A 144,179-nucleotide genomic window follows, 5' to 3' on the forward strand; every position below is an offset into this window, starting at 1 on the left:
ATAGGCTTACCTGAGTCTAAGGGTTTTATTGTTGGTTCAATTTTTTGGATTTTTGACTCATAAATTTATGAACAGGCAGTTAGGTGACATAGGGGATGGTGAGTTCAAATATTCCTCCAGACATTTAATAGCTCTGTGACTATGATAAAGTCATTTAATCTCAGCCTCAGTTTCTTTAACGATTGTGTGGATAATATCATTGTGAGACTCAAATGAGAAAATTTCTACAAAGCACTTTGCAAATCTTAAAGTTCTATAGATGTTAGATTTTATCATTATTACTATTGTTTTAATTTTTGCCATTCTTTCTACAGTGTTTATACTCTCTATGGCATCTATCTGGTTGGATATAGGAAGACAGGTTTCTCTCTAATATTTTCTTTGTAACTTAAAGTCTGTCTGATTAGTTTGCTAGATTTCAGATAACTACATTTTATTATATTTTTTATGTGCACTAGATCTCTGGTTGAGTCCATAATTCCTATATTGGAAGCCATAGCAAAAACATTCAAATTCTCTTTTCAGAAGCCATTCTCTTGACCATCTGTGTAGTTCTCAAATCTGCAAATCTGTCATAACCTTCTGAAGCCCTTACATTCAATCAGCAATAGCGATGAAAATGCTACCTGTGGCTCCCCCCGCCCCAGTCTTCAAGGAAGGGAAAGGACAATAAAATAAGTATTTATTAAGCACAGGCACTATGCTAAGCATTTTACAACATTATCTCATTTGTTCCACATAATAGCCCTTCAAGGTTGTTGTTGAGTTGTTTCAGTCATGTTCAACTTTTCATGACCCCACTTAAGTTTTTCTTTGGCAAAGATACTAGAGTGGTCAGGTCCTGCAGACTTCAGGGCTGGCACTGTTCATACACTGCACCACCTAGTTGCTCTACCCTTGGAGGTAGGTTCTGTTATTATTCCTGTTTTACAGTTTAGAACATTGAGGGAAACAGAGTTTAAGTAAATGTGACACATAGCTAATAGGTGTCTGAGGCTGAATTTGAACTCAGTTCTGCCCCAAGCCCAGTGCTCTATTCACTATGCCATCTAGCTGCCTTAATTTTTGGCTCAAGACTTTCTCCTCCTTAGAAATGCATTCTGGATTTCTTCTGGAAGCTATCATTTATGTATATCACCCATGAATGACCAAAAGACAATAGGAGTCATCATTGAAAAACATATCCCTGATTTATTTTATTACACTTATACAAAGTTGGGGCCTTGAAGATTAAAAACTATTCAGTATAGCTGGATATTTTCTTTCTCTCTTCAAAGATCATGGGTTTAAATTCACTGATAACATCATTTTCCATGTCAGTTAGAAGATTGTTCAATATTGTAAAGAAAGCAAAAGCCATATAAAAGTTGTTGATACTGTCCAATATCACTGTCCTCTCTACCCTGAGCAGAGATCCTAATCTTTCTTTTGTCTTCCCTTTACTCTATTTACAGCATTTTAAATACCTCTTTTGTTGTCTTTGACTTTCCTTTCCTGACTCATTTTATTCTCAGATTTAGAATCCCTGATTTTTTTTCTTACAGAATCTTTCTATTGTTTGGCAGGCATCCTCTTTTACAACTCTTTCTTTATTTTCTATATCTTTTTTTAATAAAAATGATCTCTGTTAGCCAATATCCATATCATAGTTCTATCCATATCATTTTCTTTAAAGTTTTCTTCACTGTAATCATTGGTTTTTGTGTTATGAGAACTTCAATAATGAAAGTATCCCACACATCTTGGATTCATTTATTCTGCATAATCTCCCAGTCATGGAATCCTGAAATATTCTCTGGACTATTTGAAAACTACTTTCAAAATCTGGTTGTGTGTCAGATTATGCATTGCCTATTCTCCACCCACCCTATATCCATCAGGGATTGTAAGATGTAGTTGTCACCAGTTCTCTCATTTCAATTAGGATGACTAGTGGTACATCATTGCTAAAATCAGGCCTCAAATAATATTTCCCCTTGCTACTTTCTCCATGCTTTTAGGAATGAAATTGTTATCAAGTCAATTCAATATATTATTCATTGCTCTCCACTTTTTTTTTGAGAGACAGAGAAAGAAAGAAAGCTTGAGCAAATTATGCATAAAAGCTATCTCTAACCCTTTACCTCTCACATACACTTCACAGTATACCATGCTTTTTTCTGAGACAAAATTATTATACGTTTCCTCAACTAGTTATACACTTATTTTTGCTTTCTGACTAGGTAAGTCTTTAGTATATTCCAATTACAGTATTGCTCCTATTTCTTTTTCCATTAACTATTATTTCTCTATGCTCTGCCCCCATTCCCAACCCTCTAAGATTTCCTCTCTTTCCTTCATGGTATTTATTGTTATTCTACCATTCCTTTTATCTAATTTGTTCATTTTCAACAAATAAAACTTTCTGTAGTCCTCTCAGTCATGAGCTTCATCTATCCTTGCACTGAAACTGATGAGCTGAATATATACCTCCTTCTGTCAAAGTCTTTAGATGGTCTTGCTTTTCACTCATGCTCTGGACATTTTTGTAGTGCTATCTAAGGCTCCATGCTTTATTACAACCCTTTTTCATGGATCCTGTCTTTTCAGAGTTACTGATCTTTTCCACTAATATTCTTCATCCCATCCAATATCTGCTATTCTCTATGCTATCTGATTTTGTATTATCGACAGCTTTGGTTTTAAGCCCTGGAGAAACTCAGTCTTTCTCTTTTTGTTGATGCAGTTTCTGTTTAATAAGAAGTGATCTTGTGAAATTGTTTTGATACAGATATTAATTTCACATGTGAAATAAGTGATAACAAAAATTTACATTAATTTTAAGCAAACAACTCAATGTTTATCCTTTATAAGTCAATTTATATCATTTCATTTCTATTCTACATGCATTTATTGAATGGCTATGTATACTTTACTCTGTACACAGCATTGTGGAGATCATAAAGATAAACAAGATATAGTCCCTGACCTCAAGGAGATCATAATGTAGTGAGAGAAATAATATGGTTTATGGTACTAAAAAAAAAAGGTCAAATTAGACACATGCAAAAGAAGCACAAAGTACAATGGAAAAACAGAGAAAGAAAGAGAAGAATCCCTAATCAAATTAGTCTAACAGAAAAAGTCAATAACCTAAATTCTTAATCAACCACGGTTTTCAGACTCCAAAGCCTCATCTTGAAATTAAATAATCTACTAGCTATCACCTAATGCTAAACCTAGATTTTGCAAAAAGGCTCTACACTAATTAATGAAAGTATTTTTGCTAGTTTTTAAAGCTGAATTAATTATATTCTCTTCTTTTTCTCCTGGTGCATTTCTTTCTTTTATTGAATATGGTCCATTCTGTTGTAAAATTAATGGCTTACTTTCTCCTTTCTTTCTGGTTGTAAAACTAATGTCTTACTTTCTTCTGCTGGCAAGGGTTTCTTCACCCTCTCTCAAAGAGATCTTCATTCCTTGCTTATCTTTGCTCCGATCAAGAGAACAACCAGGGGTTTGTGTAGGTGTTCTGACAGGGGGACCACAGATCTTGTTCACCTTTTTAAAAGAAAGCAATAAGAAAGAGTTAGTAATAGGGTCTTTGCAGGATTTTTAAAACCCCCCTCCCATTATTCACTGAAGTAGGAAAGCATAGACTTACCTATATTGTTAGGTCTTTATTCATATTAGGCTTCAAACAGAGGATTTTTACGACACTTTCAAACTAACTAAATATGTTTCATTGACAAGTGGCGATAGTGACAATTTCATACTTTGCATGATTCTCTCACAGTGCTTAGCATTCACAAAGAAGAATTAAATAAGAATTTTTTGGATGATGTTGGATGTGTATAAAGGAAATTATTTAGGTAACAAATCTAAAATAAATTAATTGGTTGGCTTGTAGATGAAACCTAGGAAAAGACTTTACCATTTAATGGCTCTATAAATCAAATAATGAAGAAAAGTAAAAGGGTGGTTAGCATTAGGATTATTTCTACCATTTAATATATATATATAAATTATATATATATGAATATATATAAATATATAAATTATATATATGAATATATAAATTATATATATGAATATATATATATATATACATATGATATGTTAGATTTTAAGAGAGGTTTAGGGAATGGACTTATGATCACTGGTGCAGTAAATGCCTGGTAAGAAAACCCCTTCTACCAATGCAGGTTTGCAACTTATAATCTTCAAGAGTTGCCTCTCTAGGAAACTTAACTGAAATGTTAAGTGACTTGCCCAAGTTTAAACAGTCATGATGTGTCACATGCAGCACTTCTATCCATGTCTTTCTATCTTCAAAGCTGGCTCTATACCACATTGCCTACATAATTCAAAGATTTAGAATTTCATCAATATGGATAGTACCTGAGTACTCATGGGATGCAGATTGGAGTTCTTCTCTACTATACTGTGTAGTATTCACAAGGTACTGTTGTAAGAAACAAATAAGTAAATAAAAAAAATCCATTTTCTTGTAGTATAAGTTCTTTGGACTTATTTAGTTTGATCCTCAAATGACAGGCACACAATTTGTCACTGGGTCTGCATTAAAATCCCTTTTTGCTTGATAAGCTCTGTGAGAGTTTACACCTATGTGGCCTAGCCTTTGAGAATTAAGGATTATTTCCACGACACAATGAGGCATCAGGGTAAGACCTTAATGGGAAATGTGTAACGTATGCAATATCTGTACGTATATGTGTGATGGTATAATTCATATGAAAGACCATTATAAAATTAAGTAGTGTAGAATCAATCAGTGAGGGAAAGTAATATATTTAAAAGAGGAAACCTACATCAAATAGGCTCAGTTGACTCTAAAAGGAAGGTCATTCATTCAGGTAAAGGAGATTTTATTTATGACCAGGATTTATATAGATAAGTAAGCACTAGCTTAAATTGAGTTTGAAAATGAAACAGTTTGGAGTCAAATTTGTAAGATATATCATCTTCTATTTGATAAATGGTCAAAGGATATGAATAGACAATATTCAGACAAAGAAATCAATATATAGTCATATGAAAAAATGCTCTAAATCACTATTGATTAGAGAAATGCATATTAAAACAACTCTGAGGTAGCACTTAACACCCATCAGATGGCTAATATGACAAAAAAAGGAAAATGATGGATGTTGGAGGTATATGGGAAAACTCGGGCACTAATGCACTGTTGGTAGAGGTATGAGAGAGCATTCTGGAGAGCAATTTAGAACTATGCCCAAAGGACTATAAAATTGTGCATACCCTTTGATCCAGCAATACACCACTGCTAGGTCTATATCTCAAAGACATCAGAAAAGGGTGAAAGGACCTATTTATACAAAAATATTTATAGCACCTTTTTTTGTGGTGGCTAAGAATTGGAAATTGAGGAAACACCCATAAGTTGGGGCATGATTGAACATATGATTGTGATGGAATATTATTGTTCTGTAAGAAATGATAAGCAGGATGATTTCAGAAAAACCTGGAAAGACTTACATGAATTGATACAAAGTGAAGTGAGCAGAGCCAAGAGAACATTGTACACAGTAACAGCAATATTGTATGATGATCTACTATGAATAACTTAGCTATTCTCAGCAATACAATGATACAAAACAATTCCAAAAGACTCATGATGAAACATGCTATCTGCCTGTGGAGAAAGAACAAATATTGTCTGAATACAGACTGAAGCATACTATTTTTCATTCTTTCTTTCTTTGTTTCTTTCATTATTTTTTGTTCTAGTCTTCTTATACAAAATGATTAATATGGAAATGTTTTATATGATTGAACACGCATAACCTATAATAGATTGCTTACTATCTCAGGAAGAGGGTAAGAAAGGAGGGAGACAGGGATAGAATTCAGAACTCATATTTTAAAAATGTAAAAATTGTTTTAACATGTAATGGGGAAATAAAATATTAATATAAAAAAGAAAGTTAGACAGTTGATCTGAAGTCTACTGACATTCTCTAATTAAAGCACAAGAACACAATTTAATATCTCTTTCCATGAACTATTTTGAGAAAGTAGGGAAAAAAAAACCATGAATCTAAGATGTTGTCACCATTCTACTTTGCTTGCTTGATTATCTGATTTATAGAATCATTATACTGTGAAGTTTTCACCTAGGCTTCATCTACAAGTCAATAATAGCAGTTTATTTTAGATTCATTACCTAAACAATGTCCCTTATACAGATTACCCTAACATCATCCAAAAACTCTCATCAAATTTTTCTTTATGAAAACATTTTTTATGATATGTACTAAGCATAGTAGGAGAATCATGCATACACAATGCATGTCTTTTGTGGAGTTTCAAAACTTACACAGGCAAAGAGTTAATGTTGTGAAATGGAAAGATCACCAGATAAGGAGTTAAGAAACCTAGGTTTCAGTACCAACTTCAGGGGTGTTCTGGAGGTATCTCATATTGCAAGACTTGCCTATTGTTAAACTTTATTTGCACTCCATAAATTGGCAAATGCTACATATCAGGGTTTGATTTGTTTTGTTGATTGTCTCTAGACTCAAAAAAGTAATGCAGAAAATGTTAATAATGAAGATTAAAATAAAAAATGTGTTGTGGCATCATTTTTTTTTTTGGAGAGCTAGTTGTTAAACATTTACCAATACAGCCCTGCCCAACTTTGTCACTAACCAACTGTGTTACTATTAACGAGTCATTTAAACCCTCTGGGTTGTAGTTTCCTCATTGTTAAAAATGAACACATTGAACTAAATGATCTGTGAGTGGTCTTCCAGTTCTGAAAGTCTGTGTTTTTGAGAAATAAGGATCAAATAGTTTATTGAAACAAAGTGAAATGGATTTGTCAGGGAAGTTGAAGGTCCCTACTACTCAAACTTTGCCAAAGTTTCCTTTTGTTTGTTTATCTAGAATAAGATTCAACTTTTTTTTAATTCAATTACATCAATGGATCTATAATCTTGGGTATTGCCTACAATAGTGCCATTTGTACTACATGGGTTCCTTTTCATCTTGTGCTATTTTTATCTATGACCTCCCATAAATACTCCAAAGGGCATTCATTCAACATACTGGTGACCTCCCTTGATCTCTTCATATTGTAGAAGTATCAATATAACATGAGTCACCCATTGGTTGTTCTTTGTACTCACAATGTAGTATGACTACTTCATCTTTGGGGAGAGAGAGTGTGTAGAGGTATAGCTTAACTATCCCTGGCCCTTTATCCCTCAATACTCCTTTTAATAAGCCTTTAATAACAAATACCCTCCTTAGTAACAAAAAGCAAAACTACTTTACACAATGACTATTTTGGGAAATGTATGTCTCATTCTGCTTGTCTAATCCATCACCACTCTGTCAGTAGGTGGCTGTAAGCTTCATTTTTGGGCTATAATTAGTTCTTGCATTGATCAGCGTTCTTAAGTCCTTAAAAGTTATTTGTCTTTACAATGTCAGAAGTATTTTACAAATTAGCCTCCTACTTCAGTTCAGTTTATTCTGTCAGTTCATACAAATCATAGATTTTCCTGAACCTATTTCCTTTGGTGTTTCTTATTGCACAATGAAATTCCATTACATTTATATGAAGAGACAGTGAGCTGTGCTTTATAGAAATCTGGTCTTAGAACCAGGAAGATCTGGGTGTAAGTCCTCCCTTTGACATTTTTTGGTCATAATTTCTTGATACTCTGGGCAACTCTCTAAATCATAAGTCAGAAAGAAGAATCTGGTACTCTTTATTATTGAAATCACATACCTATCTCTATCCTTATTCCTAATTTACATGTGTAAACCATTATTTGTCTAGCTATTCCCCAATAAATGGGCATATCCTTTGTTCCCACTTCTTTGCTACAGAAAGAGAACTATATTAAATATTTTTGTACTTGTGGTCCTTTCTTTTCTTTATTTTACTTCGTTGGTCATACTGATGGTCTCACTGGTCAAAGGGTATGTATGCATATGTAAGGAACAAGTTTGTGTTATAAAATAATGTTGCTTTTGGCTGCCATTTACCATTGTCTAAAAAGGAGATTATTGGCTGAGGTAGTATTGAGGGTCCTTGGGTTTCCAATTAGGAAAATTATTTTATATCATCTAAACTTCATAGGAAATGACTCTCACATTAGTAACTCATCACTTCTAGATGTTAAAACAAAATAAATTTCTTTTAATGTTATCAGGTATTCACCATATTCACTTGCCAATATTCACTTTCTTCTTGAGAAAAGGCTACATGATGTATGAGCAGGAGAGAGGGTATACTCTATAAGCCTCAGGATTGTCTTCTTCATTACCTCCTGAGGGCTATGTTGTAAAGTAAACATTTTTCCCACCCTTCCCCATGTCTTCTGTGACAATGAAGTCACTGAATATTGAAATATATGCTGATTTTATTTGGAGCATTTTATCAAGTTCTTTGTAAAATTTCTCTACCTCCTTATTCTCTGCAACAGATTTTAATGTCATGAGATAGAATTTTCTTCACGGTGGTCTTCTTAAAAATGCTTATCATTGGCATTTCTTATGAAATGTATGATGAACAAGTGATCTGTAACATTAAGTTTCAATCAATTGACAAGGATTTACTAACACATAGTATATACCAGGCACTGTGCTAAGGGCTGGGAAACAAAACAAAACAAAATGAAAGAGTCCCTGACTTTAAAAAGTTTATATTCTATTGGGAAGACAACATGTATACATGTAAGCATTAAAAAATAAATAAAAGAAATATAAGGTAATTTTGAAGGAATGACACTAGTAGTTAGGGAAATCCACAAAGGCTTCATAGAAAAGATGGTGCTTGAGTTCAGTTTTGAAGAAACAGGACCCTAAAATGTAGAGGTGACGAAGAAGGATATTACAGGTATAGCAGATGGCAAATGGAAGGGAATGAGGTGCCGTGTACGAAGAACAACAAGAAGATCAGTTTGTCTGACCTGTAGCATGAGTGGAAGAGAGTAATGTTCAATAAAGCTGAAGAGGTAGGGTGAGACCAGGTTATAAAGAGCTTTAAATATCAAACAGAAAAGTTCATATTTTATCCTGGAGACAATAGAGAAGCATTAGAGTTTATTGAGTGAGAGATATGATCAGAACTGTATTTTAGGAAAATCACTTTGGTAGCTGTGTGAAGGGTGGAATAGTCAGAGATACTGAGGCAGAGATACCAACCAGACTGTATTTCAATATTTCTGGCAAGAAGCAATGAAAGGGGGTAGCTAGGTGGTGCAATGAATAGAGCTTGGGCCTTGGAGTCAAGAGGACCTGAGGTGAAATCCAGCCTCAGACACTTAACACTTACTAGCTGTGTGAACCTGGGCAAATCACTTAACCCTGATCACCTCACCAAAAAGCAAAAAAAAAAAAAAAGCAATGAAAGTCTGAACCAGAAGGAGTGGTGTGACTGTGCAGAGAAGGGGATAGAAGCTGTTATGGAGGTCACTATGACAAAACTGGGAAATTGATTGGCTCTGTGGGGTGAAGTAAAGTAAGGAATTGAGAATAATATCAAGGTTTTAAATCTGGGTAAATGCAAGAATGGTGATTAACTCTAATTTTTTTTTTAAAAGAAATTTTGGAAGAGGAGTACCTTTGGAAAGAAAGATCTGAGATGCCTACATGGCACCCATTTGAAATGTCTAGTAGCAGTTTGTCAAGTGGGACAGAGATTAGCCTAAATATATAGGTTTGTGAGTCATCTACATAAGGATGATATTTAAAGCCATTGGGCTAATAAGTTATTGAGATATTGTAGAAAGAGATGAGAAAAAAGGCAAGGACAAAGTCATGGAGAGTATTCATAACTAATGGGTATGGAATGGATAACAATCTAGTACTAGCAACCAACATAGGTCAGAGGAGGAGTAGGAACAACAGAATGGAGAGTGATAAACACACTACACACACACACACACACACACACACACACCCACAAACAAAAAAAGGGAGTACCTAGGAGAGATTGGTCAGCAGCTTCTAATGCAGTAGATAGATAATAACAGATGAAGACTGAACAAAAGGCTTGATTTGGCAAATAAAAGATCATTGGCAACTTTGAAGAAAGCATTTCCAAAAGAGTGATTAGGTTGGCAATCAGAATGAAAAAGGATGAGAAGTGAACTGAAGGATAAGAAGAGGACACAGAGAATATAAATAGTGATTTCTAGGACTTTTGGCTGTGAGCTGAAAGAGAAATCTAAGATGATAACTTGAGAGCTTGCCAGAGCAAAAGTTTTAAAGAATAGAGGAGACAGGCATGTGCATAGCATCATACCTGGAACACAACAGACACTGAATGAATACTTGACTGATTTGCAGGCAACAGTGTAGGAATTAATAAATAGGGTGATATCAAAGATTATAGGCAGGAGAATGATTGTGGAAGTGAACTTGTTGGAGGAGACGGGAGAAGAGATGGCATAAAACAGTCTGGAAGTGGGCTAGAGGATCAGCCATATCAAGAATTTAGAACCATACACATATCCCCATTCACAGCAATCAACAAGAAGATCTCACAGTAGACATAACCTTCCCCTCTGAATTCCCTTCTCCTGAACCACAAGTCACCCAGATCCCATTGGATCTGCTGGGCTGGGAAGAGTAACATGGCTGCTCCTATCACTTGAATGGTCTAGGAGTCACTGACTATACTGTTTCTGGTGAGATGGAGGACCACCAGGCCTTACCATTGCCCTCCCAATACAAACTCTGACTCCCACATGCTGCTCACTGATGTGCTAACAGGATTGTTAGTCCTGGACCTTGTAATCTCTCTGCCACTAAATCCTTATGCACTGTCCCAATGAGAGTGTGTGTTCCTTGAGAATAGGGACTTTGCCATTTTTAAAATTTTAATTTAGTATTTTGTTTTCCTCCGGTCATATGTAAAACAATTTTTAACATTCATTTTAAAAACTTTGAGTTCCAAATTCTCTCCCTTCCTTCCTCTCCAACCCCCTCAATGAGAAGGCAAGCAATTCGATATAGGTTATACATGTATAGTCATACAAAACATAATTGTAACAGTCATGTTGTAAAGGAAAACACAAACCAAAAAAACAAAAAACCTCAAGAAAAATAAAGTAAATAATAAGTATGCTTCAATCTGTATTCAGACACCATCAGATGAGGAGATCAAGGTTCATCTGTATATGGTCACTCAGGTCAGTAGTAGTAATGTCCTGATTCCCTGCCCAGGGATTGCTTGATCATATACTGTCTCCTGCTCAGGCCAGGTTTTCCTATCTGCAGTTGTTGGTAAAGGTACAGGAAAATTTATTCGTGTGTTTGTATTCATGTGCTATGAGCAGCGAGGTGGCACAGTGAATATAGCGACCAGCTTGGAGTCAGGAAGACCTGATTTCAAATCTGGTCTCAGACATTTACTTGCTATGTGACCCTAGGCAAGTCACTTCACCCTGTTTGCCTCAGTTTCCTCATCTATAAAATGAGCTGGAGAAGGAAATGGCAAACCACTCCAGTTACTTTGCCTAGAAAACCCCCAATGGGCTCACAGAGAATCATATATGACACAAAAATGACTGAACAACAAGCACATTCCCTGGCATACAGTAGGTACTCACTAAAGGCTTGTTCCCCTCCCCTCACCCTTCCTTCCACTAACTCTTTTATTTATCTTTCCATTAATAACCTGTAAACCATCTTTTCATTTACCCCAACTTTCTTCTGTTTTCATTTAGAGTGACAATGTCAAGACTGATGATTTGGTTCCTTCCAGTAGTATAATCCACTTGTTCGGCTCACGTTTAGGGGATCAATAATTAGGATCATGCTTATAACATTCTAAGAACTTTGTGACCCTTAGCATCCTCTGCCTCCTTTTCTACTGTTTTCTACTGTGACTTGTAGAGGTGGGGAGCTACATAGTACTGGGGACTGTTTTGCACCTTTTTTTGTTTCATGCTGTGATAAAGAATTCATCACTAAGTCACCACCATACTAGTTATGAGCATCTCTAGACTTGTCTAGAATGAACTTTTGAAAGCAAAGGTACGCAGTTGTTAGCACTGTTGTATTCAAGGATAATATAACCTACCACAGCTTCTACTACAACTGACGTAATCTTTGAGATTTCAGTTGTACCTCCTTGTTATAGTACTGAATTAAAGCAGAGCTTTGGTTCAGCAAAATGAAGAAAATATTCACTTTATACCATTCTAAAATGTATCTCTGGATCCTTAATATCTTCAGTATTTTCATAGGACTATTCTTCAGCAAATAGGCTTTCTTTCTATGCTCTACACCCTCCTGTTATTCACCATCACCACTACTCCAGGCACCGGAGTCTTCATTCTACTTCATTTTACTGGTTGATAGTAGGAAGTTCCCATATTACCACAAAGGCTCTTAAACTTTTTTTGTGTCATGGATCCTTTTAGAGGCAGAATAAAATATTAAAATGAATAAAATCAAACAATTGTAAAGGAAAGTAATTATATTGAATTATAGTTATCAATTATATTTTAAAGTAAATCCATGGTCCCCAGATTAAGAACACCTGCTACAAAGATTCCCTCTTTCTTTTCCCATTGAAACGTATATTTCCACAGTACTCCACCAAGAGAGAAGATGATCAGTAATGCTAAGATGCAAGTGATCAATAGCTTAATGTATTCATCTTCAAGAAGAGTATTTTCATTTTAAAAGACATTTTCCTTAAATTAATAAAATGACTCTTTAATAGTTGAATTACAGGTCCAATAGTAAAGGGTTGAAGAAAATATAGTGACAGAGAGACCTATTCAAGCTTTTCAAATCATTCTTGTTAGGTAACAACCTATTTTGGCCTTGATTGGGGAAACCTTACTTAGTCCTGTTCCAACATTGTACTTTTTCTAAGGATGCATAGATTACAAAATCTATATTATATTATAATCTATTACACATATATTACAATGTATTACACAATCTACATTAGATTACACAATCTATATTATTTGGAAAACTACAAGGGACTCTAGGCACCCTAAATCCAAAATCTTGGTACCCCACTAATTGTTTGGCAATGTTCCCTCAAATCTGTTGTTGTTCAGTCATTTTTAATTGTGTCTGACTCTTCATGACCCCATTTAAAGTTTTCTTGGAAAAGGTCTGGAGTGTTCGCCATTTCCTTCTACAGCTCATTTTTACAGATGAGGAAACTGAGGCAACCAGCATTAAGTAACTTGCCCAGGCTCACACAGCTAGTATATGTCTGAGGTCAATTTGAACTCAGAAAGATGGGTCTTTCTGACTCCAGACCCAGCACTCTATTCACTGTGCCACCTAGCTTCCCCTTCACTCAAATACTAGATATAAAAAAAATGACAAACTCCCGTAAGAATTTTTACAACATTTATTTTTTTTTCTTCTACAATTTTTATTGATTTTTTAAATATCACCTCCATTTCTAAACATATCCCCTCTCCCATCAGAACCAAGAAGATCATCCCCTCTGACAAAGGGAGGGAGGTGCATCCAGGAGATGCGTTTAGGAAAATGCATTTTTCTAAGATGGGGAGAAACTGAATCAATGCTGATCACTCTTCATCATTGGCACCTGCAAATGCCTAAGGTGCCTCCAGCCCCATTTACAATGGATAATGTTGTAGTACATGAAAGGGTGGGAAAAGGAGGCCAGGGAGAGAATGTAGATAGAGTTTGCCCTTCTCACCTGGAGGATTCTACAGGCTTGGGATGCTTTCACTTAGGAATTGTCCATTCCGTGATTGTCCCTTGGAAATGCCACTAGCACTGTCGTCCAGAGTGGCAGAGGGAAAAGAAGCCTGGCCAGGCAGTCAGGAGGCCACTAACTCACCCTGTGACCTCTCTCTGGGCTTTAGTTTCCTCATCTGTGAGATGAGAAGTTGGGCTAGACTAGATGGTCTCCCAAGGTCCCCTTTCTGGCTCTTTCTAGCCAAAATCAACCTATTCTATGGGGAGTGTTCCACAGACATTGGTCCCTTCCTCTCCCCAGCTACAGTAATGACCCCAGTGGTAATGGCCACTTTCGTCAGCATCAAAGGACAACTGCTCCTCACTGTGATTGCCACTGAGAGTACTGAGCTCTCACTGGAGAAGGTTGTCACAGGGAGAATCTCCAGGTCAACAAAGGTCACCACCTCCTACAAAAATATATTTTCTTTACAAAAATACTTCCTACCTAATGGGATCAGGGCAGGAATGGGGAGGGGTGTGTGTGTGCCTTAAAATCCTTTCCCCTCATTTCCACATGGTAGACTGGTTATGGATAGCTACATGAGCAGCATCTTTAGGCAGTAGACCCCACATGACACTCTTGGGCAGGACGCTGTCTTTGTGGCCACAATGTTAACAACAGAAGGGGAGTGGGGTACCTTTCCGGATGAAGTTTGCTGCCCAGCTTGTCCTGAGGCTTCAAACTTGACCATCCTTTGTGGAAGGGCATGCTATGGGAGCACCACTATCTTCTTCTCCAGCCTCTGTGGTGGGAATTGTTTTTACAACTTTTTTTTTTGGTAAGGCAATTGGGGTTAAGTGACTTGCCCAAGGTCACACAGCTAGTACGCGTCAAGTGTTTGGTCTGAGGCTGGATTTGAACTCAGGTCCTCCTGACTTCAGGGCCGGTGCTCTATCCACTGACCCACCTAGCTGCCCCTTTTTACAACATTTAAATATACTAACAGGTTCTAGGAGAATTTTACCTTAATTTCATGCAAACTCATGAAAAACAATGAATGGAACATTAGGATGGACTTTGAACTATAAATCTCAAAAGAAAAGTCTCTAAGATAGCTAGCTTTCTTAGCTCCAGTGATGTGAGCTGAATGAGTTACATATTCTTTCTAATAAATTTCCTTCCTCTTCTCTATTGAGAAAAACTCTCAGGCATGTTTTGACCATTTTTCATCCTAGACTCATTCTGTAATTTCCTCCTTGGTCTCCTCCCTCATTTTTTTTACCTTTCTTCTCTGCAATCAATCAGAAGTGTCCTAGAAAAAAAAAATTACTTTTCTGCCTAACGCTTAGCTACTCCTTAAAGGCCTACCACTTGCTTCCCACTGCTTTCCACTTAGATTTTCAAGTTTTATTGTCTTGAAAGATCTTTTTGAGCTGCTTCCAGGCAACTTCAATTCTCATATTTCCACCAAGTGTCAATTTCATTGTTTCTATTCCACTCAGGCTCTTTTCTTATTATTCCCTTATTCTTGATATGCCCTTGGCCTTATTCATTCATGTTATGCTACTTTCTCTGCTACTTATAGACTCCCTAATCCAGTCTAGCCTGTCTCCTATCTCAGACATTTATTCAGAACATACTAGAAGCAATTTCTAGTTTGCACAGAGTCCCTTTCTAAGTACAAGCTATATGTAGGAGATGGATGCTTACTGCTGCTATAAAGGGCTCCACTTACTACTACTATTATTAATAATAATAATAGTTAATATTTCTATAGCACTTACTATATGCCAGGAACTCTGCTAAGCTCTTTACAATTATTAGGTCATTTGAGTTTCACAACAACCCGGGGAGGTAGGTCTTATTATTATCCTCAGTTTACGGATGAGGAAACTGAGACAAACAGAGTTTAAGTAATTTGCCCAGAATCATACAGCCAGTAAGTGTCTGAGGTCCAATTTAAACTCAGGTCTTCTTGACACCTAGCTGCCCCTAGCTACTAAATCCTTTTGTTTTCAATGTGTCTTTTATCTTGATTTCCATGGCTCTCTTTTTCTAAAAACTTTTACATTTTAAGTTGACTAGACAGTGTCTATTATATACAGCATTCTAGACTGTACAGAGTGCTACATGGAGTTATCTAATATTGAACATATATCAGATTTGGCAAAGATAAAAACTTCCCAGAAGTTTACATAGGCACAGTTAAAAAACAAAAAACAAAACAAAAGAAAAAAAACTTGCTCGAAATTAAGGTACTTACGATGTTTTGTTTTAAGTGGTGACTAGAGCCTGACTGAGAGAGAATAAGGGACAGGCTTCATGAACACTTAGGTATTCATAATACACTATAAAGAAATAATTGCAAAAACTGGTATTGCAAATGGTACTGCCATTCATATCCTTTGATAGGAAGAAGCCAGCAACACACAAAAAAAATGTGCCTCCAAGACAGACTGAATTTACATAGTTGTCCTTAGCCACTGATCTACATAAAATCCCAAAGAAGAATGGGAGCTAAAAATGACTAAAGCTAAAAACCCTGAGACTATATGGAGTGGATTTATTGAAGAAAGGGACTTTAGCAAGAAAGATTTTACCACTAAACATCATTGCCCTAGCTGAAAGAGCTCAGTAACTCTCCAGCCAAAGAGTGTTGTATCAATCTCCCCCTCGGCATAGCCAAAGGCTGAAAGAGGAAAAAAAGTCCATAACTGTTCACTGAAGAGCAAGCCCAGGAGAAAAGCAGTTTGATCTAGCCAGCAGAGATGATGTGCTCTGAGAAGAGGGCAGAGTCTGAGCAATCTGACCTGCTTAGGCAACAACAGTAAAGTATGGTGAGGAATCAGAATGGCCACTGACTAACCTGTATGACCTAGCCTCAAGGCGAATTGGACCATCTAGCTGAGATACTACACCCTGGAAGAAGCAAGTCCAACTGAGTTACTGCTATGGCAAAGACACTGTGTCCTGCAAAGGCACATTTCAAGAAACAGTCTGACTAAACTGTGGAGAGACTCATAATGAAATTCTTAAGAGTGAGTTGCCTTGGTCACGTCTTTCTCCTTCTACATGTGCCTCACTACCATGGTATTTTAAATTCAAACTCACCCTTCCCTCTACCCAGACTGTGGGTATTTATATAGGAAGCTGTGTCTCTGATGTTTGAGGAAAATGTTGTTATTATTGTCCTTTTTATGTTGTTTCAATAAATGCTTTTGATAAACAACTAATTCTACTAGATGATTACAGGGGAAGCAAAGCAAAAGAGGCTCATAAGCTAGCATTTAGGAGGATTGCTAAAACTGGGCATAGTAACAAGCACCCTCTGGAGATTCAAATAGCTAGTGGCAGTGTAAGTTGGGCAACTGAGGAGGCATTACAAAAAATTGCTGGGAAAACAAAATAATTATTTAGAAGTAAGTGAGACTGGACCTATACTTCATGCCATGTACCCACAATAAACTCTAATCATTTATGTGATATAAACAGGACAGAAAGGCACTTTGGCCCTTGTAAGAACATTGATATTTGGTCATAGCTTCATTCACCCAATGTGCATCCTGAGGTTCCTTGAGCATTTAGATACAGAAAAAGGATATCAGAGGCAGAACAGTATGGAATTTGAAGGCGAAAAGAAAAAGAAAAGTAAAGCAATCTGAAGTCAGGAGCTAACACCTTTGTTTCCTCTACTGTCTTATTTTTGTACCCCATAAAGAAATTTTCCAGAAACAACCTAATACTAAAAGAAAAAATAAATTAGACAAATGAACCTGAGAGAGCTGGAGAAATCAAACTGTGCTATAATGTCCTGGGATAAGGTCAATGACAGAAGCAGTCCTGGTTTCTCAGCCATCCACGCCATTTTTTTCCTCTAGAAAAATCAGCAAAGAGCTCTGACTTCCTGCCTCACATCAGGAGCACATGACCTGTTGTGACAAATCTGTCATCAATTAATCAAGGCTTCCCCCTCCCTTTTGTGATTAGATTACCTAAAGGTTTATAAATTTTCTAAAACTCAGATTTAGTTTTATAATTTTATAGGCTTTTTATTTTCTTTCTTATATATGCCTACTTTAATTTTCTAAATTACTTAACTGGTGCTTGTTTGGGATTTATAATATTCTACGTTTTTAGAGTTTTATAATTAGTTTACTAATCTTCTCTTATTCTATTTTGTTAGTGTGTTTTTGTAGTTATAATTATTCCCTTTAGAATGCTTTAGGTGCATCCCAGAAATTGTGATATGCAGCCTCATTGTCATTGTCTTTCTTGTCATTTTTACTTTTTCTATGATTTACTTTTTGACCCACACAGTATTCAGGATTTCATTATTAAGTCTCCATTTAGGCCTATATATCTTGTTTGCATTACCTATGTTAATTACTTTAATTATATTGTGATCTATAAAATATATATTTAGTACTTCTTTTTTACAGATATTTATAAATTCTCTGTGCCCTAACACATGCTCTATTTTATGAAGCATATATTCCTGAGAAATAGGAACATTCTTTAATGTTCCAATTAAGAAGACATGAGTCTTTCGGATCTAATTTTTCCAACAATTTCTTCAATTCAATATTTCTCTTTTTATCTGTAACATTTTTAAATGGTGTATTTATAATTTGAATGTACATTTAGTATTGATATTATTTCACTATGATAATTTTAAGCATAATGTACTTTCCTTTTTATCTCTCTTGGAATTATGAATTTTACTTTTGCTTTGTCTGAATTATTAGCAACATATTTTTTTTGGAATCATCTGATGCAAAGTTAATTTTTTTTCAAGTCTTTCTGGGCGTACCTTACTTTTAAGATGTATTTTCCTGTATTCAGCAAACCACTGGGAATTTTTCTTAACTATTTTGTCATTGTATTTCATTTTAATGGATTATTAATCTATTCACATTTGAGGCTATGGTAGTTCAATCTGTGCTTTCTTCAATCTATTTTTTTGTGTTAATTTTTATCCTTTCCTTCTTTTAAGTCAATACTTTTGCATTGTAATTAGATTTTCTTATACCATTTTAATTCTCATCTATTTCAATATGCTCTTCCCAAAATTTCTATTCATTTGCCCACTATCAACTTCCTTGAATTTATTTAAATTTTTTATTTCCTTGAATTTACTCAAATAGTTCATTTCTTCTTTTTTTCTGCTTATTTACCCATTTCTTCCCTCTTTTGGCTTTTTCTTTCTCTGTTCAGGAAGATATGTGATTCAAAATTTTCCCTCCTTTCTAGTCTCTTAGTTTATTATATTCGTCTGTAGCTCCCTTTCCAAGAAATTTTTCTTCGCATTTTTCTTTTCCTCAATTCTATTCCCTTTTCATCTATTACTAAGTGTATAGCCTAATTCATGTGATATACCACTTGTTCCTTCTTTATTCCCTTTGTGACTATCATGAAGTTTCTGAAATACCAAATATGAACTCCCTGTTTCTATCCCAATTCTATATTTTTTATCCCCATTGTTCCTACCATCTGCTATACGTCACTGTTGGAAATATCAAATCATGAATAAAACAATAGAAAATGGAAGCAATGAAAGAAGCTGTCCCAATCTCTCATGTCATTGTGGATGAACATAATAATGCGTAGTGTGGTGGAAGTTATTCTCTGTTCTAAATCCTGAAGCCCAGCTCTACCCTCTGCCTTTGCTGCTCTCCATTCCTAATACCTGGTAATCCTTATTCTGGGTCTGTGTCTCTTCCTATCACCCTTGGTTGCTGCCTTCCTATCAGGACCTTTCTACCTTTTCTCCTGGGATGGGATGCAGTCCTGAGAAATTCAAACCTCTTTAAGAAATGGCTCTTCCTTTTTTCTTTTTTCTTTTCTTTTTTTTTTTTTTTTGGCTAGGCAATTGGGGTTAAGTGACTTGCCCAGGGTCACATAGCTAGTAAGTATCAAGTATCTGAGACTGGATTTGAACTCAGGTCCTCCAGACTCCTCTCTCTATTCACTGTGCCACCTAACTGCCTCAGATGGCTCTTTTTTAATGTCCTAAATCCCTTTAAATGAAACCTATTATAAGGCCTCTGTAATTTATAATAGATTCATCCCTTGTATTGGGAATATTCTTTAGCAGTACCTTTTTACTTCTATATCTTGGCTAAGAATTCCTGCTGCTTTCTTCGTTTCAGTTTCTCTCATACACTGCTTTTTATGATATTCTCTCACAGTCCCTACTATTGTCTATAGATTGTGTGAGAATGCATATCCAGTTCCCCAATGTCTTTTACCTTCAGTCACCCTGTCTAATTTCCCACTGTGTTATCCTTCCCAGGAAACATACTAATTGACTTATAAGGCAATGCATAATTTAGTCCTTGTTTAATTCCTCTTCTTTTAGATCCCTTTAAATCTTTGTCTTCTTATATTGCCTTTATTCTTTGATAATCTCTCTTTGTTCCTTCCTTTACCCCAATAGAATAAATTTTTAAATAGGATAGGGTTAGAAACACAACCTGTAATTTCTTGGTATCACCAACTCCCTAAAGAGGAAAATACCTTTACAAAAGCAGTTTGGGAAGATATGTAATTTGGGAGTGCAACTTGAGTGCCCTTTACTTTATTTTTTATTATCCTATTCCATTGTTTCTTCTTACCACCTCACTATGAAATAATACTGGGATGCTCAAATTGTTGTTTGTTGAAATTTGTATTTTCACCTGGTATTCTGCAAAATATTTTGTAGTGAAGTTATGAAATTTAACATCCGTACCTTGGAATTTCAGTTTTTGTTTGTTTTCTAGTGAGACGGTGGATTCAGTTTGTTCCTTGGCTTCCTTAATTCTGCATTGAGAGTTGTAATTTCTGCCCTCATGTAATTCCCAATATTTTTAATCATTTTATTTCTTGTTTGAGCAATTCCTCTTTTGTCCCTGCTTCTTTTCATCATTTCCCTTGATAGTCTAGATATATTTGTTCCATTGTTTCTGTTGTAGTCTTAAGAATATTCATTTAGAGAATTTTAGTTCATTTTTTGATAAAATAGAAACTTGTTTATTGAACTCTAAATTTTGAATTTTTACTCATTTTTTTTTCTTACTGAGACTACCTGATACTCATCTAACTGTGAAAAAAGGTTTATAGTTAATGGGTTTTTTTCCCTTGGACTTTTTTTTGTTTGTTTTTAGCTCTTTCTTGCATTCCTAGTTACTTGCCTCCCTTGGCTTCTTTTCTCATTCTCTGGTTCTACTCCCTTTCACTGTAGCACAAACCCTGAATTTTGGGTCTCCTGAGTCTTATTGCATTGGAAAATTAGGGGTCTGACATTAGGGAATGCCTGACCTATATCCTGTCCTGACTAAATTCTGTGGGAAGGACTAGGCCTAGATGAATTTCCATTACCTTTTCCCATAGGCAGATAAGCTCTTATAATAACATATATAATATAGGGTTGTTTTCCCCCCATGAAAGTTGGGGGGGCTGGCGAAACCAGCTATGAATGCATTTGAGTAAGGCGAAGTGTTTGTTTTGTTTTGTTTTTTGCTGAGATTTTTAAAAATATTTTTCTCATATTTTCCTTCTAGGTGGACCTATTTAATCCATTAATTTCCTGTTCATCAGTTTTGGTAATCTTTCTTGAAGAGGAAGGTAATCATATATTTTCTTTAAATTATTGAATATGTTAGACAATAGCTGTGTAGTATTCCCTAATAACATTCTTTGTTAGATTCTGTGGTTTTTTTCTTAACAATATTTTATATGATTTGTCAATTTATGATAATGTAGAGTTGAGATCTTTCACTATGATTATATTTTTATTTCTTCTTATTATCATTATTAATCTTTCTGTTCTGATTTAAATGGTCAGGTTTTTGGTGCATGTGAACCAATTATTATCACACAGTTGTTATTTCTTTTAACCTTTAGCATTATTTGTTTTCTTTTGTTTCTTTGTGGTTATTTTTTTCTTAATTTGAATTTTACTTTATCAGATACCATTGTAGGCTGTCAACACCCACTAAGTTTGGATTCAATGTTAAGATAAAATGAAGCACTCACAAGTAACTGAGTAACTTCAATAAAGGTGAAGGTTTACTTTGTGTTAACCAGAGCTAGAATATGCAACATGGATGGAATGGTGCTTAGCTTCTCTGGATATAGCACCCCCTCATCTCCATGTGGAAACCCATCTGGTCCATCAGTCATCAGGTAAAGCATGTGTAGTCTCAGGCATCCACCAATCTAAGAGGTTGGAGCCCATATAGTTTGGACCTTATTTTGGCTTCAAGAAGGTGAGTCAGAAAATCTAGGACCAATCATATTTCACCAAGGGAGAAAGTTTCACCAGAGAAGCCACTAGGGAAGTTGGGGTCAAAGGAAATTGTATGGGAAGAAAGTTGTGTCAGGGTAAAGGAAGTTGAGTCAGGAAATTGATGTCCTACTACAGTACTGTATATAAATATAGACCTAAATAATTGGAGAAACATTAATTGTTCATGAATAAGCCAAGCCAACATAAAAATTTACAATACCACCTAAATTAATTTAGTTACTTATTGCCATACCAATCAAACTACCAAAAGATTATTTTACAAAACTAGAAAAAAGAATAATAAAATTCATCCACAGGAACAAAAAGTCAAAAATCTCAAGAAAAAGGGGGTGGGGTGGGGAATGGGGACCTCCCAGTACTAAATCTCATATTTTACTACAAAGCTTATTATAATCACCAAAATGACTTGATTCTGGTTAAGAAATAGAGACATCAATCAATGGAACAGATTAGGTCCATAGTTCCATCTGTTCCCAAAACAAACAGAAGCAAACAAACTTAATTTTGTAACCTAGTTTATAACCTAGTTTTTTATAAACTCAAAGATGAGTTACTAGGGTAAAATCTTATAACTCAACAAAAACTAGAAAAAGTTTAACCAAAACTAGATATAAACTAACATCTCATATAACATACTATGATAAACTCCAAATGGATTCATAAGGTCTACATTAAGAGTGATATCTAAAATAAGTTAGAGGAGTAAGAAAGAAATTATTTTTCAGATCTATGGATAGGGGTTGAGTTAATGATGATATAAAATACAGAAGATAACTTTTGTACAAACAAAGGCAATGCAGTTAAAATTAAAAGGGAAACAGGTAACTGGAGAAAATCTTTACAGCAAGTTCACATAATGAGGTTCTCATTTCTATGATATACAAGAAACTGGTTCAAATCTATAAGCATAAAATCCATTCTTTAATTGATAAGTGGTCAAGGGTTATGAACAGTTAGTTTTCTAAGGAAGAAATCCAAATTATGAATAGAAATTAAAAAATACTTCAAATCACTAATAATAAAAGAAATGCAAATTAAATCTCATAGCCATCAGACTGGCAAAGTTGACAAACAACAAATTTTAGAGGGACTATCAAAAGTGGGAACTTTACTGTTGCTAGAGCTGTGAGTTGGTACAACTATTCTCAAAATTGATTTGGAACTATCCCCCTAAAATTACTAAACTGGGCATAGCCTTCGAGCCTGCAACACCACTACCAAGCCTATACTCTGAAGACATCAAAGCAAGAGGGAAAGGATGCATACATACAAAAATATTTGTAAGGGCTATTTTTGTAATAGCAAAGAACTGGAAACTAAGGAGGTTCCCATTAATTGCAGAATGGATGAAAAGGTCAGAGTATATGAAAGTCATGGAATACTACTGTATCATAACAAATGATGAAGGCAATGGTTTCAGAGAAACCTGGAAATTCTCAAATGAATTGATGAAGAGTGAAGAGAACAGAACCAATGACACTATAAAAACAAATAAATTTAAAAGCTATAAGGATTCTGGTTGTTTTGCAGATTTAATTTTTTTCTTTTTTCTTTAAAAAATTGTTATGTAGGTTAGCTCTCTGTGAGCAGGAGGAAGAATGGTGGGATAAATTTTAATGACATAAAAAAGATATAAATAAAATGTATTTTAAAAAACTCTAATCAATGTAATAACCACCTGTGATTATAGAGAACCAATGATTGAGTATGCTATCCACTTCTTGAAAGAAAGATGATATACTCAGGGTGCAGAATGAGAAACATATTTTTGAAAAGAATGCAGTAATTTATTTTATATGACTTTGCACATTCATTACAACAAAGTAAGGGGCAGTTAGAAATGAGAGACAATCTATTTTTAAGTGGACAAACTTGTTTAATTGTTAATTGGATAAATGCTGATTTTTAAAAATAAATACATGTTCAGGCTAGGTAGGATGCAATCTATGAGCTATAATTACTTGTGTAGAAAAGGTGGCATTGAATATAAAATCCAGGAATTGTATAATTAGAAAAATAAGTGAGGTCAGCACACTAAAAGAATCAGGGACAAAGGATGGACAGCCTGAGGGCTGCACTTGTGCCCAGAAAATGTTGACACCTGATGAAAGGCTTATAGCCTATTAGGGAGAACCTTTGCAAGATTTATCAGGAGACATGGACAATAGGTCCACAAGATGACACAGTGTAAATGGGATGTTGTATGTACCCATGTCAGTGAGATAATGGTTCCACCTAAGTATTAGTAGTGTAAACCAATGTAACTATCATTGTGACTTTGATCTCAGATGGAATAAATGCATTTAAGTCTTGCACATGGCTCATGCCCTTCCTGTTCCCACAGGGAATCACCAGATTATTAGAATCACTTTGCAGGGTTGATTCTCTAGATCCAAAACTTACACATAAAAAAAAATAATCCTTCAGACAGTGTATATCAACAGAACACTGCTGTCCCTCTTCCTCATTCTCTGCCATGCACAATCCTAGATGCATAAGAGTATGACCTGGAACAATACTTGGTGGAAGATGAGTGACTGGTTTCAGTGAGAAAAGTAGAAAAGGCAGTGATTCCTTGTTAGCTGTTTCTTTTTTATCTTTTCATAGGAGTAAAATTTCCTTGAGGAATCCCTGCTATGTTAGGAGATAAAGTTTTGTTTCTTTTGAAAAATACAAAAAAAGAGTTCTTTCTGAAATTTTTGCTTTGAAGATGAGATTTCTGTCTCAGTCATTCCATTAACCTTTCTTTGCCTCCCTGTCATCTCCTTTATTCCTATTTATCTGTTCCCAGAACATGATTCTATGCCTATCTCTGATAGCTGCCATCAGATACTCCTTTGATGCATCATTGTATAGCTCAAGTTCTAGACAATCTAGTGAAAAATATTTTTTAAAGTAATAAATTTATTGTCTTTGAATTTCCCTTTCCGGAAAGGATCTAGGAAAGGATTGAATCTGCATAAATGGCTTTTGTCTACCTCCATTTAAACCACAAGAGGGAGCATCAGTATCTTGATCATCTTTGTAATCAGTATTAAAGTTTATAGTTAGGTGACTATACATTAACTTGCTTCAGAATTTCTATAGAGAGACACCAAATTTAAGTCAATGATACATGTGTGTATACACACTTTCATTTCTAAAAGGAAGCTGTGACTTTCACACCTTATTATTAATAATGTTGCTAATTTAATGGAAATTTGGTCAGTAAAAAGATCTATTAGACATTAAGGATAAGTGTGACTTAACAAGGGTCTCAAAATGGACTCAATTAAAACACATTTAATCAACCTTTTATTCATATAAGCATCAGTTGTGTAGTTAATGCTTACTCTCTGTATAGCAAGAAGTATAAACGTATGCCTTAGACCCAGCAATAGCACTTCTAGGGCTATATACCAAAGAGATCATGCAAATGGGAAAAGGACCCACATGTACAAAAATATTCATAGCAGCTCTTTTTGTGGTGGCAAAGAATTGGAAATTGAGAGGATGCTCATCAATTGGGGAATGGCTGAAAAAGTTGTGGTATATGAATGTAATGGAATCCTATAGTGCTATAAGACATCTTGAACTGGCAGAAAAACCTTCAAAGACTTACATGAATTGATCATGAGTGAAGTGAGCAGAACCAAGAGAATGTTGTACACAATAACAGCCATGTTGTACAATGACTACTATTGATAAACTTAACCCTTCCCAGCAATACAATGATCTAAGATATCTCCAAAGGCCTCTTGATCAAAAATGCTATCCACATACAAAGAAAGAACTATGGAATTTGAATGCAAATTGAAGCATACTATTTGCTATTTTTTTCTCTTCTGTTGAGTTTTGTTTCCTCTTTCTGGTGGTTCCTCCTATTGCTTCTAATTCTTACTCACAACATCACTAATGTGAAAATATGTTTAATATGAAATATATATATATATATAGCCTATATCAGATTGTGCACTGTCTTGGGAAGGGTGGTGGAGAGGAAGGGGGAGAAAAATGTTAAACTCAAAAACACATGGAAGTGATTGTTGATAAATCAAAATAAATTAATAAAAAAATTCTACATAGAAAAATAAATAAACAAATAAAAGTTAAACCCTTAAAAAAAAAAGAAGCATAAACATATTGCTCCTGCCCTCTGGGAACTCACCATTAAGTTAGAAAGACAAGACATACAAATTGGATAGTCATACAAAAGAGTTAAGTGAGACATCACAAGACACTATACACTTTTATAATGAGTAAGTACAACAAATGAGAATTCAAAGGAAATTTTGGTGCACTAGAATGTCACAAAATCTTCAGAGAAGTTGGGAGTTGGTTGAGCCTTGAAGAGAAGGTTTGACAAAAAGAGTTGGAGTTTGTGGTGGGATATCCAAGTAGAAGGACACAGGAAGTACAAGCTGGAGATACAGGACTAGAGCATAGAAGAGATCTGGGAGTTACCTCTATTTATGTGTGTATGTATTTAAAGTATCTCCTAACTGACCATCGTTTGATATTCCCTTATAATATTCCCCCTATTGAGAAGCAAGCTGGCAGGCCACATGTCTTCTTAATGCTTGCATGCTTTAACCCAAGAAGCCAATATTTTAAAAGAATATGCATTCCCCATTAGTAAACTTTTGTGAGAATATTTATAAGAATTCTCGGAAACATTGAATTTGTTATTTCTATAGTATATTGTAATAATGGAGGCAGTGTAGGGGAAAGGAATACCTTTTGTCCAATTAGATTTATAAACTTTGGGGCACCCTAAATCTTCAGGTACATTCATCATTTGTATCTCTGAGTTTTGCCGGTGAGCATTTATTTCAGAATCCAAGGAATCTGAGTGTTTTATAATAAATGAAGTCTTAAATACAATCATTTGAAATCACAGTAGGTAAAGGTAAAATATCTATCCTTAGATATTGAGGATATTGGTGAAGGTGATATAATGATTTTATAAGGATAAATGAAGCTTGTATTTCAAATAAATGAATAAAAACTGGAAAACTAGGTAAAGGGGAAAAAGTAGAAGGAAGGAAAATACAATGGAATGTAGAATGCTGGAGAAGGAGCCAATATTGCAATTACTTCCTCCACATATTTGAAAGTGAAAGTGAGAAAAAGCCTACATAAAGTTTGAAGCTTAGTCACATAAATAATGGAACAGGTGATGACAATTTTATCTCTGAAATGTCTTGCATTTAACTTTAACTCTTCATTTCCATTCCCATTGTGCTCACCATAGTTCATGTCTTCGTGTCCACTTGACCAGCCTATTACAATAGCTTTCTACTCAGTCTTTCCATATCTAATTTCAGCCCTGTATCTCGTGGCTGGAGTGATATTCTTAATCCATGTGATTCCCCTACTCAGAAGCCATTCCTGGTCCCCTATACAATCCGCACAGTTGAAAATAGTCTCTCACTCCTCTTTATATCTCTTTTTGGCACTTAACACATTTTGCCATATCTATATTTATTTGTGCAAATATCTAATCTCTCTAGAAAAGAGACTAGAACATAATAGAATTGAAAATCCTTAAGGGAAGAGAACTTTAATTTTTGTATTCCTACAATACTTAACTCAGTGCTGTATACATAGTACTGGAATACAGAAATGACTTGTGGTTTCATCATCATGGGAACTTGTCTCACCAAGGAAGGTTGACAATAGTGTATGACCTAGAAGATAAGTCTTAGGGAGGCACACAGAGGTTAAATGACTTACCCCACGGCCATATAGCTAGTAAGTATTACAGGTATGGTTTGAACTCAGGTCTTTTTTACTCCAAGCAGACTAGGTACTCAAAGAAATTTGGTGGAGATACTGTACTAGCCTGTAAACTTGTATAGCAAAGGTCTCAGTCTCAATTTAACCTTGAATCAGTGAAGTTCCAGTATTGAGTCAGAAGCATGGATCTTCTCAAGGAAAAGATCTTAGACAAATTCAGCACCCATCCATGTTGTAGAACACATCTATCCATTCATTAGCCATAGAGTACAGATGTTATCCCTTCTGCCTTAGACCATCAATGATATAGAGCTGAATTAGATCCAGCCAAGATGGTCACATTACAGATGACCCTTGAGCCTACCTGTGTGGTAGGTGCAATATTGCAATATCTACAAGGCTAAGCTCGTCTGCTAAGCTAGTTCTTTCCCTAAAAAGCAAAGAAATTGTCCCTCTGATTTAATTGGACCCAGGACTTGAAGGCTTGAGTTGTTGACTCAGATTTCTGATAACCCACAGAGTCAGTACTCTTTCATCTTAGCATATGCCCAGCATTGAGAGTCACCACACTCTGCTCTGCCAACCAGGTGCATTTCTGGAGACAGGACAGTCATGTCTACCCTAGTCAAGTCCTATACCTTTGGTGAGCATTCTTTCCATTCAATGGATAAGTAAATCTCTTTTTGTTAACTGTGAAATGTACACATCTCATTTTGTTCCAATCTCAAATCTAGTTTGCCAGACTGGCCTCAGTCAAGCCTGACTTAAACAATCTGTTTTAAATCTAACCCTTCAAACTTGGATCACAAGTAGATTATTAACTGAATGACACTGGAGGTGAGGAAGTATGCTCTGGTGGAAAGAGTGTTGGATATGAGGTCAGAGGATCTGAATGTAAATCTGAGCTCTGCTACTTACTGCCTGTGTGACCCTGGGGAAAGTCAGATTACTTCACAGGTCTCAGTTGTTTTACTGGAAAATGAGATGACTGGATTGATCTTGAAATTCTCTTCCAGTTCTAAATCTATGATCCTATGAAGTGAGCTGAGATAAGGAAAGAAAATATTTTACTTCATTTGTTCCCCTGGGGGAGGGAACACTTCAAAAACAGAACTTGCTTAATGATAATTTTCTTTTTTAAAAAAAGTCTATTTCTGCAACATATCTTGTCATAAAAATCTAAATTACTTTTACCTCACCATGGTCATACTTTTGAAATGGGGAAACTAAGAGCTCCAGGTCTCACAATCAGGTGTTCAATGAAAATGTTTCTGCATTCTAAAATTAATGTTTTCTTAGTGGAAGCTATTTTAAATCATCATAACTTGAGGACAGCATTGTCATGAGCTAGCCATACCTTGAAGATGTCAGTAGAAGACTATTCCCAGTCAAATATCAGATTTGTTATTATTTGAAGTTTATTTTGCATTTATTTAAAAAAAACTGATCATTAAATGACAATAACATTATCAGATACTACCATAAATACCAAGACGGAAAAAGTATTGTGATCATTTACATTTAATCTAATGAATTAATGTTACTTTTAAATTACCTCACAGTGGTTGTGGTGGCAGGAGTAACAGGAAGTTTTAGAAATATTCAAGTGGAACACATTTATATAAGAAAATTTACTTTTTTTCCAAAGGAGAAAGGAAAGATTGTAGGCTTTACATCATCAAAACCATACATCCAAGAGCAAAGCAGAATAAAACATATACCAAATCACTTCAAATCTGTGACTTATTCAAGTACTATTTCTAACTGTGATGCTTTCCTAAACTCCTAACAATAATGTGATTCACTGGCATTAACTCAGGCCATGCTACTATTGTGTTGTTATTGTTGTTGTTGAAGAAATTGCAGTCATATGATATTAAAAAATTTAAATCTTAACTAAATTGCAAATCTTGCTTTCTTCTTTCTGTTTATTATAGTATTTTTGCTGTTTATTTGCTACTAGTGGAAGAATTTTGTAGAATCTGAGAAAAAGAGGAGTTTTTAGAAGTCATTTAATACCATCTACCTATAATCAAACAGAAAACCTCTCTAGAATATTACAAATGAATAGTTATTTAGCCCCTACATTCAAGGATGGGGAAACTTAATACATCAGATCATTGCACTTTTGGACAGCTCCAATTGCTAGGAAGTTTTTCTTTACATGAAGCCTCAATTTGCTTCTCCTATGGCTTCTACCCACTGCTCCTAGTTCTTCCCTCTAGCAGAATGTAAAAAAAGATTAACCCTTCATCTAGATGAGAGTGCTTCAAATACTTGAAGACACTGATCATATGTTCCTCTTTGTGGTGCACCTACTAGTTCCTTGGGAAAAAAAGTGCACTTGAAACACTTCTAACTTTAATCAACATTATTTACATTTTCTCCATCACCTTGCAAAGTCTTCTAGACAATCAACAAGGTAATAAATCAAACTTTGATTTGTAGCATTTGGTGATTTCTAAGATATAATTGCTCACACTGAAAATTTAACAGTTGGCTCTCACAATTCAATTGGAGCTAGCTCCAGGACTCCCTTCTTCCTACTCTCTTACCCACTGACCCCTACCACCAAGATTTTATTTCTCTAGCCCAATATGCACCAGTTTCTTCAACTAATTATTATATTACTGTATGACATGGCTTGGCTGCCTCCCTCTAGAGAAAGGATAGAAGGATGACAGATCACATATTCCAGAGGGGAACGGTAACTGTTATTTTTTTCCTTTCATTTGGAAATAGGATGCTCTATTCCTACTTACTCTGTAAATTGTAGAAAAAAAAACAAATTTTTAAACCACTGATCCTTAACACAAACCTTCTTGTAAAAGCTATAGCAATCATTATTTAAGAAAATCAATTGTAGTAGCTAAAGGTTCACTAGGTCATTAAACAGCAATAGAAACAAATACAGCACATTCCTCTAGTGGTAATGGGCTATTTAGTTTTATTTTGCAAATAGGATGAAGAGAAAGCTATACAATGAGGCAAATGGAGGAGGGGGAAGGCAGCAATGAAGAAAGAATTTAGAATTGGTTGTATTTGAAACCAGGGCAGTAAATACAGATAAATGTAATGTTAGTCATGTAACTATTTATAGACCATATACATATGGAAACTGCCTTGCCCATAAATATAATTAATTTTAGTGAATATATTTGCTTATGTGAAATAAATATAACTCATATAATTAAGGTAATTTTGCCTCAGTCTTAGTCTGATCTGCATAAGGCTACAAATCTGTATAAAATCATAATAAATGCCTGCAAAGTTTCTGCAAGCTTGATATGATTTAGAAATAATTAGAAGAAAAGGGACAATTTATGTCAGTGTAGACAGATTTACTAGCTTTAGAGTCAGAGGACTGTGGGTTAGAATCTCAGCTTTGTCACTTTCTATTAGCTTGACCTCAGAAAAGTTAGAACTTCTTTGAATCTCAGTTTCCTCATCTGAAACACAAAGGGGTAAGACCAGATGACCCATAAAGCTCTAAATCTTGTGTATTTGAGACCCTCTGATACTAATTGTACAAGGCACAAATTCTTGGGTTCATGTCTTATGTGGTTCTTCAAATAGGAGATGTATGGCATCCTACATACCTGACTGTACTACCCAACAAATACACACGCACACACACACACACACACACACACACACACACCACCCTTCATAAAGGGAATTAATTAATTAAAATTAATAAAGGGAAAAGTCAAAGTAGAAAAAGAACACAATGTTTTCAGAACACACTTTGCTATCACATTTTCTTCATTTTTTTGGCATCTTTTAGAAAATATACAGAAGAGAATAGAAAATAATCACAAAAGAAAATTACATGTATGATCTTTACATATATGGAATACAAGCATCACCAGTTTGAAATAATGAACTATTCTTAGAGAACAGGGCTTACCAGGCTTTTCACCTTATTTATCTCAGTTCTATAATAATATTGAGTTGATCAATTTGTGTCCAATATGCTACCAGTATTCCAATTTTTACTAAATACTTTCGACCCATAAAATTTTTATAATGCTTCCACATGTCCATTAAAAAGTAATCAAGGACATCAGCCTATTCTAATTATCATTTTAATATGGCAATAAGCAATTATGGAAGTATATTTCATCTTGCTATATGAATATACTATTAACTGAAAAATTCTCTGTGCCACTTTTGAACATTGTAATTCATGATTTATAAATGGAAGGATTGAGTCATGGCAAAGACAAAGCCAGAGAAGTAAGTAGCCAAGCAATGTCATCATTGCTTGCAACAAAGCCTGGCTCCCTTTCTTGCCTTTGGAAATCGAACGTTTCTCATGATTACTAGTAACCTTTGGTTGTATAGTAATATAGGTGTAACTTATCAAAACTCTAATTTTGCTTCATATCCCAACATGAAAGCCAGTCAAGCCCACTTGACCTGTGAATCCTTTTATTTTCAGGACCAGACCACTCCAAGTCAACTGGTATTTCCCCAGAAGTACAGGTCCAGATGAGGATGGACCACAGCTTTAATCTAGTTTGATCTGAGTATCCTTAGAGCTCAGACACAGTTTTAGTCTTATTGGCCTTGGGCTTTCTAATAAGTTTGACTATTTAGAGGAGAACCCAGACAAAAAAAAAAATTAGTCAGGACTGCTTCCTTGAAAGACTGAATGAAGGGGGGCAGCTAGGTGGCACAGTGGATAGAGCTCTGGCCTTGGAGTCAGGAGGACTTGAGTTTAAATCCAACCTCAGACACTTGACACCTACCAGCTGTGCAACACTGGGCAAGTCACTTAACCCTGATTGCCTCACAAAAAAAAAAAAAAAAAAAAAAAAAAAAAGACTGAATGAAGCCCACAGTACTATCTTGGATCAATCATACCTCACAGAGACACAGACTCTGAAGGTCCCTAGATTAAACTTAATGCCCTAGTCATGACTCACACCCCTGTGCTAGTTCTAGGACCAAGCCAATAGTAGAGATAAAGGTTCAACTTGTATCTAATCAAGAATTAAAAAACACATTTGGGCTAGTGGCAAATACCGGAGTATACAAGAGGATGACCTTTTCTCTTAGCCCCAGTTGATTAAGATTGTATTTATTTCATTAATTTCTAATAGTTAAGGTCTATGATCCCCCCCGTTAGCTTATTGCTACCATATTCATTTGACAAATGAGATCCCTGGCTGTATTTAGTATAAATGCAGATGCAGTGTTAATAATACTAGGGTGCTGTCTGAATAATAGCATCAAATGGATATATTTAGTGCAGTCATTAAAATAATCATAGATTATCACAGTTGTCTTCGTGTTGCATCATGCAGGTTATGAGATATGAGTAATTTAAAATTCACTGAAAATTTTAAAATGCTTGAAATCAACTCTCATTCCCTCAGTTCACAATTATTAGGATTTTTTTTTTTTGGCTGATGGAAATACCGCTTCTCTGGCTGTTCTTTCATATTTCTGTTCTTTCTTATATCCAGGAGGGAACTAAACTGTGAGTTAATAATACTAATAATTAATGTTTATATAGTGTTTTAAAACTTTGCAAAGCATTTTACATATTTCTTTTGATCCTCACAAAATCCCTAAAAGGTAGATATTGTTATTATCCCCATTTTACACATTAGGGAACCAAGGTTAAATGACTTGCCTAGGGTCACAAAGCTAATAAGTATCTTAGGCATTGGATTTGGGTGTCCCTGATTCTAGGTCCAGCTATATTACCTACTTACCTCTTTTCCCCATTTGAAAAATGAGTAAACCAAAACTCAAGAGATTGAACAACTTGTCCATAGTTACACTGCTAGTAACAGAAAAGAAGTAACATGTGAATCCAGGTCTTCCTGATTCCAAGTCAAACATTTTTTCCCACTATACCATGCATCCTTGTTATATTTTATGTTATAGAATTTACAGTAGTACCCTGCAGAATAAATTTAGAAATCTTGAATCATTTTCACCTGCTACCCAAAGATATAACCAGTTCCTGCATAGAGGCTAGGAAGGCCTTAGGAAAAAAAGGTGAAGCAAGCAGAATTCACCTTCTGTTCATATTTCCCTTCAGCATAGTTTTTTTTCCCCTTCCTATTACATTTCCTCCATTTTTATTTTGTTTTAAAGGGAAAAAAAAACCTGTAAAAAGCATCATGTTTAGTCATAAACTCAATATTTTCATGTAATAAAGACTAAGCACCCCAGAAGAGTTCAGTGCCCTAATCACTGTTCTTTTCCTCTTCTCCCTCTTTCTTCTCTTTATCTTTCTTTCCTCTCACCTTTTTACTTCCTTATTCTCTAGCCCCTCTAACCCCCCATTCTAGATGTGGGGTACGAAGCAATGCAAGGGGAAATGGTGAGCAGTAGTGCCTTTTCCTGGACATATTATCAGTCTAAGAAAATAGGTTCAGTTACATTAGTCTTTCCTGCCCTAGAGGGAGGGGAGGATTTTTCAGGTTTTGCTTTTTTAATGACTGTGTCACGAAAAAAGAACAAGCTAGTGTCGACCAGCTTTGGTCACATTTGATATGGTAATGAAGTAGGGTTTGTTTACTGAACTTCCATGGTGTAGCATTTGTGGGAGTGGCCTGGCTTTGGAGGCCATTCCCCATAGATGAAAATTAGCCTGTGGAGACTAATCAAATGAAGTGCTTTCCCTGCAGGCATCAAGAGGAGGTAAATAATTCCCAATGTTTTTTCACTCTCCAAGGAAATCCTTAGAGAGTGGCTTATAACTTGTTTCTACTATTTTGTCAGTCTTTCTAGGAGTAGGGTATTATATTTAATGCACAGGAGGGAAAAGAGACAGAGGGAAATATGAATAAAGGAAGATTATATAGCTGAGTGCTGATAAATTCCTGGAAGTAAAGACTTCTAAATAAAAAAATGGGTCAGGTGTGTTGACACACATTCCTTTCAGTCCTTCGCCTTCCCACCAGATCAAAAGCCAAGGGGACTGCTTCCTCCCAAGAGGTACAGCAAACCCAGCCCCTGTATATTTATGCTTGGAATATACACCTATAAAAGGACCTTTCTTTGAACTCTAGGTATGTCCGTCCTTCCTGGTCTGATACCAGTTGTTTGGGACCCAGGATGCTCTTTTGTGCATTATCATTCTTAGATTTCTTCCATCCTCACTATGAAGTGCACTATAATATTAGCTTTCTATAGGCTTATTTGCCACGATTACCAACTGGAAGAATGTTTCAGAGTGAAGTAAGTTTTGACATCTACATTCCTCAAAGCACATAGTGCAGGCATTTGCAGTTGGAGATTTCTATTTGGTCTTGTGACCTAGGTCTCAATACTCCTGGAATAAGAACCCTTACGGCAGAGGAATAGTTCAGAGAGCATGATAATAGGGAGTCAGTTTCCGCAGATCCTGCTGACATCTTTACATTATAGACCTTTCTTGTATTCCCAAGATGTGTTAATCTATTCCTCTAGGGCTCCACCTACAATCCCAGTAACTTCTAAATACAAATATACCTCCTTGCATACCCTTCATTAAAATGTAAGCTTCTTGAGGGCAAGAACTGGCTTCATTTATGTATTTATATCCCTAATACTTAGCGCAGTTCTTGGCCCAAAGAATATACTTAATAGATGTATTTTCATGCATTAATTGCTTCCAGGCGTCAGATATTAGAGACATAGAAACCCTCACAAAGGACACTTCAGGAATGCAGTTACCACGACTTCTCTAACACCATTAACAAAGAAGTGCAATGGATAGACCAATGAAACATGAGAAACAAGCCTAAGAGCCCAGGCTTCTGAGTCCCTGCTACTCAAAGGTAGCCAAATCTCAGAACTGAAGAATCTCAGAGTGGAGGGGATATTAGAGGCCACCTAATCCAACCTATACCTCACTGAGAATTCCCCAAATTCTCCAAAACGCCTGGCACATTTATTTGTTTAAAGACATCTAATGAGGGGAGTAGAAATGACATTGAAAAAGAGGCATTAATATCTGCTCTGCCACTGCACCCAAAGGATCATGAGACCTTTCTATCTAACATGCAACTAAAGACATTTCCCATGTGTTGTCTCCCCTATTAGAATGTGAGCTCATTAAAAATAAGGACCATGTTACATTTATTTTTATTATTCCCAGCAGTTAATACAGTGCTTTGTACATAGTAAGGACTCAATAAGTGCTATTCGTATTTATTTATTCATTCATACTTCCAAATTAAGTCCACTCCACTTTTGTGATGTTCTGATTGTTAGGGCAGATAGGTGACACAGTGGATAGGGTAATAAGCCTGAAGTCAGGAAGCCTCATCTTCCCAAGTTCAAAGCTGGCCTCAGATATTTATTAGCTGTGTGACAGTGGGCAAGTCACTTAACCCTGTTTGCCTCAGTTTTCTCATCTGTAAAATGAACTAGACAAGGAAATGGCAAACCACTCCAGTATCTTTGCCAAGAAAACCCCAAATGAGGTCACATTGAGTCAGACATGACTGAACAACAATTGTTAGGAAGATTTTTTTTATGAAAACTACTTGATTTCTCTGTCATTCTATCCTCACAGGCAACTCTCTACAAGATGCAGACATCTTGACTGGTTTCCTAAACATTATACTACAACCCAGTTTCTACTGCTCGTTTCTCATAATCCTGGCTATAGCAGCCCATCTTAGAAAGGATAAGGCCATTAACTACTTTCAAGAGCTATAGCACTATGAAAACCTGCCATAGAAGTAGCACTTCTCCCTCCACTTTTCTTTCACTTCCTTCTTTTTCCCTCTACACTGAATACTTGCAGCCCTTCTGATAGATAATTGTTAATATACAGAGCTTTAAGGTTTGTAAAGCACTTTTAAAATATTATCTCATAGCCAGAGGAAGGAGCCCAAGGGAGCCACTTTGGTACTGTCCCTGCACCACTAGTCCCTTCCTCCCAGTCCCTGGGCCAGGCCTGGTCTGGCCTGGGACACATTGGCTGCAGGAACCCCGGCAACCAGATGGAAATCATATGGTATAGAGTGTTTGGGTGATATCTACTTGACAGATCTTCAAAAAACTGAAGACAGAAGTACCTAATGTGTTTGAGACAGATAAAGTTGGGGGGAGTGGGGAAAACAGCAACTGCTTTAATGATCTGCAACTTGGCATGACACTAAAATGTTTGTGGACATGCATAGCCAGGGATCTGACAACAATGAAGAGGACTATGACCCAAATTGTGAGAAGGAAGATGAGGAAGAGGATGAGGACTCTGGGGATATAGAGGAATATTATGAGGGGGTAGCAAATGATGGCAAACAATAGGGAGCAGATGCCTTTGATCCAGAGGAATACCAGTTTACCTGCCTGACTTACAAGGAGTCGGAGAGCACCCTGAATGAGCACATGGCCAATTTGGCCTCTATGTTAAGTGTCTCATTCGATAGCTAAACTCATATTAGTTAATTTCCACTGGCAAGTCTCAGAGATACTGGAAAGACACAAGCCCAATTCTTCTCAGCTGTTAGCTGAGGCCTGAGTTCAGCCCAGACCATCGAAACATGTAATGGTACACTCCTACCATCACTGTGCAGGGTGCATGCAATTTGTTCGAAAGGAAAATTTTCTCTCCTTGGCTTGTCAACACCAGTTTTGCCGAAGCTGTTGGGAGCAGCATTGAACAGTACTGGTAAAAGATGGCATAGGAGTTGGGGTCTCCTATATGGCTTAGGACTGCCTTCTCAGAACTCCAGAGGATTTTATGTTTCCTCTGCTGCCTAGTGAAGCGTTGAAACACAAATGCAGATGCTACCTCTTCAGAGACTACACGGAGAGCCATTATCAGCTCCAGCTGTGTCCCAGTGCAGACTGCCCCTAATGGTTATTCAGGTACAGGAGCCTAGAATTCAAAGAGCGCAGTGCAATTGATGCAATGAGGTGTTCTATTTCAAGTGTTGTCAGACGTTTCACGCCCCTACAGACTGCTCCACAATCTGGAAATGGCTCACAAAGTGTGCAGATGACTCTGAAAGAGCAAACTACATTAGTGTTCACACTAAAGATTGTCTCAAGTGCAGTATCTGTATTGAGAAGAGTGGAAGCTACAATCACATGCAACGTTCTAAGTATAAACATGATTTCTGCTGGATGTGTCTAGGAGACTGGAAGACCCACGGCAGTGAGTACTACGAGTGATATAGTAAACCAGAGTCGGCAGGTCCAGGTAAGGGAGGCTCTTAAGAAGTACTCGCACTTTGAGAGGTGGGAAAATCACAGTAAGAGCTTAAGAACTTACAGCTAGCGGCACAGACGTATTCATGAGAATATACAGGGTAAAGTGGGGACTTCGAACAACTGGCAGTACCTGATGAATACTGCTAAGCTCCTAGCCACGTGCCATTACACCCTGCAGTACATGTATGCATATGTATACTACATGGAGTCTGTACCTAGGAAGAAGCTGTTTGAGTGTCAGCAAGCCCAGCTGGAGGCAGAAATTGAGAACCTTTCACGGAAGGTGGAGCTATGACAGAGGGGACTTGGAGAATCAGACGCACATAGCAGAGCAGAGGAGGAGGACTCAGCTAAATGATTTTCATGACCCCTAAGTCAGGCCACAGAAGGATATGGGGTGAGAGGGGAGAGAGTATTGAGAAAACAAGGCTTCCAGAGGCATCATTACTTGGCATGGTCACTGCCACTGGAGAGCACAGACCAAGAACAATGCCCAGTCCCTCAAAGCTTTCCCGTTTTAGTCACTTTCAGTTTTCTGCCCATCTTTCCGCTTTTGTTTGTGTCAGGTGGCGGCCATATTGAATTGACGTCTTTATGGGACTTTTTAAATTTCCCCTGGATTGTTGTTGGGAAGGAGGGAAAGTTTTTCTGAATGGCTGTTAATATTATTAGAGCATTACAACTTCTGTAATTTTCAAAGGTTGTAAAATTATACAAAACAAAACAAAAAACCCTAGAATAACACTTTAAAAAATAAAATAAAATATCATCTCATTTTATATTCACCACAATCCTGAGAAATATGTGCTATTATTGCCCCCATTTTACAAATAAGGAAAAACTGAGGCTGGCAGAGGATAAGTGACCTGCCTGGGGTCATACAGATAGTGTCTAAGGCTAGATTTGAATTCAAGTCTTCTTTATTACAGGTCTAGCAGCCTATCCACTATGCCACCTGGAAGGCAACATAGATGTCCCTTCAATTCATACAGACTTAGATTCTGAGAACTAAAGGTAAAGAATAGCATTCTCTAAAAAACAGCACAAATTCCTGACTTCCAGGAGGTCCCTCCCAGAAATGTACTTCCCAAGGAGTTCCTTCTTTTCTTGTAAAATTTCTGGATCCTTGAAAATAATGTCTTCCCACCTCAATAAAACAAATTGGGGATGCTAAGAAAAAATAACTGGATGTATAATAGCAGTCAGCTTTGTTTCACATCAACCACTGTCTTGACTAGTCAAAAAGGTTAGTATATAAACAGGTTAGTAATAACAAAATCATAAATATATATGACATTTCAACCCTTGCAATGCATTTTACATGCGTGACCTCATTTTGTCCTCACAACAATCCTCCAAGGTAGTTATTACATTTAATATTCCTAGCTTACAGGTAGGGAAACTGAGGCTATAAGAGTACAAGGGACTTGCCCATCTTCACACAGCTAGTTAAGGTCAGAAGTAGTTTTCAAAACCAGGTCTTTCTGCAGATTAGCAGCATTTAGCACTCTCTCTACTGTCTAGGTTCATGCCCTATTTGTCAAGGTCCTAAGGACAAAGAAGAAATAATACGAATCAGAAAACTAAAGAGACTCATCATTTTTGCTATTATTTCACTATTTTTATCTTCTAGCTATTTTTTTGCACCTCTTAAACCTTTTCTGGTCATTTCTTCTTACCATGATCTTTCAAGATCTTCTCAAACCCTGACTTTTATAAAACCTGACACATGTCCTATCATTTTAAAAGTGCCTGATTTTTTTCCCTTTATTGTACACAAACACCCACAGGCAAGCACACAGAGACATACAATAACACATACATGTTAATACACATACAAACAAGTACCTGAGGATGCAGTTCTAACCCTGTATGCACTGAGGTCAGAAGTTATGAATGGTGTTTTTTGACTAGTCAAGAGAGTGGTTGATGTGAAAAAAAGCTGACTTCTATTATGCATCCAGCTATTTTTTCTTATCATCCCCAATTTGGTTTATTGAGGTGGGAAGACATTATTTTCAAGGATCCAGAAATTTTACAATAAAAGAAGGAGCTCCTTGGAAAGTACATTTCTGGGAGGGACCTCCTAGAAGACAGGAATTTGTGCATGTGAGATGTTTCTAAGTCATCAACAAGTCAAGCATTTATTAAGTGCTATGTGCCATTGGGACAAATACAAATAGAAAGAAAGATAGTCCCCATCCTCAAAGAGCTTACATGAGGGATGACAGAAAAAAGGCAGCTGAAAAGCAAAAGGCTGGAAAGATAAAGATTCCTTGGATAGAAGCATGATAGAAGAAATCTATAATGCAGCCTGGAGAGTAATGAAATATAGCTGTCCTAGGCACCCTCCTACAATGATGGAGCCATCTGATCAGAGAGAGAGAAACTGTAGGGGAGGAAGGAACATTCAATTCTAAAAATAGAATATTGCTCTAAATGTCATAATAGATGATAAATGGGGGGGGGGGACCATAGCTAAGTTCCAAAGCTCAGTTCTCACAAATTTGTATGCATTTTTTTTTATTTCAGGGTTCTCAGGGACTAATGTTTAAGCATACCAAACAAACTCGTAAGTGCAAATCATTTATATTTATAAACTATGCTTTGTGCAATCAACTAACAAAAATTTTAGGCACATCAGGCTACTCATTTCAAATCTCTGGACATCAGTTTCCCCATCCATAAAAGGAGGGAGTTAAATTCTGTTTTTTGATGTTCCTTCCAGCCATAAGTATTCTAATCCTACTCAACCAAGTTATAAAACTTATTGAAAGGTCTCAATCCTGTTCAGCTATTTTATAATTTCTCTAGCAGGTCAGACCTAGTCCACCCTCTTAGCATCAAACCAGCTACCCTCTTTCCTTGAGGAAATGGCAAGACTCTTTATACTTGGTTATGGAGGTAAAGTAGAGTGGGGGGGTTTTATATGTACATTCCCCCTAACTCCATCTTTAACCCAGGACTATTGTTGCATAGTGTAGGAATAAGTGAAAAGAATGTGAAGAGAAGACATTAATAAGAATTTAGGGCTGACTCTTGTTGAAAGGATATAGGGAAATTCTTGCTAGAAAAATTTGCTGTGTATATTGTGTTTGAGGGCAGGCAATACTGTCCTACCTCCCAACCTATCTCCACCCCAGATGGAGAATCCAGATTGAATCAAACAGAACATTAGACACAAAAAGTTTACGCTACATTCAGTATATTTATGGAAATTATTTCTATCCCTGTATTTTTGCTAGGATGAGTTCAATGTCACCTAGTTGTGTCTCATCCTAATAATTCACTTTTATAATCACTTTCTGAATGCTCTAGGGGGGTATTTGAACTTATTGGCAACCTTTAGATCAAAATAATAAAATTTCTAATGCTTGAAACAGTCCAATAATGTAACAAAGTGGTCCACTAGGTACTAAGCACCCCATCATGAGGGAAATTCACAGATGATGTTATAGAACAACAATGGAATGAAAAGGGCTGCTCAGGAGTGAATGAAAAAGAATGCACTCATCACTTAAGATGTGCAAAACATTGTGTTAAGTACTAGGAATACAAATAGAAAAGCAAGATAACCCTGCTCTCAAGGAATGCACATTGGAGGAAGGGTAATAATGCAAAAAAGAGGTGGTTTCAGCTATTTGTTGGATACAAAGTTCCAGTGGTCCTTAGGAAGCAGTGGCAAAACAGATGATAGCATATAATTTTTAGTGTCACTCTCACTAATAAAACGACATCTGTTTCTGATGTTGAACCTTATGACAATGCCAAGAACTTTGGTAACAAGGGATTTCTCTTCCACATTTTCAGTAACTGACTGCTGAAGGGGGAATGGGGTGGCGGGGACAAGGAAGAAGGGAGACTGTTTTTGAAGCACCTGGAAATGCACTTGACAAGTCCCATTTCCACAAGGATTGCATATGATACCTGTGTCTTTGCCCCAGCATGTCTTGCTGCTTTAAATGTATTAGAGTCCCCTGAAACAAATGTCAGGAAAAGAATGGAAGAACATTTCTTAGGGTTGTAAAAGAAATGATTCTTGATCAGATATTGGTTGAACTAGTTGAGCATTGAGGTTCCTTTTTTTGATATGGAAGAGATTTCTCTCCCAGATATGTGGTTGGGTTGGTGCCCTCTCCATTTCCTCACCTATACGCTCTCTTTTATACCCTATGCAGTTTCTCAATAATACTGTGAACAATGATGAAAACTCATATTTATACAGTACCTTAGGGTTTCAAGTCCTTTTTCATCACAACTCATGAAGTGCTGAAGAAGAACAAATCCATCATTATAAACCTGGAGTTAGGACTCAAGTTTTAATCCAAGTTCTGCCACCTTGGACAAGTCATTTCACTTTTCTGGACTTCAGTTTCCCTATGTGAAAAAACAGGGAAAATAATACCATGCTGACCTATCTCATCTGAAAACTGAAAATGAAGATAAATAGGAGCTTGTAAGAACACTTCACTTGATGCATACAGATTCATCGAGCCCAAATAAAAAATGTTCTCTTTTGAAGATTCGTTTTCATATCTTATCCAACCATCCACCCAGGTCATCTCAGCATTTGCCTGCCACTGCTGACCTGCTCCTCCCCACTTGAAGTGGCACTCTTCAAAACAGATCTGAGACCTGGATTTCCATATGTAGGTATTCCTGACCCATGCTCCATCCCAGAAGAGCATCTTCATCTGCTCATGTTCAGAGCTCCTGCCTGTGAACCTATTTCAGTTGATTGGTGATTGAATATGCACAATCTACTTCCCTTATGTATCCCCCACTTCCCCACTATATCTTCTGGGTAGCCCTAGACTTCAGACCATACATCAACTTCATTTCCCATCTAATCATCTATCCAGGCAATCTTCCAATCTACCTGCTATTAAGCATGAATCTTCCCAGCCCCTGTCCTCCTCTTCAGAATATGACTCTCTTTTACATATTGTTTTCCTTTTTTTTTAAGAATGTAAACTCCTTGAAAGCAAGAACTACCTCTTTTTAAGAAATATTTCTATCTCCAGGACTTAGCACAATGCCTGGCACATAATAATTGCTTCTAAATACATTTTTATTTGAAGAATCCTGAAAAATATAGTAGAAATGATTCAAGGAGTGATTTTTGAAAGATTAGAAAGAATACAAGAGCTACCATGGGAATGAAAAAGACAATGTGTTACAGGAATTTTTTCCAAAAAGGAAGAGAATATAGCTTAAAGACTCATATGCTAGTGAACTTTATTTCAATTTCTAAGGATATTCTAAAGATTATTATAAAAAGAATACTTAGTGAAGATGTAGAAAAATAAGTGCTAGACTCATAGCTATCTTTGTTTCAACAAATACATGTCATACCCAACAAAAATAATTTCCTTTTAATGATGAAGTTATGAAAATGAGATATCAGGATAACATTTTTATATAATATGTGAAGATTTTTAGCAAAGTACTTAACAGAGTCTACCATATTACTTTTCTAGAGAAGATAAAGACATGAGGGCTAGCTAGCAGTAAAGGTGAATTGGGAATTGGAGGAATGGTAAGACTCAAATAGTGTGCATTGATGGTTCAATGTCAACTTGGAAGGAGGTGTCCAAATGAATTTCACTGTGATCTGTGCTTGGTTCTATGCTAACACATTATCAATGATTTCAATAAAGGTACAGAAAGCATACTTGTCAAATATGCAAATAACATAGATCTGGAAAGAATAGTTAATATACTGGTTGAGAGCCTCAGGATACAAAAAGGTCTTAACAGGCTAGAACATTGAGACACATCTAAGAAGACAGAATTTGTTAATAATAAATGTCTTATTCTTGGTTTCAAAACATCAAATTTTTAAGTAAAAAATAAGGGAAGCAGGGCTAAACTTTAGTTCAACTGAAAAAGATATGGAGGTATTAGCAAACATTAAGGTCATTTTGAGACAGTAATATAATTATGAAAGCCAAGAAAGCTAGTGTGATCTTAGAATATAGAGTAAGAGAGTCCCTTTGAGTCCAGGACTAGGGAGATAATACATCCAATGTATTGTACCCCAGTAAGATCACACTGGGAACTATGTTCAGTTCTGGAAACTTTAGGAAGGATATATATATATTTTTTTAATTTTTAATTTTTTTATTTTAGACAAATACTAAAACAAATATATAGTAAGAAAAGAAAAATATTATAAACTTAAAATAAGAACAAAAAAAAGTATTGCCATGCGCATAGCAGAATGGAAGAGGATTCAAAATACACAGCAATAAATTCCCATTTCAAGAAAGTGTATATAATAAATACTACACATTGTGTTGAGATCTGTCCATCTTTTCTTTGCTTCCCCGTAAGTTTTCTTTTGTTCTTTATTGTGCACTTTTTACTTTGTTCTTTTTTCCCCCTTTCTCTTCCCAAAGGCTACAATTAAGCATGGATATATACATTTATACATACATACACACATATAGATATGCACATACACATATATACACATACACACACAATATACATTTAAGGAAGGATATTATGGAGTATCTAGATGAGAGTAGCCAGAATGGTGATGGACTTTGAGATCTTGCTATATGATTAGCAGAATGAATTGGGGACATTTAGCTGGGGGAAGGGAGTAGAGGACATAAAGTTATTCTTTAAACATTTGAAGGTATTTAAAATGGAAGAGGAAATTAGATTTGTTCTGACAGCCCCCAGTAAGCAAAACTAGGTACTCTAAGTGGAAGATAGAAAGAAATACATTTAGGCTGGACATACAAGACCCAAATGGAATGTCCTGCCTTGGAGACAGTAGATTCCTTCTTGATGGTGCTCTGTAAGGAAAAGGCTGGATTTCAAGATGTTAGACTGTATGTAAGGATTCTTAATCAAGTCATTCTAACTCTATTCTGTGATTCTTTTTCAGCATACTTACCCATTATAGTGTCCCAAATCCCACTAATCAGCTATAATTTGATCACCTTAGTGACACAATACAAGTATGATCGACAAAGATACTACATATACTCCAAAAACCTCACTGAGACAAGGATGGAATCCTGGCATTTTAAACACTATGCCAGTGGAGTTGAAACTGTGAGAAGCTTAATTATATCAAGAAGGAAATAATTCAAATATAGGCCCAGTGATAGATGGCATGTCACTTTTCCAAGACTCAGCCTAGCACTTTTGGACAGGATCATCACCATTTTTGCATAAAATATTGAAATTTCAGGTGACAGAATCAATCACTTGAAGATCACATTTGTCACAAAGAGGTAGCAATTTGTATCCATAGAAGGAGTGCCCACATCTACAAAACTTCAGATTCTTTAAGTATCCAAAAATTAAAAAATACAAGAACAACCAGAACATGAATTGCCAGCTCTACTGCATCAGACGATAATTAAAAATCCCACTGTTAATTTCCCTACTGTAATTCCTGCTCAATCCTCCACTATCATTTTCTATGCTTATGATGTCTGTTCCTCTTCATTGCCATTACAAATATATCCATACTGTTCTTAGTAATCTTAGTACCTGGAAACAGTGCCAACCCCTTTAGGTTTTCCTGAAATAGGACTATTAAAAAAGATTAATTTACTAAAGGAATAAAACATTCTTAAACATCAAAACTAGATATATAAAAATAGATATTATAGTATTCAGGCTAAATGTAGTTATTGTGATCCATTATAAAAACTCATACCTTTGCTTCAAGTATTCATCTACTTAAAAATATACACATGCCTCTTTGAAAGACTGTGCTTACTCTGTTAAAATAAGTTACACAAAGAAAAAATTACCTAAAAGCATTCTTAACTCTCTAGATATCCATATGAGTAATATGATGAAATAGCATCAGCATCATTAGGTCTGTATATACAATTTGAAAGGTATCTTTTTATAGCAAATAAATTCTATGACCGTTAAATTTTTTAGACTTTTTTCTATTCCCTGTTGGGTTGTTATGAGGTATATATGCCTTTTATAACTCTAATGAGATACCATTTAGCAGTTTCCATGCAGAGCCTTTGGATGACTGCTCCTTTATTTTTCCCTTTAAGAAAAATTTCTAACCAGTTTTATGCTTTTAATTTCCTTCTTGAAGCATCGGGTGAACACAGTACTGCTTCTAGATGTGAGTCTTCTTGTCAGACTGACACATTTAATTGAATTATATTCACTATTATTTGGTGAGCAGTTCAATCCCATTTATCTCTGTAAGTTAACCACTGAATGTTCTCCAAACCGTGTCAAGTTCAGGGGGGTCTTAAAAGCTAATGTTTCTGTTATCTAGAGACTTTCTTCCCTATATCATCAATTGGATACTTTTAAGTCTCCTCAAATTGCAGTAATTGAATTCAGTCCCCAGTGTAAATCAGATATACTAGGCCATCTCCTCCTTTTTTCCAATTTCATTAGATTTCTTTTCTAAATAGAAGTTAATCAATGGCTATATTGGTCTAATCAAGGGTAGGGGGAGCTAGAGTATAGAGTCTCTAGGAAAGTTTCAAATAGTAATAGCTACTGCTAAAAATGTATATTTTTCACCAAGATTTCTTAGACTTTTTTTGCGTCATGGCATTAGCATTTCTGTAAAGCCTACAGACATATCCTCAGAATAATGTTTTTAAATGCAAAAAAGATTAAAATATTTAAGATTACAAATGAAAAGAATCATATTGAAAAACAGTTATTAAAGTATTTTTAAAATATTATATTCATACACACTAAGTTCATAAATCCTGCTTTAAGCCAAGAACTAACATTCAAATAAATATCTTTCTGATAGTTTGTTCTTTCTTAATGGTTGGGTTTATTTCTCATTCTTTGTGTTCTGTATTGGGGACAAAAATCAAGTTAAAAAAGCTTTTAATGCCTTATTTTCTTATTCAGCATGTGTGGACACATAACTGTTTAAAATAGGCTAATTCAAAATAAAATGAAGTTTCAAATTTACTCACTTTTAGTCTTTATCAGAAAGAAATTATTTAAAGAAATTAAGTATTTTAGGCCCAGTAGGATGGACACATAAACACACATACACGTACATACATACACACAAACACACAATGCAATTTTAAAATTTTGTACTAAAATGGCTTAGTATCATTTTTTTTACAACTTTTGTAGAGGATTAAGTTCTTGAAAACATTTCTAGAATGATTCAATTCAATAATTATCTCTTATATGTAAAGCACTGTTCTGTCATTGTCATCAAAAAATGAAAAGGTCAAAAAAAAAATGAAATCATCTTTCTCCTCCATGAGAACCATGTGAACTATATAGTCTTTCAATAATCCCATCAGACAAACAAAAGGTATTTAAACATGTAAAACAAAGAGAAAGATTTAGGCAATCAGATATTTTGGCACAAAACATTTTTGCCCAAAATATCCAGATAAATAAAACAAAAGCTAATTGTCCCTTTTAAAAAACCTCATATCTCCACTTTAATTTTCTGAAGTAGATTATTTTTGTTGATATTTTGCTGGTTAGCTAGGTAGCACAGTCCATACAGCACCAGGTCTGGAGTCAGAAAAATTTGAGTTCAAATCCAGCCTCGGAAACTTACTAGCTATGTGACTCTGGGCAAATCACTTAACTTTGCCTCAATTTCCTCATCTATAAAGTGGAGATAATAATAACAATTACCTCCTGAGGTTGTTGTAAGGATAGAATGAGACAGCAATTATAAAATGCTTAGCACATATGAGAGAGTTAATATTATACTATCACATTAACAACTAATTATTGTGATTCACCTTTTTACCTTTTTTTTTTTCTTGTAAAGACCCAATTCCTGCTAAGATCAGTCATTCAGTCTCTGAAGGGCATGGCTGACTGATTAGATTTCTTCTAGACCTCAAGGAACATATTTCTCAATTTTGAGCAGGACCCCACTCAACTGGGAGACCTAAGTTTAGAGTATAAAAAAAATCTAGTCTGGGCAAGCTCCTACCCTGAGGAAATTAATCCCTGTCCTTGATCCCCTTTACTAGAGTTTAGGGTGACCCAGCTCATAAAGGAAAAAAAAAAAACAACCAGAGAGGTCTGGATGTAAATGGCTTCCTTTGCCCACATTGCTGGAGGCTGCTGAGTCTCATGATCAAGGCTCATTCTCAGCAGGAGGAGCTGTGAAGACTTTTAGCCTACATTCTCACTAAATGTCCACCAATCAAAGTTGATTTTCACTTGTCAGGGGAATTCCCTTTCAAAAGGTATTTAAGGCATCTCAGGCTCTCCTTTTGGGTCTTTGGTTACCAAGAGAAATCACTGACCATCAATTTATTGATTAATTGCTAACCGTTTTAATAAATTGATTATTAATTATCCAGAAACTCTGTCTCTTGAAATTTTCATTTGTGGCAAGTGCCTGGTGCAGTGTATGCATTACATACATGTTAGCTATTATTATCATTAATGTGACATTCTAGCTGCCCCTATAATTCACATGTAGGCTATAGTAGGGAATGAGATAGCTCTCTTTTCTCAGTAACAGAAGACAAATATGTTGTCATCACAACCCAAAGATAAAGATTATATATTCTTTAATGAACTCATTTAAATGAGTATGTACAGTACTTATACACTTATTTCCTAAATTTAATACCATCATAATACCATCACTTACCAATGGGGGGGTAACATATGATTAGGAAACATAAGACTAATGAAACAATAATGATGAAAACCAAATCAGAGCCAAAATCTGTTTCACTTTCAATTGTTAATGTCAAATTGGTAGATCAGTTGGAGGGTGCAGTGGGTGGGAAGAGTCAAAACTGTGATTTCATTTGTATAAGGAGCTCTGTGTGGGTCTCCACAAATGAATTCTAGCACTTCACCTGCAACTTATAGTCACAGAAACTGATTAAAGCCTTGAGAAGATAAGTTACTTGTCCAAGGTCTCACAGATGGTATACTCTGGAAGCAAGAGATAAAGCCAGGTCTTCCTAACTCTGAAGCTAGCTCTCTACTCATCATGCCACACTGCCTCCAGTAGAACTATGATCCACATAGCTACTACTCTGATGGCTCCTTATGGTTTGAGAAGGTGCTGATGATTCCTGAAGGAGGATGAGACTCATCTTCATCCTAATCATGGTTTGAGGAGGAGGAGGAGGATTCCTGAAGGTTTGGGTAGTAAAGCAGAATTTCTGGGAGGCAGACTAAGCTAGAAGGGTTCTGAGTATTTGCCCAAGAAAGTACTATATGTCTACGGTCTAAGAATCAACGAAGTACAGAGATGCTCATCAAGATGTGGGCTACAGAGCAATGAATTCTTGGACCATGGAAACACAAAGAAATAAAATAACTCTCTTCCACTTCTGCAGTAATGTTGTGGAGTAGTTACATCATTTACAGATTACTCTAAACATGAGAACTTTGTCAATTGACCAACCAGTTGATAGTTTTCTTGGGGAACAACAGTCCATCTATGTTGACATCATTGCGATATCACTTTAAATAACACCTTTGTTATTTAAGTTCAACTGAGTCTTCACTTCAGCAAGGCAATCCTTTTTCTCTGCCCTAATTGATTCTCTATACAAGTATGCATTAAAGCTTTTTCAAACCTTTCTGTCTTTTTTGAAGCCTCTGAGACATTTTCTTTTTTTTATCCTCTGAGATGAGAACCTTGCCTTACTTTTACTGAGAAAATCGAGGCCACTCATCACGAGTTCTCTCTTTCACTTTCTCTTTATAACAAAACCTCTTAACATATTCTCCCACTCTGCCTTCCTTTGCTCCAGTTTCTGATAATGCAGTGACCCGTGTTCTTGCCAAGAACAACTTGTCTACATGTTGTTCTCATCCCTTCCCATCTTCTCCAGCAGATTCACCCCATTATTGCCCCACCTCTCTCTAATCTTCCATTTCTTCCTCTACTAGTTGATTCTCTATCTTCAAACAAGACCAAATCTTCTACCCCCTTTAAAAAATTTTGCTAGATCTGCTATCTAAAAAGCTATTACCCTATACTTCTTCTCTCTTATTCAAACAGGCCCCTAGAAAAAGCTACATATAACTTCACTTACTCTTCTAACCTAAAAAGGAACTGCTCTCTCCAAGTTACCAATGATCATATAATTGACAAATTTGATGGTCTTTTCCATTAATACATTTCAACATATCTGTTGAATCTGACACTATTGATCACTTTCACCCCCTGGATAGTCTTTCCACCTGAGTTTTCATGACAGAGAAAATCTCTATTTGTTCTTCTCCTACCTGTATGATCATTCCAATTTAGTTGCTTTTACAGTATTTATGACCATATTATGCCCCCTAACTATAGTTTTATCAAAAAAAAAAGACTCTGTCCTGGCCCCCTTCTCTTTTCATGTGCTTTGTTAGTGACTTCATCAGCTTTTATGGGTTTATCATCTCTGTGCATATTACAAACAGATCTACACATCAAGATACTCCCTTGAGCTCTAGTTCCACATCACCAGCTGCCTACTAGACATTTCAAACTAAATCTTTCAAAGAACTTTCACTCTTAACCGTCCAAGAGAAAACTCATTAACTTTCCCCTAATGCCCTCCTCCCCTCTACTGGCTTTCTCCATTTTTTCAAGGGCAACACCATTTCTCCACTCTCCTAGATTCATAACCTTAGTGCTCTCCTTGACTCTTTTTTTTCATCCTTCATTTCCAATCAGTTGCCAAAACTTGCTATTTCTACCTCCATAACATCTTTTGCATCCAAGGGTGTGCTAAAGTTTTATAGCTAGCTCTCTTGAAGGGGAAATGTGCATACAACACACTTTTGTTTGCATTAATAACATTTTCTTTATCACTTTCTTTAGACAATCAATAAAATGATAGCCAAGCCCTAATATATGACATTTGCCAATAACTAAGATGTAAATGCTCTACTGAAAATTTAACAATAAAGTCTCACAAGCCTGTAAGATCTGGCTCCAGCATACCTCTGCTTATATCCATCTCATATCTATTCACACAGACACTACCTTAGTCCATGCCCTCATCTGTTTTTTGCTTAAATTATAGCAATGACTTCTTAATTAGTCTTCCTGCCTCAAGCATCTCTCCACTATCCATCTTCCATATATTTGCCCAAGTGATTTCCTATATGACATGATTTAAATATGAAAAATAAAGGCAACAGTGGTTTAGAGTGCAAAGTTATTTGCAAAACTTTGGAAGAGGGGATGGCAGATGATGAGCAATGCTGTCTCACAAAACAGTTTAAAACAGCAGAAGGGAAAAACAACGTGAAAAAAAGTTTGACATGAGATTTACCTAAGGCAAATCATCCAGAGAGAATTTATTGATGAAATAAATATATTGGAAAATGACCAGATTTGCCAGCAATTTGATACCAATCTATTCTCATCATTGATGACCATAGAAGCACATTATAATATCTAAACATCATTTTTTCTTAGTTTCATAAGGTCATTGAGATCACTCATAATAAACTCTCTCTTTCCCTTTCTCTTTATCACAAAACCTTGTAACATATTCTCCCATTCTGCCTTCCTTTCCTCCAGTCTCTGATAATGTAATGACCCTTTTCCTTGCCAAGGACAACTTACTAGTTCATTCTCTATTGTCTTCAAACAGGCCCAAATGTTCCACATTCTTCATAAAATTTTTGAGTTTGAGTGTTTTGAGTTTGAGAGACCTGCTCCTCTCAGCCTATATAAATTTTGTTCTTTTGCCAGTCTCCTCCACAGTGATACAAGTACTAGTAACTACATGAAGACTGAAGGATGAGTTTTTGTATAGCAACACAATCTAAGGGTCAGTTGCTCTTGCTTATCCAAAGGAAAAAAAGCTCTACTTCTAACATATAAGTCCTTATTAGTAAGATGCTGGATCTTGTGGTGTCCTTTAAGAAGACCTGGCACTCATTTGTACCTGCCTATTAATTGGCCAGGGTGTAAGTACATAACTTTTACATAGTCTTTTCCACACTCATGACTGATCTCTGAGACAACTCAACCTTGGCACATATTCAAGAAACTCAGTGGCCTTAGACATAAGTGGGAGTAAAAACCTACAACAAGCTGGTTCTCATAATTAACCTAGAGATGAAATACAATCAGTGACCTCAGGAGGTGTCAGTTATCTCAGAATGGGCAGTCTGCTCAGCTTGAATACTAATAAATATCCTCATAATAACCTTGGCTGAAACTACTGTTATCTTAGTGAGTGGGCAGCTGCTAATTGGAACCCAAGAACAGAGGAAATAAGAGATATAACATTATGCATAAGTTATAATAAATGAGGAAAGTAAACATGTTGAACCTTTGACAAGAAAATATATGAAAAGTCAAGGGGATAGAACAGAGTTTTATTGATTTTTATCTTGCAAGAGGAAAAGAACACATTGAAACCACATTTAATACTTACTTTCTTCTACTTATGAAAGCAGACCCCAAAAATGGGGATTGCATTTGTATTTTCAGTATATAAGTAATAATCACAAGAATGAGAATAATCCTGCCTGGATTAGGGAGAATTTAATCATCAGTAGCTCCTCAAATAGTGAGAAGAGTCACAGTTGTCAAAATAATTCACTAGCTGATTAAAAATAAAGGCCACCCAAGAAAAAATGTTTCATGTATAATTAGCACTTAAGAAGATGAAATCAGGAACAAATTTGAAAAGGAACTTGAATCAAACATACACTGAAGAATCCTTCCTGGGTGTGTATATGTGTGTGTGTGACAATTTTGAAAACATTAAAGGATCCATTTTTAAGATACCTGAACCAGAAGACACCAAACAAATTATAGGGAAATTGTAGATAACATTAAAAATAAAACAAAACTTGATCCTTTTATAATTTAGAGAATATTTCCAGTCCCCTGACACTTCACTCCCATCCTTCCACTTACTCTGATCCAATGACACCAGCCTCTTCGTCATTCCTTTGCAGAAGATACCCCATCTGATTCATATATTTTTGTTGGCTATCCCCCATACTTATGATGCTTTCTCTTCTTATTTCTGTCTTCTGGTTCCCCCATCTTCCTTCAAGTCTCAGGTAAAAGTTCACCTTCTGCAAGAAGCTTTTTCCAGTCCCCCTTGATTCTACTGCTTTCTCTCTGAAATTGACTTCCATATATTCTGTATATATCATGCATGTACATAGTTGTTTGCATGTCATCTCCCCCATTAGACTATGAGATATTTATGAGATTGAATCATGGTTATCTCTCATGAGATATGAGAAAGGAATAGACATACTTTTACAGATGATTTTTCCTTCAAAATTTATTGATGTCTTTTCTTTTAGTTTTCATCTCTGGGGGGCGGAGCCAAGATGGCAGAGGGAAAGCAGTGACTTGCTTGAGCTCTCCCTCAAACCCCTCCAAATACCTATAAAAAATGGTTCTAATCAAATTCTAAAGCAGCAGAACCCACAAAAAAAACAGAGTAAAACAGATTTCCAGCCCAAGACAACCTGGATAGCTGATGGGAAAGGTATATCGCACTGGGCAGGGACAGGAGTGCATTTTGGCGTGGGCACACAGGCCACAGCGAACCTGGAGCAGGCCTCAGAGGACTGAATCACAGGCAGCCGTGACAGTTTCCAGACTTCTCAACTCACAAACGCCAAAGACAACTTAGAAGGTCAGTGGGCAGAGTCTGTGACTTCAGTGGGAGAAGAAGCTAGGTCTCAGCCACCAAGGTCAGCGGCTGCCTCCTGAGCTTCCCGCCCACAGACTGAGGGGGAAATTGAGTGGCTGATTAGAGCGGGATTGCAAGGATCTCTTTGCCAGGGCTGAGGCAGCAATCTCTTGCTTTGCCCATGCTTGGATCTGGGTCACAGTTCTGAGGGGTGGTCCTGGGGAGAGGAGGTGGTAAAGCTTGTTGTGGTGGTGGAGAGAAAATACCTCACCCCTTATCATAGCACCTTGAAAGAACTGACACTTTTCAGGTCCCTAGAAGTATCTCTGAAAACAGCTGAAAACCCCCAAAGCTTGGGACAGTATATTCTCTACACTGGAAACAGACCTTTACCTTAACAAAGAGTTTATAACTCAAGTAATTGGCTGGAATCATGAGCAAGCAGTACAAAAAGAATCAGACTATAAAATCTTTCTTTGGTAACAAAGAAGATCAAAACATACAACCAGAAGAAGACAACAAAGTCAAAGCTCCTACATCCAAAGCCTCCAAGAAAAATATGAATCAGTCCCAGGCCTTGGAAGAGCACAAAAGGGATTTTGAGAAGCAAGTAAGAGAAGTAGAGGAAAAACTGGGAAGAGAAATGAGAGCGATACAAGAAAATCATGAAAAGCAAGTTAACAGCTTGCTAAAGGAGACCCAAAAAAATACTGAAGAAAATAACACCTTAAAAAATAGCCTAACCCAAATGGCAAAAGAGGTCCAAAAAGCCAATGAAGAGAAGAATGCCCTAAAAAGCAAAATTGACCAAATGGAAAGGGAAGCCCAAAAGATTACTGAAGAAAATACTTCCTTACATATTAGAATAGAGCAATTGGAAGCTAGTGACTTTATGAGAAATCAAGACACTGTAAAATAAATCCAAAAGAATGAAAAATTAGAAAACAATGTGAAATATCTCACTGGAAAAACAACTGACCTGGAACATAGATCCAGAAGAGAGAATTTAAAAATTATTGGACTATCTAAAAGCCATGATCAAAAAAAGAGCCTAGACATAATCTTTCAAGAAATTATCAAGGAAAATTGCCCTGGTTATTTTAGAACCAGAGGGCAAAATAGAAATTGAAAGAACCTACCAATCTCCTCCTGAAAGAGATCCCCAAAGGAAAACTCCTAGGAATATTGTAGCAAAATTCCAGAGTTCCCAGGTCAAGGAGAAAATATTACAAGCAGCGAGAAAGAAACAATTCAAGTATTGTGGAAACACTATCAGGATAACACAAGATTTAGCAGCTTCCACATTAAGGGACCGCAGGGCATGGAATATAATATTCTGGAGGGCAAAGGAGATAGGATTACTACCAAAAATCACCTACCCAGCAAAACTGAGTATAATTCTTTAGGGGAAAAAAATGGTCATTCAGTGAAATAGAGGACTTTCAAGCATTTTTGATGAAAAGACCAGAGCTGAATAGAAAATTTGACTTTCAAATACAAGACTCAAGTGGAACATGAAGAGGTAAACAGGAAAAGAAATCATAAGAGACTTATTAAGGTTGAACTGTTTACATTCCTGCCTGGAAAAATGATATTTATAACTCATGAGACCTTTGTCAGTATTAGGGTACTTGGAGGGAAAAAATTATATGTGTGTATAGATAGATAGATAGATAGATAGATAGAGAGATAGATAGATAGATAGAGGGCACAGGGTGAATTGAAGATGAAGGGGTCATGTCTGGAGAATAAAATTAAGGGGTGAGAGAGGATTATATTGGGAGAAGGAGAAAGGGAGAGGTAGAATGGGGTAAATTATCTCACAAAAAAACAGAAAAGAAAAGGCTTTTACAGTGGAGGGGAAATGGGGGAAGGTGAGAGGGAATGAGTGAATCTTATTCTCATAGGATTTGACTTAAGGAGGGAATAACATACATACTCAATTGGGTATGGAAATCTGTCTTACCCTACAGGAAAATAAGAGGGGAAGGGGACAAGAAAGTAGGGGTATGATAGAGAGAAGGGGAGATTGGGAAAGAGGGTAATCAGAAGCAAATATTTCAGAAGAGGGACAAGGTCAAAAGAAAGAATAGAATAAATGGCGGGGGTGGGATAGGATTAAGGGAAATAGAGTTAGTTTTTCACAGCATGTCTACTATGGAAATGTTTTGCATAACTGCACATGTATAGCCTATATTGAGTTGCTTGCCTTTTCAATGAGGGTGGGTAGGGAAGGAAGAAGAGATAAAATTTGGAACCCAAAGTTTTAAAAACATATGTTTAAAAAAAATGTTTTCACATGCAACTGGGGAATAAGAAATACAGGAAATGGGGTACAGAAATCTATCCTGCCCTACAATAAAATAGAAGAGGAAGGGGATAAGAGAAGGGAGGGGAGATATAGAAGGGAAGGAAGACTAGGGGAAGGGGTATTCAGAATGCATGCCATCTTGGGGTGGGGGAGGGGGGAGATGGGGTGAAAATTTGGAACTCAAAATCTTGTGGAAGTAAATGTTGAAAACTAAAAAATAAATAAATTTATTAATTAAAAAAAAGGTGAAAAAAATGTCATCTCTGAATTTATCCCTTTCTCACCTAGCAAGCCATCCCTTTTCATGAAAAGTTTTTAAAAAGTTGAACAAAACTATCCATTAATTGAGTCTGAGAGTGTGTGTGTGTGTGTGTGTGTGTGTATGTGTGTGTAGTGTCAAGATATTAGGAGACACCCTGTTTTCCAGAGCTAAGGCCCAGCAAGCAGGCTGTACCCTGAGCTTGGCATAACAATAATCCTTTGTGCTCACCCTCTGGATGATCTCAGCCACAGCAAAACCCTAGAATTGGGACTCATGATTTCCCTCTTTCCCAGGGGATCCTGACCTAAGAGCTGGAATTGCAGCCAAAATACTGCAGCAGAAAGTGATCAATCACATCTCCTGACACTCTGAACAATCCCTGTACCTGTAACTGCTAAGTGAACCGAACCAGGTTCTGCTCTCCTGTTCCCATCACATTAACCCTGGTTCTGTACCCCACTGAATGATCACAAGGCTCAATGACCCTTAAAACCTGAGACAATCATAAGACTCAACAATTCTAATAACTTGGAGATTGTTTTCCCCCAGGACCCGAGAATGCCTGTATTGTCCCAAAAATGTCTGCATGCAAGGGATTGCCATGGGAACTGTTTGTTGAAGACCTAAGAATGACTGGGTTGGGAGATACACACACACACATATACACATATATACCTATATACATATATATATATATATATACACATTAAATGTATAGATAGATGCATATAGTATAGGAACTATACTCATCAAAGATGTTAACTGCTGAAAGATAATATATAATAGTAGAAAATGTACAAACAGAAAACAAGGGTTCACATTCTGACTCTGCAACTTGCTGCCTATGTGATCTTGGGGAAATAATTCCTCTTTGAGTTTCAGTTTCCTCGTCTATAAAATGAGTTTTTATCTTTAAGATTAGATTATCTTTAAGGCTCCTTAAAGCAGAAGTGTCAAACATGCCACCTATAACACTCCCAAGTGGCCCACACCAGATTAAAATGTAATTAGGAAATATTTGACAAAATAAATAAAAATACAATAAACCATAGATAACATTACACATTAAAACTAAGTCAATATGTAGCCAGCTTCTATTTTAGTTTGAACCTGCTTCTATTTTAGTTTGATACCACTACCATATAGCTCTAAATCTATGGTCCTTGGTCCTCTGTGCTGTATAATTCACAGGTCTCTCTAAAGATGGTTAGGTCCTCCAGAAGCTTTCATTGATGGATGACAGGGTAATGAATGCATCAAGCCCAGAATACTAACAATCCACATAAGAAAAACAAAAAGGATGAAGAATTTCTGCTGCTCAGATCAACGTGTTTTTAGATATTTAACTCATATAACTCGCCCCAAAATGCATGTATCTTGGACAAGTACTAAAATTGACAAAGAGCTGGGCTTAGAATTGACCTGGAGGAAGAGAGTAGGATAGATTACACTTGGAAATGGTATAGCAATTTCAATGATATTAAATTGTTCAAAAACACCATCTTTTTAAACACCAAAATTATGCTAATGGGACTACTATTTGCCCCCAAATCATAGAATACCACAATTTCAGAAGAATCAAAATTGTTGGTGACTCAAATGGCAATGGAGAGACACATGAGAACACAAAGTGGGTCATAGCAAGTAACCAATGATGATTTGTATGCAAGAAGCGGTTTAAGATCTCTAGAAAAGCTGACAGGTCAGTCACAGACAGAGAGAGAGAGAGAGAGAGCAGATGAAAATAAATGATAAATCCACGTGTGTTGGTGCCCATATTATGTTAAAAGTCTTGAAGAAATGACTTTAGCATGTTGAGTAGTCTTTAAGAGAGCACGAACAAAAATCACACTGAAAGAGAAAGTATGGATGGAATTCAATTTATACCATTGTATTCCATTAGATAATAGAATTATGTTGATTCCTTGTGCTAAGGTAAAAACCATATTTTCTATTTGAAGAAATTGAAGGCTTAAAAAGGAAAATAAAAGCAGATCTAAACTAGTTAGACTGAAGTCCTTACAGAATATTAAAGTAGACTTAGAAATTTTGATAAACTCTCTTGGTTAACATACCAGTTTTCCTACTGTTATACAGGAGAAAAAATGACCTAAGGGAAACTAGGCCGAATATAGTTATACATTGCATCATAACTCAGTCATTCAAAAATCTCAGGGCAAAAACCTAGAGCTGTTATAGCTGCTCACTGTTCTTTTTCCTATAGCTCTGTATCCTGCCTCACCAAGGCACTAATCAAGTGACTGGTGGTGTCAGTATAGTCAATATAGTGTCAAAATAACTCAAGTATGTTAAAATTCAGATTACCAAAGAAGAAATGACAAAAATTACCAAGAATATGCCATAAGATAAACGTTTTAAATCTGGAAAAGTTCTTAATAGTCATCTAATATAACCCATTTATTTTATTGCTGAAGAACCTGAGACCTAAAAAGGTTCAATTATTTGCCTAGGGCCACATAGGTGGTAAGTAGCTCAGCTGAGATTACATCAAGCTGTTTTCATTCAATGTTGTATCTTCCTAAAATGAAACATATTTGTTGATTTATTGTAGGCCACTTGGTGGAATAGTGAAGATAGCACAGGACTCAGACTCAGGAAAATCTGAGTTCAAATCCTGCCTCATACACCGTGGGCAATTTACTTCACTACCCTCTGCCTGAGTTTCTTCAACTGAAAAATGGAGATAATAATAATAACCTCACAGTCTTGTTATGAAGATTAAATGATTATTTTTAAAATGTTTTACTAACCTGAAAGTCCTATATAAATGCCAGCTGTTGTTTCCAACCAAATAAGAATTCAGTTAACCTCTCACAGAAAGCAAGTTTTAAAAAGTCACTTATAAATACAAAAGTATTTACACTATCACTTACTTTAAATTGTGATAAAGTTCATGTTCAAAATATTTACTTTGTTAACCTTCCTATCTGCAGGCTACATAGACATAGACTTTAAAAATATAACAACTGCATCTTATTTTTAGCAGTCAAAAAGTTAGAGTGCAGGTGTTAAGTAGATTAACATCTACCATATATTTACAAGGACTAATTTCTCAGCTCTAGCTGTCTCTCCTCTCTCTCTCTCTCTCTCTCTCTCTCTCTCTCTCTCTCTCTCTCTCTCTCTCTCTCCAGACCCCACAGACTAACTAATTTCTCTATTCTTTTTGGTAGCAATCAGCTTTACAATTTTTTTCATACTTTCTTTAAATCTTTTATGAAGACATGTTGATTTGAGCTGTCTTTTATACTGAAAATATACTATTACTATTTCTACCCATCAACTGAGACTAATTCTTCAATACTTAAGAATCTAGGAACTGGAATTTGGAGGGAGCTTAGAAACCATTTAGTCTAGGGATTCTTCATCATTTGTGTATATTTGTGTTTGTGCTTGTGTGTGTGTGTGTATGTATGATGGATCCCTTTGAAGGTCTGGTGAAGTTTCAGCATTTTTTTTTTAATGCAAAAGATTCACAGGATTACAAAGGAAATCTATTATAATTAAATACAGTTATCAAAATATATAAAAATACAAGCTCATAGACTTCAATTTAATAATCTCTTCTTTTAAAGAATTCTAATTCAATATCCACCATAAAAAGAAGGGAAGTGGGGGGCGGGGGGAAGATGGAAAGGGGGGTGGGGGGAGCAGAGAGGCAGAGGGAGAAGAAGGGAAAGGGAGAGAGCTAGGGAAATGAGACTTGGAGAATTATATAATTCTCAATCCATTTCCAAATTAACGACATTATATAATCTGAGTTCCTAAAGAAGTAAATGAAAATGAAAAATGAGTTTAAAAAAGGTTAGATAGAGATAAAAACAGACTTTGACTGTTTGTTTAATGAAGTTAAACTAACTGTTAAGCCACACATTTAAAACCTTTGCTCAGTCTTTTTTTTTTTTTTTTTTTGGCACTCATCTACAGACATCAACATCAACAACAATAAACCATTTTCAGGGTCATGTAAAGGTTAGCGCGGATGAATGCTTCTTAAAATGTTTGATTCAGTAGTCTTGCACCCTAGGGCTCTAAGGAAGTTGTACAGGCAAGCCCAGAGTTATTAGTGCATTTAATTAATTTCAGGCAAACTCATGAAAATATTTTCAGATATTTTTTCTTGGTTAATATGATTATAAAAGAGATTCTCAGCCTCCAGCATATGAATATCAAAAGATCTGTCTGTAATATGCTTTGTAAATACAATAGTTAATTATTAGTATTATGTTGACATAACAGATCTAACAGATAGAACTCTTTCAACTCTCAGAAGCTAAATCATGGAAAACAAAACCCATAAAACTTTGTACCCAATAAATACTTATGGGGACAGCTTAACCAAAAAATAATAGTAAGATAGTTTTTAATGATCAATTTTCATTCATTAACTATAGTAGAACTACTCTAGGGCACAGAGCCCCTGATTTCCCTTGTTTAGGGAACTTCTAAGTGAGAAAACTACTGCCAGTACAAATATTCACCATCTCTGCAATTTATAGTTTTAAATAATTGCCTAGAGCACCAGTGTCAAACTCAAATAGAAATGGAGATGACTATATTGTACATCAGGATCCCAGAAGGACATATATTGACAGTTTTAAAATGTAATGTTTTACTGCATTTTTGTTCATTTTGTTAAATATTCACCAATTACATTTTAATCTGGTTCAGGCCAAACTAGAGAGTGCTGATGGCTGCATTTGTGGTGGAATGTTTGACACCTCTGGCTTAGAATACCTAGAAGTGAAGTAACTTGCCCAAGGTCACAGAGTCAATATGTATCAGAGACAATACTTAAATCCAGTTTTTCTTATCTTCAAAGCCAAAACCATGCTGCCACTTTGAATGAATAGCCGTCTGTTATAGTCACACATTTGCAAGACAGTCTTCTCTGGCAGTACAACAGAGGAGGAATATTGGATTTAATTTACTACCTAACCTTAAAAAAACACAAACATTTATTTTGAGGGGGAGTGTATTTTACACATTCATGTCTATTGCTTATTTCCATATGACAGCCTACAGGTACCTGGGCTTTGGACTTTGATTAAAGAAAAAGGAAATCTAGTCAAACCAGTCAGGCTGTCTTATGGTAATATGGAGATAATGTAGTAAGTCAGTGGCTGAAATTAAACATTTTGCAATGACCACTGAAATTCGTTTAAAAAAGAAAATTTTCAAAATGTATTGAAGTAGGCATCACTACAATGGAAAGCAGAGAACTGAGGCAATTATCCAGATAATTTAGGCAAAAATCACTATCATTCAGTAACTCTCACATTAAATATTCAGGTAAGTATGAGACTTAATTTCACCATGTAATTACCCTAGGGTTAATATTTCAATCTTACATCTGTAGGTAGAACCAAAAACCCCTGGGAATTTATAACCATTTAGCATGCCATCTCTCTGCTCTTCACATGTGGATATGTGTATGTAGGGGATTTGATCAGATATTAGTCTCTTTAGTACCATTAGGGTACAACAATCTGTGGTATTCAGCTTTTACGCTCAATTTCAGGAAGTTTTATAAATGAGATTACACAGCATTTCCAAAGCAATTTAGATGCCACACACTGAAAGGAGGTTAGAATAATGGTTTGCATCTACACCAAAATGTTCACGGGACAAATTAACTGTGACTTCTTACAGTGTAAATTGTGCTCCTGCCGCCATTAACATTTTCCAGAGTTTTTAATTTCTCAGAGAAAACTTTTCTAAAATTCCAGAGAAAGAGTGTTAAACTTAGCTCTCTTAAAAAGACTGAAGTCCCACCTATGACATTACACCAGTGAAATGAGGGGAATATTTTTCAATCAAAGCACTATGATTAGCTAGGTTGTTGCCTAGGTCTTTGCTAACAAGTCTTCCTAGAAAGGATTAAGCTACTATGCTTTAAAAAAAAATCACAGAAGAATCAATCAGCTTATTATTATGAACATATGAAGCTTTAAGATACAATCAGATATTAATTTGGGAAATAAATTATCCATCCTATTTGACATGTCTACTGTCATAAAACTAACATTTAAGATACAATATGTAGAAGACATGGACCTGGAGTTAGAATGACCATAGTTCAAATGCTGCTTCAAACAATGACTATCTTTGTGACCCTGGTCAAGTCCCTTAACCTCTCTGAGCTTCAGGTTCCTCATTTGCAAAATGGGAATTATAATAGAACCTACCTCACAGGGTTTTTTTGTGACAATCAAATGAATATGTATATACATATATACATATATACATACATTGTTTGCAAAGCTTAAAGTACTATATAAATCCTAGCCATTATTATGACTTATATATATGATCAAATTTGAGCCTATTAGGTGCTACTATCATTTCAATTTTATAGATGAAGATACCGATGCTCGGAGAATTTAAATTTGGTGCACAGCTAATAAGTGTTAGATTCCAGTTCAAATACAGACTTCTCAACTCCAAATCTAGTACACTTTCAATATCACCACAGCATAACATTCAACAATCTTTCTAAAGTCTATGTTTCTCTCCAGAAAAGGGTTGTATGTTAAATTGTATTGAATGTTCTTTAAAATGTTTTCTCATTCCATTAAGAAAAGGTTATAGTTATTTTTCTATGATTATTGACCTTTTCATTAATAAGATGATGTTCACTAAATTTAAGGAAACGTAATTTGAACATTAGTACAATCAATTCTGTCATAACATTTGTTTCGAAAACACAAATTTGTCCTAATACAACTGTTAAATTAGGAAAATGATTTTAGCACAAAGTAAATTTTGTGTTTGCTTATGCACAATTTCAATGGTGCGGAAAACTGTGCCACTTCACAAAAACTCACAAACTGCAACGCTTTATGCCCACTTCCACAAGCTAACTTTGGATCTTTGTCAAGGTAAAGTGCTAAATCTGTTGTATATCAGCTAGTGCAGAAGGTTGGTCTGCTCCTACCCCTATAGCCAAGGGCCTGGCTCTAGAGTTTTGGCCCACCAAGTCTATGCCCACTTCCTCACAGCTACCAGTCCAGGTCCTGTTGGAATCAGGAAACAGACTGAGCTGAAGATCAAGGAAGTGAACACCACCTCAAATTATTGTTGCATTCATCTACTTCTTAACCATTTAACGTATATGAAACTGTGCTACCATGTTTATTAGTTCCTATCCTTTTTCACTGTCTCACTGATGAAGTTTTTGATTTTTGTGCTCCTAACCCAATTTTTCCCATAAAACTTGTGGTTTTTATTGAGATTCTACATATATAGAACAGTGATTTTTTTTTAGGAGCACACAAGTCATGTTATAGCAAAATGATTTAGAATTAGAAGAATTATGCTGGATTTAGAATTAGAAGACTTAGGCTTGAATTTCTACTCTCCTGCTTACTATCTTTGTGACTTTAGGCAATTCACTTCGACTCTTGGGGCCTCAATTTCTTCATCTGTTGCACTGGGGAGAAAGAGTGAATCTTTAAAACCCTTTCCAGACTTAAATCCTATGCTTTGATAAGAAATATGGTTTATCCAAATATAGACATAATCATAAAATCAAATGATAGAGTCAACATGAAAGTTATGATTAACATTTTGCTGGAAAATTAGATTTTGTTCAAAAATTTGACATCTGTCAAGGTGCTTGTGATTTTTTCAGAGGAATATTTGTTGAATTTTCCCCCTCAGATCTTTTCCTCCTAGTTAAAGGTATATGCAAACACCTTTAAATGGAAGTTAACACTTCTGGTTTCTTCTATGAATTTTTGATAGGACAAGACTTAGTAGTCCTAGACCTGAAGAGATTGCTTTGAGTGTGTGAGAAAGTCATTATTTGCTGACTCTCATCATTTATTTTGAATTTGCTAAATTCATTGATGTGTGAACTGCTTATCAAAGCTTGATAATCAGTTTATAAATCACTTTGAGACTGGCAGAAATAAATATTAATGAGTCAATTTACAGGGAATTCAGAGCCATTTCTTCCTACTCCTATCCTCACGGTGGAAGACCTTCATTATTTCATAAGAAAGAATATACAATTGATTGGCTGTAATGCCTTTTTTTTTTCCTCAAGATGGTCCTAAGACTATTTATTACACTAACTCAAACTGTACTCTAGAAAGCCCCCTTGGTAGCAAAGAAAATTCCCCTCAAAGAATAAAGACTATCACAGAATGAAGATCTTTAGTAAAAAAAAAATTCCTATTTATAAACCTAGTCATAAAAAGGAAACTTTAACCTTGATGGACATACTGAACTGAATGTTTCAGTCTATTGAATTGTGTGTGCCTTGTCTCATGAAGAGGAGAAATACATAGCTAGCTGCTTAGTTTGATTTTAGAAACATTGGGGTGGTTTCCTTCAACTTCATCTCTTCCTCTCTCCATTATACAATCATAAAATCTTAGATACAGAGGAAAAGAATTAAGGGATAATGTAATCTACCCTTCTCATTCTACACATAAGAAAATGGAGGTCTGGATAGATTTGGTCATTTGCCCGAGAAAAATTTTGGTTCTAGAATCAGATGACCAGAGTTAAAATCTTTGCCCTGTCACTTCATAGCTAAATGACTTTGGGCTGGTCACTTAACTCTGGCCCTCAGTTTCTTCTTCTGTAAAATAAAGGAATTGGACTAGATGATTACCAAGGCCCCTTCCAGTTCTAAATTTATGATTCCATAAGCTTATATTTTTCCTTGCATGGGGTAGTAACAAAGATAGGACTCAGCACCCTATTTCCAAGTCTAATGTTCTTTCCACCATACCATCCTATATCTCCAATAATTTGATGTTATAAAATTGGCATCTTCAACAGTTGGTATCTATTTGGAGTCTGGAAACCAAGAATTTGAATTCTCTATCATGTTGCTTTATTTTTATGTGGAATATAGAAAGAACATGACTCTGAGGATGGTGGTTCAAACCTCATTTTTGATGTTTACTATTTGTGGGACTTTGGACAAGTCACTTAATCTCCCCATGCCTCAGTTTTCCCATCTGTGTTGGGTCAGATGGCTTCTGACATCCTTCCCAGCTTTAGATCTACCATTATTTACTCATTCCTTTCATTTAAAGCTGTGCCTGTCTGCCTTCTCCTCAAAATTAATATGTAGATGGTATATGGAAAGGGTGATGCTTAAACCATTATTTATCACTGATAGCTTAATAAGAAGTAGTTTATCAGATCCTTTCTAGAAAGCATGTGTTCTGAGCTGAGACAATGTGAGAATGCTAGACTAAAGGAAGAGGACAAGGGGGAGAGGCAGAAGGAAAGAGTACAGAAAAAGGGATTCTGGTATGAAATATATCTAATTCAGAGTTTCTCACAAAGCCATCTTGGCTGTAGTAGTCTTGTTTTAAATTGAAACTTTTAGTTTAGAAAGAGACATTTTCTTATTACCACCACAAAACTTCTGCTCCAAAGACTCATGATGATTTAAAGGTAACTCCAAATTTGAAGAACCCCAGATTCTCAAAGTTTATGCCAGCAAAGTAAATACTCTAGTAGGTTCTACCATGCTGAACAAGCTTCCAGGACAATCACAGAAAAAGACTTCAGATGTTTGTCAAGTTATAGCCTAGATAAATAAAGAGAAATGCACTCCCAGCAGACTGGCCATTTAATAATGAATTCTTTAGCAAAGGCAACCAAAGTCACACATGTAGAGTTACAAAGTACCTCAAAGGATATATATCATCTGACACATATTCTAGCAAAATCTCTGCCATAATACCCAATAAATGAAGATCACCTGTCAGGGTAAATCTCAGTAAAGCCTTTTCCCCTTTTAGACATCTCAAATTGTTATCAAGAAGTGATTCCTGACATCTAGATTAAAGTTGTTTCTTTTCAGCTTCCATGCTTTGCTCCTGGTTCTACTCTCTGCGGCCAAAAAAGAACAAGTCAAGTCCCTTTTCCTCATGATAGGCCTTGAGACACTTGAAGATAGTTATCATTATTATGTTCCTTCTGATTATTCTCCTCTGCATTTGCTCTATATCCATCTTCATCCATCCACTCCTGTCTTCTAAAATAGATTACCCATACTATCAATTACATTAACCCACAAGTACATGCAGTGGTCAAAAGAAAGTGGTTCCAATGTAGAACAATTGTAGCAATTGGAGTAACGCTCAGTTCCTGAAAGTTTTTATGTTGGAGTTCTCAAGAGTTCCCCTTAGGTACAGGATAACTTTGTGCCTTGAATCTGCCTTTCCTCAATATGTCTAGTTTGTTCTTAATTCTTGATGTATAAACAGTACCAGCTGCTATTGCTTACCAGGGAACCAAAGGAAAATGTCTGTATCCTCTAGTCCTCTAAAATTCATGAGTTCATCCTCTGTTCAAGGTTAGAGGGGGCATAGAGGAGGAGACCAAGGCTGAGGATGAATCCTCTCCTTTCTTAACCATTCCCTCATTCAATTCCTAGAGGCTTCTACCACTAAGCTGCTAAATTCTGGATTCTTTGATTGTGAACTAGCTTCCTGGCTTTATGCAAACCCCATAGGCCATGACCAAATCGCTCAACTAATTCAAACAGACCTCTTGTCACATATAGTTGTAATGCCTTGATTGAATGGGTATTCCCAGGCCTTGTTCACACCTACTTCACACAGCTGATTGATTGATTCAATATTTCTCCCCCACAAAGGTCTCAGGGCATATTTTTGGGTCTGTTAATTCAAGTGGAATAGATTGGTTTTATTGATTGACTGAATTGACTCCAATATTTATTCTGACGTAACTGGGAGAAGTAAATTCCAGTCCTTCTATGTATAAACAGTGTGCATGACTGATTCAGTCACCAAATGGATTTTTAGAGCTTGTGCAAACATTCTGTAGCTAGTTCAGGTCTGCTAAATATGTGGTGGACAGACTCAGATTTATGATTGCCTTCAGTACCAGAGATGGGGTACATTCAAAGGTAACTAACTGCCCAAAACAAATCTCTTTGTCTTTCCATCTTGACTGCACCTGTAAAGCCTTAAGTCTATAGATAGGGAAAGGTCTTGAGCTATTCTCACCCAAAGCTGACATGTGGCCCATGAATATGGGTCTCTGTTCTGTCCCTCTTCGTGTTTATTATTCCTTGCTTTTAGGTGAAGGATGTATTAGAGACCTTTTATAACCTTCTGAGCCTTTACAGATTGAAATGATGAGCCACCAGAAATCCAGGAACCATATACCAGATTTTGCAGCTAGCCAAGATGGTAAGGACCCACCATGGATCACTGGCAACCAAAAAAGGAGCTACAGTGATTCATCCATCAGCTGTACCAAATTTGGAAATAAACTTGGTGGAGGCAAATGCATTATAGAAATTGCCTTAAATTCCAATCTATTCTCCTAAAGGACTGAGAATGTGCCCTTAGGTGTTAGGTGAAAATACTTATAACTTCTATTCTTGCTATATATTCTCAAAAAAACATCTATTTACAAATTTTAATTGATTTTAAATAAATTTTAAATGATACTGGGATATTATTCATTGGCTATTGATATTGGGGAAAATACACCAGAATGCCAAGTCTTACAATATTAGAAAAATACACAACCACCTGTCAGGGGTACCTCCAGAATCCTAGGGGGTGAGGAGTAGCCATGTTCAGATAATTGACTTTATCAGAATGGGAACTGGGATAATAATGTCCTGAATTTACATGAACTTCACTAGTTACTGATATGGGAGTTCTTTCTGAATCAATTGTATACAATCAAAATCATTGACTTATTAAAGAGAGATCAAAATAAATACTAGATTGTAAGGAGATATGGCATGCAATTAATAATTTTACAACTGAAACTACATTAATAAGGCACATGGGAACTGGTTAAAATCAGTGAACAGAAAAAAATAGTTCACAGAAACCTTGGTGAGATATTTAATTGTAAGAGATCATTCTAAGAGCATTAAGGATAAAACTAGAAGGACAACAGAAAAAATAGAAAAGATATGTCGAAATTTCTATAAAAAAACTTTTTTTTTCAAAGATGATATCACAGTAGAAAGACACATGATAGTAGCAAATAGGTTGTGGCAAATCACCAACTTAGAATTGAACAGCAAAATGAGTTTAACAATAATAATGTATAATAAATAATAATAATTTAACAATGCATTATTATAGATTTATATTACTATTAAAGTAAATAGACCTGGTACATAGCAAGAATGCAGATAGGAGGCAGATAATAAATAAGCTCTAGCAATGTCTACCTAATATGAACAGATTTACAGGATTAGCTCCCACATATATGGCAGGCTTTGTTTGAAAGTTTGTGGGAAGACATGGACAGGAGTCCTATAGGTTGGAAAGGTATGCCTAGGTTAAATTATACGTCATTGGTGAGAACACTTATAGTCATGAGATCACAGATCCACAGAAATATGAAAAATGCAAATGAACTGGGATTGAGATTTAAATTGAGATTTTAAAAATGACCTGTATCAGAAAAAAAGCTAAAGGAACTGAGTTTATCTAGTTAGTGAAGAGACAGTGAGTGATAATTAAATGTCAGATGTATTCTATCAGTGTGTCATTGTGAGAGCAAATAGTTATTGGATATACACTGAGAAGGACAAGAGGCTTAGGTTCTTCTAGAAGGAAAGGTTTAGGCTAAACACCAACATAATCTTCCTCATCTTAAAGAATATGAAACATATAACTAAGGAAATAGGCAGCTGCTTTTATTGGAAATGTTTAAGGAAACAGTCTTGCACAGAATAGGTAAGGTATAGTTTTATGATTCTGTATCAAAGGAGTCTTCAAGTAGTCTTGTAATGAAAGATTGTGAGACTGTGCATCCTCTTAGGGCTGAATCACAAATATTACCACAGCGACACATTTTGAAGATACTATGACAAATGTGTCTGAAAACCAATCCATAAAATGACCTGAGATGAGTTAATAGAGTCATGATAAAGATATGTTTTCTGTTTTTTGGAATGAATGCCTTTGGAATTAATCTCAGATCAATTTAACCAAATAAGTGAGTCTCTTAAGTTACCGCATTATTTAAATGTCTCTTCCTTAATCCATTCTATCCCAATAAATGATTATTTTCATGCACAATTACCTCCTCTATTTTTCTATCAAAGTTTATCTGTCTATCCATTTGTCTTACATGTACATAGAAACTTTTAGATATACAGACCAAAAGGCTTGAACATGGACAGTGGGAAGAGGTATCTGTTGGTGAAGAGAATACATAAAATTGGATTTTGCAGTGATGTCACAAATATAATAGTGTGGATCAAATGTGAAAACCTTTAGAAAATGGATTTCACATCTCCAAAGTATTTTTAAATTGAAAACTGTTATTACAAAATCACTTGATTTTATTTTAAAAGTAAAGATGAAAGAAGTTTATATAAAGTTTAATCAGTAACTAGGATTCAATAACTTAAAACCTGTATTCAAATATCAAAAAAGTTCAAGATGAATATTTCAAAGTTAATATGTAACAGGCTTAAATATCTAGTTTTTCCATTACTATAGGTTTGTTTTGTTGTTTTGTTTTGGTTTTTTTTGAGGAGGTAGTGGAAGGTAGAGAAAGAAGAGTTAAATTAGCATAGACCATAAAATAGGAGAAGCAGCTTCTTACCTGCTCAGATAATTTTTTTCCATTGATGTGAGCCTGCATAACAGCATCATTAACAAGTAAGTGGAAGTTCAGAAGTACATGTTCTATGTCATATATCCCATGAATAGTATCAGAAAGTTCTTCCAGTGATCGGATATATCCCTGCCAATGAGGGTCAATTTCTGCCACATTAGCCAAACAGCCTCTTACAACATTAAGGCAGTAGCCCATACATGGCTTACTTAAAGTCAGAGCCTGGCAATGGGGACAGTATTGCATCTTCAAGAGGGCTTTGCTGCACTCTTTTGAGAACTGCAGATGATCGGTGGTATTGATGACTTCGATGCCTAAATTAAGAGCCTGCAGGAAAGTCCGGCTGGGTAACAATGATCTCCCCATTTGTCCCATTACAATTTTGGGAATGTTTCCAAAGGGGTTAATATCTCGCCTTGCCATTCGAATGCATTCTGAATATTCCAGTGAAATATCAGTCACACCAGGGTTAATGAGATGATTGTAGACCAAAGGAAACAGAGTGTCAAAGAATCTGTTAACAAATTCATCTGGACTGATGTCGGTGCCAAACACAAAGAGCCCTACATCTGTGAAGAGCTCCTGAACTGAGGCAGCAGCCTCTAACGCCATGTTCCTATAAGTATTGCAGAATAAGGTGCTTGTGTAATTCTCTGCCTGCTTGATGAGAGTTTCAAAGGTCTCTGTAACAAGAAGGGAAAGCAGAGATAAGACATCTGAATATTCAGTCAATTGATCAATCAATCAATTAATCAAATCTTTATTAAATGCCTACTAGGCTCCTACATGCTCATCATTATGCACCGAACTAAGGATACAAACATAAAATTGAAACAGTACCTACCTTCAAGAAGCTTATATTCTACTGGAACATTGGAGTTAAAAAGACTAAATTGTCATCTTTGGTCAAGAGAGTAAAGGAATTTCACAGACAATAAATCTAACTAAAGCTAATTAATTCATCGTTGCTCTAATGATCATGAAGTATAAACTTAGATTTCAGTGATTATAATATTTTTTAAATTGGATACATATGCATATATAAATGCAGAGAGATGTGTGTTATATAAGATGCAAACAGTCAACAATCTAAAAAAAAACTGTAGTTGCCCTACCAACTTCTGACATCTGTCAAAATAAGCTGGAAAGTGGTATTATATGTAATGTAGCTCATTCCTTTCATTAATTCAGTAGTTATTTCATAACCCAATTAATTAAAGATGAAATATCACCAATCACTTAATTTCCTATCATGGAATCCATTATTTATAGAAGATGACTAAAGGTGGCATTAAATCTTACACATAAATGTCTTTCTTATTATTTAAATTCCTGAGCTTTTTCATAATGAAGATCAGTAGGATTACCTATGTAAAACTATTACATAAGAATATATAGTAACAAGAATAAGGAACGTGGTAGCCTTAATGAGGTAATCACCCCATGCATATATTAAAAGAAATGAAGTTATTTTTCTTTTGCCAAATTTCTTTTAATTTTCAAGAGACTGCATTTACTTCATTATTTCCCTCTCCTTACTTCTTTCTTGCCACTCTTAGAACTGTATTTTTCTATCTGGAGCAAAAAACATTTGGGAGGCAGGGAAGCAGAGGCGTAGAAGACAATCTGACTACGGATCGATACCTTTTAGCCCTTTTCACGTAGGGGTTGAGGTGAAGAAATGGGAGAAGAGATCCCTGTGAGAGACAGGCTATTATCATAAGATGCTAGAGGTGGTTTCCCAGGGACAGTTCTGCCACAACAGGACTGATGGAGGTAAGATGACGGCAAGATACAATGCCAGGAATATGAAAGGCATAGGGATGAAAAAAAGTCTTGCTTCCCTGAATGCTAATAACCTGGGGCCCCTTGCTAGTTATGGCTGTGCCAATATGCTTCCTCTATTAATCATACCCAAAGGAAAAAGAAATGAATCCTTTAAGATTCCTTTTCCTATAGCTCAAGCCTTACTTAATAAGATAATATGAAGTAATATAAGTAACTCTTTGCTAAAAGTGTAGGGTATTACCATTTAACTATTAACTGAAAGTTGTAGAGCATATAAGATCCTATTTTTCTAAGCTGTAACTGAAATGTAATATTGCCTTCAATTACAACTCTTATAATTTTTTTTCCTAAAGAGAGATCCATAGGCTTCATCAGACTACCAAAAGTTTCCATTACAGACAGAAAAAGGTTAAAAATTCCTGCTTTAGGCAGATTTGAGGATTCTAGACCTTTTAAATTGCCTGCAGAGTTAATGGCATGAACTTCAAATGTGACATAGTAATCACTACCTTAAAATAAAAGATAGGCATTATCTGTCCAAACAATGTTTGAGAAGATTAGAATTATTTTAAAGATTATTTTCATAATTAGCCACTCAGTCACAGTCACAGTGGTTCAACAGGGGCAGACCTCATATGAACACTTGAATAAAGGAAAGATCTGCCCTGAAAATTGTTTGGAAGGCTGAAACTATCAGATTCATTGTGTGTGTGTGTGTGTTTGCAACTATTCTAACTTCTGGAGCTGATCACTATTTGGAACTTGGTATCATTTTGCTAACCTAGATGGTGCAAACTTTGTTTTGGTTTTTTTTTTCCACAAGCTGTAAAAATGTCTAGCAAAAAAATTTTAGTCATTCAGATATGGGCCACTTTCCCAAATATGGGGCATATCCTTAAAATTAAAGATCTTTGAAAGAAAAATTAGCTTCCACAGTTCAGTACTTCAAAGGAACTACAATCTCGCCAAACTGGATAATCTTTCCAATGGTGCAAAAAACCCATTAACACCACATCCTGCACCATACTTACCTGTATCTTAGAGAAATCTTCTACAGAAGAACCACTCTATGTACTAGGCCTTCCTCTAGCTTTCATTCATTATTGTTGTGGTGGTTGTTGTTTCTTTTTGGGTTTGGTTTGGTTTGGTTTTTTATAGGGAAGGAATATTTTTATTTTGTCTTTGTATGTCTTACACAAAGTAGATGCTTAATAAATGGATAGACAATGGAAGGCTCAAACTTTTTTTTTTAAACACCAAAGTGAATCTACACTGAAGTGAAGTGCTGTATCTACTGTGTAGGATCTTCAATTCCCTTCCAAGGCACATTTGGTTTTTTACATTATTTGTTTATCAGTGCAATCTATGACCTATCCAGCATTACTTCCTCTTTCCATACAATCAACCCACCTCCTTCTCTGGTTATATTTTTCTTAGTGATTTATGTTATAATGCTTCTTATGTGTGGTTCTTGGGTGGTGCTATATTGCTGCCTACTCTTTCCCACTCTTCATTTCTCTATTGCCCTTTGAATGACACACAGGCAATGGTGAGAAATCCAAAGGACAATGATAGCTATATCCTGAAAATAGTATCATAAAACTATAGTATAGAAAACACTTGTGCATTTTGTGAATATTTTCACACACACACAAACACACACATATGACATAGTATCAGATTAAAGGGAACCTAAGAAAGTGAGGGAAATTTGGGATGGAAAGCAAACACTGGGGTTTTTGCTACCTGCCTCCTGACAGAAAGGTAATAGACTAAAGATGTAAAAAGATATGAATGTCATTGGACACAGTGGATTTGTTTTGCTTGACTATGCATGTTTTTTGGAGGGTTTTATTTTTCTTTTTTTCCCCTGTGGTTGAGGGAGGTGAAATGGAGAGAAAATAATGCTTTTTATATCAAAAAAGTAATTAAAGATGAGCAAACAAATCTTCCTTGAGAAATCTTTTTGCTATTGAGCAGACCAAGAGGGTGCTCACTGGTTATGATGAAGTTTGGCAAAAGTGAGAATTCAGGAGAAAGTGTAACTTATCTTCAGAATAATACAGTGGTTTCTAAGATATTAAGTTAATTTATTTGTTAATAGATACTAAATACAGTAATAAATAAAATAATATATAATGGCATTGGTATATTATAAATATAATTTATTAATAATAAAATATTAATTGGTTAAATTAATTAAATTGATTAAAATAAAATTAATTAAATTCGAATCAATCCAAGAACACAAGTTATAGGGTGGAGTTGATGTTTAGCTTTGTGATAACTATTCAGAAGGGCTAATGTGAAATCAGCATTTGAATCCTGGCTCAAACTTTTACTGACTGTGTGACTTTGGTGAGGCATGTAATCTCTCTGCAACTTAAGTCCTCATCTATAAAATTAAAATATTGACTAGATGACCTCTGAAGTTCCTTCCCACTTTAAATCAATGAGCCTACGACTTTACATGACTCTTCTTTGCATTCTAAGAACTCATATGGATTTTGAAACATGAATAACTAGTATGCTACTCCATTTTCTGTTGAGCCACTGACCACATGTGTAAAGTCAAAATGGGTAGGTTAACATAGTGGAGAAAGTCAAAAGTTCTGTGATTGGAGCCAAAGATCTGGGTTGAAATCAGTATTACTTTGTACTACTTGTGCAACTTTATGAAAATCTCTGTTTCTGTCTTTCTTATGGTACATAGGAGTGGTTGGGAGGGACATTAGAAATCATCTACTCTAAACTCTTGACCCATGCAAGTATAATGGGGACAATACTGCCAAAAATCAGATATCCAGGTAATGTTTGAAACATTTCTCTTAATGAAAAACTCCCTAACTCAAACTAGTCCATTACATTGTTTTTAAATAGCTATGATTGTTAGTCTCCAATAACTTTTAACTTAAATTATTCTTTCTTCCAAAATATTAGCCCATATTTATTCTGTTTAATATAATTTTTTTCATAAACTTTTACAAAGTTTCTCTAGATCATTTCCTTGATGTTAGAATCAACCAATAAGCAATATTTTAGTGAGAGTGTAGGAAAAGGATGGACAAAAATAATTAAAGCAGTTCTTTTTGTGGTAGCAAAGACCCGGAAACTGAAAGGATGCCCATCAATTGGGGAAGAGCTAAACAAGTTATGGTATGTGAATGTGATAGAACACTATTGTGTTGTAAAAAATGATGAAGGCAATGATTTCAGAAAAACCTGGGAACATTTTAAGAACTGATATAAAATGACGTATGTAGAACCAGAGGAATAATTTATGCTGTAAATATTATAAAGCAATATTATAAATATAATCAACGATGTAACTAATATCATTTTTTGTGGAGGAGGCAAAGATAAATGGATGAAATAACACAATCAAACTGATCTAGAACAATTTGGATGGAAGAATTTTACAAGTATTTAAGTTTAATGTCAATGTGGCAGGAGGTCTCTAGTGGAGCTCCTCGGGGATCTGTGCTAAGCCCTATGCTGCTTAACATTTTTTATCAATACTCACATAGGGACAGAGATGACACGAGCATAAAAATTTGCAGATGGATAACTAACTGGATGACAGAGTCAGGATTTGAAAGCATCCTGATCGGCTAGATTATATTTTAGCTTATACAACATTGGGTTGAATCTAATACAATGAAATTCAATAAAGATAAATATGAAGTCTTGCACTTGGGTACGAAAAAATCAACTTAACAACATATGATGGGAAAGACATGGATAGATAGTAGTTATTCTCAAACAATATTTTGAGATTTTATTAGATTGCAAGCAAGCTTAATAAGAGTCAGTGTGTGATGCAGAGTCTTTATAAATTTTATCTATCTCCCCTAGTCCCTAAAAAAATAAACTGAGTTGTAAATGTAAAAATGTAAATAAGTCAGAAAATGTTCTGAGAAGGGGAACTAGAATGGCAAAGGACTTCAGTTTATGTCATAGGTTTGGTTGGAGGATTGGTTGGAGGAACTGGAGAGTGAAAATAAGAGTTAAGGCTGACTCCTTGCTTTAGAGCCTAGGTCACTCGAAGGATGATGGAGCATGAGGGAATGTACTTTATACTTGTAGAAGCTAGAAAGGATAGCCACAAATGCAGAAGAAACATACTACCATTTCAATTTTCCTTTTTGCATCTCTTAAGACAAGAGAAACAGTCAGTCAACAAGCATCTATTAAATGCCACCAAGAGCTAGATATTATGCTAAATGCTAGGGATACAAAGAAAGGTAAAAGACAGTCCATGCTGTCAAGAAACTGACAGTCTAATTGACCAATTTAAATAATATTTCTTTAAATATTTTATACATAGAGTAAAACATCGTAGTCCTATCACCACCACTGCTGCAGGCTTACCATTACTCCTATTCATCTCTACTTCCCGACGCACCTGTTTAGGGGCATCTTATTTTCCCTCTAACTACTCCAACTTACCCTGAAATCAAGGTCTTAAATAAAACCTAGAGAAAATAAATCCGTATGACGCCAACTTACACTGTGAAATTTAACAAACTGCAAAATCAACTGAAGCTTCTAGTTCAAGAGCAAGAGCAAGAGCTCAAGAGCAAGAGAAGTTCCATCCTTGTGGGGATTTTGCCATCACTTTAAAGATAAAAGAGATTTCAATAGGTAATGTTAGTGAAATAATGATGTTATAGTAACCTCTTTAGCCTGACACAAGCAGGAATTTTATGACCGTTTTCAATTTTTCATTGTTACTTTCTGATAGATGAAAACTCGCCTGTTACAATTTAAGGACACACTACAGTAAAAGTAAGTGCTGAGATGGAACACAAATAAAAGAATAAATCACAAAGACTATAGATAATCAATAGATCGTACAATGTACTTCTCAACCGAAGAGGTTTCCAGGTTGAATTAACATTTCTGTGCCCTGCAAATCCACAGGGCATTCAACAAAGGATGTCAGCAGATGATTTATTACTCCCTTGTCCTTTTGTAGACAGTTTATACCAAAAACTCTATTTGCCCCTCTGCGTGGAGAAGCTTTGTTCTTTTAAGAATTAGTTAACTACTGTGTTTTCTCCCGGTATTCTTTTTAGAATTAGATTTAAATGTTTAAATGAAAAAAAGTACAATAATATTCACTACTATTGCTCTAAACCAAGGAATGATTCTTCAGTTATTTTAATAAAAACACAATGAGAAATGCTTGTGACCAGTTGCAAGTCATGATTTCATTGAGCTTCTCTGAAATTGTTAGGATCCAAATGATCAGTTTCCATTTCAGGTTTCTGCCACCCAAGCAACACTGACCACCCCATGGAATATGTAAATACTTTCTTAATTGCATCCTAGCTTGTTCCAGCCTCCCTGCCAAAGCAGAATGACACTCGCTGACAAAGTATGAGGAAACTTTTCTCTCCATCCTTTTAAAGAGTATACTGTGCAATTTATAATCTTACTCTTCAGGAATGAGTCATCTATACAAAATAAATGGTGTAAGGGCACTCAATCTATAACCCAACTCTTTAACATAGTGATCATTAATACAGCAATGACAGCCCCTGATAGTCTGCCAAGACACCATTATGTAGCAAAATAATCTTTCACGTTTGTGGGGGTGGGGGGAGTGTTGATCCCCCATATATACACTCAGGATACCTTTTTGATTTCATCCATTTAGTGCTAGTAACTTTTTGTCATTTTAGAGCATTTGAAAACCAGCAAAGTTTTTTATTTAACCATGGTGGCAAAAATCAACCCTGCCCCCCAAATGTCTACAGATCAGATAATAAGCACTAAAAACAGCCAGCTCTGATAGTTGCTTCATGACTTAGGGTAAAATAACTCTATTTGAAGAGAAATCTTCCTATGTTCCCAAGATAAACAATTTCATAGTTTGTTAACAAAGAATGAACAATTTGGCAATTCTAAAGAACTGTTAGTTCTTTCTTTATCTAACTAATTTAATCCAACCACTATTTATTATAGATATACTGTGTGCTGAGTTTTATTTCTTCTAGGCACTGTGGGAGATAGAAAGTTAGGAGATGATTTCTGCCTTCATGAAGGTTATAGTTGAGTTTAAAAAATAATATTAAGTTGATGAAACTCTTTATACCCATTACCTGATTCACAACACTCTAAAGATGTGTTATCTAATTTTTTGCAGATTAGGAAACAAAAACTCAGAGAAATTTAATTATTAACTTAAGGCCACATCACTAATAAAGGCATAGATGATTTTTTTACTCAGAATCCACTGTTTCTTTTACCATTCTCATGTTTTAACTTTATTTACTAAACATTGTGCAAATATATCCCCTTCCTAATATCTTCCAATGTTCAATTTCAATTGGTACCTTTTTGCCCCCAAACACATTATCTTAACATATAAAAATCTTTATTTCATCAGTAAAAGGAATGACAGATTTGAACTCAGAAGACAGGAGTTTCACAATTCCACCACTTAAAACCTTCATAATTTTTGGACAAATAACTTGACCTTTGTGGGCCTTAGTTTCTTCATTTTTAAAAACAGGCAATTGGACTAACTGACATTTAAGCAAATGATTTATTATGCTTTTGTCTTTTCCTGGACAGTTTATGCTTAAGTTCTATTTGCCCCTCTGCACAGAAAAGTTGTTTTATGGAGAAGCTATAAATCTATGTCCCTATTTTTCATTACATATTATCACAGTTTCTCTTTCAATTAAATTTAATAAACATGTAATAAATGTTTACTATGTACAGTGATCACTCTGCTAAGTGCAAAGGAAGATACAAAAATAGAGGAAACACATTTTCCATCCTCGTGGGATTTGTGATTTAGTAAGGGATAAATGGCACATATGCAAATAACAATAACACAGAATATAAGTACAAGGTATTATGCTATGTCTAATGAAGAAAAGCTCACTTCTAACTGATAGAATTGAGGAAAGTTTCATAGAAGAGATGATATTGACATCTGTGCTGAGAATTGAAAGATAAATAGGATGCAAAAGACAGAAATGCAAGTGAAGGTCATTTCATTTGTAGACAATGGTGTGAATGACAGTATGAGGGTCAGAAAACAAATACATACCAAGTGGATGGAAAACATAAGGGTATGGTAGAGCCCAGAGCAAATTCAAAGAGTGCATGACCTAGAGATTGTCTCTGAGAGGTACATGGCCTTCAGCAAAGCTGGTGGTGAGCCTCTCCAATTCAGCTTTACTTATTTTTAGACAATCCATCACCAAGCCTATAATCAGAGCCTCTCCACCTTAATAGAACCTCTCTGAGCTTACACTTTTCTGGCATAGCCTGCAAAAATTCACAATCATCTTCACACTATGAATAAGACTTGAATGGGGGCAAATAGGAAAATGTTACATAAATGTGAGTTATTAGATATGTAAGGCATTCCTGAAATTCTTGCCTCCATTGGTTCTTTTCATAAAATTTCTCCTATTTCTTATAGCAAGCAATTAACAAATACTCCCCCACCCTCTTCCCCAGTTCATCCTACTTCCATTAATAATATTGCACAAACTATTTCTACTAGTTATACTACAAAAATTAACAATGATGCAATATTTTCTCTTCCAAATGTTTGTGCTTTTATTATTTGTAGGTATTCGATTTTCCTTTGTCATCATATTCAGTTCTTTCAGGTTTTCTCCTGGCAACACATCCCTCTAGACTGTTGACCATTCTTATTGTTGTTAAAATCATTTTTAATTGTCATTTTCTGAGGGAGGTTTTTTTGTTTGTTTTTTTGTTTTATTTAGAACTAGTGATTTATAGAACAAGTCTCATAATATTTCCCTGGTCTCATGATTTCTGGCATGTTTGGCTGCCAAATGGTATTATAATGTGAAAGCTAATTTGCTTGTCTCTATTGCCTTTTTAATGATAAATAAATATTCCAGTTGGACACAGACTAAAAATTCTTTAACTCTTATTTCATGCTTTGTTGCATTTGAGCAATTCAACACTTCTGGAAACCAATAGCTGACTTAAAATAAGAGACACAAATACCATGGTTCCATCCCACTCTGGTTCTCTCCAAGCCTCTACAACATGCCAGCAAACAGCTTAGAGGATAGGGAAACAATAAACCATGTAGGATATAGCACTGAAAAGGGGTGGGCCCAGGGGAAGTGAATCAGGTTCAACATATCTTGGGTAATCTCTTTTAGGTGCAAACATGAGTTGGATAACAGAAAGAATTTGATGTGTTCATATGGAAGAGTGTATTTGTTCATTGATGGTGCCTTTGTGCCCAAACTAAAAAGAACCTTACAGAATGATTCCGAGTGATCAGATCCTCCAAGGTTGACCTCCCAACTCTGGCTCATTTTGTGTTTCAGAAATGTGAAACAGCATCAAATGGCACCTGAAGCAATTAGCCTAGGAAATTTAGATACAACTGAGGCAGCATAACAGGGATTGACTGGGAGCCTGAGCAGCCAAAAAACAATATAAAAGAATTAGGACCCTAGTGAAAAGGGAAATTAGGAAGTCCTAAAAACAACTTAACCTATCTCATAATCTTTCCCTAGGGCTGGGTAGAATGTCTCATGGTGTTACATCATGCTGCCTGCTGCCAGACATTGTCTTCTCTAGGGATGTGGAATTGGGGGGTGGGGAGGAACTCAGCTAGTTTAATTCAGATTGACAATTCTGAAGTTGGATACGATACACAGATACATTACCATTTATTCCTCCAACACCTACGCACACACACAATACATATATATACATATATAATATATATAATGTGTATATACATGTATGTGTATATATCTGCATTATATGTATATTATATAGATGATCTAGACCACATGTACATTGCTCTTTTTAGCCTAAACCAACTGCTTCATGACACTCATGCCATGTGCTCTTACAAACAGGCTCTATTTGCCATCACTTATTGGCTAGTCTGATCTCAGATACACTAGTCTCATTCACACATTCTAGTCTAGTCAAATCAAAAAGCATTTATTAAGCATCTACTGTGTGCCAAGTATTAAGACTAGTTCTAGGGATACAAAGAAAGGCAAAGAAAGTCTTCATGATTTCAAGGAGCTCAGAGCCTAATGGAAATCCCACAGAAGGATCAATCAGTACTCATTCCATTCATTTGTTTCCTCACAGCTACAGAGTTGCAGAAGAAATTTCACAGAATGGCACTAGCCATCGTACTATCCATGTTCTCCATTGCCTCTGGGATCTCCCTTCCCTGTTGTACTGATGCTTAGAATTTTTTTGGCTGTCCAATATATTTTCTACAACACCATGGGCCAGTGACTAGGAAAAGGAGTATATTCAGCTGCAAGTTTGCTGGACCATAATAACAAATCTTATATTTGGGTGTCTTGGAGTTACAAAACAGTGAACAGAGTATGAAATGAATTATAAAGATTCACTCTGAAGTTACAGACAGTTTAACAAATATTCTGTTTCTAACCTGACAAGAGAGGAACTCTCAGAAGTTGGGCAATAATTCAGACCATTACATTCTTTCCAAATAGCAGGAGGAAAAATCACAATACCTTCAGAAAAAAAATCTGATTACAGAAATGGGCTATAAAGCACAAAATCAATCATGACAAGAAAATACAGTTTTATTCCAAGAACCATTCCAGCTTTCATGGATGTTATCAGGAAATGTTTTGATGCTGACATAGTCACAAGGAGAATGAGCAGTCTGTAACAATTATTTGTGAAAACTACAAAATGTAACATCTAACTACACCAACATTGTTGAAACTCTAACAGGATAGGTTTAGAAAAGCCTAGGAATGTGATTTTCTTGTCTAATTTGTTCTCTTTGGTAAATACAGGGTGCTTCTGAAAACAGTGTACAGAACCAGATTTAGGAATAATCCAGCTTTTCTTTATGAACGTGTATTTATCTCCAAAAAGGGAGAAAAATACTTATTGCCCTTTGCTTGAAGGATTTTTATAATGAGTATAGAATCTTATCATTATATTTTAACAGCCCAAAAATAAGGGGCTTGGGAATGTCAGCATGTCAGGGCTGCAAGAAAATTTGAAAGGTCATCTAGTCTATCCTCCTTTATTCAGTTAGAAAAACAATATCTCTAAAAAAGATAAGACTGTCTCCTATTTTGAAAAACCCACAGAGGATTTCCTATAACACCTCTCAGTAACTAATTCCAAAGTTTAATAATGCTAAGAAAACATATCCTGTATATATCTTGTCTATACATAATTATTTGCACATTGTCTCCTCCCTTATATTGTGAGGTCCGTGAAGGCAAGAACTAGGTTGGGTTTTTTGTTTGGTTGTTTCTTTTTTGTTGTATATCCAAGGCTTAGCACAGTACCTGGCACATAGTAGGCACTATATAAATATAGTATTATTATATATAAATATGTATATAAATGTTTTTTAATTGATGATTATTATATCTAATTTTTAGCCAAGTACACAAGTTTAAACACTATTTCTCCTTCTTCAGTACTGATTACAGTATATGAGAGTTATTCATGTGTTTTCCAGTCATTCAAATCTGGGCCATATTAGTAAGGTTCTAGTCAACACTGGGTATTAATAGAAGAATAACCTCATAATTCCTCAGTGCTAGACTGCTTCATCTAAGACCCAGCATTGTAATCATTTTTAAATTGTTGTAATATTTCAAAATACCATTCCCAAAGCCCACTGCAGTGCTTCAGAATGGATGGAGGTGGCTTTGCATAGGGGCATAGAGTGACATAGTCTGACCTGGTACTTAGAAAAATCATTTTGGTAGCCAGAGGATGGTTTGGAGTGAGGAAAAATTTGAGGCTGGCAGACCCACCAGTAGGCCACTGCAATAGTACAAGAATAAGGTGATGACAGCCTAAACTAGCAAGGTAATACTATCAGAGAAGAGATGTTACAAAAGTGAAATTGACAGATCTTAGCAACAGATAGAATATGGAAATTAAGAGAGAGTGAGGAATCAAAGATGGCACCTACATTGCAAGACGGGAGGACTGAGAGGATGGGTAATTAGGATGTTTGGATGGAGGAGGGTTTAGCAGGGGTGGGGAACCTGTGGCCTCAAAGCCACATGTGGCCCTCTAGGTCCTTAAGTGTGGCCCTTTGACTGAATCCAAACTTGACAGAATAAATCCCCTTAATAAAAGGATTTGTTCTGTAAAACAGACTCAGTCAAAAGGCCACACCCAAGGACCCAGAAGACCACATGAGGCCACAGGTTCTCTACCCCTGATTCAGAGAAAAAAATATTGACTTCAGTTTTAGACATGTCAAGTTTAAGATGTTTTCTGGACAACCAGTTTGAGATGTCTAAAAGGCAGTTGGAGATATGAGACTGAAGGTCAGCAAAGAGGTTAGGGCAGGTTAAGTAGATTTGAGAATCATCCATAGAGAGGTGATAACTAAATCATGGGAGCTGATGAGATCACTAAGTGAAGTAATATAGAGGGAAAACAAAAAAGGGCTCAGAACAGAATCCTAAGGAACACCTAGAGTTAGTAGGTATCACCTGGATAAGGATCCAGCAAAGGAGCCTGAGCAGGAATGGTCTGATAGGTAGGAAGACAACCAGGAGAGTGCAGTGTAACAAAAATCTAGAGAGAAAAAGGGTATCAAGAGGGAACCAGGTTTCAATAATAGCTAGAAGATGGAAGTAGTGAGAGAGGAAATGAAACTTGTTACCTTAAGATACAAGCATTCCAGAGTTCACAGTAGACAGGTTAGGTAGCATTTGACTGGGGATTTGAGGTGGGAAAGTTGAAGGAAATGGGAATAAGAAATTGGGTATTGATGAAAAGGGGTTTGGAAGATGATCTCGGGGAGTTCAAAATTACTGGGAGGTGTTGAGTATAACCAGAAGTGAGCATGTTCATCATTGAGTGGAAGGCATTGTTCCTCTTCCCAAAGGAGGCTGGAGATCATGCAAGAGACTGCACTGCAGGAAATGGAAGTCCTACACCCCATTGACATTCCTCTTCCCCTTCCCTCAAGGAACAGAAATAGCAGAAGACAAGATCCAAAGTTGGAAGGAGTGTTGCTCCTCTTTTCACTGGCGACTTTCCATATTGGCAGGAGGGATCAGGGGCAGCAAGAGACAGAAGTTGCATTGTGCTGGCACTTATGAAAGTCATGTTCAGCAGCTCAACAAAACTAAAACCAAGTATGTCTTACAGTACATGTAATACTACACATCCACAGTCCCCCATCTCTACAACTAAGAATGGAAGGTGACATACTCTATCATAACCCCTTTTCTAGGAAGGATGGTGTAGTCTTAACTATACTGAAAGTTCTTTATTAGATAGCAAGCTCTAGAAGAACAAGCACTGCATCTTATCTGATATATACCTCCCTCAGCTCCTAATAATTCTGAGGAAATTATCCAAAAATTCATAATTATTTTTGATTCTTCTTTCTCCCTCTCTGTCCCTCTCTCCAGTCTTGCCTTCATAATAACATAAGGATAAGCTTTCTAATATATGTTGCATGGCACAGTTTGAGTGAACTGGCTCTTAAGAAAAGTTTCATCTCTTTTTATCAATTTTTTATTATTTGGGGTTCAGGGCCACTTCTCCTGAGTAAGAGGTTATTTGACTAGTAAAAGCCTGCTCATGGTATAGTAATATCAAGTGAAGACCTGAGACATTCATGAGATAAGAAGCCCAACAAGAGCCCTCCTTCCTTCCCTCAACCTCCTCTGTTCCTTCAAGACAACACTCAAATCCTTCCTTCTGTTCCTAAAGTCACAATCTTATTTGTGTAATGATCTTAACTTGCTCCAAACTTGTAGTTACATTTGTGGTATGTAAACCCCTCCCCACAATTAGCCCATTGTAAACTCTAAATCTTGCAAACTTAGCTTTAATGTTTATAAACTCTGAAAAGAAATCTATTTTACTAAGTCTGTTCCTTAGAGTATGTATGAGATTATGATTCTGTTTAACTAAGTCTGTTTAACTTTTGTCATCTAAGAGATTTCTACATACAAGATTTCTGTATAACTGAAAATTATTTCTCTGTCTCTCTGACATAATTAAAAATACTATAAGCCTTGTTAGAACCCTAATTGGGGTTCATAGTGATTTTTCTGAGTTCTGAACTTGTGCTTAAGCATAATAAAATCTCTGAAATTTCTATGTTGTGGTAGTGGTGTTCTGCAATAATTACCTACCTCAAAGAACTCAGTGGGAATATTTGTTTTCCCTATCACTCTGGAGTCAGAGTACCTAAATTCAAATCCTGCTTCTGATTTAACTGGCTAGGTGACCTTGGTCAAATCACTTAACCTTCCATAATCTCAATTTCCTTTTCCATAAAATAAAAAAGTTAGGCTAGATGCTTTAAGGCTATGATCAGATATCTGATCACTATTAGTAGTCTTTTATAAAAAAATCCTTAGGGGCTCCCTATTATTTACTAGGGAAAAAAAATTAAACTTCTTAGCTAGGCGTTAAATCTGTCCCCAACCAGCTTTTGTAGGTTTGTTGCAAACTATTCACCTTCATGAATTTTAACAAAATTGAACTAGTATCTTTTTTAACATCCAGGCGTGTGTGTGTGTGTGCATACAGATACACACATACATATACATATATGGCATATAAACTATATATATATGTATATACATATATATGCATAGGTAGGTAGATAGAGAGAGACAGACAGACAGACAAGATAGATAGATCGAGATATAATTTATATACTATCTCCCATGTCTATGATTGTGTCTTGAAGCATTTTGACTTTTCTAAATTTTTCCCTTCCTTCAAGGCTCAACTCTAGTGTCACCTATCCTATGTTCTTATAATTTAATTAGTTATTTACGGATCACTAGCTGGATTGTTCTCCTTCCTCCCCTCAATCTCCTCTGCTCCTTCAAGATAACACTCAAATTCTTCCTTCTGCCAAGAGGCCCTTTCTGACTGACCTTTTCCCTCTGAGATTACCTACCATTTTAATTGTACAGTTTTCCTTTCCTTTCATGGGGGGGTAAGGGCATGGCACCCCCAGGATCAAGAAAATCCATGTAAAATTCTTTATCTTTCCCTTCTTGAAATAGAAGTCTGAATTTTTTTCTTTTTCTTTTATGATGTGTTTACAGCACCTTATTGCAAAATTTGATATCATACAATACTACATACATTTTATGTATTTTTGTGTTTTTAAATTTTTTTCTGTGTTGTCTGCTGGCTTTCATGTGTCATCTGTGGCTTTCACAAAACTCCAAAAAAATTTCCATTTTGTTTCTTATGCCAACCTGAGATATCAAAACTGGATGGGGAAAGTCAAGATGTGGAAGCGATAACTGTGTACATCTTGTATATATATTGTTGTTAATGCATTGTATACTCCATTACAATGCCAGCTCCTTAAGGGCAAAAACCACATTTTTAAAAAAATTTATTTGTTTTTAGTTTTCAACATTCACTTCCTCAAGATTTTGAGTTCCAAATTTTCTCCCCATCTCATCCCTGCCCCCCAAGATGGCATGCATTCTGTACACCCCTTTCCCTAATCTGCCCTCCCTTCTATCTCTCCCCCTCTTCTCTTATTCCCTTCCCCTTCTATTTTCCTGTAGGGCAGGATATATGTCAATGCTACATTTCCTGTAATTCTTATTTCCCAGTTGCATATGAAAAGAATTTTTTAACATATGTTTTTAAAACTTTGGGTTACAAATTTTCTCCCTTTCTCCCTCCCCACCCACCCTCATTGAAAATGCAAGCAACTCAACACAAGTTACACAAATGTAGTCATGCAAAACACTTCCAAAGTAGTCATGTTGTGAAAAACTAAGTATATTTCCCTTCATCCTATCCTGTCCCCCATTTATTCTATTCTCTCTTTTGATCCTGTCCCGCCTCGGAAGTATTTGCTTGTGATTACCTCCTCCCCCAATCTGCCCTCCCCTCTATCATCACCCTGCTCTCTTGTCCCCTTCCCCTCTTATTTTCCTATAGGGTAAAATAGATTGCCATACCCAATTGTGTATGTTATTCTCTCCTTAAACCAAATCCTATGAGAATAAGATTCACTCATTCCCTCTCACCATCCCCCATTTCCCTTCCACTGTAAGAGCCTTTTCTTGTCATTTCATGTGAGATAATTTATCCCATTCTACCTCTCTCTTTCTCCTTCTCCCAGTATAATCCTCTCTCACACCTTAATGTTATTTTCCAAATATTACCCCTTCATCTTCAACTCACCCTGTGCCCTCTATCTATCTATCTACCTCTCTCTCTATCTATCTATCCATGTAATTTTTTCCCTCCCACTACCCTAATTCTGACAAAGGACTCGTGAGTTACATATATCATCTTTCCATGCAGGAATGTAAACAGTTCAACCTTAATAAGTCTCTTAAGGTTTTCTCTTTCCTGTTTACCTCTTCAATGTTCCACTTGAGTCTTATATTTGAAAGTCAAATTTTCTATTCAGCTCTGGTCTTTTCATCAAGAATGCCTGAAAGTCCCATATTTCACTGAATGACCATTTTTTACCCTGAAGAATTATACTCAGTTTTGCTGGGGAGGTGATTCTTGGTTGTGATCCTATGTCCTATGCCCTCTGGAATATTATATTCCATGCCCTCTGGTCCCTTAACATAGAAGCTGCTAAATCTTGTGTTGTCCTGATTGTGTTTCCACAATACTTGAATTGTTTCTTTCTGGTTGCTTGCAATATTTTCTCCTTGACCTGGGAACTCTGGAATTTGGCTACAATATTCCTAGGAGTTTTCCTTTGGAGGTCTCTTTCAGGAGGTGATCGGTGTATTCTTTCAATTTCTATTTAGCCCTCTGGTTTTAAAACATCAGGTCAATTTTCTTTGATAATTTCATGAAAGATGATGTCTAGGCTCTTTTTTTTTGATCATGGCTTTCAGATAGTTCAATAGTTTTGAAATTCTCTCTCTTGGATCTATTTTCCAGAACAGTTGTTTTTCCAATGAGATATTTCACATTCTCTTCTATTTTTTTCATTGTTTTGGACTTGTTTTATAGTGTCTTGATTTCTCATAAAGTCACTAGCTTCCAATTGCTCCATTCTAATTTTTGAGGAAGTATTTTCTTCAGTAAGTTTTTAGACTTCCTTCTCCATTTGGCCAATTTTGCTTTTTAGGGCATTGTTCTCCTCATTGCCTTTTTGGACTTCTTTTGCCATTTGAGTTAGGCTATTTTTAAGGTGTTATTTTCTTCAGTATTTTTGGGGGGTCTCCTTTAGCAAGCTGTTGACTTGTTTTTCATGATTTTCTTGCATCACTCTCAGTTTTTCCTCTACTTCCCTTACTTGCTTCTCAAAATCCTTTTTGAACTCTTCCATGGCCTGGGACCAAATCATATTTTCCTTGGAGGCTTTAGATGTAGGAGCTTTGACTTTGTTGTCTTCTTCTGGTTGTATGTTTTGATCTTCTTTGTTACCAAAGAAAGATTTTATAGTCTGATTCTTTTTGTACTGCTTGCTCATGATTCCAGCCAATTACTTGAGTTATAAACTCTTTGTTAAGGTAAAGGTCTGTTTCCAGTGTAGAGAATATACTGTCCCAAGCTTTGGGGGTTTTCAGCTGTTTTCAGAGATACTTCTAGGACCTGAAAATTTTCAGTTCTTCCAAGGTGCTATGATCAAGGGTGAGGTGTTTACTCCTTTCCTGGCCTGTGCTCTGGTCTGTGAATGACCACAAGCACTCTTTTCTGTCTTGGAACTGTGAGGAGGATTTCCTGTCCACCACCACTACAAGCTCCACCACACGAGTTCTCCTCCTCGCCCCAGGACTGCCACCAAGAACTGTGACCTAGATCCAAGTACAGGCAAAGTAAGAGAATCCTGCACCAGCAGAGAGATCCCTGCAATCCCCTTCTGATCAGCCACTCCCCCTCAGTCTGTGGGCCTGAAGCTCAGGAAGCAGCCGCCGCCACAGGGCCGAGCTCAGGGATGGCTGGGACTGTGCTTCTCTCTCTCACCGCAGACAGACTTTTCCCACTGACCTTCTAAGTTGACTTTGGTATTTGTAGGTTGAGAAGCCTGGAAACCACCACAGCTGCCTGTGATTCAGTCCTCTGAGGCGTGCTCCAGGTTCGCTGCGGCCCACGCTAACCTGCGCTCATCTCCCAGCCTGGCATGATATACCTTTCCGATCAACCATCTAGGTTGTCTTGGGCAGGAAATTTGTTTTACTCTGTCTTTTTGTGGGTTCTGCTGCTTTATAATTTGTTTAGAGCCATTTTTACAGGTATTCGTAGGGGTTTTGGGGACAATGAAGAAGTCACTGCTTTTACTCCATCTTGGCTCCGCCCACCAGAAACCACATTATTTGTCTTTCTTCAAATCCCTAGTGCTCAGTACAGTGACTGGTATATTATAATTAATGCTTATTGACTTAACTGAACCTCATCACAAGATTATAAATTCTTTGAGGATAAAGATTGTATGAATCATTTTAGCTTTGAACATTCAGAGGAGGTACTTGAGAAATAGCCACCAGGTTGCCTATTCTGACTTGATTTCCCAACCCCTGTTGGGAATCTAGTCCTGGTTCCACTTCAATTTTCTTGAATATACTAATGAGGGTAGAGGGAAAAGCATGAAGTATGTTCTATTGGTGTTTTTTTTTTCCAGTATCATCTACCGACAATTTTTTTTCTTCATCTCAAACAGATAAATCATATTTATTCTAAGTATTCTAATAGAAGTGGAGGGCTGATAAAATTATTCTTTAGAGATTTAGATATAAAATCTATGGAATAAAATTTTATTATTCTGTTGCTTCATGGGACATGTTTTTATGTCTTTATAATCTCATAGATGGAAAGTAGAATAACCTGACAGAAAAAGCTTGTGCCTATGCGATACAAATTCTAGCAGAGAAAAGAGTGATCTCAAAGTCCATCCTATGGTACCATTCAATAGAACAGTAGTGGAATGGAGAGTCACCAGTAAATGGGTCCATCACTTTTCAAGTTCTGGATACAAGGTGATAACTGGTTATTTGGCCATCAGGAGTGATATCTGCCTTTTTATTAAAGTGAATGTAATACTGCCTCATACACTGAAAATTTCCTGCCCCTATCACTGTACTAGGAGTTCTTTTTTTGGGGGGGGGGGCAATGGGGTTAAGTGACTTGCCCAGCGTCACACAGCTAGTAAGTGTCAAGTTTCAAGTATCTAAGGCCGAATTTGAACTCAGATCCTCCTGACTCCAGGGTCAGTGCTCTATTCACTGTGCCACCTACTGCCCCTGTACTAGGAGTTCTTGACCTGGGGTAGGTGAACTTTTAAAAATATATTTTGATAGCTTTATTTTAATATAATATGTTTCATAATATGTGAATTTCATTTTATGTATTTGAAAGTATTATTCTGAGAAGGTTTCATCAGAATGCCATAGAGGTCTATGACACAGAAAAAGGTTAAGAGCCATAGCCCATGATATTTATGCTAGGAAACAAAACTACTCTGCTGTATTTTCTACCTATTCAAACTTTTGAGAGACAGTGAGGCATAATAGGTAGAGGGTCAGTCTTGAAACCAGGAAGACTTATCTTTGAGTCTGGCCTCTGACATGCTGTCTCTGTGACCATGGTCACTCACTCAAAATACCCCCTCACTATTCTCTAGGACTATTGTTTACAGAGATGTCTCTTTGCATTTGTAGGTAAAGCATTTTTATCGTAAATCAGTGTATAAATATACATTGATATTTATGTGCTATAAGCTAAGTGCAAATAAATGACTGCTAGGGATTGAGAGGAAGAAGGAAGTAGAGGAGGAAATAGAAGAAGAAGAGAAGAGGAACAGGAAGAAGGAGAAGAGAAGGAGGAAGAGGAGAAGGAGGAGAAGGAGAAGAAAAAGAAGACACGCCCCATGCCCCCAGTGATCTAAAAATTATGATCATATTAGGGGGGAAAGTAATGAAATTCACTTCATTGAATGAATGTGTCACCATTGGCTTGGTTGGAGAATAATTACATTGAGTACCCACCTCAATAAGACCACAGAGCCACTAAAATATCCAAGTCTAAGTACTACGAAGATAGTCAAATGTCAAATGTCTGCTTTAATGAACGGCTGTTTGATTTGGGGTTATGGTAAATGAGGAGAAATATTATTCAGATGCACCTGTCTGGTAGATGAATGGATTTTATTCTGTTGTTCCAAAGTCAGAAAACAGCAATGATGGAAAGGAAAGCAATTGTATCGTTCATGTAAAGGACTCTTTTAGTTACCATGGGAATGATGGCTTCTATTTCTGTCTGGCATGATGAGAAAATGACAGTTATCTCAACTATAATTTCTTAGACTTATTTGGTTGTAGGGTCACTCTCATTACTCTCATATTTTAAATTGCTTCTGATGTTTATAATATCTATTTTGCAATACTATTCTTTTAAGAAATTCCAAGCAAAGTGCTTGGTAGCACTTAAGAGCACCCCCTAAATTACATAGTAAGTGCTCATGAGACTACCCTAGATAAAGGTAATCTGGGGCGTTGCATCCACTCAAATCCATAGCTCATGAGAGCCTACAACGTATTTCTTTTCATCAGTGAGACAGAGGACACAATTTGTTCAAAGTAAAACTACTTAATGAAACAGCATAGTAAAAAATAGCAATAAAATACTTCCCCCTTTAAATTTGGGGCACAAAGAAAACACGGCATCAGTGGGAAGCAGGAACACATGTAAGGAACATGGACAGAGGAGTACATACATAGGGAACATACATGGCCAAGACAAACATGTGTAATGATATAGGGTACATAGGAGGGGATGGGCACACACAAAAGGAACTCAGGTAGCTGGCGTATACATGTGGAGGGATGACCCACACAACCCACTAATACTACAGGAATACTGCTAATTCCTGGTAGTGTCAATCTATTGTTTCTACCAAACTTGCTCCACTCTGACCTCATATGACTTATAGTTTCTGCCTGTCACTGCTCCCTGATGTTACTGAATGGTGATTGCTGATCAATGTTGCTCCATTGCTTACATTGCCTATAGCCTAGGTTAAGCTAAAGTTCTCTTTGCTTATGTGTTCTAACTTTAGCTGGAGTCTTCAGCTAATGTGCAATATGCTGCCCCTTCTTCATAGGCACAGGAGTGGGTCAACCATTGTTCTTTTAGATTTAAGCACAGGTGCCTCTTTTTTTAAGTTTTTTTTTTTTTAAGAACAAGCTTTTTTAAAAAAAAAGTGCTTTTTCCTCTGATAAATCAGCAATAGGGGAGAAATGGAAATTGTCTGTTCCAGCCTTGGCTGGAAGTGTTTGTGCTCCTATAAGAGATTCCTTGTTACAAGTGCCAAGCCCTTTGGAAGAGAGGACTACCTCAGCTAACCAGTTCTTTCAGCATGAAGTCTATTGGAATTTCTCATTTCTGGTAATCAAATGGAAGGTCTCTGTCAGAGGCCTCACTCCAAGTTACTCTTAGATTTGTCTTGTGGCTTTCTCCTTAATTTCTGATTAGTAAACTGCATCCAGTCAGAAACCCTTTAAAAGCTATACTTCCAGCATGTTGTCAAGGGTTGTGAGGGTTAAAATATTTCCTAGTTTATTAAAGTAAAATCTCTTTTGAACTTGAGAAGGGGGAGGGAGAAAGGGCTCAGAAGCAAATCCAAGCCTAGTGGGAAAGGCCATATTCTTCCCCCTTCTAGTCTCATTCCTAGAAGCGTTGCTTCCTTTAATAGGTATATGTAGTCAACAAAGATCACGAAATCATCAAATTTCAAAGTATGACGGTACCCTGTAGAACATCTAGTCCAGTCAGTCAGTTAAGAAACATTTACTAAGCTCTTCATAATGTCAGGAGGCATTGTGCTAAGTGCCAGATATACAAAGAAGGGTAAAAAACATGGTCCCTGCCCTCAGAAAACTCACATTCTAATGGGAGAGTTAATAATGCAAATAACTGTGCACATACAAGATTTATGTAGTGTAATTGGGAAGTAATTTCAGAAGGAAGGTACTAAGGAAGTGGGGAGTGGTAAACCAGGTAAGGCCTCATACAGAAAGTATATGGTCTTGAAAGAAGCCGGGTGGTAGAGATGAGGAGGGAGAATATTGCAGACAACAGGAGGAACAAAGAACAGAGTAAGCTGATGGCTGACACAACAAGGAACAGTAAGAAGGCCAATGTTGCTGGATAGCATGGTATATCATCATCATCATTTAACATTTATATAGTGCCTACTATGCGCCAGGCACCATGTGCTAAGTGCTTTATAAGTATTATCTCATTTGATACTCATAATAACCCAGGGAGATAAGTGCTGTTATTATCTGCATTTTACTTATATCGAAACGAAGGCAAACAGAGGCTAAGTGGCTTACCCAGTGTCTGAATTCAAATTTGAACTCAGGTCTTCCTGACTCCAGGCCCAGGACTCTATCCACTACCTAGTGTGTAAAACTTCTAAGAAGATAGGATCATCAGGGTTGTGAAGGGCTTTAAAAGTTCAACAGACTTTATATATGATGCTGGATGATAGGAAAACATTGCAAGTTTTTTTTGGGGGGTAGATGGGGTGATCAGATACCCCCCAGAGGTCATACATAGGTCAGATCTGTGCTTTAGGATGATCATTATGGAAGTTAAATGGACCATGGTCTTGACCAGAGAGACAGAGAGAGACATGAGGCAGGGAGACTAACCAAAAGGCTGTTGTAATGGTGCGGACATGAAGTGATGAGTGCTCGTGCCAGGTAGTGGTAGTATGTGATTATAGAGAAAGGGATATTTGAGAGATGTTATAAAGAAAAGCCAGACTTGGCAACAGATCATATATGGGGGGTGAGTGTGAGTAAGCAGTTATGGAGAAGGAAGGAAGGAGGAAGGAAGGAAGGATGAAAGGAAAGAAGGAAGGAAGGAAAGAAGAAAGGAAGGAAGGAAGGAAGGTACTAAGGAAGGAAGGAAGGAAGAAAATACTCATTTATGAAGTGCTTACTATGATATAGGCACTGTGCTAAGTGCTTTACAGATAGTTTCTCATTTGATCCTCACAACAAACCTCAAAGATAGGTATTATTATTCTCATCTCCCCTCACCCTTCTCCTGTCTCCCCTCTTCTCTCTCCTCTCTCCCCTCTTCTCTCTCCTCTCTCCTCTCTCGCTCTCTGGGGTTTACTGGCTAGATGGCTTTCTCAAAGACCAAGCCTTAAACCCAATTCAGTCTGGAGCTCATAGATTGGACAACAATAGGTCCCTGCCCAAGCACCACTTAAAGGTTATTTTTCGGGCCCTCCTGGCTCAGAGTGAATGTAAATAGTAACTGTTTCTCTTTTGGCCAGCAACCCTCAGGGTCTTCCCCCCCCCGCCCCGCCCAGTTTGATTTTTTTCTGGCCACTGGACCCAGATGGCTCTGGATGAGAAAGTGAGGCTGATTTCCTTGCACAGCTCTCCCTTACTCAAATCAAAGTAAATTGTAAGTCATGTCATTATCTCCCTGATGTCATGGTCCTTTTCCAGAACAAAGGACAAACAACAACAGTCATGTTGAGCTTTCACTACGGTGAAATAGCCCCTCATTCCCAATTTTTTGCAGAACAGTTATCTATCCATACATTTCCCATTATATACTTACAAAGCTGATTTATTTTTAATCCAAGGAAGTAAGGAACTGCCTTATATTAAATGGGGGGAGGGGGCCACAACTAATGCCACTACACTGACCCATATTTGCCTTTCTCCATGTACTCTTTGTCCCTGCCCTAAGCTTAGGACAAACTGTTGCCTGGAACCCTTCTCTTAATAAGTGTGAAGCAGTATTTACCACTTAGCTTAATTTTTTTGATAGATTAGATTTTTAAGGCTTGTATAAGAGGAAAATTATGAGTAGCTGCTCATGACTGAATATTTATCCACGTAGGAAAAGGGAGACTACAGTTTGGAGATTACAGTTGCCTTAGGGGAAATTCTTATCAAATCAGAACAATGACACAGTAACCTCTATGTCAGACATCCAACAAGGAGGGTGGTTGCTGGCAGCTTACATTAATGAATTTTGACAGTTATGAGATAGTTCACATTGGGAAGAGGCAGTGATAGCTGAGCTATTTAGCAGGGGTTTAGATGAGGAATTAAAGGATCAGTTAGTGTGTCATTTCATTCTTGCAGACCCGACTAAATTAATAGATCCTAGCACCGCGTTCTGTGATTGAAATAGGTGGCACTGCAGGGGATAGAGTGTCGGGCCCGGAGTCAGGAAAACTCCTCTTCCTGAGTTCAAATCTAGCCCCCGACACTTGCTAGCTGTGTAAACTTGGGCAAGTCACTTCACCCTGTTTGCCTCAGTTTCCTCATCTGTAAAATGTGGTGGAGTAGGAAATGGCAAATCACTGCAGTGTCTTTGTAACCACTTTTGGGGTTTTCTTGGCAAAGAGTCAGACAAGCCTAAAAAATGACTAAACAACTACAACAAACAATAACAAAGTACCAAACTCTGTGAGTGTTCTGTCCACAAGAGAAAAGAGTGGATTTGGTCATGTGAGAATAGCTGGGCAATGGGGACCAAAATCACTAAGATTATAGGATATTCAGAATATTATGACCTTAGTTTTCAATGTGATGCAACAGATGAGTGAACCAGAGAAGATCTTAAATCACTTTAAAGTTTGCAAGGCATTTTATAATCATTATTACATTTCAATCTCACAAAAGGTACTTACTGTAGGTATTTTATCTCCATTTTACAGATAAGGAAACAAGCTTAGGAAGGTTAAGTAATTTGCCCATGGTCAGACAACTAGTGTGAGACAGGATTTGAACTATAGTCCTTCTGATTTTAAGTTTAATATCCTATTGATCAGTTCAAACTGATTAGGAATGAAGTTTCTGGTCAAGGTAGTAATAAATTCTATTGACAATCAGGATGTGGCAGAGAAAAAAGAATCAGTCCCCTGGCATGGTTGTCTTCGGAGGTATGAGAGCTTTAGGATCCTATCCAGGACAGAGAGAGAGAAAGACAGAGAAAGAGAGAGAGAGACAGAGACAGAGAGAGAGAGAGAGAGAGAGAGAGAGAGAGAGAGAGAGAGAGAGAGAGAGAGAGACAGGAGAGAGGGAGAGAGATACAGGAGAGAGAGGGAGGGGGAGAGAGGGAGAGAGGGAGAGAGAGAGAGAGAGAGAGAGAATCCACTGAATCTGGGATTTCATAAAATAATATTATCCAGATACAGGTGAAAAGGTAGAAACTATAGGTAAAACTGGTAACATGAAAGTTTCCCTTGTAAAATCACTGGGGATAGATAACATAGAGAGCCAGAAGTTGTGTGTGTGTGTGTGTGTGTGTGTGCGTGTGTTTTTCTATTCCAACAAAGTCAAATGAAAATATCAAGGAAACCCACTCTCTCTTCTAAGACTGCACATAAAGGTAGCACAATTGCTAGCTGGATCAGACAAGCAGGGACCTAGCCAGGTTAAGAGGCTTCTGGTAATTGCCAACAAAAAGATATGGGACCAAAGTAGTAACATCCCAAGACAAGCCTGGTTTTGATGTGACCAAGGAAATAGGATATATGTCTAGAGCCAGACACCCATGGGTCTTGACCTGCTAGGGACAGATTTGAAGCCCTCCCACAAGGTACCAGGGCCACTGAAGGCTGGTAGTATTAATCAGTGTTAAGGACCTTCTGAAGACTGAATGAAACTAACAAAACCAATGGTTTAACTTTGCCAGGAGATAGCTTAAATACTGAATACTTAAGTACTTAAACACTGGCCATTGAGTCAGGAGACAGAATGGAAGTTCTATGGTCATGGATCAGGGCCATCCATAAGACATACTCAGCATAACTGATAATCAGAAACTCCCAGGAAACAAGTGGAGGTCAGAGATTTGGGGGTCAGTTCTGTCAGGAGATAGGTTAAAGCCTATGGAACTGGGATCTTGATCCATCAGGGGAAATAGTGTGCAATAGGAGTTGGGTCATCAAGAGGCAGTGAAATCAGAGAATCAACATCTGCCAAGGGATGAGATTGAAGCACATACCAATAAAGGCTATCCCTAATAGGAGATAAGCATGAAGGATGTAAAATTTTACCTCTCTAACATAACTATCCCAGGAGACAAACCAATGCCAGTATATCACGCCAATTTGGTTATGGGACCAAAATAGACTTAAAAGTGAGTGGGGCAGCAAAGGTCTTATCCAGAAGGTAAGTTTTGAGCTGAGTTTTAAAGAAAGCCAGGAGGCAAAAATGAGAAGGGAGATCAGACAGTCAAAGCCATAGGGCTAGAGATGGAGTGCCTTATGTGAGGAATAGCAAGAAGGCTAGTGTTGCTAAGTGTAGTAAAGTAACACCTAAGAATGCTGGAAATGGGAGATGGAGCCAAGATAGTGGAGTAAAGGAAGGGACTTGCCTGAGAGGTACCCCAAACCCCTCCAAATACCTTTAAATACTGACTCTAAACAAATGCTAGAGCGGCAGAACCCACAAAAAGACAGAGTAAAACAATTTTTCCAGCCCGAGACAACTTAGAAGTTTGGCAGGAAAGGTCTGTTGCACCAGGGTGAGAGAGGAGTGCAGTCCAGCATAGGCCATGGCAGTGCAGACCAGGTTCCAGCAAACCAGGAGCAGGACTTTGGGCAACTGAATCATTGGCAGCAGTGGTGGTTTCCAGACCTCTCAGCCCGCAGACGGTAAAGGGATTGGACAATGGGTCAGAAGGAGATTTACAGGGGTCCCTTTGCTAGCAACAGGGGTAGGACTCTGTTGAATTGCCTCTACTTGGATCTGGGTCACAGTCTTGGGTCTTAGTCCCAGGGCAAGGAGGAACACTAACACAGCAGAGCTTGTGGCCACAGGGGAGCAGGGACCCTGGTCACAGTTCCAGGGTTGAAAAGAGTGCTTGTGGTTGCTCACAAACCAGTACACAGTACAGAAAAGTGGTAAACGCACCTTTCCCTAGATCATACCACCTTGGAAGAGCCAAAAAATTTACAGGTCCCCAGAATCACCTCTGAAAACAGGTGCACAAAAAACCTGAAACTTAGGACAGTGTCCCTCCACTTGAGAAGCAGAACCCCACTTTAGCATAGAATGAAAAGTCAAGAAATAGCCTGGAAAATGAGCAAACAACAGAAAAAAAATCTGACCATAGAAAGTTACAATGGTGACAAAGAATATCAAAACACACTCAGAAGAAGACATTGAAGTCAAATTCCTGCTTCTAAAGCCTCAAAGAAAAATATGAATTGGTCACAGGCTATGGAAGAGCTCAAAAAGGATTATAAAAATCAAGAAAGAGAAGTAAAGGAAAAATTGAAAAGAGAAATGAGAGCGAAGCAAGAAAATCATTTAAAAAAGAAAAAGAGTCAACAGCTTGGTAAAGGAGGCACAAAAAAAAAAAAAAAAAAAACAACTGAAGAACATCTAAAAAGTAGAATAGGCCAAATAGTAAAAAGAGGCACAAAAATCCAATGAAGAGAAAAATGCCTTGAAAAGCAGAATTAGACAAATGGAAAAAGATATGCAAAAATTCACTAAAGTAGAATTGGCCAAATGGAAAAGGAGATACAAAAGCTCATTGAAGAAAATAATTCCTTAGAAGTTAAAATTGGGCAAGCGGAAGCTAATGACTTTATGAGATAGCAGGAAACAGTCAATAGAAGATAAATGTGAAATACCTCATTAAAAAAGAACAACCTGGAAAATAGATTCAGGAGAGATCAATTATTGGACTACTTGAAAGTTATGATTAAAAAAAGAGCCTACACATCATCTTTCAAGGAATTATCAAGAAAAACTACCTTGATATCCTAGAACCAGAGGATAAAATAGAAATTGAAGGAATCCACTAATCACCTCCTGAAAGAAGTCCCAAAATGAAAACTCCCAGGAATATTATAGCCAAATTCCAGACCTGCCAGATCAAGGAGAAAATACTTCAAGCAGCCAAAAAGAAACAATTTAAATATCATGGCACCAATCAGGATAACACAAGATTTAGCTGCTTCTACCTTAAAGGATCAAAGGATTTGGAATATGTTATTCCAGAGGGCAAAGGAGTTAAGATTACAACCCAGAATCACCTAACCAGCAAAACTGAGTATAATTCTTCAGGAGGGAAATGTATATTCAGTGAAATAGAAGACTTTCAAGCATTCCTGATGAAAATACCAGAGCTGAATAGAAAATTTGACTTTCAAATACAAAAAAAGCAAAAAAAGGTAAACAGGAAAGAAAAATCAAAAGGCACTCAATAAGGTTAAACTGTTTATATTCCTAAATGGGGAAATGATATTTATAACTCCTTTTTTTTTAATTTATTTATTTTTAGTTTTCAACATTTACTTCCACAAGATTTTGAGTTCCAAATTTTCACCCCATCTTGCCCCTCCCCCATCCCAAGATGGCATGCATTCTGAATACCCCTTCCCCTATTCTGCTTTCCCTTCTATCTCTCCCCCCTTCTCTTATCCCCTTCCCCTTCTATTTTACTGTAGGGCAGGATAGATTTCTGTAACCCATTTCCTATATTTTTTATTTCCCAGTTGCATGTGAAAACATTTTTTTTCAACATGTGTTTTTAAAACTTTGGGTTCCAAATTTTCTCCCTTCCTCCCTTCCCACTGACCCTCATTGAAAAGGCAAGCAACTCAATATAGGTTATACATGTGCAGTTACGCAAAACACTTTCATAGTAGTCATGTTGTGAAAAACTAACTCTATTTCCCTTAATCCTATCCTGCCCCCCCATTTATTCTACTCTTTCTTTTGACCCTGTCCCTCCTCAGAAGTGTTTGCTTCTGATTACCCCCTTTCCCAATCTATCCTCCTCTCTATAATTCCCCTGCTCTCTTGTCCCCTTCTCCCCCTATTTTCCTGTAGGGTAAGACAGATTTCCATACCTTATTGAATGTGTATGTTATTCCCTCCTTAAGTCAAATTCTATGAGAATAAGATTCACTCATTACCTCTCACCTTCCCCCATTTCCCCTCCACTGTAAGATCCTTTTCTTTTCTGTTTTTTTGTGAGATAATTTACCCTGTTCTATCTCTCCCTTTCTCCCTCTCCTAGTATAATCCTCTCTCATCTCTTAATTTTATTCTCCAGATATGACCCCTTCATCTTCAACTCACCCTGTGCCCTCCATCTATCCATCTATCTATCTATCTATCTATCTATCTATCTATCTATCTATCTATCTATCTATCTACATACATATATATTATGAATACTATTGTGCTCTAAGAAATGACGAACAAGATGATCTCAAAAAAAAAAAAACATTGAAAGACTTAGTTGAACTAATACAAAGTGAAATGAGCCCAACCAGGAGAACATTGTATACAGTAACAGCAATATTGTATGATGATCTACGATAGATAACTTAGCTATACAATGATCCAAGACAATTCTATAGGACTTATGATGAAAGGTGCTGTCCATCTCCAAAGAAAGAACTGGTAGAGCCTGAATGCAGATCAAAGATATTTTTTCTTTACTTCTTTTATTTTTCTTTGTTTTTTTCCCCTGTGTTTTCTTTCATAGAATGACTTACATGGAAATGTGTTTTGTATGACCACATATGTATAACCTATGTCAAGTTGCTTGCCTTCTCAATAATAGGAGAAAGGGGAGGAAAGGAGAGAATTTGGAACTCAAAATATGAAAAAAAAGAAAGTTAAAATTGTTTTACATGTAATTGGGAAAAAATAAAATACTAAATAAAATTTTAAAAAGAATGCTGGAAACCTAGAGGCCAGGTAATGGAGGGATTTAAAAGCCAAACAGAGGATTAGCTACTGGAGTGACCTGTAATATAAGAAGACCCCATTGGCAGCAGAGTGGATTGTCCTAAATGCCATATATGCAATAGAAGCTATGAAACAGAAGAGTTGGAATATGTGAGGTGTGGAGATGTATGGGAAGTGTCATGAAGACCTATTCTGCACCAGATAAAGTGAAGGCACATCAATCTGAGCTCTAGCCAAAGGGAGACAAAGGTGGAGGCTGGGGGCAGAGGGTGGAGATAAGAATGATGGTGAGAGAATATATAGCATAGTAAGGAGAAGCCCAGGAAGTGGCCACACAGCATTGCCAGGAGAATAATTGTGTGTAAAAAAATCAGTCTTTGGATTATAGAACAGCTGAGAATTATTAATAGCACTGAGAAAATTCTCAATGCAATTCATTTTGTTAGTTTTCTCCTTTTCAATTCTGGAGTCAATTGATTGTCCATCCACTTTGACTTTCCTCCAAATATGGATTAAATCAATGAAATGGTCATTTATGTACATGCCACAATCTGGATGTTAGATATTTTACATCCATTTGGCTTTTCTTATATAAATTGTTAGGCTCTCCCTAGAGAAGCCATTTCATGTCTTAGGGCTGGATCTAATCAGCACCACATCATCCACAAATGGGAGCATATGGAAACCTTTACTATACATAGTGAACATCTTTTCCATCTGAATTTTATACAAGGAAACCTTCTTTGCAATGGTAAGCATATTATTTCCCAGTAGGTTTTTTTCCCCCTTCTGTTGACATCATTAAATCACAGAGAATTTGCATATCCATCTTCGTAGTGATATTTCTCAAGGGATCTTTCCTCTGTTTAGTCAAATGCTGTTTTTATGATAAATAAACAATAAATTCAGTGGGATCCCACATTCCTTTCACTTTTCAGTCACTTGTATACCTATAAAGATACAGGCTGTTATAGAGGTTTGTTTATAAAACTCTTCCTGTTCCCTAACTCATGAAGATTTTATGAGGAACAAAAGAGATTATGGAATGATAGATATCAAGGGTTTCAGAGCATATGACATGTATGCCAATTATTATTATTCTTATAAATACACATGCCTACCCACATGATAAACTGTACAGAGCAGGCCACAAAACTAGGAAACCTTAAATTCTAGTACTATCTCAAACACATAGAGGTTGTGTGACTGTGAGAAAATCACTTCAGCTCTCAATACTTCAGGTACTTCTCTGAGAGCAGAAGTTACAGAGAAGGATCCAACCTGCATCAGTATACACCTGGGAATTTGCCCTACCAATGAAATCATAGCCTAGTGTCTAGAACATAGTAAGCCCTTAAGTGCTTTAACTATCCATACACTATGATGCACATACTCACACTTACACAGACACACTCACATGGCTACACATACATATTGATAAAATAAAAATTTTAAAGCACTTTGCTTTATCCCTTCTTCAATATATTTAGAAGGAATGACTCTTTATATAGAAAACTTATTCTGGGGGAAGTTTCTAAATGGGCAAACTTTGTCTTTGGAGTCATCCTGCCTTCCTTTTCCGCTTGAAGTGTCCTTCATTCCAATCACCCTCATACAGCAGGCATCTTGTCCTTGTCAGGTTTACTAATAAAGCTTAAGGGGTTAACCATGAGCATTGACATTTTAATATGACACTCTTAGGGACCAAATAACCTTTAAAAAAGATAACACAAATGTTCTAATGGTGGCATTAAAGGCACTTCGCAGTTCCAAGTGGTTGAGTTTTTTTAAGGTAGGATACTTTCAAGTATCCTGGCAATTTTCAAATCTTACTGATTGAATTGTTAACAATTCACCTCTTTATAAGCCTAGCTATGCAGTTACATCTCACTGAATCATAGTAATCCAGAATCTCAGAGTTGGAATGGCATAGTTCTCTGGTCCAAATCATATCTGAATAGCAAATTTCTCTAAGGTGGTGGTAAGAGTAGGAGAGTGTCCAATTAACTGATAAAGAAAATTACATGGTTAATTTGGTCAATGTAGAAAGTCAGGTCGCATAGTTAAAGTCACAAAATGGATTTGTTCTCTTGACCTGAATAACAAACTTGATTCTCTGGACTGATGAAATTAAACTTAATCTTGCCAAACCCTTTCTTTGTCTTTGTGGTGAAGGCATAATCTCACTATCCTTCAAATGAATTTTTATATAGCTCCATACAGACATAGGCACTTAGAGAATAATATTTGATGATAATTTCCATTGAATTATGGATCTTGACAATTCCATTTCTAAGAATCATCTGAACTTTGTACATGGGAGATGTTACAATGAATGAGAAATAAGCTTTAAAATATTAAATAATTCCCTTGGCTTTGGCATAAATTATATCAGTCAGAACATATATTGATAAAGCTAATCAACTTAATTACTGAGTATTAGATCTGTCAACTTGAGTCAAAATTTAATAATTGTGTCACACATCACATTTAAAGATAATTAGGGATGCCCAAGTTAATTCTAATTATCCTCAATGAGTAGGGCTGGGATTTCTTTGTTTACCAATAGAAATATGAAAGAAAGAAAAAAAAAACATTAAATGATATAGAGGCTATTCCTATAGTTATCTTACTGAATTTCTTCTGTCTTCAGGATTGAGGCACTAGCAAAGAAACTATCAGTTCCAACACAACAGTAAAGATGTTCAAATAATGTTAAACGCAGCCATTTCATTTCTCAGAACTGTCAACAGCACCAGGATAGATAATCATGTTGCAGTCTCTGACTGTCTAGGGAATTTAGAACAGCCACTGAGGTATTTCACATTTCACTGTGAAACACACGCTATCAACTTGGCATCACCCTGTGAGCAGATAAAAAGGTGGTACCTGTACACTCAAAATTACTGATTGTAGCAAATCTCTAATAGCAAAACAATGATTACCGAGCTATTGACAATAGAAGCAGTTAGAGCAGCTAGAGGTAGTGCAGGCTCAATACTTTCTAATGTTTACACATTGATTCTTTATTAGAGGAAATCAGTTGTATTCTACCCTTAATTATTATTTGATTTAGCATTCAACTTTTCACTAAAACTCATCTTGCTCATTTATATCAGTGAAATCATTATCCTCCTCATACTCCAAATCTGACTTTAAACAGATTAAAACAAGAAACTATTTTGGGATTTGAAGATAGAAACAAAAAATTCTCACAAATTTGGATAACTACGCCCCACCACACACACACACACACCAATGAATCCATGCATTATAGCCAACAAAAAGTGATAGGGCACTGGCTCGAGGCAGAGACAGCTTAGGTGAAACTGAGTTCCCATTGGCTTAAACTCAGGGGGAACTCTGATACTTGTGATCTGAATAATTTTATTTCCCTCAAAGGAAGGTTAAAAAAACAGAAATTATGACATTTCACAACTGGGATGTTTGAGGGCAGGGACTATCTTTTTGCTTTCATTTTATCCCTGATGCTTAGGACAGTTCCTGACACATTTTTGGTTGTTGTTCAGTCATTTCAGTTGTGTCTGACTCTTCATGACCCCATTTGCGGTTTTCTTGGCAAACATAATGGAGTGGTTGCCATTTCCTTCTCCAACTGATTTCACAGAGGAGGAACTAAGGCAAACAGGGTTAAATGACTTGCCCAGGGTCATGCAACTAGTAAGTGTTCTTCCTAGAGGTTTTATTTAGCCCCACATAAATTACTTGAAGAAGATCCTACTCATTAAAGCATTCCTATATGAGTATTAGGAACTTTGTACACCTTCAGCATCGGTTAACAAGAAGTGATCAGTGATGATTTCCGTTCAGAGACCAGGAAAGTTTTAGTGGCCCAGAAATTCCTAACACTAAACTTTAACTTAGTTATTTTTTATTGATTCTGAATGTCTATGAATCAATTACTGATGTCTGCTAAAGGGAAATATTCACAATATAAATACCAATGTTTCATCCTACAACAGTGCTTTTAGGACAAATGAATTCAAGTCCTAAAATCTTCAGTTAAATAGTGATGAATAAAAATAACAAAATATAAATGTATTGTTTTCAATATACATAAATCCCCCTACTTGTAATTCAGGAGAAGATATGAAAGTCAGAGGTAGCAGTAAGATAAAGATCCCAGTTAAGAATAGGATAGAAAAGAAAACTCAGGCTATACATCTGTAATTCCAAACAACTTGATAAATAAGTGAAAATTCATCCTCACTCTCCACTTATACTTCAAATATAACAATATTCATCCTGTAAAAAGTTCACCAAATCGTCTAAAACACTTGTTTGTGGCCTTCCTGTGTATTATTATGATCAGTCCATTTTCTACCTACATTAACAAAATGAAACATCAGGTAACTGTCAGAATGTCTCACATTTGCAACTCAATGTTCATCTGTACACTACACTGAAAAGTCTAATGCCGATAACTAGCCCCAGCCTACAGATCTTTCCTGCTTTGCATTGTAAGTGCAGCTGGCAGGGTTCCCTCATGCATTTGCAATTACAATGCAGGAGTGAGACTTCTACTAATCAACTAAGAATACTGCATTGTTTGTTTAACCACTGTCATTTGGAAATATTACACTGCTGTGCTTTCTAAAGCCAATGGTGTAGAACAGTAGTTAATCAATGTACCTAACTATTTGGCCCCGCCAGATTTTCACGTTTTTAAGTAGATTGTTTGCTTTTCTTTTCAAAAAATGGCAAAACAGTTATACCATTTATTGACAATGATCCACAGCACTAGTTAAAATCTGTGATACATATTTCCCATTTTATTGCTTATGCTGGAATTTTTAAAACAAAGTCGAACCATCCAAAGTTTTCCTCATATTCAAGTTTTCTCTATAATATCTGGAAACGGCTAACCAGGAGCACCTTGGTATGCTAAATGATTATTGCACTGTCATAATATCATTCCATGTCTGTCCTCTAATCAAAGATTTTCAGTGGCTTCTTTTTGTCTGTTGAACAAAGTATAAACTCCTTTGTGTGACATTCAAGGCCTTCCATAACTTGGCACCAATCTGCTTTTTCCAATCTCATTTCTTACTATTCTCTACTACAAAATATATACTCTAGCCCAACTGATCCTTTGAGCACATTTTGTGTTTTGTAAATTCTATGCCACTGTTCACATTGATTTCTAAGTCTGGAATGCCCTCCCTCCCCAGTTTTGCCTTTTTTTTTTTAACTTATATCCAGTCTTTAAAACTTAAATTTATCTGCTGCTCTTCTGGGTTTCAATTACATGGAACAAGAAGCCCCTCCAAAGATAAGCTCATCATTTCTAAACTCACCACCATGCTGCTAAGTCAAGTCATCTCCTTCGATCTCCTCTCCCCTCTGAAAGAAGGGCTAAAAGGCAGAACACGATTTTTCTCCAAAGATCTTCCTTTAGAGTGGGCAGAAACTGGACTCAGTGCACTCCATTTTACATGTGCTGCTCTGTCTGGTTTCAATGCACTGAACAAGAAGCCTCCATGTTGACACAAGGGTCACAAAAGGGATATCCCCTACCCCTTTTACTGCCTCCTCTTGTGTGTCTACATCTGTGCTTAGGAAGTACACTACTCCAAATACTGGGAAACTGTGTGACAAACGTGACAAAGCCCATCCGTGTCTAGGAGTAATTAAGGATATTTTTCCCATATCCTAGATCTATGTCAGAAAGGAACTTTAGAGGCCATCTAGTCCAAATTCTTATTTTACCAATGAAGAAACTGGGGCTCAGAGAGATTAGTTGACTTCCCAAAGGTCACATAGGTGATAAGCATCAGAGGCAGGTATTGAACCCAGGTCCTTTGACTCCAAAACCAGTTCCCTTTCTACTGAACTAATTATAATTTGGCAATTATCTTGCCAACAATCACTGTACAAGTTCAGAATAATCTTGCTGAGAGGGGAGTAATGCATAAATGGAGTTATGTTGTTGAGAATAATTTAAAATTATCAAAAAGCCCACTAATGGTTGCTATGATAGTTGACTCACATGTGTCAATTTTAGTTGCCTGGTGACCACTTAGTTGTCATCTTTTCCTTCCATTTATGAATGAAAATAGTCATTGATCTCCTTCCTTGAAAGGGTTTGTCTAGAATCTCCATTTGAGGAAGTACCCACCCCTGTCCTGCTTATGTTAGACAAAGTATAGTTCCTAGCTTTCTAGACTTCCTACCTTTCTTCATTTCTCTTCCCCCTTCCTTTGGGTTCTCTTTTATGTATTGTCTGCCTCCATGAAAAATGTTAAGTTTTTTTTAAGGCAAGAACTATCTTTTTTTAAAAACTCATATTCATATTTCATATACTTAATATAATGCCAAATACTTACTAAATTTTAATAAATGTTTTATCTAATATCATATAATCTGAAGGGGAGAGTGGTATGAAAGATTATAGAGGAACAATGGGCCTTTTATCACTTGTACACTGCTATCTTCTCCAGAACCTTGCCTGTATAATTTCTAACCCATCATTCAAGGCCCACTGTAAATGCAATCTCTTAATGAAAACATCTCTAACTACTTACCCCAGGAAAAAAGATGTGTTTTCTTTGTAATAATCCAAATTGACAGCATACTGAAAGAAAGCTCTCTTGTGGCAGTGTTGCATGCTAACTTAAATCACAGTAAGTTCTGCTAAATACTTGTTTTGAAATTTTGAATTTGTTCCAATGAGATTGATATGTTAGGAAACAATGTTAGCAGAACTCAAATTTCACACTTGCCTATGCACAATTTTAGCTGTGAAAAATGGTTGAGAACAAAGAAAATCTCATCACTTCTCAATAACTCACAAGCTGTAACCCTTCCAAAATTCACTTTCACAATCAAAACAGCTCTTTTTCAAAGGAAATTGCCAGATTTTTTGTATATCTTCTGTTGGATCAGGTTGAATGTAGAACTTACCCCCACATTCCACTCCCACCCCATCTCCATGCCACCTCCATGGTTAGAGGTAGTAGATAGCAGACTCTACCAGGATTTATTGTAGTATATGCATGAATTCCTAAACCAATTAAAATGTATAAAACTATACTACCTTTTTTATTATGTTCTTGTCTTTTTTAAATGTGGTATTGACGAAGTTTTTGAGTGTTGTGCCCCAACTCCGCTTTTCCCATAAGTCTTCTGGTTTTCATTGTGCAAATTTATATGGCATTGTGAATTTTAGAAACACATATGCTGAGTTATAGCAGAACTGCCTGTATCGTTAATTATATACATGTATAATCTTCCCAACAATCTGTAAATTCTTTGATGTCAGACACTATGTATATTCATCTTTGTACATTCTTTAGTGTTCTACACAGTGCCTTCAATTCAATAAGCGTTTAAATGCTGTGTGCTAGATACTGTATTCAGTGATGGGGGTACAAAGACAAAATGAAACAGTTTGTCTCAGGGGAGGAGGGAGAGGAGGAGACAGTGAGAGAGAGATGGAGAGAGAGCGAGAGCTAACATGTGTGTATGCATGTGTGTGTATTATGTATATATTGTCTATAATGTGTACAACACACACACACATACACACACACACACACACACACACACATATACACTTTTGTTAGTATTAAATGGAAGAAAACCCAAGCTCAAAAAGGGAAACCTGGAATGAACCAGTTTGATCACAGTTTACACAGATGTATTTATTGCCTGAGAATAAGCTTGCAAGCTGGAACAGTGTCTGTTCTGACATGTTCAGGGCCCGTTTGGAAAGAGTGAAATATTTATATATTTCAAGCAAAAAGAGGCAGGGAATTTGGGGAGAAAGGTGGGAAAGAGTCAATCCTCATTCCAAAGGAAGGGGAGATCCAGGAGGGGAAATAAAGAATTCCAAGTGTCAGATACATGGCCCTTTGATACACAAATCAGCCTGACAGGTCAAGGCTTGAGCACAAACAATAAGATAAGGGCATGTAAAACAGAATGTGTCCTAGAGCCCCATAACCAACAATTAGAGCAGTCTCTGGAGATCAGGATGTCTCTTGAAGGTCCATGAACCACCGAGTGGCTCAGGGTATACTTCAAAGCTGATATGAATTTAATTGGTTTCAGAGTTGCTGATTTTCTGCACGTCTAGCTAGATTTACTGTTGGTTACCACAAAGGATTGTTGGTATATCAAGCTAAGTCCTCATACAGTTCTTCTGGTAACCTGGATAATTGAGGGGGTGGAGCTCAAGGTATTCATTTTCACATTATTCATTATTCCCTCCTCTTGGCCAAAGGGAGCACCAGAACCTCTGAAGGCCAAGAAGAGTTAATCATATTTGCCAGAAGTTAGTATCCTAAAGAGGCAAAGGACACAATAAAAAGTTCACTGACTTTAAGGCTATAGGACAAGCATAAGCAATAGGGTTACCAATAAATTCAGTAAACAAATACCATGAAACAAAATATTAAAGAAATACAATAATGATCAAATAACAATGTCACCCAGGTTCAGTCAATGAGCACATTTCATCTTGGGTTCCAGGTGTGTCATGTGGTTGTCTGGTCCCTGGAAACATCTTATCTTGTGGAAGTCTGGAAAACATTGTATTTCCAGGCTCACCACTTGAGTGAATTCACATTTCTGGTTTTGAGTAACTTGCAGAGACTCCTCAGATGTTCCTGCTAAAATCCTTTACAAAATGGATCTCAATATAGGAGTTCAATAATAGTCAAAAATTCATTTCTCTAATAACTAGTTCATCTTGTGAAAACCAGCTCAAGTCTTACAGTTCTGATCCTATTAATAATAGGCTATAAGGGAGACACCAACTTAAAGGCCTGTTAGTTCATCTGAACCTTTAGAGAATTTAGATTGTAAATACCCCATCCTGTTTGCCTCATTATCTAAATTCTGTACTTGACATAAACATTGTTAACAACAAAGGGTACTGATCTGATACCTTGATATGTGTAAGTCATTCAAATACAAACTAAGTATTTCAAAATATCACAAAAAGCAGAATTCTTAAACCCTTCCAAATCACACACACACACACACACACATTCATTTGATCTTATTGCTTTCTCCAAAATTTTGCTCAATTGTTTACTCTACAATTTTTATTTAACTGTTAATTATTTTAGAACTCCAAATTTAAATACTCCTTAATTTAAATAAATTCCAATTTAATTGAACTAATTAATGCCCTCCTCGGGAGGAGAAACATATAAGGATCCAATCCTCACATGAAAACATAGGTTACAGAATACTTTTTAATAAGAAGATGATCTATGATATACAAATGAATTTTCATAAAAGTTACCAAGTTAACTTCAATCATAGCAAAAGACTTAGGATAACACTTAAGTAATCAATTTCAAAACAGTGTATATCAAACAAGTTGTTTGTACCATGCTCTGAAAGTAGGTGTTATTTCCACATTACATAATAAACTCAAATAAAATGGAGTTTTCCATAGATGTAACACAAAATATTTTAAGTTATACTCCTCTAAGAAAACTGATTGCATTAAAATTCTTTTCTTCAAAACAAAACTGAAGATGCTTCTGATTTAGTTTTAATAATTAATAGAATAACAACTTGGTCCCATAAACTGTTGCATTAACACCCAATTATTCTTACATCATTTTAAAAACATTTTACATTTTATTTCATGCCCAAATGTATATAACTAATAACAGACAGATGACAAGTCCAGATGTGCATCCACTTTAGTTGCTTAGAATATAGAAAGGATTAAAATTCTAGGCTAAAAAGCTCGAATCGTTTACCTGCATCTTACTATAGTAACTCAGATGTAGTTCAGCTTTAGCCTAAGAGATAAAGATCTACTATGGTGTTCATACTGATCACATGACATGATTATAAAAATTTGCCATAAAAGAAGAGGGACAAAGCTATACAGTAAGGGAACAAAGCTTCTATAACTTCATGTCAATTCCAGGCACAGAGCCAGGCTTAAAGTCAGCCAGGTGGAATAGTCTCCATTTGATAAATGTCATATTGGGGATATTGAGTCCAGAGAATTTTATCTCATCTCATGCCAAGAATCATTCTCGCAGCTTTTCCCATGAGAATACCACCTGCAGTTCATGGATGTAAAACCCCATAGGGTTGCAGGCATTATGGATCATTGGATCAATAACATTCCTTGATTATCATACCTGAAGTAATATCAGTTAACAGCCCCATAAGGTCTTAAATAGAAAGTTCCGAAACTTAGAGCTTCACATGGATTCAGTTCTCAAGGATAACACATCCTACTTAACAAGTATTGATTATAATCTCACATTGGTAACATTAGGAGACTTATCACAGAAAAATTACATCTTATTTTGACATAACTAGTACTTAAGCTAAGTATATTTTTTTCATCCCTAAATTTAATATTATATAAATGATTTTGTTTTAAGATGCTTAATAGGAAACAATAAAAGTCTTGGGATGGAATGTGTAAATGTTATAGTCCCAAATTATATAAAGAGAACAGATTGTAGAGACCAGATTGTATGAAACACTGCCTATAGTAACACATGTTCAGTTATTAATCATGTTCATAGACTACTGCTCTCAAAATCCCTTAAAACAATAGGAACATCTTTAAAGTGATTTAACTAGTTTGCATGCATTGCAGTGCATGCTTTACACATAGGTTCTAATCCCAGATTAAATAACAAACCTGAGTAAAATCAAATTTCTTGTTAAGGTGACACAAGATAGCTCCTAAGTTACTACTCTTCACTAACATAACCGATTGTACAGAAATCCTATTCCTTAAAACATAAACAAAAGAGATTTTTGACTTCAACCTCACAATTTAATAGATTTATATCTTTGTTTCACAAGCTTCTCTTACTGTTGTCTAATTATTCCCATATCATTCAGAAAGAATGAGCTATTTTGGGGGTTTTAATCTTAGACATGACTATGTAAGCATTAGCAGGTAGATGAAAAGCCTGAATATTAATTTATCTAGTTGTTTTGGATATGGAATGACTACACATTTAGCCTGAAAACAGTAAGATCTTACATACTTGCATTGTGCTCATATCTTTTACTGATCATTTGCTCTGATTGTAAAATTTGTTATAAAAGGAAAAGCAGGAACATCAATAACAGCAGCAACAAACTGGTCCTTTAGGCCTAGGTCTGAGTCACAGAGGATCCCAAAGTGGGCAATATCAGCTCCTGGGGGGTGCTAAAATGATCAGGGGGTGCAGTAGTACTCTCAGGTGCAAATGGGGGGCATTGAATAAAAACAAGGGGGCAGTGGAAGCATAAAGAAAGAAGAGAAGAAAATTTTGAAAAACTATTCATGCATGTTTCATTTGTTGTGTAACAGCATTAAAATCATAGTGATTATATTTTTTTCCAAATAAACACAAAATGCAAGTTATAACCAATCAATGGTCAAGTCTGCTGACAGGTCTTAACAAGCAAGTGTTGGCAGGTACACTTTTGGGAAGCTCAGCATGCATTGGCAGGAATATGTGCATGTAATGACTTGCTTACAATACGATATTATATGCTTACATGATGTAATATTATGTCATCAAAATTTCAATGCAGAAAAAAGCAATAATTTATAATAAAACATAGGTGATGTTTATATTTGCTTTTCTAAGTTAACATGTAGTCAATAGGGATCCTGATATACAGGATAGTACCTAGTTCTATTTGAGTTGAAGAACCCTGGTTTACAGTACTTCATTATTTTCCCTCATGGTTAATAATATTATTCACATCACACAAAAGAAATTGATTATAGTTTAACAGGCAGAAAATAATTTCCCATTCAAGTGGGTGATTTTTTTTTGTGGGAGTTTCCACATTTAGACTACTGACTAATTAAAGAAAATATCAAAGGTAATAACAAGTATTACAAATTTGCAAGAGAGAATAAAAAAAGAAAAATAAAATAAGAGATAGTTTGTATTAAAATTTTCCCTGTGACCTATTTAAGCAAATAGATTTTGGAATAAAAGGAAATGGATAGAGTAAAAGAGACAAACATCATTTGTGACAATTTTGCTTATGTTTATTTTATGTGTGTATATACATATAAACACATGTATACACACATGTATATACACAAATAAATATATATTTATATATATATACCTGTATACAAATATATGTGTATTTATGTGTTTATATCTATAGATCAGTTGCCATAAAGAGGAGATTAATATATTATAAAAGATACCTTTGTTGACACATGCTTGATATACGAGATAAATGAGCAAGGGAGATACAAAAGTCGAGGTCTACACTATTTCAGAAATTAAAAAAAGTTTAATATATTATTTGAAATGGGTTATATTTTGTAAAGTGATTCTTTGAAACTGTTCCCTATCCAATTAAATTTTACCATCATTTAAAAAAAACAATCATTTTCAGGTACAATTCTGACCCTGTCATTCATTGAATCAAAAACCTTCAGGGGCTCTTTCATCTAATATAAAATATGAAGTGCTCAGCTTGTAATATCTCCACAGTATTGGTTCTATCTATCTTTGGTTATCTTTATGTGACTTCCCTTCAATAATTTTGCATTCCTGGCAAACTGTACTATTAAATCTTCCCTGAGCCCAACACTCTTATCTTCTGGATAACAAGGAACCCAACATTCTTATCTTCTGGATAAACAAGGATGTCCATTATCACCACTATTGTTCAATATCTTACTGAAAACAATAGCTTTAACAATAAGAGAAGAAAAAAGAAATTGAAGGTATTAGAATAGATAAAGAAGAAACAAAGCTATCACTCCTTGCAGATGACATGATGATATACTTGGAGAATCCTAGAGAATCAAGTAAAAAATGACTTGAAATAGTAAACAACTTTAGCAAAGTTGCAGGCTATAAAATAAACCCACATAAATCATGGGTATTTCTATATATTACCAACAAAGCCCAACAGCAAGAGATAGAAAGAGAAATTCCATTTAAACTTACTGTAGACATTATAAAATATTTAGAAGTCTACCTCCCAAAACAAACCCACTTTTCAAAAAAAAAATTACTCAGCACCAAGTAATTTTTTTGTTTTGAAAAGTGGGTGGTGGGTCAAATAAGTTTGGGAACCCCTGGAAGAGTACAGAGTGACAACACATGTATGCCAGGATGAAGCACCCTTAGCTCAGTTTGATTTCAGGTAAGAGTCATAGTTGACAACCAATCATGCAATAATGATTCATCAAACAACTAAACCTGAATTCAAAACTCAAAATAATGTCAGTTACAGTCCCAAGAACTTTTACCTCATATGGCAATTTTTACTAATCCTAGCTTAGGACTAGATACAGGTTTTTTTCCTCTTATGCTGTTGCAATAAGCAATAAAAGTTTACCAGGACTTAAACATAACTTTCTTTTTCTTGTTCAACCATATTTCAAATGTATTTATTCCACTGAATATTTCCTTTATAATTTTAGTATATATTGTTGTTAAACAAACCCAATGACTTATTGAAACCTTATTTTTCCAGCTACATAAGGTAAACTTGTGACACTTTTTTCCTCACTAACTTACTTATCACACCACAGTTTTTTCTCATGATTTGTTATAATTCAGGTATTCCTTGAAAGACAGAAGCATAAAAGACTCATTAAAAGGTTCCTACTAATTATAAAACTTTAACAGATTGGTCTATACTAATGATAACTAAGTACTTGTATATTACTTACCTTACCAACATAAAGCATTTTCAAGTTGCTATCTCAAATAATTTCCTCTTGAATGAGTAAAGAGCAAGACAGTACTTCAGACTCAGAAATACATTACTTATATAATGGAGTAGGAATCTCATGCAAGTTATAGCAAAACTTTCAATTTCAAAATGTATACACCAATATAGAAGGTTACATTTATATTGATCGGTACTTAAGTTTGTATGATTACCTAAATAGCTAACTAGATATTCCAATCAAACTCAATACACATAAAACTTTCCCCCTTTTCATGAGGCAGAAGTGTGTAAGTGCCAGTCCAACTTCAACATGCAAGCCTTGAAACTTTCACTGACAGAGCCCCTAAACTTGCCTTTTTTATAATCAGTGAGATGATTTTCTTTTCTAGCTGTAACACAATAAATGAGTCATTTCAGGTTGGGGAGGGGGATGTAAAGAAGAAAGGAAAAAAAAATTCTTCCAATTCTCTTAAAACAAATTCTAAAGAATATTAACCCAAATACTTGCTAGAATTTATTTTCGACATTTACAAAAGCATTCAAATCACAATATAGAAATTCACAGTAGAGTATTTACATTTTAATGCCAAATTCAGTTTCTAACCAGTTTACAATGTAAAAACATTATACAGTCAGAACAAAAATATTCCTTTTCTCCTTATCTACCCTTTCCCCCACATTTCCTAACCTGATCACAGTTTGAGAGTGTAAGGTAATCTCTTTTTGTTGCTATTGTTGCCGATAAGACAGAGAGACATCTTTACCAACAAAATGTTTCCTTCTAAACTATGTGCACATAATTACAACCTTTGACAGACACATAAATACACAGAAGAACAAACAAATCAAAAATTGTGAGATAGCAACCCCAATACTAAAGGTTACTTCTCCCTTTCTGCCTTACTAGATGTCTCCAGTGGAACCATTCTGTCTATCCCACACAAATATACACAAATACATACAACCTAAGAAATGATTACTTCCTTTTATCAGTCATATCTCAAATAATCTTTGCTTCATTGAGTTTTTCCTTCTCTGCCTCTCTCCTGTCCCTCTGATGTGCACAGTCAGAAATGGAGGAAAGTAAAGAGAGAGAGAGAGAGAGAGAGAGAGAGAGAGAGAGAGAAAGAGAGGGCAATTGTTATTTCAAGGTTTCTCTAAGCAGGGCTAAGAGTTTTAATATTTGCCTAGGCTATGAATCTACCAATTAAATTTAAAATGCACATCTGACTTAAATTCCTGGCATTTAACCCTCCTACCAGCATTATCAAGACACTTAATCCTTGGCAGCTATTATCTATGGTTTTAGACCAGTATCTCAAAGCTGAGATCAGAAATAAAACAGGATCTCAAAGTTGAGATCAGCATTGTCTCAAAAGGCTGACACGAGATCAGGATCTTGGAGCCGAGATCAGGTTGTCCAACAGCAAACCAGGATCTCAAGGGAAACCAGGGTCTAGAGAGAGACTAGACCAGAGAGATCTCTTTACCTACAGGAGACCTCATAAGAGGATCTCTGGAAAGGCCCAACAGAATCTTAGACAAAAAAGGCAGATACCGACTCAATCAAAGGCAGAAGTCAGGGCATCAGGGCAGTGACAATTTTACTCACCAACCGACAAATGGAAGAGGTTTAGGCCAATCACTCAAAGTCAGTACCAGATGCCCTTGTCTGATTGTGAATTTGCGGGAAAAGGCCATCAGCCTATTGCACTTCTGATAACAGAAGTGTGAGAGAAAAACACCTGTGAACTGTTGTACAGAAGAAACCCTAGGCCCAAAAAGGGGAACCTGGAATGAATCAGAATTTGATCACAGTTTACAAAGATGTATTTATTGCCTGGGAATAAGCTTGCAAGCTGGAACAACATCTGTTCTGACATGTTCAGGGCCCGTTTGGAATGAGTGAGATATTTATACATTTCAAACAAAGGGAGGCAGGGAATTTGGGGAGAAAGGCAGGAACGAGTCAGTCCCCATTCCCACCGAAGGGGAGATCCAGGAAAGGAAGTAAAGAATTCCAGGTGTCAGATCCATGGCCCTTTGATACACAAATCAGCCTGACAGGTCAAGGCTTGAGCACAAACAATAAGATAAGGGCATGTAAAATGGGTTGTGTCCTAAAGCACCATAACCAACAATTAGAGGAGTCTCTGGAGATCAGGATGTCTCTTGAAGGTCCATGAACCACCGAGTGGCTCAGGGTATACTTCAAAGCTGGTATGAATTTAATTGGCTTCAGAGTTGCTGATTTTCTGCACGTCTAGCTAGATTTACTGTCTGTCACCACAAAGGATTGTTGGTATATCAAGCCAAGTCCTCATACAGTTCTTCTGGTTACCTGGGTAACTGGAGGAGGGGTGGACCTCAAGTAAACCAAGGTATCCATTGTAAATACACACACACACACACACACACACACACACACTCTATATGCAAATCATTTAGGGGGGAGGACAAAGAACTTTCATGAAGGTCAATTGTTACAGGTACTGTATTTGCAGAATTAAACTGAAATTTGATAAATGTTTTCTTATTATAATGACCAGAGAATTCATGTTCTCTCAGCCACCTCCCAACTTCTTTCTCTTGTAGAGCACTGACTAAAAAGTAATTTTTCCCTGAAGGTAAGACTTTAAATCAGCTAAAGGGACCTAAATAATATATAATAAACAGTTTTAAAACATCAAAAATGGATTGTTGAACAAAAATGTCAGAGAAAACCTGATAGTGTCTCTTTTCTCTATCTTGCCTGATAATTGTGAAAGCAAGGTGTTAGAAGAAAATCCAAATAAAATGAGGATATCTACCTCATTAAATATTAAAACACTTCTACCTATCCATAAAAGTCCCTAGTTGCTGTGCCCTTGAATTACAAGAGAGGATGAAGTAACTTAATTTGGGGACTAGAATGTGAGTTATTTTTTTCTCAAATAAATAAGTAAATACACACATAAACCACATATGTGTGTGTGTGTGTGTTTGTGTGTGTGTGTAGTGTGTGTGAGATCTATCTTTTCAGCATCCTATACTTTTCTCTTTATCTAGTCCTATAAGAAAATGAGAGAAGATTGAACAAAAGTAACTAGGGGAAAATGTATATTCATTTATCGGATGAAAAATAATTTAAAGCCTCCAAAGAAAAAATCACCCTGAAGGGAGATTTGGGATCTAATTTTTTCTAAATTACCTGAACCATGATAACCTGACAACACTATTTTCTGAAATAAGGTCATTTTCTAAACACTCTTGGGAAAAAAGAGAGATAGTGCTGGCATAATTAAAACAAAAATGCATTGGAACTTCATAATAACACCATCCTAGGCTGGCAGGTGAGAAGCTTATGAGTTGTTATGTACTATAGGGGCAACAACCACATTGCAAAGCTCTTTTGCTACTCTACTGAATCTTCTGGGAAGTGAGCCAAGAAAGACTCTCAGCTCAATAAGTAATATCAAGCATAGGGTTACAAAAAAGCTTAATAAAAAGTGTTTAATTAAAACAATAACAATGAGAGGCAATGTGACACAGTAGATAGAGAGCCTTATCTGGTAGTCCTGGGTTCAAGTCACAATTCTGACAGCTTGCTTTGTGAGTTTGAGCAAGTCACTAAACTGCTCAGTCTCCAGTCAACATTACAAAACATGCAAATTTTAGAGCAAGTGCTAACTTCATTGGTGGAGGTAGTTTTTCACTCAGAGTTACCCTCACCAATAAAATCACAGGTATAGTTTAAAAAAAAAAAACTAGCAACAACAATTTACAAAATAAGGTTCTTATGAAATATTTCTAGGTCCAAGATGTGATTTACCCCCTGTCTTTTAGACTGGACCTTTGAGTTCATTGGTATAGGAAAACTCCCAGGGAGTAACTCCATCTCCCAGTGAATATCCAGCCAGCCCCTTCTCTGCCATTGATTGGCTTGGAGTATTACCTGGGGGCACTGAGAAATTAGATGACACATTCAAGGAGAAATGTGAATTTTTAAGAAAAAAATTAAAATGAACCCTGTTTTTAGAGTTTTGAAATATAACACATTTGTAACTTATACCCTACTTAGGAAAAAAAATCATTTCAACTAAAATTAAAATTAAATGTTCAGGGAGAAATGTGAATTTTTAAGAAAAAAATTTAAATGAACCCTGTTTTTAGAGTTTTGAAATATAACACATTTGTAACTTACACCCTACTTAGGGAAAAAAAAAACTATTTCAACTAAAATTAAACAAATTCAGTTGTAGGGAAATAATTCTGAAAACACTAGAAGCACAAAAGAGAAAAATGCCAGATAAAGCCTCCCTAAATGCACTTGGAATTGAGAGCAGGAACAATCCTATTTTTATCTTTGTATCATCAGCATCTAGCTCAGTCCTTGGCATGGTTTTGGTTTTGTTGTTAAATTGCTGCTGTTCAATATTTATGAATGCAAAAGTATTTTTTAAAATTAGGTTTAAAAAAATGTCCAGCCATAAATGTTTCAAATGTGTTCATCATATTCCATGAGTCAAAAAGAAATATCCAGAATTATCAAAGCCAAACAGGTTTATCGGCAGGATTTAATAACCCAACTTGAGGCACCTAAGCTATGACATGGTAGGGTTGCAGAGTTTCCATTCATCCACATTGCAGATAATCAAGCCCTCTTGGCCTCTTTGTTAAGAAAGTAATTTGAAGATCAAAAATCTTAGCTTGGGATGAGGTCCATAGAGGCTCAATGTCTATCATCTTATCTTTGCCCAGTTTTAAAGCATTCTAGAGCCAGCAATAAAATAGAACTTGTAAAACTACTAGAATCTTGAACTTGGATTTAAGGACTTTATATTCATTCTAGGTCAGGAGTTCTTAACTTTTTGGTGTGTCATGGATCCCTTTGGCAGTCTGGTCAAATCTATGGTTCCTTTTTTTAAATGCATAAAATTAAAGATATAAGATTGCCATGGAAACTGATTAAATTAAAATAGTCATCAAACCATTTTTTAAGAAATAAATCTTAGTATATCATATAAAATATAGGTTAACAATTAAAAGCACCCAAATCAGACTCTGTCCTAAGATTTAAATGTTCTAGTAGTTGTCCCTGATGTTTCTTAGTTTTACAATTTTGATCAAAGTCTAGAGTAACCCAAGAGTTATGCTTCAGAAAACGTTAAGGACCATGAATGTCTAGAAGACAGAATGTTACCTTAACTTAGATTCAGGTGTTCACAAAAATGCATTTAGACAGTTCCTCAAATACACAAAAAATGGCAGGCATTCAGTATTTTTTTTTCTTAATTACTAGTATTTACTCCACTCTGTGCAAATTCATACCTCCTGATCCTTTAATATTTGTGGTTCACAATATGTCCTAATGAAATGAAAATTTCTTTCATCTACAACTTCTCTCCAGATTTTCATTCAACTATGTTAATGTTCTCTCCCTCTTCAATCACCTTGTGTTATCAGAGTCCATGTGGCAATCCAAGTTGCCATCACCTTCCTCTGTTCCATATCCCCCAGCAAAATGCAAACTCCCTGAGAATAAGATCTGTTTTGTTTGTTTTGGCCATTGTATGCTCAGTATCTCACACAGTTTCTGGAATATAGCATGTATTTAATAAATGTTTGTTGACTAAACATTTGTTGTTTGTGTCATTTTAAATTATGTATTATTTTGACAGAATGATAGCTTTCTAACAGGGGAATAATTTTCACTTCATGTACTTTAAAAGGCTTTAGCAACTTGAAATCACTTAAAACAAAAGTAAAACTTCATATAAATTAAATATGTCCAAAGTTTAGAAAAAAATCAGAAAACTATAAGGACTAGAAAAGTCTTCCAATCTATTGCCTCCATCTTGAAGCAGGATCCATGGAAATATCCTCCATTCAGGACAGTATTGCAAGCATTCACTAGAGAAAAACTGATATTGTGTTTTATTTTCAGACCATAATTAGAAAGTCATTTTCTCAGTGTGTTTCTTGACTTCTGTTATATTGTGCCCACTCTGAGTATGGAATTTGATATAAGTTGTACAGAAGCTACTTCCCTAGAATTGGAATCCAGCTACTTGCCTGGCACATCCTATGAGACCTGATTTTTTTAAAATACTTTTGAGTAAATCTAAATTGCCTACATTGTTGTGGCATGAGCTCAAACAGCTTACCTGAGATACTTATAGACTATAGGTCCATAGGTTAGGATTTTCCAGATAGTCTCATTTAAAAAGTAAAAATGAAGTAAGAATAGCACTTACAGATTTTAAAGTATATTATAAAGAGTAATAATCAAAATTGTTTGGTGTGAGCTTTAAAAAAAGAAAAGTGGCTCAATAAAACAGAACAGATAAGGAAAAATCAGAAAAAAATGAACTCAAAGACTCTATGTTTGATAAACCCAAGAAGAAAAATTTCTTGAGAGAGAACTCTATTTGGCAAGAGTTTCTGGGAAAGCTAGAAAACAATTTGATAGAGATTAGGTTTAAGCTAACATCTTAACATCACATAACAAAATCACTTCAAAAATGTGAACTAATATTAAAAATCACAACATTAAAAAAGCTAGGAGATATGAATTATAGTCCTAGCTACACCATTAAGTATATAACCTTGGATGTCAGAAGACAATAGATGTAGAATTAAAAGTGACTTTAGAGTCCATTTAGTCAAACTCCTTTATTTTAAAGATGAGAAAATTGGTGCCAAGAAAAGTTCTGATTCACTAAAGGTCTTATAGGTACCATGTGACAGAAATGAGATTTGAACCCTGGTACTTTGATTCTAACTCAAGGTGCTCTTTCCACTACATCTTACTTCTTCCATCTGAACTCTTTGAACCTCCTTTTCCTCATTTATAAGAGTATTAGAGAAGTTAACATTCTTTTGAGCTATCAAATCCTATGACACTATAAAAAGATAGATTTAAGTACAAATTTACAGTAGTACATTAGTATACAATCACTATGAGCTTATTTATCCGGTGAAAGTGAAACTGTTTTAGTTTTCCACACTTTCATAATACAGGAAAGAATAATTTCATAGAACATATATGCCATTTAGATTTTTATATATGTGATGTCTTTTGAAAACATTAACTTATAAATATAGTGTAATGGGGATCGGGCCAATGAGAAACCATTCCTTAGAGCACCTGTGCGATTGCCCTTCCTGGTGGGTTATACAGAGCATGCCCAATATTCTCTGCCATGCTGACAATCAAGCATGTGGAACTTTTTAGAGCCAGTTCTGGCCCCTGACTGTCCAAACAAATGAAAAGTCTTCTGCTTGGCTGATGAGAAAAAGAAATAATAGATCAATAGGGACAGAACTAGAACTCAGGGTACGTATGAAAGGTTTGAGTAGATGATTTCTGTCTTTGTCTTTCATGTCTCTTGAGTCTGTCTGTCTTTCTTACCCTTCTCTCCCTACCCTACCCCCTGAAACTTTCAAGTGAGGAGGACTACTCACTGTGATCATATGGTTGGGGAAGTGACTCCCCTACTTGACCATCACGCATTTGTGAACATATCACACCTCTGTTTCTTTCATCGCCTATGTTGATTCTTTCTCAATCATAGGTTAATGAGTATTCAGAGATGGAAATGAACAGATAGCAACTTTATGAGCCTAAAAAAGTTGGAAGAACCATTAGAGATGCTGCAACTAAAGTGAGTGGCAGAGATTGCCAGTAGTCATAATGCTGAGTCTGCTGAAGAGTCCTTGTAGCAGGCAAGTGATAAGTTAGACCCAGGCCAGAAGTGAATTATGCCCATCAGCTGAGACACCACATCCTGGAAGGAGCCAGCATTACTGAACAGGGGAACACCTTGCCCTAACTTGAATGTGAAGGTTCCCTTGAGTACCATATATTTCTTACACATATATTTTATTACTTTTGTCCAAGTTAGGATTCATTCCTCCCAGGGCTGGAGTGGGGGTGGGGGGCATGGTGTGGGTGGCTGTAGGAGTATGTGCCCCCAGAATGGAAGGCGAGTAATATTTTGTACTGAACACTTTAAGGTTGAGACCACTCTTCCCAGGAAGAGTATACAGAGAGAAGAGCATACTCTTCTTTTTTTTTTTACTTAATTCTCTGCTATATCTTCTCAGTAAATATCATTTTGTAAAAGCTAAATGAAATCAAATGGCTGACTGATATTAATGAGATGTTAACTGAAATTGACAAGCTCTTGTGAGTGATACCATTAGAATAACCTAGTCCCTTGGGATTAATCCTAAAACTCTGAAAAGTAGTCAGCTGCCATTCTAATGATCCAACCCGCCAACACAACTTGGGGTTAGGAGAGTATATGCGGAGATCAAGCTGCAATAATAGCCCCTTACAAAATGTATGCACCAGACTATTTTTAAAGGAACCTAGATATTGAATTATTGATAGGACTCAAATTATTCTTTTTGATTCTAATCCACAATTTGTTGTTGTGAGGATCAACTCAGATAATATTTGTGAAATGTAGCACAGTGCCTGGCACACAGTAGGTAATATATAAATGATGGTTATTTTTATTATTATTATTAAATATTATCCAACAGCCCAGGTTTCTTTAGCCAATGTTCCTAATTTGTGTTTTGAGTGACTGGGACAAAACAAAACTCAGTGTGCTATCTAAAAATGCACAGCAAAAGAGACAGAACCTCATCTAGTCATTAGTGTTCATCAGTTTCCTAAAAAGCCATAGGTGAAGCATCAAAAGAAAATGAAGCTTTTCTTCTTTGCTACTCCACAGAAGCAATTTCAAATGGAAAAAAATAATACATTTGTTTCTCAGGTTTCTTAAAATGATGTATATAGGATCTCTACAATGAACCATTGGACACTTTGGGTCCTCTATAATACTTGAAAGATGATTATTTATTGATGTGGTTATTAGATGTTGAGGTTTGTATTCTATGCCTAGGTAAATGGTGTTTTAGAAACCCTAGCACATAATCTGTCCATTAGGTTATGCTTAGCCGTTCTTCTGCAGTAAAGTGAAAAGATGCAGGCAAGCTGTACTCCCCTACCCCAAAAATCATAATCATCATCATCATCTCAGGAAATGAAATGCATACATGGAGGTAAGCATAAAAAAGAAAAGATTCTTCATATAATGCAAAATTAATTTCCCCAGATGTCATATTTACAATTGTTTTTCAAATTCCTGCCTAAATAGTACCTTACCAAAATATGAAGAAAGCTCTTCTCATTCACTCCTGTGGGTTTTTGTTATTGCACATATTTAGGAAAGGTGAAATAAGAAAATGCAATTTCACCAAAAAAAAAAACAAACAAACCAAACAATAGAAACAGTTATTATTTCATCTTTAGCATCCTTTCCTTTAAAACAAGATATTTCCCCTCTCTGCAGCCTCCAACTATGTCAACCTGAATCCTCACCTTAATTCCTGAAAGCACTATTTCTCTTCCAATAAGCAGTGGTTATTAAATGGATAGGTGACATGGCCAGTATTTAAGTAACTGTGTGATTTGGGCAAATCATTACACTTTCTAGACCTTTATTTCTTCCTCCAATTCAATTCAACAAGCATTTACTAAGCATATACAAGAGAATGGATCCTGATGATAGAGTGCTGGACTGGAAGTCAAGAAAACCTAAGCTGGAATCTGGTCTAAGAAACTTAAATAGCTATGAGACCTTGAATAAGTTATTTAGTGACTCAGCCTCGGTTTCTGCATCTGTAAAAAGGTGAAAGCATGCACCTCACAAAGTTGTTCTAAGCATCAAATGTGATATTACACAGGCAACTAAGGTGACATATTGAATGGAGCACTGGGCCTGCAGTCAAAAAAACCTGAGTTTAAATCCAGCCTCAGATATTTACTAGCTGTGTGACCCTGGGCAAGTCACTTAACCACTGTCTCAGTTTCCTCAATTGTAAAATGAAGATAATAATAGCCCACAGTTACTTCACAGGAGTTTTGTGAGGATCAAATAAGCTATTTATAAAGTACTTAGTACTTAGTAGTACGTGTCTGGCACATAATAAGTGATTGTATCTCCTTACCTAATTATATGTCAAGTAAGCCTTAAATTGCTAATAAAAGTTAGTTACTATTACATGCAAGACACTTTGGAGAAACAAACAAAAATGAAATGTCCTTGCCCTCAAGGAATGTATTTTTGTTTGGAAGGTTAGAAGTGAGGGTCAATAACAAATACACACATAAATAAATACAAAGTCTATAGAAAGCAATGCAACGTTTCAGAAAGGAAATAGCAGTAAAAACTGGAGGAAATGGGAAAAGATTCATCTAGGAGGTAGCGACTCACATTGACACAGGGGTTCCCCAGAATGGCAGTTGACTTCTTCCCAAGGTTTTAGGGTTAATCCTAAGGGACTGGGGTGTTCTAATGAAAATCTATCAAATAAGCAGATTCCAGCTCTAGAATTGTCCAAAAATCAGTTCAATTTTATCCAGTTCTTCTTAACACTTCTGTTAATCTCACAGCCACTTCAAAGACAATCAGCCTGAAGCAGAATGAAATACATAATAGAAAGGACATGGGACTTCAGAATTCAATTTAATTACTCCAACATTTGTTATTAAGTGCCTACTCTATGCAGTAGTCACTTGTGGAGATACCAAAGTTTAAATGAGCCATTATGGAGTTTGTAAGTGGATAGGATTTATAACACAAAAGCCTTATTCAAAATAATACATAATTAAAATAGTACATTAATAAAGGTGTAAGAAAAACTTTTGGGCCATCACTCCAGAAGAATGTTATTTTAGTCTTGAGCTAGAAAAGCTCAAGTAGAAAAGCTACTTAATCAATAATTAAGTAGATCACTGATAACTTCCTGGAGGAGACCTGAACCCTATGAGAAAATCTAGGTGTGCACCCAAGTTCTGCCATTTGCCAACTGGGAAATTTAGAGCAAGTCATTTCATCTTTGAGCCTTAGTTTTCTTATCTATAAAATGAAAATCAAAGTAGCTATCCAGAGAGTTCTCAGGAATGTTGCAGGGCTTAAGTAAGCTAATGTATTTGACAGCATTTTGTAATTATTACATGAATGTATAGATAAACATTAGAGAACATGGACTGCATTGAGAGTAGAGAACTAGACTCTGAGTCAGGAACAAGTTTTCCTTTCTGACACATATTGTCTGGGCAAATTGTTTAACCTCTTAGTACCCCAGTCAACTACCCAAGACTACAATTTGCAGAAGAGTTATTGATCTGAATTGGAGAAGAAAGCTTTCTCCTCAGGAATTCCCTACACCAATGAAAACACAGGTCTGGACCAAAACACAATAAAAAAAGAAAAATCAGCCATATTTTCAAGAAAAATAATTCAGAACACTTTAAGAACTATACTTGGTCTAAATATTGCATTCAGAAAGATTATTCTATTCATTTAATAGAAGTAGGATAAGATTTATCATTTTTCTTCTTTGCTAAGCTTAGCTTTAGTAATATTTTACAGATTTTCCCCAGTACAGATCTATTGAAAAGGAAAGGAAAGAAATGAGTGATTGTGCTCTAGTGAAGAAAGGCAGTGCACTTGAGGATATAAAATCCATCTACATAACCTAATCTGGACCCAAGTTACTGCCTTCTCCCCTCTACCCCACCTCCCCCAACCTACCTATACACCTCCCCTCAATACACACATTTTCATGGACCATTTGTTTTGGCATTTTATACTTCAGTCTGCAGGGCTATTCATGTACCAGATTGGGCAAGTGGATCATAGAATAAAACAGACATTTAGAGTCCAGTGAAAGGCTTGAAATTCTCTTATTTGAAAGTAGTTTTATGCCTTCAAAGAACTATTACCACTTTGTAGTCTTCACAATACAATGCCTTGAAAGGAATAATAAGGAAAATATGAGCACACTGGAGGACTGTGAGACACTGATAAGTTAAATGTGCGGAAAATATTGAGAAGCCGAGAAAGCACTTTGACAATGGAGTAACTTAATTCATCCCAAATGTTATGCTACAGTTAAGTTATATGATTTTGCCAGATGCTTCTCTTTAGATGAATTTTATTATACCAGAGAGGGCAATTTCTTTTAATGAGAATATTTTTGAATAATATTTGTTCTTCATTTCCCATTTAATGAGAATAATTTCCTTTGATTCATTGGTATTTTTATTCTTATGTTGTTTCAATCAAAATACCAATTAGCTGTGGGCAGAATGTGAGACTGTAAAAGAAAAAAGTAGAGAGTCATACCAGCTTAGTTTCAAAAGATAAAAATCAACTGTAGGTGCTGTAGAATGTGCATTTTAGAGAGTTCACAGGTTAGGGACTACAAGCAGCAACTGTGGTTAATGTACCAGTTTACTGTCATCTCTGGGTAGCTGACTAATAGAAAATTCAAATGGTGAAAAATGATAAACAAACCATAGTCCACGCCTCTGTTGAAAACCAAAAATACAAGGTATACATATATTTAACTCAACCAGATGGAGTGGTAGAGTTGGAAGAACACTAGCTCTTTAAGCAAAGGAACAGAGATAAAATCTTGCTTCTGACATTTATTACTTGTATGACCTTAGAAAAGTCACAACTTCCCCAGGACTCAGTTTCCTCTTCTGTTAAATGAGAGGTTTGGACTCAATGGCTTGTGAATTCCCTTACAATTCTAGTAATGACCCCTATATGCCATTTCAACAATGGCATATTGCATAAGTTTTGCCCAAGTCTGACAGATTAAAGTAATAAGGGATAGTTTCTAAGTTAGGGAAATTTATTATCTATACTATCCTTGCCTCCTGATAAATTTGAGACTACAATATGGAATGGGCTTTTCCTGAATGGAATCTATAGTACCAACTGATTCCCTCCAGGTTTCAGGAACATGTGGTAGGGCATATACTTTGGGGGGAAATTACAGCTATAAAGCTCCAGCATTGATAGAGGTGGAACAGGCAGGGAAAGATTCATTGTATAGCCAAGCTAAGGTGAGTAACTGGGAAGACAATTCATGAAGCTGATGGTCCACAGGGATCTTAAACAGATTTCAGATCAAAACAAGTATACCTAAGTCTGAAGAAAGTCAGGAAAGGTGAAGTATGAAGCTAGCTATGACAGGGCTTTGTAGAAGGTCCAGGACTTTGTAGAAAGGTGATTTTATTCAGTTGTATCTGATTGGTTTCCCATCATTGATGTCACAGAGAGATTGACAAATCTTTTTTTTAATGTTATTCTTAATTTATGGAATAAAACAAGCATTTGCATAACATAGTACAATAAAAAAGATGATTATACATGAAACTGCAAATCTCCTATGCACAACTTGCTATTCCTTTCAAATATACAGCAAAATTATTGTGTAAATTTATTTTTTTTCTTCCCTCCCCCTCCCCACTCTAGAGATGACTACCATTAGACACAAACAGGTGTGTGTGTGTGTATGTAAAATTATTCTATTCATTTATTTATCAGCTTTTTTTTCCTCTGGATATAGTGTTGTTCTTCATATGTCCTTTATAGTTAATTTGGGTGTTTATAATAGACAAAATAACTTATTCACTCAAAGTCATTCTTAATTAATAATAATATTATTGTTATTGTATGCAATGTTCTCTTGGTTCTGCTCATTTCACTTGTCATTATTTTGTGCAGGTCTTTCCATGTTTTTTTCTAAAATCATCGAACTAATCCTTTCTTATAGCATAGCAATATTCCATCACAATCACATACTACAACTTGTTCAGTCATTCCCCAATTGATGGGTATGACAAATCTTGAACACATAGACATGGGAGAAGTACACATATCTGTGACAGAGTTAAAGATCAAAAAACTAAAATAAAATAAAACAAAGCAGGTGTGGTGTAATTGTGTTCTCTTGTGTGATCCTTTGATGTTTTCTAAACTCCATTTTGTCACATGGAGCCCATCTTGTTATACCGAATAGTGACAGTTTTCATTTCCTATGGAAACTTACTAACTGGTTTGCTGAAGTCCATATCTGAAGCTCATGTCTTGGTCTCCCCTGACTATGTACTCTGATTGACTATCTGATTGACTATTGATTGGCCCAAAAATCATTAAATGTCCAGGTAGCTTAAAGTTGGAACATAGTATAGTCCTTCACTTACCCTGTCTAGAAATAAAGTCTATCACTACTCAGATATCCAAGAGGCAACACGTCTTTCTCACTTCGAAGTCAAGGAGCAACACCCCATCTTTGCCTTACTGCTCAGTAGGAATACCTTCTCCCCAGCCAGACAGTCGGAGGGAACACCCAAGAGACACTCTAAAAACTCCACACAAAACCCCAGCTAGCAGTAGAGCAATCACTGATAGTGCCTGGACTTCTTGATTATGTCCCTCTCTTACCTGATATCCAGAGACTTTCTCTGTCCCTCAAGGATCATCAAACTCTTTGTACAGGACTCTCCCAGATTCTGCCCTTCTCCTTCCTCTTTCCCTATTTAGGTTCATTTCTGAAACCACTAGAGCCTACCCACTAACTCAACTGTTGGTGAGTATTAATGTGTGGCTAATAAAGTTTCCTGCAATGACTTCTTGAGTCTCCCCCTCCTGACAGAATCTAACCAAACCAGATGTATAGGTCAAGCTAGGGCAGAAGTTTCTACACTTAGTTCATGAGCTGCTGATCAGAGCTCTAAGTTTTCTGGTCACTGTATCTTCACAGATGGGGGAAGGGGGAAACAGTCAGCCCTACTGCTACCCCCACACCCTTTCCTTCCCAGAGAGAGTGAGGACTAGGTCTCTGATCTGTGTGCCCCAGTAATATGGACTCCCATGAGCACTACACCTCCCCGCTATACCCTTACACTCATGAACCATTAACCAGAATAGGGTCTACTCAGTCAGACAGTCCTCCCAATCTCCTGATGAGCATGGTACCATGATAGAGGATTACAATGCAACAAGCTACAAGCGAGGGAGTTTCTTGGTTCAATGGGAGGGTCTCCTCAGTCCTGCTAGATCCATAAATTGTGGACAAAAGCTGAGACTAGTAACCATAATAGCTACCCCAAAATCCTGATGATCATGGCACTGTGATTCCAGACTCCAACACAAGAACTGAGAGAGTCAGCACATCAAAGGCCTCAGCAATAGGGAACTCCTTTTTTCCCTTTAGATTCATGAGTGCTGACCAAGGCTGTAACTAGAGTTCCTGAGAGCCACAACTTTGCTGTCTTCACCAAAGAGAGTGAGGGCCATAGCCTGACCCCTGCCCCTCCACATTAAAAAACCCCTCTTTCTGATGGGCCAGGCTAAGCCAGTGCCTTCTAGGCAATGCAACCAGGTTAAGATAAGGCTTATATCCACTAATAAACAAACAAACAAAATACCCTCCCACACACACACAATAGTTTGTGTTAAAACAGCAGTACTCAAACATTTTGGTCTCAGGACCACTTTACTACTTACAAATTATTGAGAATCCCAAAGAGCTTTTGTTTATGTGTGATATATCTATCACTATTTACTATATTAAAAATTTAATGAGATTTAAAAATATTTGTCTATTTGAAAAAATAAAAATAATAAACCAAATAAAAAATATTTTAAAATATTTTAATGAAAAATATAAATATTTTCCAAAAATAGAAAGAAGAGTGGCACTTCTATGTATTTTTACAAATCTCTCAAATATCTAGCATAATCAAAGATAGCTAGATTCTCAAATCTGTTTTTGCATTTTTGCATTCAATCAGTTGTGATCTGTGTTGATTGAAGTATATGAAGAAAATGCCTTGTACTAATATGTAATTGAAAGGGGTAGAGTATTTTAACAGGCAAATAACATCTTAGTATTATTATGCAAATATTTTTGACCTTTAAGATTCCCTAAAATGATCTCAGGGACCCCCAGTGGGCCATGGACATTTTGAAAACTGCTGTTAGACTATCAAAGCTTACCAGAGAGTTCTATTAATTTGTTGCAGTGAGTTGTTTTATAGACACATGCTGTTTTTTTATTATAGGTTAGAAGTGGCTACCCTACAGTTCTGTTTTCTCTTATTTCCTTTCAGCTGGAGGGTTCCTGCCACTACAAACACCGGACGCATTGCAACAGTAAACTCTAAGCAGTGGTGGAAAGATATCCGAAAAGCCATCATGAGGAATCAATTTCAAAAGGTGGAGGAGTGAGGGTGAATAGTGGCAGTATTTCTGTTAAAGGCATCAGGGATGATATAAAGAGAACTCTGTTAGAAGAGTACAAGGTGACGAATGGGATGAATAAGTATCTCAACTGATCAAGAATGTAGGCCAAAAGCAGAAGAGCAATGTGAAGGCTAGAATCATGCAGCCAGATTGTGGGGGGCCTTTAATGTCATGATAAGGAATTTATGATTTATTTAATACACAATGGGGAGACACTGAAGTTGTTAGAGCAAGGAAGAAAAGTGTTCTTCCCTGTGCATTAAAGAGGTCACTTGAGTAGCAATGTGAAGAATGGATTGGGAAGAAACTATTCCCAGGGAAGCCAGTTAGATAGCAAACATAATTCCTGCTAGAATGGTGTAATGGAAAGGATGGGACACAAGCATTGATGGTACAAACTACAAGTCTCAGCATGTAATTATGTGTTGGAAGGAGAGGTATTAGAAATAACCAAAATGACTCATAAATTCCAAACCTAGGTCACTTGGAGAATGGGAATGCTGTCAGCAGAAAAAGGAACATTCTTAGAGGTAGGTCTTAGAGGGAATATGATGAATTGATTTTGGTGTGTTGTATGTGAGGGGCCGGTGGGATGTTCAGTTGGAGATATCTAACAGTAGTGGGAAATGCAGTACATTCAGAGGACATATAAGTGCTGAATAAAATAGGATAGGGTACAAGAAGTACAGGAACAGGTAAAACTCTACTAAAGGGAAATGAAAGAAAAGGTGAAACAAGAAATAAGAATAAAACCAGAGTTTTTTTTTAAAAAAAATTCCTTATTGAAAACTTAATCAACAAAATACAAATATTGCAATACATAAAGAATAAGAAAGAGGATTATATAAATGGTGAAGTTCTGCTATATATGGTGTGTTCTTAAGTATATATTAAGTTTAATAAAATAATTACAAAGTTAATGCTTGTTCATTTCTTCTCTGTATTTGAATATTTTATTGATGCTTTTTTTGCATTTCTATCAATACCAACTAACTCAGTTCAGCTCCCCAAAGAGGAGTTCTCGTTTGTAAATATGTTGGTAGTCAAACAATAAGTTGAAACAACAGCAATATATGAAAATGAATGTCTCATTCTGTACTGTTAGTTCATCATCTCTTTGCCAAAAGGTTTGAGGCAGTCTTGAGGTCATGATTGTTCAATGCTTTAACGAGAGTTATGAAGTATCTCAAAGTGGTTTTCTTTTACATTGTTATGAGAGACAATGGAGTAAAAAGAACTCAAAAAAATAAGAGCTATATCAATAAATATCTGAACAAAGTTGGAAGACCAAAAAATTAGAACATGTACACATGAATAAAAACCATTCTGAGGACTTAACAGCTGGAGATACAGATTTGAAAGTCAATTACATGGACGTGATCATTGAAAGATAGGAGTAGATTAAATTTCTAAAGGAAAGAGTATAGAGATTGGAAAAGTGGGCTGAAGACACAGACTTGAGGGATACCCACATATGATTCTGTTATTCAAGTCAGAAAGGAGAAAAGAGATTCCTCCTAAGGTTTATAACCAAGAGAGAAAAAAAAAGTATAGAAGGAGTGGTTAAGAGATAAAAAGCCTTAATGAGGTATAAATGCAAAAGTGTAGGCAGACAAATAGCTCTACCAATCATGGACAGATAATATGGAGTAGTTAGATGACTAAACTTGGAATCCAGATATTTGGGTTCAAATCCTACCTCAAATACTTAAACTTTTGTCATTACAAGGATGCCATACCTTCTAAGCGTCTCAATTTCCTTATCTAAATGAAGACAATCACACACAGGACAACCTATACTTCAGAGGGTTGTTGAGAAGAAAGTTCTTTGAAAACCTTGAAAAGTATTTGCAAAACTCACACAAGGCAGACCCTCAAATGAAAGTCAAAAGAAATGATACAAGGACAAGTGATACAAGGTCTCTTTGAAAAGCTTTGTTATTGACTGTGAGACATGGCACAGGACCATCCCGCATGACATGCACACATCAAAGAAGATGCCATGCTTCATGAGCAATGCAGAATTGTAGTAGCTCAAAAGAAACATGAGATGTACAAATTTAGACACGTCTCCTTCCTAAATGTTCATATGGACTCTTTGTGTCTGACCTGTGGTGGAACCTTCTAAGCTCATATTGGTCTGATCAACCACAGTCTTAATAGTGATGCCATTTTAGTCGTCTTTTGGGGGCAGGGAGAAGTAGGGTGGGGAGAGGGAGGGCAACTGAATCAGCAGAGATAGCTTCCAGATCTGGTTGGACAATTGGTCAGAAGGAGATTTCAGGGGACCCTTTGCTGGCAAAAGGAGTAGGATTCTGTTGCCTTGCCCATCTGGGGTTCCAGGTCATAGTCCCAAGGCAAGAAGAAACACTAGCAGGAGCAAGGACCCTGGATACAGTTCCAGGGTAGAAAAGAATGCTTTTGGTTGCTCGTGGACAAGAGCACAGGTTGAGAAAGAAATGACTGCACTGAAAACTTACAGACTCCCATAACTAGCTCGGAAAACGGCAGCATCAAAATACTGAAGCTTGGGACAGTAACCCCTTCATTGATCCAACCATCCTGGAGAACAATTTAGAACCATGCCCAGAATGTTAATCCAACAATACCACTAATAGGTCTGTATCCCAAAGAAATTATAAAGGAAAAGGACCTACAAGTACAAAAATATTTATAGCAACTCTATTTGTGGTGGCAAGAACTAGAAATTGAGGGGATGCTCATTGATTGGGGAATGGCTGAACAAGTTGTGGTATATGATTATAATGGAATATCTTGTGCTATAAGATATGACAAACAAGATGCTTTCAGAAAAAATAGGAAAGACTTACATGAAATGATGCAGAGTGAAGTGAGCAGAACCAGGAGGATATTGTACACAGTAACAGCAATAATGTGATCAACTGTGATCATCTACAAATGATTTAGCTATTCTTAGCAATATAATGATCCAAGACAATTCTGAAGGATATGATGAAAAATGCTAATCCACCTCCAGAGAAAGAACTGATAGAGTTTGAATGCAGTTTGAAGCATACTTTTTTTTTTAACTTTCTTTGTTTTTCTTGGTTTCTTTTTGTTGTTGTTGTTGTTGTTCTTTTTTGGGGGGGAGGTCTGTTTTCTTTGACAGTATAACTAATATGGAAATATGTTTTGCAGGACTGCACGTACATAACCTATATCAAATTCATTGCCTTCTCCATGACAAGGAAGGGGAAGGAGAGAGGGAGAGAATTTGAAACTCAATTTTTAAGAAAAAATGTAAAAAACTGTTTCTACATGTAATTGGAAAAACAATAAATTAAAATATTCAGAAATGGGGGGGACAAAACATTACCCCACCTCTCATAGACCAGTCTTCAATCCTGCCCAATGGTCTTCCTCTGATCCTCACATATGAGACTCCATCTCCATGCCTTTACATAGACCCAATAGTTGAAAAGCATACCTTCTTCACTTTTACCACAGAGAGTCCCTTTCTTCCTTGAAGACATAGCTCAAGCTCTACTTTCTTCATGCAGACTCTATTCATTCCCCTAGCTGCTAGTGCTTCCCTCCCAAACTACCTCATACTCAACTACTTTGTATTTAGGTCCATCTATTCTCTTTCTATTTATACTGTATACACTTGCATATGTCCTTGTTGCATTCCTCATTAGAAATTAAGTTCCTTTGACTAGGAACAGCTTCATGGTCTTGGTATCCCCAGTGCCTAGCACAATATCTGGTACTACAGGTCCTTAATGGCCTGATTTTTATTTGGCAAGATTGAATGAGTAGTTACAAAGAGAAGAGCACCATAAAGTGCAGGCTGTCTATAGAGGCATTCTATATTATATACCAGCATCATAACCTCTTCTTCTATGCTAATGATAAGGTGGTCTCAATTAACTTTTCTACTTTATCAATTACTGAATCATTGAAAAGGATACTGGTTAGGCAGCAGAATTCAAGAATAATTTTCATTTCCCTAGTGATAATGACCATTTTGGTTGTGTAAAAGTTTCTCTCATGCAGGCTAATACAGATTCTCTTACATCTCAAGACATTGTAAAACTTCAGTTCTGCTATTTAATAATTTGGATATTCATTTGTAGTCACTGAAGGTCCCAAAAGGTGGTGCCTACAGAAATTTGTGACAAGGGCAGTAAATATAACCCTATGATTATGAAGCTAATGATAGCCAATACAACATGAATGAGATTAGCCATTATAGAATTCTTCCCAGGAAGCTGTCTATTCTTCCCAAGAGATAATGGGTAAGTATGGCTTAGGAGACTAGGGTATCTCCCAAATCTCATCAAGTAGGCAAGAGTGCCTCTCTAAAATCTCATCAGGAAGATCTAATTCTAGATGGTAACTAATATAATCTAATTAATGCTTCATGCTGTAATATAATTACAGAAGCTTTTGGTGACTGAAAGAATAATGAAAAAAAGGAGAGTTGGACCATAAATAATATGTGAGCGTTTTGTCCAACACTGTCCAGGGGAAAAGGTGTCCCTGTTCTACTCAAATGTTCTCAGTTGTTCAGATAGAAATCTCACCATTTCTCCAGCACAGAAAAGACCATTTCATCAGATTACCACAACTTGACAGAAATGTCCATTAAATGAAATGAAGCCTTTTTTGCTCTAATTCTGTGATTAAGTGGCCTACCTTATGAATTTGGTTAACACAGATCAGCTCTTTCCATCCTAAACATGACTGGGTGAACTAATAAAATGAATGTATCAAATCTATAAATTAAGGAAGAGACCTTGAACTGTTTGATGGAGGTAAACATCCCCTGGTAGTCTTCATGTCAACCAGTCAAAAAGAATCTCACCAATGAATGTAACAAAAACACATCCTCATAATTTAAACATACATAGTTGTACATATTGAAATCACTGCAGTATAAACTTCAAAGTGGTTAGAATGGTGCCAGAGTAGAGAAGGGAAAAAAGAGGAAGAAATTAATCTCAAAGTAAATATGTAAGGCATTAAGCTCCCTTTATTTTAGGTTTATCTGTTATGCATTTTCAATATGTCAGATTTCCCTTACTATTTAACATTAGTCACAGAATTATCTCAGAGATAAAATGAATAGCTTGGGCACAGATCACATTGTAATGATATCCATAAGCTCTTAAAGAACTTGCTAAATACATATTATGTGCATAGGACTGAGTTGGTGACTCAGAGGAAACAAAAGATGTAGCAAATAAATTCTCTGCATTCAAGAAAGTTATTTCACTGGAAATACAAATTTATTCATGTGAAAAGAGTAGACACCAATTCTGAGACAATATATGAGGAAGTATAGATTATGGCAGAGTAAATAAAAGTGCTGAAGACCTGGGTTCAAACCCTGCCCCAGACACCTATGAGTTGACTGTTCAAAGGAAATTCGGAATTCACTTAAGCTCTCACAACTTCAGTTTTCAAACCTGGAAGTGTTAAATGCATATGAGTTATAATTAAATAAGTGGACCCAGATATGGACAAGAGTCATATAAGATGTTTAGATATGGATGAGTTATACTTCATCACTGGAGGGAATATCTGTATCAGTGAGATCACAGATGTATTTGTGTATTTGGGCCTTTATTATTGTTGTTGTTGTTGTTATTATTTCTATAACATATAGTATCATCAAAATACATATAACTAATTTTACCTAATTTTTCTTTTCACAGATGGTGACTAAATATGCATAAGATAAATTACTTTATGAAGAAAAGGGTTTCCTCAAAGATAGATAGATATAGATATAGACACAAATATTGATACATCAACAAACTAAGTCAAAGGTCTACCCATCTCCCTGCAAGTCATAATCTGTACAGTGTGCTCCCAGACAACATAGTTTTTAAATAAAAAGAAATGTCAGAGCACAAAAAACAAGGGATTTTTTCTTCCTATCTCCCTTCCCTTTTCTTCTTTCGTTCTTTTCCCTGTCTTCTCCTCCCCAATATCTAATCCCGAACACATATTTTCACTTTTAACCTCAGAATTTCTGTGTTGAATCACTAATATGAAAATATGTTTAATAGGAATGTATATTATAGCCTATATCAGACTGTGTGCCATCTTGGGGAAGGAGGTGGAGAAAAATTTAAAACTCAAAAACCTATGGAAAAGATTGCTGATAATTCAAAATAAATTAATTTAAAAAAAGAAAAAAAAAGAAAAGCGTTTCCCAAATTCTCACTGCTACAGGCATCTTAAAGTGTTTTTTTTTTCTTTTAGATTTTAAAGACAATATTCTGGATATATGCATTCAGTCCGTAGTATTCTCAAATTTACACCTTCTGAGTGAATTTCTTTATAAACACTATGAGAGACCAGAAAACTAACACACGTTATTTATATAAATCACTCCTGAGAATTCAATATGACAGGTGAATTACTTGAGTTTATGACAGTGATTTACTATTTCTTCAGTGTTACGAATACTTTTCAATATTAATAAAGACTCTTCAGGAAATCATTACCTCTAATTGCTGGATAGAAGGCACAAACTTAAATGTGGACTTCTCTGGGAAAATGACAAATCTGTGGTAACGAATGAATATCTTGGAGTACTCCATGTTGACAGTTTCTGTCACTTTCTGATCCAGTGGCTGGTAAAGTTTTCAGTTCTATTTCCCCAGAGACTAGTACACAGCAGAAGGAGCTATCTGGGACCTGATATTTGCCTGAATACTCAGATTGTTAAAATGGATTTATTTGATGATAATTAAATGAATGTTTAAAAGCAAGACTTATTTCATTATACCGTGGTAACAAATTCAGATTTGTGGTTTATTTTCCCTTCAGAATGTTTTGCTTCATTTCCTAAAATAGACTTCCAAATACCAGGAGGAGAGAGAGATAAACAGTTATTGGAAAACACCTTAGCAGCATTCTTTTATACAGGGAGCCCAAGGAATTGGACAACCAAAATAATCTTACAATCATAGAGGTGGAATGAACCCTACAGAAGTCATCTGCTCTGGTCTTTTACTCCTGGCAAGTGAATTCATTAATCAGGACTTGTGATTATATTTTTAAAGGTATCTAGAGAAGGACATTTCACACCCTCTCTTAATAGCTTGTTCTGGTGTTTAATAAGCCTTACAGTCAATAAGTTATGCCCTGATTTTTAGTTGAACTCTTTCTTTCTACAATGTGAGATAATTTCCTATTGTTCAGTTCTTTATGGAGAAGAACAACTTATCTGTGCAATCTTGAGAATAATATTTTACATGCTTTAAGATTATTTAACCTGATTAAGGGAAGTCTAGGGGTGACAAATCAATTCATCAGAGAACATATTTTTCATCTCATTTTCAAATAGCTCAGACTACTTTAATATGCACTGCAGGTATAGAGAATGACAGGGGTAGAAAATTTTCTGACCAAAGTATGGCATGTTAATTTAATTCATACCAGTATCAAAATAGATTTTTAAAAATAATAACAGGGTGGGTTGAGTCAAGATGGTGGACAGAGCCAAGATGGCCAAGGGAAGCCAGGAGGTTGCCTGAGCTCTCCCCAGTTTCCCTCATAAACAATGTTAAAATCAAGCCTCTAAGCAGATTCTGGAGTGACAGAGCCTATGAAAATATGGAGTGAAACAATTTTCCAGCTTAAGATAACTTAGAATGACTTCAGGAAAAGTCTGTCTCACTTGAATGACAGGGGAGCACAGCCTAGCACAGACATTGTCCAGGCAAGCCAGCAGGAGACTCTTAGCTGCAGCACAGATCAGCAACCAAGACCACTTGGTCCTGGTTCAGCAGGCCAATGGTACAGCAGGCCAGCTGTGAGGCCTCTAACCCCAGTGCAGAAGGTGTACTGACAGTCTGGGAACCCAAGCCACAATAGGCATGACTAGCCCAAGCCACCACAATGCAGTAAGCAAAGTGTCAGCACCTGAGGCCCCAGCATATAAACCCAGTGTCCTGGCTCCTGGCCTCTAGCACAAGAAACCTGGGACAGTGCCCCCTATGCTCCAGGAGCAGAGTTCAATTTTAAAAGCCATGAAATGAACAAGAAACAAAAAAAGAGCCCTGACCATAGAAAGCTACTGGAGATCAAAACGCAAATTCGGAAGAGAACAACATTGTCAAAATTCACATATGTGAAATCTCAAAGGGAAATGTGAATTAATCTCAAGCCCAAAAAGCCTTCTTGGAAAAGTTCAAAAAGGATTTTAAAAGTCAAATAAGAGAAGTAGAAGAAAAAATGGGAAATGAAATGAGTGGTATGCAAGAGAGAGTCAACAGTTTGAAAAAAGGACAAAAATTGACTAAGGAAAACAACTGCTTAAAAAGTACAATTGGCCAAGTGGAAAAGGAGGTACAAAAGTGAACTTAAGAAAATAGTTCCTTAAAAATTAGAATTGGGCAAGTGGAAGCTAATGGTTCTGTGAAACATCAAGAATCAGTCAAACAAAACCAAAAGAATGAAAAAAATGGAAGAAAATGTAAAATGACCCATTGGAAGAAACAGCTGACCTGGAAAATATTATTCAAGTAATTATCAAGGAAAACTTCCCTGACATCTTAAAACCAGAGAGTAAAATAGTCATTGAAAGAATCCACTGATCACCTCCTAAAAGAGATCCCAAAATGAAAACTCCAAGGAATATTGTAGCCAAATTCCAGAATTATCAGATCAAGGAAAAAATGATGCAAGCAGCCAGAAAGAAACAATTCAAATATCAAGGAGCCATAGTCAGGATTATAGAAGACTTAGAAGCTTCTGCATCAAAAGATCTGAGGGCATGGAATATGATATTCTGGAAGGCAAAGGAACTTGGGTTACAATAAAGAATCAACTACCCAGCAAAACTGAGCATAATCTTTCATGGAAAAAAATGGACATTCATTGAAATAGGGGACTTTCAAACTTTCCTGAAGCAAAGACCAGAGCCAAAAACAAAATTCAGTCTTCAAATACAAGACTCAAGAGAAGTATAAAAAGGTAAACAGGAAAGAAAAAAATATTCAATAAGGTTAAACTGTTTACATCCCTACAAGGGAAGATGATAATTGTAACTCTTTAGAACTGTATGTTTATTAGGCCATTTAGAAGGGTTATACAGAGACAGAGGGTGTGGGTATATGTTGACTTTGATGTGATGATATAAAAAAATTAAGGAGTGAAAGAAGATTGTACCAGGAGAAAAGGGTGAGGCAGAATAGGGTAAATTACATCACAAGAAGAGGTACAAAAGACCTATTACAGTACAAAAAAAGAAGGGGGTGGTGAGCATCGTTTGAACCTCACTCTCATCAGATTTGGCTCAAAGAGGGAATAACATACACATTCAATTGGTTGTAGAAATTTATCTTACCCTATAGGGAAGCAAGAAGAGAAAGGAGAAAGAAAAGGAAGTGTGGGGTGGATAGAAAGGAGGACAGAAGGGAATGCAGAGCAAAGAGGACAAAGCATAAAGAAAAGGGAAGGGGGATGATAGAAGGGAGGGCAGATGGAGGGAGGTGTTGGGCAGAAGCAAAACACTGGTGAGGAGGGACTGAATGAAAGGAAAGAGAAAAGTATAAACAAGGGGAAATAGGATGGAGGGAAATACACAGTTAGTAACCATAACTGTGAATGTGAATAGGATGAACTCTCCCATAAAATAGAAGTAGATAGAAGAGTGGATTAAAAACAAGGATCCTACAATACATTGTTTATAAGAAACACTTCTGAAGCAGAAAGAAACACAAAAAAGGCTGGAGCAAAATATATTATGCTTCAGCTGAAGTAAAAAAAAAAAAGCAGAAGTAGCCATCTTGATCCCAGACAAAGTAAAAGCAAAAACAGATCTAGTTAAAAGAGATAAGGACGGAAATGACACCCTGTTAAAAGGTACCAAAGAAAATGAGGTAATATCAATACAAAACATATATGCAACAAGTGATATAGCACCCAAATTCTTAGAGGAGAAGTTAAGTGAATTACAGAAACAGTAAAATGATGCTAGTGGGGGGACCTCAACCTCCCCCTCTCAGAACTAGATAATTCTAACCACAAAATAAATAAGAAAGAATTTAAGGAGGTAAATAGAGTTTAAGAAAAGTTAGATAGGATAGACCTCTAGAAAAAAACTGAACAAGAATAGAAAGGCATATATCTTTTTTCTCAGTGGTATATGGCACCCACACAAGCATTCATCATGTATTAGGGCATTAAAAACCTCACAATCCAATGCAGAATGGCAGAAATATGAAATGCATCCTTTTCAGATCATGATGCAATAAAAATTATTTGTAATAAAGGGCCATGGAAAGATAGACTAAAATTAATTGGAAACAAAATAAGCTTGTCCTAAAGAATGAGTAGGACAAACAACAAATCATAGAAACAATCAATAATTTCATCAAAGAGAAGGACAATAATGATACAACATATCAAAATTTATGGGATGCAGTCAAAGCAGTTCTTAGGAAAAATTTTACATCTCTAAATGCTTACATGAATAAAATAGAGAATGAGCAGATCAACGAATTGGACATGCAACTAAAAAAACTAGAAACAGAACAAATTAAAAACTCCCAATTAAATACCAAATTAGAAATTCTGAAATCAAAGGAGATATTAATAACATTGAATGTAAGAAAACTATTGAAGTAATAAATAAAACTAATAGCTGGTTTTGTGAAAAAAAAACAATCAAATAGACAAACCTTTGGTTAATTTGACTTAAAAAAAAAAGATTACCAGCATCAAAAATGAAAAGGGTGAATTCACCACCAAGGAAGAGGAAATTAAAGCAATAATCAGAAGCTATTTTGCCCAACTGTATGACAATAAATCAGATAATCTAATTGAAATGCATGATTATTTATAAAAATAAAAATTACCCAGATTAACAGAGGAAATAATATACTTAAATAATTCCATTTTAGAAAAAAAAGAAATTAAAGAAGTGATCAATGAACTCTCTAATAAAAAGTCTTGAGGACCAGATTGATTTACAAGTGAATTCTACCAAACATTTAAAGAACAATTAATTTCAATACTATATAAACTATTTTTTTAAAAATGGGCAAAGAAGGAGTCTTACCAATTTTTTTTATGACATAAATTTCGTGCTGATAGCTACCAGGAAGAGTTAAAGCAGAAAAAGAAAATTATAGACCAATTTCCCTAATGACTATTGATGCAAAAATTTTAAATAAAATATCAGCAAAGAGACTGTTGCAATAAATCAAAAAGATTATATACTGTGACCAAGTGAGATTCATAACAGGAATTCAGGGCTGGTTCAAAATTAGGAAAACTACAGCATAATTGACCATATCAATAATAAAACTAACAGAAATCACACGATTATCTCAATAGATGCAGAAAAAGCTTTTGACAAAATACAGTACCCATTCCTATTAAAAACACTAGAGAGCACAGAAATAAATAGAGTTCTTTTTTAAAAATGGTAAGTAACATCTAGCTAAACCCATCAGCAAGCATTATATGTAATGTGGATAAGCTAGAACTTTCCCAATAAGAACAGGGGTGAAACAAGGATGCCTCATATAACCACTATTATACAATGTTGTACTAGAAATGTTAGCCTTAGCAATAAGAGGGAAAAAAAGAAATTGAAGGAATAAATAGGCAATGAGGAAACAAAAATATCACTCTTTGGAGATGATATGATGGTATACTCAGAGAATCCTAGAGAATTATCTAAAAAAACTACTTGAAATAATTAAAAACTTTAGCAAAGTTGCAAGATATCAAATAAACCCACATAAATCATTGGCATTTCTATATAATACTAACAAAGGCCAGCAGCAAGAGATAGGAAAAAATATTTCATTTAAAGTAACTGTAGACCATATAAAATATGTGGGAATTTATCTGCTAAGACAAACCCAGGAACTATATGAACACAATTACAAAACGCATTTCACATAAATAAAGTTAGATCTAAATAACTGGAAAAAATATCAGTTGCTCATGGGTAGGCTGAGCTAATATAATAAAAATGATAATTCTACCTAAATTAATTTACTTATTCAGTGCCATACCAATCAAACTACCAAAATGTTATTTTATAAAGCTAGAAAAATAATAACAAAATTCATCTGGAAGAACAAAAGGTCCAGAATATCAAGGGAATTAATAAAAAGAAATGCAAAGGAAGGTAGCCTAGCTATAGCAGATCTAAAACTCTATTATAAAGCAGCAATCATTAAAATTACTTGGTACTGGCTAAGAAAGTGTGGTGGATCAGTGGAATTGGTTAGGTACACAAGACAGAGTAGTCAATGACTACGGTAATCTACTGTTTGATAAACCCGAAGACTCCAACTTTTGGTATAAGAACTCACTATTTGAAAAAAAAGCTGCTGGGAAATTTGGAAAATAGTATGGCAGAAATTAGGCATAGATGAACATCTCACACCGTATACCAAGATAAAATCAAAATGGGTACATGATTTAGAAGTAACGGATGATATTATGAGCAAATTAGGAGAGCAAGGAATAGTTTACCTGTCAGATCTATGGAAAAGGGAAGAATTTTTGACCAAACAAGAGACAGAGAGCATTATGAATAGAAAATGGATAATTTTGATTACATTAAATTAAAAAGTTTTTTGCACAACAAAACCCAATGCAACCAAGATTAGAAGGAAAGCAGAAAGCTGGGAAATAATCTTTATAGCCAGCGTCTCTGATAACAGCCTTATTTCTAAAATATATAGAGAATTGAGTCAAATTTATAAAAATACAAATCATTCCCCAATTGATAAATGGTCAAAGGATATGAACAGGCAGTTTTTGGATGAAGAAATTAAAGCTATCTATAGCCCTATGAAAAAATGCTCTAAATCACTATTGATTAGAAAAATCTAAATCAAAACAACTCTGAGGTACCACCTCATACCTATAAGATAAGCTAATAAGCCAGAAAAGGAAAATGATAAATGTTGCAGAAGATGTGGGAAAATTGGAATACTAATGCATTGTTGGTAGAGTTGTGAACTGATCCAACCATTAGGGAGAGCAATTTGGAACTATGCACAAAGAGCTATAAAACTGTAAAATTGTAAAAACCCTTTCATCCAGCAAGACCACTACTTGGTCTGCATCCCAAAGAGATCATAAAAAGAGGAAAAGAACCACATGTACAAAAATATTTATAGCAGCTCTTTTTGTGGTGGCAAAGAATTGGAAATTGAAGGGATGCCCATCAACTGGGGGATGGCTGAACAAGTTGTGGTATATGAATATAATGTAATACTATTGTTCTATAAGAAATGATGAGCAAGTGGATTTCAGAAAAATTTGGAAAAACTTATATGAACTGATGCTAAGTGAAGTGAGGAGAACATTGTACACAGTAACAGCAACATTGTGCAATGATCAACTATGATAGATTTGGCTCTCCTCAGCAATATCTAAGAGAATTCCAAAAGACACATGATGGAAAATGCTATCCACATCCAGAGAAAGAACTATGAAGTCTGAATGCAGATCAAAGCATATTGTTTTCACTTTTTTTGTTTTTTTTCTTTCTTGTGTTTTTTCCCTTTTGTTCTGATTCTTCTTTTACAACATGACTAATTTGGAAATATGTTTAATATAATTGTACATGTATAACCTATATCAGATTGTTTGTCATCCTGGGGAAGGGTGAGGGAAGGGAGAGATGGATAAAAAATTTAGAACTCAAAATTTTATGAAAAGGGATTCTGTGCTTCTATTAAATCAGAATTTTGAAAAATACAAAAAAAATTATGAAAAGGAATGTTGAAAAGTAAAAAAAATTAAATTAAAAAATAATCATTCCTTTTATATTATTAACTCATATTCAGTTTGTATTCCTTTATAACCTCTAGATGTTTTTCTGCAAAACTTTGCCCTTCCAGTTCTTCTCCAATTTTATCTTAATCTACTTTGTTATTATCCTTTTTCTACTTTCTAGGCTTTTTGTACAATTAAAGATGAAAGAGAATGAGGAGCCAGAAAAATATTAAGAACTTGTGCATCCAGAGGAAGATAACATTATAAGTCGTAGAGATAGAAAAATGAACAAAATGAATTGAAAATGTTTTACAAACTTGAAAGAAATAGACACAGTGAATGTACCTAAGAAATTCCATGGTAAGGAAACTCTCTCTATCAATGAAGATCAGCACCATTTCTGCAATTTATGTTCTTAAGAAAGTTGTCAAGAATACTGAGAAGTTAAGTGACTTATCCAGGTTCACACATTTAATCAATCAAAAACATTTATTTAATACCTACTATTTGTCAGGCATTGTGCTAAGCACTGTGCATACTAAAAGGCAAAAGATTGTCCCTACCTTCAAGATGTTTACAATCTAATGGGGAGACA

The 144,179-nt window shown here is 36.0% G+C and overlaps 1 protein-coding gene and 1 pseudogene across 1 annotated transcript; one reads left to right on the plus strand and one right to left on the minus strand.

Moving 5' to 3' along the window:
• Positions 1-3,370: 3,370 nt before the first annotated feature.
• On the minus strand, positions 3,371-70,236 carry GPC5 (glypican 5). The gene is made up of 2 exons (XM_027855689.1): positions 69,613-70,236; positions 3,371-3,540 (listed from the first exon to the last, which is right to left on the minus strand). The coding sequence occupies exons 1-2, from the start codon at positions 70,234-70,236 to the stop codon at positions 3,403-3,405; spliced, it is 762 nt and encodes a 253-aa protein (XP_027711490.1). The 3' UTR covers positions 3,371-3,402.
• LOC114038411 lies at positions 36,792-38,221 on the plus strand (annotated as a pseudogene).
• Positions 70,237-144,179: the final 73,943 nt, after the last annotated feature.

Source organism: Vombatus ursinus, unplaced genomic scaffold (assembly GCF_900497805.2).
Source record: "Vombatus ursinus unplaced genomic scaffold, bare-nosed wombat genome assembly UNPS02011014.1, whole genome shotgun sequence".
NCBI classification, from domain to species: Eukaryota; Metazoa; Chordata; class Mammalia; order Diprotodontia; family Vombatidae; genus Vombatus; species Vombatus ursinus.

Excerpts from the sequence above, each read along its gene's own strand:
- GPC5 (XM_027855689.1), bottom strand. The coding sequence starts at position 70,236 with ATGGCGTTAGAGGCTGCTGCCTCAGTTCAGGAGCTCTTCACAGATGTA. Across the intron at positions 3,541-69,612 it reads GAAAAAAATTATCTGAGCAG|GTGAACAAGATCTGTGGTCC; the intron begins GTAAGAAGCTGC and ends TCTTTTAAAAAG.